Source organism: Rhinoderma darwinii, chromosome 3 (genome assembly GCF_050947455.1).
Source record: "Rhinoderma darwinii isolate aRhiDar2 chromosome 3, aRhiDar2.hap1, whole genome shotgun sequence".
Lineage (NCBI taxonomy): Eukaryota > Metazoa > Chordata > Amphibia > Anura > Rhinodermatidae > Rhinoderma > Rhinoderma darwinii.
Genome location: NC_134689.1, coordinates 244,550,735 through 244,694,913, shown reverse-complemented (window position 1 = coordinate 244,694,913; position 144,179 = coordinate 244,550,735). Strand labels below are relative to the sequence as shown.

The following is a 144,179-nucleotide window of genomic DNA, read 5'->3' as shown; positions in this document are numbered from 1 at the left end:
AACAGGATGAGGGCATCCAAGGTAGAAGGAAGGTCGCTGGCTGCCAGTTCGTCCTTGATGTGAGAGGACAGTCCCTGCCAGAAGGTCGCCACCAGTGCCTCATTGTTCCATGCCAGCTCGGATGCCAGGGTAGGGAAGGAGATAGCAAACTCCTACTGTAGAACCGTCTTGCGTGAGGGTCAACAGAGTAGTTGCGGCAGAGGATTTTCGACCCGGCTCCTCGAACACGGCACAAAAGGACTGCAGGAACAAGGCTAGGTCCGAGGATACAGGTCCTTGTTGCTCCAAGATTGGGTTCGACCAAGCGAGGGCCTTGCCAGCAAGAAGGGAGATGATAAATGCTACCTTGGTCTCATCGGAGAGGAAGAGATGAGCCCGTAGCCTAAAATGAACCGTGCATTGGTTAATAAATCCTCTACATGCTCTGGGATCACCGTCGTAGCGAGGAGGAAGAGGCAGAGGAACTGTGGATCCGGAACAAACAGGAGGAGCAACGAGCAGTGACACAGCAACAGCTTCAGAAGGAAGAACCGGAGGTGGAACAGTGAGTAGATCCAGACGGACCAGGATTGAATTCACAGCCTCAAGGAGTTGATCCGGACGCGTGCGTAGGTCATGCATCTCCGTCTGTATCTTCTGGACTGCGGTCTTGGGCTGGCCAGCGGGTTCCATGGCCTGAGCGTACTGTCACAGGGTATGTGGACCCACTAGGCCGCTCCGCCGTAGCGGAGAGGCAGCTGACCAGGTCACAGTCTATATGAAAGTCAATAGTAGATATTAATGCTTGGGTATCTGAACTAGTCCAGACGGTGGCTGTGGGTTTAGCATGGATGGAGGCCGGTGGAGCAGGTAGCGGCAGACGTGGCGGGCAGTATCCGATGTGACAGAAGACACTGGACATGGCAGAAGACACAGGACGTGGCAGAAGACACTGGACGTGGCAGAAGACACTGGACGTGGCAGAAGACACTGGACGTGGCAAACGACAGCAGGTGCAGTAGACATGAATCCAACACTGGTAGGCACAGGAACAAGAACAGTACGGGATACAGGAACAGGTAACAGGGCATGGGTAACAACTGGAACGGGAAACACTAAGGAACCATTTGCAAGACAGACTTGGATAAACTAAAAATGCTCAGGCAAGGATCAGAGGGGCTGGGGCCTTCTTATAGACCAGGAAATCATGGGCCATTGATGATGATGATTTCCTGATGTGCGCGCGCTGGCCCTTTAAGGACGGCACGAGCATGCGCGCGCACCCTACGGGACACAGCAGAACCGAGCGGAAGTGAGCGCTGGCGTTTCCTAGGAAGGAGATGGGGACCAGCGCTCACGGATGCATGACTGCGGGCGTCGGGAGGTGAGAAACCCGACGACCCGTGGCCATGGACGCTACAAAAACTATTACAGCCAAATTTGAGCTCCAAAAGACAAATGGTGCTCCTTCCTTTCTGAGTCCTGCCGTGTGTCCAAGGAGCAGTTAACGACAACATATCAGGTATTGCCGTACTCGGGAGAAATTTCTTTACAAAGGATGGGGTGCTGTTTCTCCTTTATTCCTTACTGAAATGAAAAAATCTGAGCTAAATCTACATTTTATGAGAAAAAAAACTTTAATTTTGATTTTAACAGGCTAATTTCAATATATTTAGCAAAAAAACGGTGGGGTAAAATTGCTCACTATACCTCTAGATAAATTCTTTGGGGGTGTAGTTTCCAAAATGGTCTCTTTTTGTGGATGTTTCCTATGTTTTGGCACCACAAGTTTTCTTCAAACCTGACATGGTGACTAAAATATATTCTAATAAAAAGGAGGGCCCAAAATCCACAAGGGACTCCTTTGCTTCTGAGGCCTGGGCTTCAGTCCATAAGCACAGTAGGGCCACATGTGGGATATTTCTAAAAACGGCAGAAACAGTGCAATAAAGATTGAGCTGCATTTCTCTGGTAAAAAAAAAAACAACCTTCTGTGTTGCAGAAAAAATTATAAAAAAAAAAGGAAATTTGTACATTTCACCTTCACATTGCTGTAATTCCTGTGAAAAACCTAAAGAGTTAAGGAACTTTCTAAATGCTGTTTTGAATGATTTGAGGGGTGCTGTTTTTAAAATGGGGTGACTTATTAGGGGTTTCTAATATATAAAGCCCTCAAAGCCACTTCAGAACTGAATTGGTCCCTAAAAATATAGGTTTTGGAAATTTTCTAGAAAATGTGAGAAACTGCTGCTAAAGTTTTACATTGTAGCTAAACGTTTGACAAACTTCTGACATATCATAGTGACATGTCAGAAGATTGGATTGGTCGGGGTCCGAGCACTGAGACCCCCACAAATCGCTAGAACGAAGCAGTTGAAGCGCTCGTGTGAGCGCTCAGCCGCTTCGTGTCTGTTCGGCTTTTTCCGGAAATAAATGTATCGGTGTATGGACTCAATAGAAAGTCTATGAGCCCGAACTCTGCTACATCGGCTTTCCGGAAAAAGCCGAACAGACATGAAGCGGCTGAGCCCTCAAAGCCACTTCAGAACTGAATTGGTCCCTAAAAATATAGGTTTTGGAAATTTTCTAGAAAATGTGAGAAACTGCTGCTAAAGTTTTACATTGTAGCTAAACGTTTGACAAACTTCTGACATATCATAGTGACATGTCAGAAGATTGGATTGGTCGGGGTCCGAGCACTGAGACCCCCACAAATCGCTAGAACGAAGCAGCTGAAGCGCTCGTGTGAGCGCTCAGCCGCTTCGTGTCTGTTCGGCTTTTTCCGGAAATAAATGTATCGTGTATGGACTCAATAGAAATGAGCCCGTACTCTGCTACATCGGCTTTCCGGAAAAAGCCGAACAGACATGAAGCGGCTGAGTGCTCACACGAGCGCTTCAGCTGCTTCGTTCTAGAGATTGGTGGTGGTCTCAGTGCTCGGACCCCCATCAATCCAAACTTCTGACATGCCACTGTGACATGTCAGAAGTTTGTCAAATGTTTAGCTACACTTTAAGCCTCATAACGTCCAAGAAAAATAACAGGATGTTCAAAAAACTGATGCAATAATAAAGTAAACATATGGGAAATGTTAACTAGTAACTATTTTGTGTGGTATTACCATCTTTCTTACAAGCAGATACATTCAAATTTAGAAAAATGCAAATTTTTGCAAATTTTCTCAAAATTTTGGTGTTTTTCACAAATAAATATTGAATTTATCAACCAAATTTGTTCACTATCATAAAGTACAATATGTTATGAGAAAACAATCTTAGAATCGCTTGAATAAGTAAAAACATTCCAGAGTTATTACCACATAACTTGACACATGTCAGAATTGAAAAAATAGGTTGTGTCCACAAGGCCAAAACTGGCTGTATCTCCAAGGGGTTAATGCTAATACAAGATTTACAAGATTTAGATTATTATTGTTTTTGTTTATAGAACATACAAACTACAGAGGCAATAATAATATTATTATAATATAAGTAGATACATCTAACGATAATCCAATATATTTGTTTAAAAAAAAAAAAATTGTGCATTTTGTAAGGCATGGTTATTCGACTTGTGCGATGTAACTGGTCTACACAATACCAGATGGTCAGCATAAAGCAAAGCCGCACCTTTGACTATTATTAAACATAGAACCAGCAAACATAAAACTTTGCAGCTTTGTTAATCTTCATTAACTTTAAGCTGTTTTCATGTTTTTTTCAGTTTTTACTCAGAGCACCGTATGAAACGAAAACGTAAATGTAAATAACATATAAAACACGCTTTTTATGGGGAGGGGTACTCAGCCAGTACAGTAGCATCTTCTGGTTTGTTTTTCCTAGGGCATCTAAGATGTCTTAAAGGTCATTTTAGATGGCCCAATATGGACCGTGAAAATGAACGCCAATCAATGAGGCATCTTGGTGATCGCACCCGTTTGTTCCTTTCAAAAGGAGCAATGATCAGTAATGTATGGGGACAAGAGGTTGTTAATACGATCACTCGTCCCCATACATTTCTATCATATCGGCAGCACATCTCCCTGTTTACACAGGAAGATGTGCTTCTGACAACGATAATATTTATTGCTGCATAAATGATAGGATCAGCGCTTGCTTGTACATCGGCTGATCCTTGCCCGGTTTGCACAGGGCAATGATGGGGAACAAGCGTTCATATGGACGCTCGTTTGCCCGATTATTGGCTTGTGTAAAAGGGCCCTTCGTTAAAGACGTCTGTCCTAGTATCAGATTCCTTTTAAAAGTTTCTGGTTTTCAGAACTGGAGATAAGGTGGTGGTCATGGGGACAGATACTATGTTCTGTCAGTTAGCCCTCCACCCCAGCCTGGCACAATGGCTGATTACATACTTCAATAGATTGTATGTATTTATAGAATATCTATAGAACATTTTATTTATTATTTTAGTGAATTATTTTAATGAAACATGAAGTCTTACCCATATCTATACATTAGGTAATGATGTAGAGGTAGGCTGGGCTATACACATATTTTTGTTGTCCGGCTGCTTGCTGCAGGAACAACTTTCTTTCATACAATGTATTTTCTCCATAGTGTTATTTTGTTGTATGACAGTACATGTGGCTATTGCAAGATTTTTATGTTGCTCTTTCAGGAGCAAAAACTCCAGATCAATTCCTAATATAAAGAAAGATAGAAAGATAGATATAAGAAAATAGATAATAGATGGACTAATAGATAATAAGAGAGAGACCGTTGTCTGGATACAGATAGATAGATAGATAGATAGATAGATAGATAGATAGATAGATAGATAGATAGATAGATAGATAGATAGATAGATAGATAGATAGATAGATAGATAGATAGATAGATAGATAGATAGATATGTATATGTATATAAATTCATGTAGACATCTTAGATTTAAAAAAATGTAACTTTGTATTAAATATTTGGATGCCATATTCACTGAAAGCCCTTTCTTATAAATTCTTAGATTTGTGCCTTATCAGTGTTGGTGTGTTATTTATTTCCCAGTTGCCAGCACTCATACAGCTGTTCTGCTGGGGGAGGAGAACATCATTATGAGCAGAGCTGTTTTATTGTCAGTAGGTCTCTGATATTGTAGTGCCGACCCTTCACATACACAATCTGCCAGTCTCTGACACCAGTAAAACCTTTTATATGACCAAAACCATGAAATGGCTGGGAACCGGCATTATTCTCCTGGCACTAAGTCATGGTAAGTAAACTCTATAATATTCAGTTCATCAGCTTCTAACTTCCAATGAGTAAATAGAGAGGTTTTTTTTTTTTTGCATTTCTGTATGTTGATACAGGGATAAAAGAGTGGAGATTGTACATTTGGGTAGTTTGATATTTCTATTTTCATATGTGCATGCACAAAAGTTTTAGTATAGTGTGTTTTCGGGTGTGTCTGCTAGATCATTATAGACTGATATCTGCCTATGTTCTTTATGTACTGTAAAGCAGAACCCAAGCCTTGCCGAATATTTGGAAAATTCATCCTGCAGCTGTTAACATGACAACATTTGTAGCATATTATTACTATATTTATTGAATGAAATTGTACATAGATGTTTGTATGAATATAGAATATTTAATATACATGCTTTGTAAGATACCCTATACTCTGTATTAAGTGTTATTTTATATTGTCCACCTGTAACTCATGCTATGGTATCACTAGTTGAATAACCAGTTCATGACCTGGTTAAATGCTGAATATGATGCCAAATCTGATTGTTATGCCAACATTTGGACCTTTACAAATAGCATTTTTCTAAACTAAAATGTTTACAAATTAACATAATTACTAAAGCTGCCCCTAGATTTCAGATTTTGGACACTATCTGCTACAGTGTTGAAGTTTATAGGTACTGTCAGAAACCCTTTCCTTGCTGATACTATTGTTTTCCCGAAAGATAAGTAGTACTGAAGTAGCATTCCCGCCATAGGAATTAAGACCTCATGAACACGGTCGTGCCCGTAATCACGGCCCGCGATTGCGAGCTCGGCCGGCTGCCGCCTGCTGCTGGCCGCAGACCGCATTTTCGGCCCGTGCTCCCATACAAAGTATGAGAGGACGGCCCGTAAAAATAGAAAAGTAGGACATGCTCCATAATGCACGGCACGGTTCTACGGCACGAAGCGATACGGAAAGGTGTCCGCGGCCAATAGAACCGGGCGGGTCCATAATTGCCGTATTGCGGTCCGCAATCACAGAGTTTTTTTCCGGTCGTGTGCATGGGGGCTTACACGTACGATTGGCTAATGCAAACATGCACATTAATGAGGGGAGTCACTGATTTTAGTTGATGGCCAAAGATATTTCCAGCATATCTATGTGCAAACTAAAAGCACCCATAATCTTCAGATACAAGTTTGTCGCAATGGCCAATCATTGTTTGTTTTAAAATTTTAGTCAACTTTTGATCATTTACAATGTGTAGAAAAATAAGTCGATAAGTTTAATTTTTCATACTGCTTCTTACTTATCATTGTGTCTTAATGGGTTTGGAAGCTCTCATAGAATCAACTTGGCACAAGCAATTTTAGAGAATCATAGAATGGGCAATATTTTGGAAAAGCTTGTAAATGTATGGGGCCATTGTCCCACCGTAAAAAATGAAACCTTTTGGTATTTTCTTGTGCTATTCACATAAAGTGACAGGTCGTCTTTGCACCATCTTCCTTTCATCTATCTGTGGCCATGCACATCATAGGTTGGTATTAGCATGCACAGTTGCACGGAATAGTGGTATTAGGTTATGTAGAAGGAAGCAAGAAAGACATTGGACACATAAGGGCACATTTATAAAAAACAGTAAGGCCTGGATCACACACACCTACTTTTGATGCTGTTTTTGTGGCAGTTTTTGGCTCAGTTTTTTTGAGCCAAACACAGAAATAGGCTCAAAAGTACATCAGTTTTTTCTTTATACCTTTACTTCCTTTTGGATCCACTTCTGGCCTTGGCTTAAAAAAAATTAGACAAAAACTGCATCAAAACTGTGTATGTGATCCTGGCCTAAGGGTAAGGCCACACAGAGCGACACTGACCCAGCCGCGCCGTCACCATGTTTGGCACAGCTGTCAAATTGCTTGTTAATCGCCGCACATTGTTCTGGGTAAAACGGCCCTTTACCTGCAAAATCGTGTGCCCATTAATAAATACACCCTGTGCGGCCACAGGATTTTCCAGGTAAACAGCCGTTTTACCCGTAACAACGTGCGGTAATTAGGCAATTTGACAGGCGTGACAAACATGGTGCCGGTGCGGCTGTGTCAGTGCCGCTCCGTATGGCCTTACCCTAATTTGGAGAAGAAAATGGTACATAAGTGCACCACATATGTTTTCCTTGTGTAGTTTTCAGTTTGGGGGTGTGGCTTAGTTCATTACAAGTGTGACAGTGCGCCGAAATAATAAAGAATGTGGCGCATTTCTAATACAATTGCAATTAATAATAAATATCCAAAGAAGATAATCATAACAGCTCCCCATACCAATCCCACTTATAGGCCCTTCAATATCAGAAAGCATTATCTAGTTCAATTGGACCAATAATAGCTTGCCATTGCACCAAGCTTTTCATGAGGCTCAACGTTATTATAAAAAATAATATAAAGGTATTTAGGCCGTTTGTAATGCATAATTATAAATATGTGAACCTTTTGATTCATGCATATATTTGCTATAGGAAAGGTCAAACAGAAAATGCCATAGGGGTAATAAATATTCCAAAGCATTTTACAATCATTCTGTACCCTTGACAAACTCTTCTTGGCAAAGTAGCAGCATTGCCTTTTCACTAATGAAAAAACAAATTAAAATGGTAAATTACATAACCACGTCAATTTAAATATATGACCGAAGTGTTAAGCAAATGAATAAACATACCTTATAGTAGAGATTATTGACAGTATAATATAAATATAACAAGAAATGTATATTATGCTAATAGAAAAAAATATTTCATCAACTTGTCCCCCTGCTGAGATCCCCAGAGACCAGCTGTAATATTTAGGAAAACCTGGAAGTAAGTGTTCAATTTCCCTGCAGTGACACCACAGGTGAAATTAAGCATTACACAGTTATCATACAAATCAATAGGTTGTCTGTGTAATACAGGACAAGTCCTCCAGAGCAAGAGACGCTTTTAGTAACCACTCTGTCCAAGAGATGAGGGTCCTGAACAGGGGACCCCCTCTATTAACTAAGATATCTCTAATAGGTTATATGAAAATGTTTTTTTATAAACTCGACAATCCCTTTAACTTACAATTTGAGCGAGTTACGGATCACTGGAAACTCCAGGAAAGCCTACTATGATTCCATTTATGGTGGAGTTTTTCTTTTATGCTTTTTCTGTATTGTAATGCATTTTAAATAAAGTAACAGAACCCTGGAGAGGGCTGCATTATTCAGTATATACATTAAACAACATAGTGAGCACCCATGTAATAATGATGTCCAATGTTTTTACTTCTAGGGTGTGAATGCTTCAATGAAGAACACAAACTCTATAAAACTTTATTTAACAACTACAACCCATATATCCGACCAGTAAAAAATGTGTCTGATCCCGTAACTGTACAGTTTGAAGTGTCAATGTCCCAGCTTGTTAAAGTGGTAAGACTATTATTAAACGTTACACGTTAACATTTTTATTGAAGTAAAACAGCTTTCTGTTATAGTATTTAATCTTTCTACTATTCTCTTTACCTGCATTCTTTTATCTTGAAATATTTTATAGAAAAGTCCTATGACAATACAGCTACTTAAATTACACATTTCAGATAATATTTACTGAATAGATATTTGTTAGACATCTTTAGATTTCTAATCAATTAGGTAATAAAGGGTAAGGCCCTATTCACACGACATGGATTCCCGGGCATGTGACGGACGTTTTTTGAAGCAGTAGGAACAATAGACCCCCAAATGGGGCTATACACACGGCCAATGTTTTGATGGCCCGGTAAACCCTATTTTCAGCCTTTCTCCTAGCCGCACGGCTCCCATAAAAGTCTATGGGGCCGTGTAAAGCACGGTTGTCACTCGGATGTGATCCGAGTGACGGCCGTGCTTTCTGCAGCACGTTCGCTCTCTTCTGCTTCTGTGAGTGCATGTGAGGAGGAGGGTATTTTTTTGCTCCCTGCAGGAGCGTAATCCCTGGCCACAGCGTTGCCGAAGCTGTGGCCGGGGATTTTGCTCCAGGAGAAGTCCCTAACTTCACTGTCTATATATGGACAGCCACGTCAGGGACTTCTCCTGGGACGTCCCATACTCCTGAAACGGAATCCCCGGCGCTGTGGCCGGTGTTTTAGTTCCAGGAGAAGTACTTGACTTCACTGTCCATATATGGACATTTAAGTCAGACTTCTACTGGAACGGTCCCCTACAGTGGCGCTATCTACAGGAAGGTAGGGTGGTGCCATCCATGGGGGTGCTATGTAAAAGGGGGCTGTGTAGAACTACCTACAGGGGGGCTGTGTGGCATTACCTACAGGGGGGCTGTGTGCTATACCTACAGGGGGCTGTGTGGCATTACCTACAGGGGGCTGTGTGGCATTACCTACAGGGGGTTGTGTGCCACTACCTACAAGGGGCTGTGTGGCACTACCTACAGTGGGGCTGTGTGGCATTACCTACAGGGGGCGGTGTGGCATTACCTACAGGGGGCTGTGTGGCGTTACCTACAGGGGGCTGTGTGGCATTACCTACAGGGGGCTGTGTGATATTACCTGCAGGGGGCTGTGTGGCACTACTTACAGGGGTGCTGTGTGGCACTAGCTACATGGGGCTGTGTGGCACTACCTACAATGGGGGTGTGTGGCACTACCTACAAGGGGGCTGTGTGGCACTACCTACAAGGGGGCTGTGTGGCACTACCTACAGGGGGCTGTGTGGCACTACCTACAGGGGGGCTGTGTGGCACTACCTATAGGGGGGTTGTGTGGCACTACCTACAAGGGGGGCTGTGTGGCACTACCTACTGGGGGCTGTTTGGCACTACCTACAGGGGGGTAGATTTCTGCCCATAACAAGCGACGATTGACGATATAACAAGTCAATCATCACTCGTTTCTAGGCCCTTATTACACGGGCCGTTGCAAACTGTATGGGGACGACTGATCGTTAATATGATCATTCCATTCCCATACAGTTTGCATTTTGTTGGCAGCACATCCCCTGTTTACACAGCGAGATTAAGGCTGCACTAAACATGCGATCACATGATTGCTGATATGTATACGTGGGCCAAAAATTGCGAACGAGCGTTTGGGTTTTGTAAATTGGCCTTTAGTCAGTGAAAGAAAATTTCACAGACTGCTCCAGGGACAGTCAAAGCTACTCTCCAGTGTTATGACTGCACCAAATAACCAGTTTAGAGTCAGTTTGAGCTTTAATTTGTCCTCCCATTTTCAACATTCTGCTATGTGGATTAAACGGATTGTCCAGGATTAGTAAAAGGGTAAACTTTTTTTGCCCAAAATAGCGCCACTGTTATTGCAGCTGTCTCATGGACCTAAAACGGCAATTCCAGACACAGCCCATGGACATGAGTTGCGCTGTTTCTGGAATCACAAGCAGACCCTTTTTCTAATCCTCGACAACCCCTTTAATAAAAAGTCAGGAATTGAGTGTAAACCTGTGTGTGTTGCAGCCAACCAGGTACCCCTGCACTGGCTCACATTGTGCCTAGTGATCAATAATACATTTGTTATTTACATTCCTCAATGGTAAAATGTACAAAGATTAAGGGCCTATTTACATCAGCGTCGGGCTACCGTTCATGGGTTCCGTTAGACCTTTCAGTTGGATGGACCGATGAACGGAAAGCCAAACGGAAACCATAGCTTCCGTTTGCATTACCATTGATTTCAATGGTAATGCTTCCAGTGCAATTGGTTTCTGTTTGTTTCTATTCCGTGAAGTTTCCGTTTTTTTTTTTTTCTGGAAACAATAGTGTAGTCGACTACGCTATTGTCTCCGCTAAAAAAGGTCGAACGAAACCGATGAGCGGAAGCCAACGCTGATGGGATATTTATCTGTAGACTCCCAATAACTACTAGTAACACAGAATCATTTTTAGGTAGGTTTGATAAATGTTTTGACTGAGATAACACTGTTTTCATTGCTTGGAACCTTTTCTTGTCACCATAGATGCATTGACAATAAGTTTAATAAACTAATTATATTCATGTTTATTGCCACCTTAAAAAATAAAATGAGCAATATACAAACAGCAGTCCTGGTATTACTGCTTCTACACAAATAGTAGTTTATTATATATTTTTCACTAGTATTAGGGTATGTTCACACGGCCTATTTTCGGCCGTTTTTCAGCCCATAAACGCCCGAAAAACGGCCGAAAAATCAGAAGCAGTACACCTCCAAATATCTGCCCATTGATTTAAATAAGAAAACTGTGTTCTGTTCCGATGGGCCATTTTTTTTTACGCGGCCGTTCTAAGAAACGGCCGCGTAGAAAAATGGCCAAGAAAAAGAAGTGCAGGTCACATCTTGGGACGTTTTTGGAGCCAAAAACGGCCATAAAAAACACGGCAAAAAACGCGAGTGGCTTAAAAAAGGTCTGAAAATCAGAAGCTGTTTTCCCTTGAAAACAGCTCCGTATTTTCAGACGTTTTTGACTCAGCGTGTGAACATAACCTTAGTAGTGAGGCTGAGGTTACTTAGAAATGAATGACAATTGTGGTCTAATAGCATCAAGAGACCAGAACATGGCTGTGGAGATTATTGCATTAACCTAACCAGTAATATATCAGTCATTGTCATTTATAGTTGTTTTCAACCGGATTTCTCAACTACATTTATACTAGTTTTAATAAGAAATAATATAACGTATACATAAATTGGTCTTGCGCTGTTGATAAAAGTCACTCTGTGTCCATATTCCTAGGATGAAGTTAATCAGATTATGGAAACCAACCTTTGGCTGAAACATGTAAGTATATACAGCAAAGAGAACTGTACAACGGTGTATCCCACATATACATGAGATTACAGTTTGATAGACAGCTCTCCTGTAAACCTACTATATGCGTGATTGTATGTGTATTATAATGCTGATGTTTGGGCGCTGTACACACACAGCAGCAGGGAATGAAGAGATATGCAGGATAATACCTCATGCACCCGATCATATTACAGATCTATGTTGTACGGATCTGTAATACGACACATATAGGAACCTAGGGGCTCTTACTATACCTTTGTGTGCCTCTGGTTTCATACAGAGGCACATGGAAGTTTTTTTAATGCAGTTTTGGCACAATGGTTGGCTCAGTTTTTTCAACGAAACACAGGAGTGGACGCAGAAGAAAGGAGATGCATCAGACTTTTGTTTATCCTTTGTTTCCTTCTAGATCCACTTCTGGGTTTGGCTGAAAAACAACTGAGACAAAAACAGGACCAAAAAATGCATCAAAACTGTGTGTGTGATTCTGCCCTTAGTCTTGTAACTCTTTGACTGCTGGAGAGCAGTAAGGGGAGATTCACACGAATGTTGCGTTTTTGCGCGCGCAAACAACGCAGCGTTTTGCGAGCGCAAAAACCATTTGACAGCTGCGTGTGTCATGCGTGTCTGATGCGCGGCTGCGTGATTTTCGCGCAGCCGGCATCATAGAGATGAGGCTTGTCAACGCCCGTCACTGTCCAAGGTGCTGAAAGAGCTAAATCTTTCAGCACCCTCGACAGTGAATGCCGAACACAACAGCGAAAAACCTGTACAAAAAAAAGATAAAGTTCCTACTTACCGAGAACTTCCCGGCCGTTGCCTTGGTGACGCGTCCTTGGTGACGCGTCCTTGGTGACGCGCCTCTCTTGACATCGGGCCCCACCTCCCTGGATGACGCAGCAGTCCAAGTGACCGCTGCAGCCTGTGATTGGCTGCAGCCTGTGCTTGGCCTGTGATTGGCTGGAGCTGTCACTTGAACTGAAGTGTCATCCCGGGAGGTCGGACTGCAGGAAGGAGACAGGAGTAATCGGTAAGTTAGAACTTCGGGTTTTTTTTACAGGTTAATGTATTTTGGGATCGCAAGTCACTGTCCATGGTGCTGAAACAGTTTAACTCTTTCAGCACCATGGACAGTGACTATCTCCTGACGTCGCGTACCGATAATTTTTTTGCCGGGATCGGCCAAAACGAGTTTGGCCGAACCCGGTGAAGTTCGGTACGCTTGTCCCGCTTCGCTCATCGCAAAGACACTCCGTTTGGATGTTCGGAAACAGAAAAGCACGTGGTGCTTTTCGGTTTTCATTCATCCTTTTCACTGCTGTTGCGCGAATCACGCTCGTCCCACGGAAGTGCTTCCGTGTGGTGCGCGTGATTTTCACGCACCCATTGACTTCAATGGGTGCGTGATGCGCGAAATACGCAGAGTTTTTGAACCTGTCGCGCTTTTTGCGCAGCAGACAAACGCTGCGCAAAAAGCACGGACTGTCTGTACTGCCCCATAGACTTGTATTGTCCATGCGTGCCGCGTGAAAACCACGCGGCCCGCACGGACCGAATACACGCTCGTGTGAATCCCCCCTAAGTGTGCTGGTACCTCTGCATATGAGTGTTGGCTACCTTTCTGCCCAAAATTCAGTAGGTGGTGGCAGCGAGTTGTGTATTTGGGATGTGGGCTGCATTGAGGGTAATTTATGTTATGCAATTTGAAACCGGAGTAGAAGGTAAATGCAAGGTTGAGTATGTGGAAATATGAATCCCTTAGGCTTTATTCAGACGAACGGGAATTACGTCCGTGCAACGCGTGTGATTTTCACGTGCGTCGCACGGACCTATATTAGTCTATGGGGCCGTGTGGACATGTGCGTGATTTTTACTCAGCGTGAAAAAAAGTCACGACATGACCGTTCTTTGGGCGTTTTGCGCGCATCACGCACCCATTGAAGTCAATGGGTGCGTGAAAACCACGCGCACCACACGGGAGCACTTCCGTGCGAACTGCGTGATTCGCGCAACAGCATTAAAAAGGATGAATGAAAACAGAAAAGCACCACGTGCTTTTCTGTTTACAAACATCCAAATGGAGTGTCATAATGATGGCGACTGCGCGAAAAGCGCGCAGCTGCGCATCATATGCTGCTGCCACACGGAGCTGTTAAGTGGCTTTTGAGCAGGCAAAACGCCGCGTTTTTGCGTGCGCAAAAACGCCACGCTCGTGTAAATCCAGCCTTACAGTTGCACCATGCTATGTATTGTTTACATCACACCTCAAGTAAGCTTTAATATTTTGAGAGTAGCATGCTCCTGTAGTGTATTTCATAATAGAAAGGAGGCAGATACCCTCTTTTGGTACATTATTACCAGAGTATTACTTGTCTTGTAACAAAAGGTTATTAATGCTAAGTGTTTAGAAAATTGAAAAACATATTAAATTATTTACATTTCTGAATAATGTCAAATGAATATCTATATCAGAAACTTTATTTTTTAAAGAAAATTGTTTTTCAGCATCTTCCATTTATGTCAAGTCTATTTATGACACAGCAGAAAGGTTGTGTGACCATGGGATTCTATGCAGTGCTAGGGCTCCCTCTGCAGGAGAAAGTAGAGACCAGATGAACCCTGTTCATTTATTGCATACCACAAACCTAAGGCCTCATGCACACGACCGTAGCCATGTGCACGGCCGTGATTTTCGGGTCGGCCGGGGGCGGAGTGTCACCTGCGAGCCGCCCGCAAATCGAGGGCTGTGCACATGGCCGCGGCCATTATTTTCTATGAGCCTGGACCGCACAACACGGCCGTAATAAGATATGCCCGTTCTTTCTGTGGTCCGGGCTACGGGGCCATGCACGAACCGTGGAAACCATGGTCTTGTGCATGGCCCCATAGGAATGAATGGGGCCGCAATTCTCCCGTGGATTTTCGGGGGAATTGCGGCCGCAAAAGCACGTTCATGTGCATGGGGCCTAAGACTTGATCTACATCACAATGTTTTACAAAGATCTGACGTGTTCTACCAGGGTGACTTTCCAAGTATGTGAGCGATCGCTTAATCACAGCCTGATATTGGGAGGCCATTGATTCCTATGTTGATCCTAGTCTTTATACCACTGCAAAAGATCTATTTGATATCGCTGTCCATAGGAATGTATTCAGTAGCTTGAAAATCTCTTCAAATTTGCTCTGGTCAAGAGATTTTCTAGTGATTTTATTTTTTTTATGGCTACATGCTGGGATTTCGGAGCGACACACTTGTCTGGAGCGATTTTGAAGAGCTTTTCAAGCTACTCAATACATTACTATGGACAGAGATTTATCACAGTGATTTTTTTTTGTAGTAAGTTAAATAGCTCTAGCAAAACCTAAAAATTGGAGTCTGACACACCAAAGTAAATATAAAACAATGTAATTTTATTGAAAAAATAAAATAACACACGTTTAAAAACAGAGATGATTTCCACAGTGCGGAAAGACAACCAGATTGTACAGAGAAGATAAGGTAATCCTATAGGTAATAGATGCCACAGTGTGGCCACAAGAAATCGAAATTACAACATATTACAAACATATACTATATATGTAAACAATAAATGACGCGATAAGAGGACCTGCTCAGCAACAACTAAGTGAATTCTCTATCAAATCCGACAGATGGTAGAAGGTGAATTTGTACTGATACTGTAATGACGAGCAATTAGCAAGATATGCACCAAGAAAAACATGGGGCACCCAGGATAATACCTGTGCTCATAGTAAGCAAAGTACCTGTATAAATACATGATCAAGTGAGAGAGAAATTTATATGTCCTGAATAGGATTAAATGCTGATCCTGAAAAGGAACTCTTACCCATCATAGAGGCCACCGTCTCTGGTGTCAACCCCGATGCGCGTTTCGGCCCACAAGCCTTCGTCTGTATTCAGAATCCTGACACTTCTGACTCTTTTCTTTGAGATTTCCAGCAAGGGAAACGAAATCTCGTTTACCTCCGTAATCTCGCGAGATTACGTGTGGCTTGCGGGAATCTCACAGAAAAGATTCAGAAGTGTCAGGATTCTGAATACACATGACGTCCAGGCTGGATTTCATGTGTATTCATTATCAGGACACTGGATTAACATTAATCTCTGTGTATGCGGCTGCACATCGCTGCTGTGTAAATCAATGGAGATGAGTGTATGACACTGACTGGTCATTGATTGGTCAGCGTCATACACGTAAACACGCCCAGTTAAAAACACAATACACGCCCAGTTGGACATACAAAAAAAAACGCCCAATTGTCAATTTCAAAGTCCATTTGCATATATATAAAATAACTCATAACTTGGCCAAAAATGAACGTTTTAAAAAAACAAACAAACGTTACTGTTATCTACATTGCAGCGCCGATCACATGCAATAGGAGATAGGGATTTGAGAATGTGGTGACAGAGCCTCTTTAATGGTGCTTTTACACAAAACTGCACTCCTTTTCTATAATGTTGTGGTTTTGACTTGCCCAATACACCTTGTAAAAGAACTTACATGTCAGATTAATTTCAATTACCATAATAACTATTCTCATCCTTAAAAATCAATCACTACTGGTCATTTACATGCAGTGGATAGATGCAATTGATATTTAGTGGTATAAAAGAAATATAAAAAAAAATGTTGCCATCGTATCAACAAAGCTCTGCTGTTCCCAATCACCTGTATCTCTTTTCGATAACTATTTACATGGTACTATTGCTATTCCTCCGTGTGAACATAGCCTAATTGCTAGGTGGTCATCTCTCCTGCTTACCCCTTGTCCCAGCTATGGGAAACGTTTTCTTGCATTCACATGACAGAATCCAGTCCTATTTTTGGCTCTAAAACGCAATATTGCGGAGTTGTGAATTAACCCTTGTAGTGATAGAACTGTTATCCACAGAGAATACAGTAAATTCTGATTCTTTATAACACATGTCTTCACAACTTTTCATATTTTCACAGATATGGAACGATTACAAGCTGAAATGGGATCCAAGACAGTATGGAGGAATTCAATTTATCCGAGTCCCTTCTGCAAAGATCTGGAAACCAGACATAGTTCTCTATAACAAGTAATTAGCTTTCTAGCTGACGTCAGACATTATACTAGTTGTTCTGTTGGATTAATTTTAAAAATCCTGCGCATGCTTATTAATGAGAAAAGGGGCTGAAAATGCATATAAGTATAATACAATATTCCTATAGCAATTTTCTCCACTATGTCTCCTCCATCAATTAGTGCAGTGTACGCTATAGACATCTAAATTGTGAAAAAGAAAAAAATGATCACCCCTGATGGAAGGTGCTCCTGCACTTGTAGATTAAATTCAACTGAAATCCCAGTCGGAACAATATATCAAATAGGGGTAAAAAAAAAAAAATGTAGGCAGACCCTGGTTCTGGGTCGAAACGCGTAGCTTTTATTCTAATTTTGTGACAGCATGTATGCCTTTTAAAATTAAAAAAAAATTTACCGTTATTTGATATCTTGTTCCGACTGGGATTTCAGTTGAATTGAATCTACAAGTGCAGGAGTGCCTTCCATCACGAGTGCTATTTTTTTTATTTTTCACAATTTGGATCGCTTCCACATCATTCAGCCGCCGGTGTTCACCCAGAGGGCTAGCAGACTGCCCACATACGGAGTACTGAGGCTCCATTGGTTTAATGATCGAGTTGTGCCGACTGCCGACCATCCAGCACAACTTTAAAAGGTGAGTGTAAGATCTCATTTTAAGCACATTACTGTTGACCACCCTGCAACAACAGCAATACCCCAGAGGAGCGCTCTGTGTCTTCTTTTTTCTTTCCATATCACTGCTATAGACATCTGAATGATGTCCAACTAGAGTCGCCCACAAAACCCCCTCCCCAAATTGCAGTACAGTGGCCTATCTCTGTCAATTCTTGGCAATACTGGCAATTCCTGGCTGAAGTGATTGCTGATTGGCAGTGAGTTGATATCCTCACACTGCTCCACCCACTCAACCTGCTGAAGCTCTGCGGTTTTGAGGGTTTTTAAGAGGTGCACTTAGTGTTCACTGTTTCATCTATATAAGAACATATTTTATCTGTGTGTGTGTGGATTAAAGTGCACTGTCTAATAACATATGCCTCATAAAATTTTGCGACCTTTTCATGTTTACGCCTCTGCCACTTTAAAAAAAAAAAAAAGTGGTTGGAGCTTAGAGGGAGGGGGAACGACCACTCATGGCTGACAAATTATCCTTTATGCCAGAAATTGACCTAAAGTTTAGTGCAAATCTACGCAAGCTCATAGCTGCCATAGATTTGACTTTGAAGCGCACGGATGGTAAGAAAGGCATCTAATTTACTAAGAGGCGTGCACTTTTTCATAAATAAGGGCATATTATTCCAGAGGTTTTTAGATTAAGATTGGCGTATGAAACATCAATCTTAGGCTGTGTTCACATCACCGTTCGTTTCTGCTGAGGGGTTCCGTCTGAGGTTTCCGTCGGGTTAACTTCTCAGAGGAAAGTCAAACGACTGCGCTATTGATTCCGTCCAAAACAACGGAACCCTGTCACAACGGTGACAGACGAAAGCAATTAGCTAGGTTTCCATTACCATTGAGTTCAATGGTGAGGGAAACGGAAGCTGTAGTTTCCGTTTGACTTTCCTCTGAGTGGTTAACCCGACGGAAATCTCAGACGCAACCCCTCAGCAGAAACGAATGGTGATGTGAACAGGCCCTTAATAAATTCCCCCAGTATCTGTTGTCAACAGTGGTTTGGCAATTGGAGTGTTTACAAAACTCTCAAGTAGTTCCTGAGAGCGCTGCTGCTTGCTTGTTACGGTAGCACAAACACATCCAGATTGGCTTTGAGATTAGCTGTGAATCATTCAACTAGAGAATAACAGCACTAACAGATGGTGATACATATTATCTATTCTCAGCACGTTTATTTTCTAAACTGATATATACTATACTTAAAAGGGAAGAAAAATATAAATCTGGTGTTTTATCTCACATTAAATATTATATAATGTGGTCAGTACATAGGTTCATATGACCATACCCAGAATAATAAAATTGTGGATGAATGCCAATTACGGCAGAGTGCCACAGTACAACAACCTTTGCTCTAGGATTCTAGTATATGAACTGAGATTTGTCTGGTGATACATGTCAATCTTAGTAGGGTAATAACTGCTAATAACATGACCATTAAAACAATTAAGAGGGAATACAGTTTGGAACGAGTTTGAAGAAAATAATAGGACTTTTTACAGTTAAGACTTCGCTCACATCTGCGTTGGGGTTCCGTACATGGGTTCCGTCGGACCTTTTCGTCAGGGGAACATATGAACAGAAACCAAACTGAGACAAACAGAAACCATAGCTTTCTGCTTGCATTAGCATTGATTTCAATGGTAACGCATCCGTTGCAAATGGTTTCCATTTGTCACCGTTCTGTAAGGTATTCCTTCCGTCAAAACAACGAAAACCTTACAGAACGGTGACAAACGGAAACCATTTGCAACAGATGCGTTACCATTGAAATCAATGCCAATGCAAACAGAAAGCTATGGTTTCCGTTTGTTTCAGTTTGGTTTCCGTTCATGAGTTCCCCTGACGGAAATGTCCGACGGAACCCATGAACGGAACCCCGACACAGATGTGAATGAAGCTTATGCCCTAAAATATTATTATTCCAATTACTGTAGTAAGAAAAAGCTTCTGCGGCACTTTTCCATAGCTATGATCAAAGGCTGTGTACATCTTTGGAAGGAATTAGAATTTTTATTAAATCAATGTATTTTTAAGTAACTTTCAAATTTACTTGAAACATTTTTTTCCCCCAAATGTGCACATGGGCTGTTACTAGCCAGAAACATGTAAGTGTGAGTGCACTATCTCTCTTGGATGTCTGTTGTTATTAGAAAATTGACTGCAATAAAAATGTCTAATTTTAACTGGAGAAGTGTTCGAGAAGCTTTTTCTTACTTCTTTGAAGCTCGGATGACCTCCATGTATTGGCGAGCACATCGTCCCCTTCGTTTTTGAACAGAGACTTAAAGGACATGTGGGTGAGTTGATCGGTTTTGATTTTTTTTTGCTTATTAAAATCACTCCCTTTACAAGTCCTGTAGACCTGTCCGTAGAATAGAGGCTGTCATTTTTGTTTGCAAAGCATCATGCATCTGCTGACAAATCTGCAACACAAGTGCAGTGAGTTTGAACATGCATGGTTCACTACAGGTTGGATCTCTAAAGCTTGTAAAGAGAGTCATTCTGATAACAACATTATGCCGGGGAATTGCAGTTTGTGCAAAATCCTAAAATATTGTTACAAGACTCCAAAACTATTTTTTTGTGGCAGAAATTATGGGTTGGTGTGGAAAGGGTTTCTTTTCTCCCAGACACTATATGAACCCGGACTAGTTCCAAAGTCCCCTTCATCAATGCAATAATTAGAAAGAAAGGCAGCACTCCACCTCTAAAAAATAAGGAACTTTTATTCGTCAATATGCAATGTTTTAGCTTACAGCATTTATCCTTTCTCAAACTCCTAAGGTGTAGCATTTGGGAGTCATCTTGGCTAATGGTAGCTTAGGGTAGCCTATAGGGAAACCTAAACATAATTGTATATGTATCACATATGACTAAATATATACAAGTATCTTTAACTTATTTCCATTAATTGAAATATTTTATGGTTTCAGTGCAATTGGGGTCTTTCAGGTGGATGATAAAGCAAAAGCAATATTAAAACACACAGGAGATATAACATGGATACCACCAGCTATATTCAAAAGCTCCTGTTGGATAGATGTGACATTCTTCCCATTTGACTACCAGAACTGTACCATGAAGTTTGGCTCCTGGACATATGATAAAGCAAATATTGATCTGGTTATGATCGGCACAGAGATGAACCTGAAAGAATTCTGGGAGAGCGGAGAGTGGGTCATTATCAGCGCCCCTGGATACAAGCATGAAATTAAATACAACTGCTGTACAGAAATCTACCAGGATATTACATATTATTTATACATCAGGAGGCTGCCATTGTTTTACACTATTTACATGATCATCCCTTGCCTTCTCATTTCCTGCTTAACAATCTTGGTTTTCTACTTGCCATCAGATTGTGGGGAAAAGGTGACATTGTGCATGTCTGTCCTTTTATCACTTACTGTATTCCTCTTGGTTATTACTGAAATTATTCCTTCAACCTCCTTGGTGATTCCTCTTATTGGTGAATATTTACTTTTTACAATGATATTTGTAACGCTTTCCATTGTTATAACTGTATTTGTACTGAATGTGCACTACAGAACTCCTAAAACGCACACAATGCCCGAATGGGTGAAGAAAATCTTCTTGGAGAAACTCCCAAAAATAATGTTGATGACCAGACCATCGAAAGAAGACGTAAATGCTGTCAAACCAAATTTTATTGGGGATAGCTTCAACATAAGTAGCATCAGCAGTTCAGAGATTAGAAGCTGTAATGACCAGTTCTCCTGCCAGGATAACTCCTGTCCTTGTGGACAAATAAAAAGATTATATACATCAGACATTGCATGCAACCTTACACGGGGGTCCAGCTTGGAATCGGTGGACAATCTCATCTCAAATTCAATATTATCTTCAGAGATAAAAGAGGCCATTGAAAGTGTACATTTTATAGCAGGGAACATGAGGATACAAAATGAAGCCAAAGAGGTAAGAGAGATTTTCTGTGTAACTATATATATATATATATATATATATATATATATATATATTTATTTATTTATTTATTTATTTATATTACATGTACAGTACTAATTCTACAAATCTGCTTAATTATAAGGACAGACTGCACCTTGACACATAGGTCACGAGACCTTGTTAGCTAAAATAATATAGCTCTTTCCAATATAAAGTTGTACAAATAAACTGTTATATAGTAACTAGGTTTTCATAAGCAGTACAAGCTTCCAGTTTATATCTGAGCCATGTATCTACCTTTGTAGACATCAAAGTTCAATTGGAGAGGTTACAAACTTAATGGCCCTCATTTATCAACACTGCCCAACAGTAAAAAGTTTTTTGTTGCCCTTAGAAACCAATCAGAGGTCAGTTTTCATTTTTCTTGTTTTTTCAGTATTGATAAATGAGGCCCATTGAGTTTTTTAAATTATGAAGATCCATTCACTGTACTATTATTACTACAACCAACTTGTGGATGTGAATACCAAAGTTTAACAACCCTGTGAGTGAAAATATTCCTCTGCTCAAAGTCGGTACATTTGGGTCACTAAAGTCTACAAGTAAATGAAAGCCAGGGCCTGAGCTTGCTAGCAATTATCATCAGTATTAAAGTAATTACAATGCTCGCATTTATTTACAGTTATAAGAACAGTAACATTGTTAATAAGGTTGAAAAAAGTTCATTAAGTTTAACCTAATATCTTGCAGAGTTGATCCAGAAAAAGACAAAATAAAGCCCTATGAGGTACTTGTCAATAAGGCCGGGTTCCCACGTAGCATAAACGCTGCAGAATTTCTGCAATGGAATTGTGTGCGGAAATGAAGCAGCATTTACAGTAGCAGCAAAGTGGATGAGATTTAGAAAATCTCATGCCCACCCTGCAGAAAAAAAACGCAGCGTAAACGTTAATAAATTGACCTGCAGTGCGGAATTTAATTCTGCAGCATATCAATTTATGCTGCGTTTTCGTTGATTTCCTGTTGCTGGTTTTCCCCATTGTCAATGTGGATGTAAAACCCGCAACAGAAAGCCAAGTGCTGCAACTCGCAGTGATTACGCAGCAAAAATCGCAACTCCAGAAAAAAAAATCATAATTACCCAGAACGCTCTCCTTCTTCCTGCAGTCCGGCCTCTTGGGATGACGTTTCATCCCATGTGACTGCTGCAGCCAATTACAGACTGCAGCGTCACATGGCCTGCAACGTCATCATGGGAGGCCGGATTACGCGCAGAGAAGAGGGTAAGTATAGTTATTGGGTTTTTTTTCAAGTGCTGCTTTCCGCAGCGGAAACAAAGCCTCTTCCTTGATGATGTCGAAACCTTTTTTCTTCTAGACATAGTGAATGTCCCATTGTCATGGTTGCAGGTCTAGGTATGGAAAGATCATTAGATTAAATCTCTATACTGTGTATTTAGATATTTGTACATCGTGATTCGATCACTCATAACCTGTCTTTCTCCAAACTAAAAAACCCAAGATTGACAAACGAAATTAAAATAGCTTGGAAAGAAGCCCACACAATAGTTATACAAAACCTTTAGAAAAATCTACATTCATTAATTTAAAAATATGCATTGTATAAAGTAATACCAATTCTGATGTTCTTCTCATCTTTAGATCCAAAATGACTGGAAATATGTCGCCATGGTAATTGATCGCATCTTCCTCTGGGTGTTTATACTGGTCTGCATCCTGGGCACTGCAGGACTGTTTTTGCAACCATTGGTGTTTGGCGCCTGAAGCAGAATTAAAACATGAAAAGTATTCTTTGTGTTACATGCATACAGTGAATATATATAAAGGAAGCTGCTGCATGGGCATTAGAAGAAAAAAAAAATCATAGAAACTAATTATTGTAAAAATAGAACAATAATAAACTTTCCTCATATGTGATGCCACAGCCCTGCTACATTGTAGCTGTATGCTGGTTTTCTAGTGTGTTTTTTATGGAGGGTCAAGAGATTGCTAGGTAAATTAGGGCACGCTCACACATAACATTTTGCGTGGACTCCATCTTGTATGGTAGGCGTCCATTTTGGATCATTGGAATCCATCTTTTGGCCTGAAGGAGCCATCTTGAGATTAATAAGTAAAAAGTAATATGTCAGCAGCTGTCTAGAAGCAATTCTATGTTATGTGTTCTTGAATTGAATGTTTTATTACTCTTGTAAGGAGCAGATCAATTGTCTTTAGGACAATGACATTGTTTACCATGAGGGAGGGGGTCAGCCTGGAAGACGGGCTCTATTTAAATGATTTAATCTTATCTACAGTCTCCATTCTCTAGTGAGATAAGAAGTAGAGACAAATTAACTTGTGGGAACCTTGAGGGGTGAAGAATTATTATAATGCATTGAAATATTCTCATTGGCTGAATCAGAGTCATTATCATATTGTAGATGATTGGCTGAAATCAAAGCCGACACCTTTCCTGTCATGATACTTATATACTTGTTTGGATCAATAAAGAGCAGAGAAGGTTTTTGAGCATAAAAGCATGGTCTCTTGTGTCGTCTTTTCTCTCAGATATATATATCTATTACCTATGATTTGGGAACTGGATAAATCACTGGAGGGCGGGTATCGGTTGACATTCCGATTACAAATTTCAGTCTAATATATTTTGGCCCATGATTGCGTTAACTGGTTGTCAGGACTTGCTGCTTTCTATCTTTTGTTGGTTTGTCAAGGATTTGCTGTAGTTTTGTCCCATTGAATTTAATGGACAAAACCTCTGCACAAAGCACTGCTCCTTTATACAAACCACAGTTATCAATTGCAGCAAAAGTGTAACAAGTAAACCACATGTATTTAAATTGTAACACCATTACATATAAAACAGAAAAAGGTAAACTCCAGAAAAGGTTATCCTATAAAATCCTTGCATCCCTGAAACTGTTATTACAATAAAAGAAAAAGAAGACCATAGAAAGAAATCAGGGAATGTCCATTTAATTACTTAAAGGGGCTTTCCCATCTTAGTCATTTATGACATCTCTCTGTGACCTGCATCTATCAGACATTTGTGGATATGCCATAAATGTTTAAGATGGGAAAACCCCTTTAAAGTGGCAAAAGAAAATTTTAAAAATCAAGTTCTTATTTTTAGGCAGTAAATGATGTGTTACATGCTATAGAACAATCATGTCATCTATCGGTAATAAAGTAGACAATAGATATCTCAGTTTGGTTAAAGATGACTATCTTGTGCCAACCATAAATAGCATGTATTTGTATAATAGTGCCTGTGTCATTTATGGTGATATATTTTCTTTAACCCCTTAAAGGCTTTGGAAAACTTTGGTGCCTGTTTTTTTTTATAAAAATGTATATATTTTTTGATACTATTCACTTTTGTAACATAATTTTATTAAAAATGTTGCTCCGTTTCAGTGGTGCAGCTTCGATGTATCCACTATACATAGAAGCTGCAGAACGCAAAGTGAATACCAGGCTATATGGGAAAACATGATTATGATTTGCTGTCTTTTTTTTTTTCTAGGGGTTTGGTAATGGTTATTTGTTGTGTACTCATATCTGTTAGGGAATAAAAACCGTTTTCCATCATAGTAACAACACATTTATTGCGGCACAATGTTACTTCTTGACTGGCAATCATTTATACCATATACTTCTAAAGTGAACAATTGCAGACAAAGAAGAAAATGTATGATAAAAGATAGTTCATGTGCTTGTTATTGTAAGTAGAGACTTGAACAGTTGAGCGGACTACTTCAGTGACTACTACACCTGCCTTACACCATTACAACTACATTGTCATATACTACTCCTGTAGCACAAATATTCCTTCATTGCTCAGTGCCTGTCAACCGTCTGTAAGTGGTCTGAAAACTTTTTAGATACTACTTCAGCACCAAAATGAGCACATATAGTGCTTAGAACAGTGTTTCCCAACAAGGGTTCTCTGAAACCTTAGGTTTCCTTGGAACTTAGTCAGGGGTTCCCCAGAAGACAGCAGCAAGAATGCTTGTCACTTGTACAGTAGGGATGGACTAATTCTTCCCAAGATGCTTGACAAAGCAGTCAACAAATCTGTACCATAATATAGTGCTGGGCAATCATTAAAACGGATATTTACCCCAGCCTACACCAAGCTTGTTTGAGGAAGGAATGGGAGTATATGTTCCCAGGGAATGGAAAAAAAATTCAGGGGATCCCTATATTAATGAAATTGGGAATCATTGGCTTAGAAGAACTGCTATTGTAAAATGATGAATGGAACAGCCCATCCATGTCTGAAGTGATTAAAAAAAAAAAAGAGACAAACAACTCAAAACACTGTAATGCAGAGCCCTTAAAGGGGTATTCCGGTTACCGGCTATTTTTTTAAAAACCAAAAATTATTTATTGTTCTCCTATATACTCTGTAATGTAATGTGTGGCTGTGCTGATATACTTCCTTACCTGATTTTCCTCTCAAACTGGTCCAGCAGCGATGCTCTTTCTTACTGAAGTAACATGGCGCCGCCGCTCTTACCACGTGACCTCCTCGTCTACATATTCCATCATACCCCACCACACAAATCTGTCTATTTGTGAGTTCACAAGATTCTCTGCTCCGTCATTGGTTAGAAGCTGTCTGTGGGTATGTGGACCCACTGGGCCGTACTGCCGTAGCAGTATAGCAGCTGTCCAAACAGGGTACAAAGTCAATGTCTATAGTTCGGATAAAGGTACCTGTGACAATACAGTAGCGATGGTTAAGGCTCGGGTGGAACTCTGGCAGCAGGCAGACAATAGGTGCGGAGAAACACAGCGGGTGTAGTAGGCAACACAACACGACTCCAACTCAGTATAGCACAGGAACACGGTAGCATGGGAAACAGGATACAGGTAGCAGGAACGGGAACACTGGAACTGGAAAATACTCAAGGAACCATTTGCAAGACAGACACAGGTAGATACAAACACTCTCAGGCATTGTAGGGAGGGGCAGAGCCCTTCTTATAGTCCAGGGTGATCTGGGACCAATCAGCCCAATCTCACACATGTGTGCGCTCTGGCTCCTTAAGGCTGGACTGAGCTCGCACCCTAGTGGTCACTGCGGAACAGGACGGCCGCTTGTGCAGACATCTCTGGAGAGAAGGGCGTCGACAGGATGGGAGGAGTTCGTGGTCAGCGACCACGGAGGTTACAGAAGCAGAGAGTCTCGTGACCTAGACCTCGATTGTGCTCTACAGCACCCACATTATCCTGCGTCACCTAGTAAAGATGGAGATTGTTTTTTCACTCAATGCGCATGTACAACCAAAGACTACAGGACGTAGCTATTAGGAACGGAGAATAAAATACAAGATCAGGGTACTATAAAGTTATTTTATACTGACAGAATGGTGCAAAATGGGTTATTACAACTAATTAGAGACTTTTATATTTTGTAAAGATGTATGACATAGGTCCTATTTAAAGTAACCGGAATACCCCATTAAGGTCTCATTCGGATGTCAATATTTAGGCCATTATTTTGTATCAGTATTCGAAAGCCAAATCTAGGAGTGGAACCTACACATTTTGCATCCACTCCTGGTTTTGGCTTACAAATACGGTTTCAAAATACTGACCGAAATACTGTTGTGTAAAAGTGGCGTTAAAGTGAGCTAAACAGCGTTATTTGCATTATTCTAGTTCAAATTCCTGGAATCACCACACACAGTGCCCACACAAAGTGTATGGGTATCTGTGGGGGAACATTTATATTTTATAGAGTATAGGGAAGTCAAAAAGTAAGTGATAAAATAAACAATCTGCATTTTATTTCTCCATTTTGAATGACTCACAATCATCTGGATCATAAATGATTAAAAGCAACAAGACAGTATGCATTTATTAGTAGCTTATAATGCATGTACTTTTGCACCGTGCGGTAAACAAAGTCTATGTGAATTATAAAGACATGAATGTAAGACAAATTGCCACCTGTAATACAATGAAATCCTGGGTATCAGTTAAATCGGAAAAAAGTAGAAATTAATGGATAGTGGATGTAGTTGGACATACTGCTTAATCACATAAATCACTGTATATTCTATGAATCAAAGAGCTCTTTACATTGCTACAATTACTTTTTTAATAAATAATATTTATTTATGTGGAGATTGGTCTTCTAATTACATTTATTGTATGTTGTACTTTCCAGCATTTTATAACACAAAACTGGAGAAATCTCAAGCTCAACTGCTGATCTGTTCATAACCTTTTACAGTAAATTTTCTTTCGTCTTGCACTCAATGGTGCCACAAATTAGCTGGTTTAACATGTGGCCTGAAGACTCCCAAATCACTTTTATTAGCAAAACATGGCACAGTAATCTGCTGTAGGAAAAACGAAGTGTTCCACTGTTTGTAGAAGCTGTTAGGGGTGTGTCTGACAACAAGCTTGTAGACATTTGCCAATAACAACTATAAGGCTGAATACAGGTCAGGGGCGGACATACCGCATGTGCAGCCGGTGCAGCTGCACAAGGGCCCCGCGTGGGAAGGGGGCCCGTTCCTCTGCTGGCCGACTCAGTTCTCAGCTGCGCGATGCTGAGGACTGAGACAGAGGCCCGTGGACAGTAGCTGCGAGCCCATCAGCGGGCCCCCCGTGGACAGTAGCTGGGCCTATCACTGAGTCGGAGGCCCGTGGACAGAAGCTACGGGCCCATCAGCACCCCCCCCCCCCCCCGTGGCGCAGCGTGTATTACATAGCTGTTCGGGGGGGGGGGAGTTTTGCGACAGTTCAGTCCCCCGTGGCATATTAGTTGCCAGAGCGAGCAGCGTGTATTACACATAGCTGCTCGCCGGCAGGGCGCCGATCAGCTGTTGAACTGGAGGGGGGGGGAGTTTTGCGCTCTGCCACAGTTCAGTTCTTGTGAAATGTGGCGCCGGCAAGGCGCAGTTCAGCTGGAGAGGGGGGGGAGTTTGCGCTCTGCTCTCTGCTGCTCGCTTCCACAGTTCTTCGGCTACTTGTGGACAGAGCAGAGCTGACAGCGACACACAGCCACAGAGAGCCATTAGTGGAGTGGAGAAGCCCTGCTGCAATATTTACAGCAGCTACAGACAGACAGTATGTATATGGAGAGAGAGAGGCAGTATGTATATATATATTTATGTATAGTAAATAATATCATTGCACTGACACTGCAGTAGTTGTACATTTTCCAGTGCACAAGACAGTGTCATTTATTACACTGTCTTGTGTGCACTGGATGATCACTCACTGCAGGAAGAAGCCTTAACGTCAGTCAGTAAGCAGGGCAGCAAAGCTGCAGTCATTAAATGCCCCGCAGTTCCCAGGCTTGGGATCCCTTGGCTGAAGCATGGAGATCTAAATATATCCGCCCGCCCAATGGCTGCCACGTGTGACCTTAGACTGGATTCACACTTGCGTCCAGAATTCCGTTTTCCTGTTCCGTCAGAGGAGCAAGAAAACGGAATTCAATCTCCGTTACATGACCGTGCCCGACGGAACCTATTCACTAAGCATGCTGTGCTATTGTGTCAGGTAAAATGACGGACACTCCGATGGAACCATTATAGATTTTTTATTTTTTTTGTGCTAATACTAATTTACAAGTTATCCTGTAAAAAACAAGTCCTCACACAGCTCCGTCAACAGTAAAATAAAAATGCTATGGGTCTTTGAAAATAAGGGTCTTGACATAAGTAGATGTCGTGGACAAGGGTATGATGGTGCAGCAAACATGAGTGGCATATATACAGGCGTGCAAGCAAGAATTTCTAAAAGGGAACCTTGTGCACAGTATATACATTGTGCAGCTCACAATTTAAACCTTGCTTTAAACGATTCTGTCCGATACATCCCAGAAATAAACAAATTTTATGATGTAATCGAAAAATTGTACCAGTTTTTTGGAAACAGTATCAAAAGATGGGCATTATTGTCAGAAATATCTTCTGCATCTGAAACTGCTAACATTACGCTGAAGAGACTGTGTCCAACTAGATGGTCTTCCAGGAATGATTCCATCACAGCACTGAGGTACCGTTACACGGATATACTAAAGGCACTGACAAAAATCATCCTGAAGTCAGACAAAAATTCCAGTGACATCAACGATGCCTCTAGTCTAAAAAAGAACATCAGCTCCTTTGAGTTTGTGATGATGGTTGTCCTGCAGTCAAGGATTCTGGATGTTGTAGGACCAATTTCAAAGTGTTTGCAAGCCAAAGACACAAATATAGAAAAAGCAACACAATTACTTCAGAACGCAGTTGAAGTTTTTCAAAAGTTCAGAAGTGACTATCAGGGAGCGAAAGACAGTGCCATAAAATTATCAGAAAAGTGGGGCATAGGAGTTATATTTGAAAAAAGAAGAAATAAACGTGTAAAACGACAGTTTGATGAGTTGTGTCAAGATGAACGGCTCAACGATGCTGAGAGGTACTTCCAGGTTAACATCTACAATTCCTGTCTAGACACAATCATAATGCAACTAAAACAAAGATTCCAAAGTCTTCATGCAACAGTGAAAAAATTTAAAGCAATCCTTCCCAGCTCACTTTTGTCAGCAACTGATGAGGAACTTCAGAATGACGGAGAGAATCTTGTGAAGCATTTCAAAAATGACTTTTCACCAGCTCTCCCTGTACAACTCATTTCTTTCAGAACGTGCTTAAAATCACAAATTGCACAACTGACCACTGTAGAAGAAATAGCCAAGCTATTAATTGTTGAAAACAGTGTGTTATCTACAAGTTTTCCAGAAGTGTGCACAGCATATATTTTGTTCTTGACATTGCCAGTAACAGTGGCTAGTGCTGAACGCTCGTTCTCAAAACTAAAACTAATCAAGAACTACTTGCGGTCTACCATGGGACAAGAAAGGTTAAGCGGATTGGCTATGTTGTCCATAGAAAATGAACGTGCTAGAATGATTGACTTGAATAAGATCATTGATGAATTTGCAGAAAGGAAGGCAAGAAGGAGGAGTTTTAAGTGAATCAATCAACTCTCAGACAGACCAGTAAATGACAGGATCAAATATTCCCAGTTATCTGCCTAAACAGATTGAGTTTTGCTCTTTTGCATACGTTTTTCTATGCCTACATTGTATGGTTGACTACTTTTCAGTTGCCTTGATTCGGCTTTGTTGTGTAAGTTTAAGTACACAGTATTGTTTATTAGCTTTGTATAGTAAGTATTATTTATTTAAAAATGTTTTGCTTTTTTTTCATTGATTCCTCATGGCAATACTTTTACATTCCGTATGTGACATATTGAGATTCAGTCCTGCTTGATAGGTAACAGTGCAGTAAGCTAAGCATGATAAGATCATCTAAATTATTGCATCTCAGTTGCATGAGTGCTTTGTGTTATATTCAATGATTCAATTTAACCTAAGTCTCTAAATGTGGGCAAAGAAAATAAAAAAACTATACTCACCTCCTCCCTCGCCTCCGTTCACCCGCCGCAGCCCCCATCCTCCTGTCTCGGTCTGTGTTACAAGTGTACAAGGCTGCACTGGTGACGCGCTGCCGATGGCACGTGACCGCTGCTGCCAATAACTCCTCATTGGTGTGCTGCTGAGGACAGTAGTTCCACAGCAAATCGCTGTTGAGGGCATTGATTGGCTGCAGCGGTCATGTGCCATCGACCGCGCGTCACCACAGCAGCTTTGTAAACACAGAAAGGGATAGGGGCTGCGGAGGGGGAACGGAGGCGCCGGAGGAGGTGAGTATAGGTTTTTCATTTTCTTTGCCCACATTTAGGGACTTAGTTTAGATAAGAATTTAACCCGGAAAAAAATGTGTTACTTGTGTTCTAAACTGGTAATAAAATGCACAATATAAATCTTCCTTCATAATTTTTATTAGTAAGGTTTATTTTTATATGCATATATATGTTTAGGTAACTTTGTCGGTATTGGGGGGGGGGGGCGGGGGGGCCCTGGCACATTATCTGCACAGGGGCCTTTTGCAGTCTGTGTCCGCCACTGATACAGGTGGCCTGTGGCATACATAGAAGGGAAGAGGTTCCATGGTCCAAATTAAACTGGGCCTCTCCCCTCCTTTTTGGTGATGGTGGTGGTTTTACCAACCAAATAGTAGAAGAAAAAATGGCAACAGCACTCACACAAACGATTCTATCTTGCATTTTCCTTGACTCTTGGGCCTCCTCACCACACCCTTGTTTTCTAACATACATTTCCGGTGGAGAGGGGAGTCTTGCACAGGTTATCCCTCCCAGTACCAGTGGATGGGACTAACCAGGGCTGAGCCACCTCTCTCCAAGGGATCCATGTATGCCCTTGCAGATGGTAACACAGGAACAGTGCAAGATAATCATGCTATGCTTTTAAAAAGTTATGAAATGTGAGGTCTTCAGAAAAAAAAGTTGCCTGATATTGTAATGGATTTGTTAGTGGAATTGTCATCTCCTGGGGTAGACGGGCACTCTGTAGCAGGCACACAAGAAAGTTTCAATCCACACAGCAGGATTTTGGTACCTCAGCCAGTTTAATTTTCAGGTTGTGAATACAAGTATAAAACAAAACAAGCAAAAGAAAAAATGATGCCTCTCCAGCTTTAACGATACATTAATGGTTTCTAACTGATGTAGTAAAAGCCTAATACTTGGCACCCAGGGGTGGACATATTATAGGTGCAACCGGTGCAGTTGCACACCGGCCTAGTAGGTTGGGTGCCCACTGCCACTTTAAAAACAGGCTTCTATTAGATTGCATATAAGGTATTAAGCTAATGAATTTCATGAATCACAATTACTGGGGGATTGTTAAACCTGGGGTGAAAGGGACCCATGTACTGTTCTTTTACAGGGGCTCTCTGCTATCTGTGTCCGCCCCTGCTGGCACCATATATAAAAACAAACAATGCAGTCCATACAGCCTGATATGAATGAAGGATCAATGTTCTTACTCCTGCTCCTTTTCCCAGGCTGAGACAGAGCCCAACCTGACTGATCTGCGGACTATCCAGAGGGCCATCACACGTGACCCCTGATTAATTAAATTAGACAGCCCAAGACCAGGTCTGTCTGGATATAGTGGGGGGGGGGGCACCTTTCTATCTCAACTCCATCAACTAGGCCCTATTACCAGGTTTTAATCAAAACAAAAACCCAATGAACAGAAAGTACTCTTTCTCTGCAAAACTTAATCCATGGTTGACTTAAAAAGATGAAGCCATAAATCTTGGTGAAGTGAATACTCTATCCACTATTTCTACACATGGTCTGTCACAATACGAGTAATGATATATACTGCTAATTCTAAATGTGTAAAATGATAAACCATATATAAAGATAAATGAAACATCTGGAAAATAACAGGACAAGCTCTAGCTGAGGCTTCTTTTCCCATCAGCTGCAAAACACTTAGGGAGGGGCTGGAAATTAAAGTGAACCCTACTATATAAGTTGAAATCTTTATTAGCAACTAGGAGAAAGCAGATTTTTATTCTAAAATCCAAACTTTCCCTACATTCCCTACAGCAGCACAACATACGTAGCAAATTGAAACTCTTAGGGAGGGACCTCCTGTACAGATCTCAATATTGACCTCCCAAGGTAGTCTCTTCTGTAGATCTACAACATAAGAAATGAAATACAGGAGTCTCCACTGACACAAAGTATTCAGCAATGTCTGTGAATAAGTCCAAAGTAGAATGAGTTTGATACCTAGCGAAACTTCCTGACCTGTTGAAGTATAAGTCCTTTAAATTACTTCTTTAATTCAATGGGCTGTGGATGTTTTAGAAGCTTTTGTTACAACAGTTTTTTTTAGAACCTTTTCTTAAAATAGGTTTTCATACTTTCTAAAGCTGGTAGTCCTAGAAAAGTAGATGCAGAGGCATTAAGCCAGACCAAGAAAACCCCACTGAGAATTGTCTTCAGAAGTGTTGTCAGGCTGGAGAACAGGTTTCAATAATTGTAGAAACTCCAGCATAACCTTTTCTGGATTTAATATAATACATATACATATAAATAAACTTATAGCCCCTCAAGAGGACTATCAAATGTAAACACCCCATTAAAAAACAAGGTCTTTCAGTAGAGATATGAATAGTGAGACATTCTGCCCACAAGCAAGATGGCTGTCATAGCTCTAGCAGGACCAGGGTGAGATGCCAGAGTTTCATAAAGACCTGCAGGCAAAGACAAGCCAGAGAAGCCTCAACCCAGGTGCTATGAAGCTATTTAACAAAATAATACAAAGGTAATGTAAATGTTGCTACATAGGTACCCAGCAGCCAGAACAGCACAATCGTATTTGAAAAATATTCAATAATGGAACAAATGCCATGGCACTCACAGATAATGCAACAATATTCCTTTATTCAAAGACCATGGTCTGTAGGATGAGGTAGGAATTGGCCTACGGCTGTTTTCGCGTTGGCCCACGCTTTGTGAAGGCCTTGACAAAACGGTTTTGTCGTGAAGAAGTGTGTATGAATGGATAGGGAAGTTCAAGGAAGGTCGCACAAGTGTCAGCCTTGAAGAAGGGTCCGGACACCTGTCCACGTCTATGGCAGAGACGGCATCCTGGGGGTGGGACCGGAACTGGTTAAACGCATCGGCAGATGGTATTCTCGCAGGTTCCAGTCATACGTTCGTCCTCAGTTTTTGTGATAAAATATTGTTGTATCGTTGTTTTGATGTAATGTATTTTTGGCATTATAGATCCCTGATTGGTGTGGATACTCGGGCACTCTTATGTGCACTAGGGGGTGGTGAGGGCTGAAGTCCGCCCTAACGGGCGACAGTTATGGTTCCGGCGGTGTGAGGCCTTAGTCCGCTGGCTCGGGTGCAGAGGTATGGTATGGAGCCGAGTTCTCCCCGACTTCCATCGCTTTGCCCAATTTGATAGGGCCCCTGATATCTTGGTTGTCTTGTCCGTGGCTGCGGGCCGTCATTTACACTCTCCCCCTGACAGCCGCAGCCACGAGTTGGCGAGCGCTGGCCCCAGTCTCCCCCTCAGGAGACGCCAGCGTTCACCTCCACTCACCTCATCCGGATCCCGTAGGGTGCGCGCGCACGCTCGTGCCCGCTCTTGAAGGGGCAGCGCGCATACTGGACTTTAATGAACTATCAGCCCATAAGGCCCTGGACTATAAGAGGGGTTCAGCCTCTTGCTTCTATGCCTGAGCGTTGTTGTCGTATCGTAAGTCTGTCTTGCAAATGGTCCCCTAGTGTTTCCTGCTCCCAGTGTTGCCTGTTCCTGTATCCTGTAACCTGTATCCTGATCTAGTGCGTTGCTGAGCTGTTGCCGTGCTGTGCTGTATACCACTCCTGTCCTGCTACTCCACGCCTGACGTCTACCTGCTGCCTAGTCCCAGCCAAGCCTGCCTTGCTAATGTCCGAGCTGCCACAGGTACCCTATATGAACTATAGACTCTGACCTGCGCCCTGTTAGCCAGTTGCCATACCGCCAAGGCGGTATGGCCCTGTGGGTCCACGAACCCTACGTGACATTGGTGTTGCACGTGGGGGGCAATGATCTGGGTGTTCGGCCCTTTAGGGAACTAATTAGTGATGTGAAATACGATCTTCTCCGATTGTGGTCTTGTTTTTCCTAGGGTGGTGGTCGTTTGCTCGGAAATTGTCCCCCAAAAATCCTGGCAGCACACCTGTTCTGTGGTACGATTTAACAGGGTGCAGGTTAAGGTTAACTGGGTGGTTTCGGGGTTCGTGGTCAGAAATGGAGGTGTTTTTGTTCGTCACTATGACTTCGAGGATGGTCAGGGGAATTTTTGGTTGGGTGATGGCATACACCTCAACGCGGTTGGCATCAACCTTTGGGCACTTCGGATCCAGGAGGGAGTAGAACGTTCCCTGCTGCTGGGTGGGGGCTCCCATACTTGAAGGTTTTCTAAGTATGTTCATGTGGCGGATTGGGGGTCTTTGGAGTTCGTGGTAAATTGTGTGTGGGGGGATTCATCATGGGTATTGTCCCTCCCGAATGATATAATTGATTGGTACTCTGGCACAATTTGGGCTCCTGCTGGGTGGTGTCCCGGGGAGTGGTTGCACTTAAGGACAGCCAACTGCAGTTATGACGGTGCCCCTGAGCCTGTGAGAGACGGCTGGGTGTAAAATATTATGCAGATGAGCTAATTTTTGGCACCAGATTTTTGTAGCTCCAAGGACTCCCCTTTCCACGTTAATTCTCTATGTAAATTTTGTTTATTGTTATTTATGTTTGTTAATAAAATGGCTGCTGTGGCCAAGATTTATCCAACACAATGTGTCTGTGTTTTTTGGGCTGGGTAAATTGGGGGGTCTGGCCTCTTAGGGGTGGTGGGGGAAAGGATTGCTATGGTTCTTTTCCTTAGACTGAATGAACTCTATAATCCCAGGGTCATGCCTGCCACTAGAGTTACCATTTATTTTCTCCTTGTTCAGTGCAACCAGCATTGCCTTGCTGCTTTTGACAATAACTATTTGGGGTTTTCTTTTCTTCAAAACAATGACAGAGACTCAAAAATCCCTACCCCAAAATACCTGATATATTAACATCTAGTCCGGTTTCATGCAGTCATAATATATCCGCATTTTAGGGTCAGTTTTATAGAACCCGTTGGTGATTTCTGTTCGGTTCAGCAAAACGTGGAGTGTTGCGGCCTTGGCACAGACCTTCTTATGTGGCAATATTATGCAATGAGATTTCAAGCAAAAAATTACTTTTTCTTATACTTTGGGGTAACTAAAATCCAAAACATCAACAATAGCCCACTAAATAATGAACTTCTACATTTCCACTCCCAGGGGGTATATTCAAACATATATGCCCTCATTGAATTGGTTATTGCCACTATCCCTTTCTAATCCTTCCTGATATATGCTCTGTCATATCTCTTCTCTTCTACCATGATTCTCCCTCCTGTGGCCCTGAATCTTCTACCATGATTCTCCCTCTACGTACAGATATCTTGTAGTCCGACAACCACAATTTCAACTGTTGTGACAGTTACAGACTATAGGAATACATTGTGCAGAATATACTTGCTTCATGAGATTTCATACGACTGTATAAAAAAAGAAAGACATAAGCTACAAAATTAGTTGTAAAACTAGAAAAAAAGTTAAGATGTAGCAGAATATAGCTTGACCACTGCTTCATCGAATGAATTGCAGCACTCTTTTCACAAAGAAGCAGTTCCAGGAAATATTGCAAGACAATTTAACCTGCCATGATTTTTACCAATGGGGAAAACGGAAAAATATCAGGGTATAACCATAAGGGTATGTTCACACGGGAGCCTCCGTTACGGCTGAAATTACGGTGCTGTTTTCAGGAGAAAACAGCTCCGTAATTTCAGACGTAATGGCATGTGCAGGCGTTTTTCGCTGCGTCCATTACGGACGTAATTGGAGCTGTTTTGCCATGGAGTCAATGGAAAATGGCTCAATTTACGTCTGAAGAAGTGACATGCACTTTTTTGACGCGGGCGTCTTTTTTACGCGCCGCCTTTTGACAGCGGCGCGTAAAAAAAATTACCACAGTACATCGTAAAACCCATTCAAATTAATGGGCAGATGTGTGCCGACGCTTTGGAGCCGATTTTCGGACGTAATTCGAGGCTAAAACGCCCGAATTACGTCCGTAAATAGGGTGTGTGAACCCAGCCTGAGGCTTGCTGAGGTTTACAAAGAGAATCCTGAAAAAGTATATTCATGCAACCCATGTAGCTTTTAGGCTCTGTACACATCTGCTTTGGAGTCTCCGACCGGATCATCCATTGCAGATTCCCAAAAATTTGATGGGAAAAATAATGCTGCATGTAAGTCAGATGGGTGCATTAGGCGCTGGTGGTATCCGTCGTGTGACTGAACCGGTTATGCGTCGTGGTTTCCGTTATAAACAGTAACCACGATGCAAGTGTGATCAGAGCCAACACTGTTATATGAAATATCAGTTTATTCTGCTGATATAACAAAGTAGTAAAGTTCAACTATGGGGTAGTTAATACTGTATGCAAAGGACTTATCATGAATTTGTTCTTGACATTCAATAAAAACAGCTGCAATTCTGTAATAAATAATCTTCATTACTCGTCATTCCACAAATAAAACACAGAAAAGTACCTGTGACTGGTCACTAGTCACAAAATCTGTAGGAGTGAGATATTTTAGAATATGAACACATCTTTTCCCTTCTAATTTTTTTTATTATATTTAAGTGGAATTCTTTTTAGTATGCCCCTATTCATATTGATCGGTGTCACATCATTTATATGCTTGTTAGTAATATGAGATCATGGAATGTCTGACAGAGATAAGAGGGTACTATCTAATGTTATTTACATAGAGAGGAGGTCCTTCCCTGGAACTTCCTGGCATGTCTCTACCCTGTACTCGGTGGCAGTATGGCAGGAGAGGAGTCCTGTCTGTGCACACAGGGCTTCACCCTGTTTGGCATACTTGTAGCAGCTTATATAGTAATTACACATGCATGGAAGGCAGTATGCGGGATAAGAAACCATGTTGTATCCTGGTGGTGGAGAATGAACCTCACACAGTATGGACGCTGGGCAGGTAGTGAGAAGTTCTATTATGTACTTTCTATGTATTGTTTTCATGACAGGAATTTATTTTGTATGTCATGCAGTGTTGGTGACAGCTTCCAATGCCATGTAGTACTGTGGTACACGACAGGGCTTGCATGAAGTATATGGTGTACTAAGCTTTGCTGCTTCTGTTACTACGCATGTATACTTGTCTTTTTTCTCTGGAGCTTTAGAAAAATCTTGATAAAACAAGTTGCTCTTTAGCCATTTACCTGTTTGAACCTTGGCAGCCACATAGTCATCATGTCGTACGATTATTAATATGCCTAAAGAGTTATTTCCATCCTATAAAATCGCTAAGATATGCCATCACTTTATGATCGGTAGGGGCCCTCTTCTCTGGGACACCCACCAATTCTGAGACTGTAGGAGGTGATTTCCCTGTACAGTGCCGCTTCTAGCTACCCGATTGTTCAGGGAACTGCAGTCGACCCCATTCACATGAATAGCCCGGGCACCGCTGTGCAGGGAAAAACAGTAAAGGGGTCGCAGTGCTAAATCAGTGCTGTACCCCCTTCATTCTCAGGATTGGTGGGGGTCCAAGAGATATGCCATCACTTTATAAGAGGAGAATACCCCTTTAATGCCTCTTGAGGATAACCGTATGAAAAATGAACTGCAGTAGTGGAGTTCTGTATAATACTGTATTTTGTTCTGTGCGGATGCCGTAACAGTTCCACGTACTTCTGTATCAGTTACATATGGTGTTCCATACGGGTATCAGTGCTCCTTGCTACCAGTTTAGTGTAGAAAATTGTTATTCGTATGGTACATGGACAGTACACAGGTTTTTAAACAGCTTTTTATACACAGACACAATTTTAGTTACTATTGACTTCTGTCTTTCATATGGCAACACATTGAGGTATTGTGACCTCCATAGTATAACATTTCTGATCACGGAAGAAACTTATCAGGATTCCCTTCTGCTGCATCTGGCCAATGTACACATTCAGGTGCATACTAGATACGACCTAAGCTCCTATTTTCCTTGTTATTACAAAGGACACCTGATGGTTTATTCTATAGTTTAGATTTCACAGTAGTGGGAAGCCCAATTAAAGTAGCTGGTAATTTGACCAATTAAATAAAAAATTATGATGTAGAGGAAAAGCAATTATTGTTTTTAATATTATCAGACCTGCTGAAAAAATATTCATGGTGGCAAATTGCTATCGCTACTGTATCTTTGTGGCATTTAAAAATTATCAGCATTTTTCATTTAGGGTCATCATTATTATGTTTGCTATGATCAGGGTGATTTTCCTATTAGAAAAATCATTATAACTGAAGTAAAATCTATTTGCACATATGTGTTTTTTAATTCTTCAGTTTTTAATGGAAGACCAATGTTCCAATTATTATCATGAGTTCATTAGCATTATTTCATCATAGCCTGTCATTTAACAGTTTGCCCACAACAATATGGGAAGACAGATTTCCAGGGACACTTTGTGAACAGCACATTTTCAAAGGACCCGTGTAACAAGTAGGGATTCTCCAAAGTGGACAACCGCTTTAAGGAATTAGTATGTACTGCCATTTCACTCTTCTAGAGGTCAATGCACCCTGTGTGAAGAACTTTTTAAAATGGTTACACTGGGTGATGGACCTTCATTAACATATTTCATACTGCGTGCTTGTTGTTTGTTTTTTTTTCGTTATTTTTTTAACCCGTTAAAGTACCAGGACGTATCCGTACCTGCTGGTGCAGGGGTTGAAGTATGGAGTGGGCTCACGCGCTAAGCCTGCTCCCTAAGCTGCGGGTATCAGTTGTGTATTACAGATGACTCCTCGCACTAACGGCCGGGAACAGAGATCACCGTTTAACCTCTTAAATGCCGCGGCCTGTTCCTGACCAGTTAACCACTTAGATGCCACGGTCAATATCAACTGTGGCATCTAAGCCATTAGACAGAGGGGCGGCCCCCTCTAACAGCACATTGGCCCCCCTTTGACGCAATCGCGGGGTGCCAATGGCTGTCATGGCAGCCGGGGGGACTAATGAAGGCCCCCAGGTCTGCCTTTTTTCTACCTCTGTTAAGTCCTGCTTCTGGCTAAGGGGCTTATACTTCAATAATTTAAAAGGGTAGTCACTCTTCACTTCAAGTGCTGGTCATCCACCATCACAGTAGCCAATTGCCCATGGTAATCAGTTTATAGCTGTATGTGAATTTGCTTTGTAGTCCCACGTGGGCGGTCTCAATCCCAGCAAGTGCTACTGGTCTCAGCATTTTAGCCTGATCAGCTCCTTCCTCTTCCTCATGATTGATAGGGCCGGACTTTGGCAAGGTCACCTTTACCTTTGCAAACATCTTGCATCGTACTTTTCTCTCCGGTGTATGCACAGTACACTCCCTGCTGTGAACAACGTTCTCATCGGCCTACAGCACATGCACCGCGCTGTCAGCAGCACGCCCGGAAGTGCCGCCACAGAGGACTCAAGCAAGGAAAACTAGAACTCATTTACATACATAGGTATAAAGTGATTTTATCAAAAAATAAGATGCTAGGAAGGCAGACAAAGGTATTTGTGCACATGGTTTTAAGTGACCTACCAAATGCTGGGCTCATTTGGTAGACAAAATTGTGATGAAAGGTTCCCTTTAGGAATGCACATTGGAAAACTAAACCTGGTTGAAAGCTTGCTGATTGAATTGTGTCATTATTTTGATTATCTTTTGTCATTTCACAATTGTTTAAAAAACAAGAATTTGCAGGAAAATACAGAATGGTGATAAACTAGTAGAGAAATAGCCATGTGTGCATCATAAACTAAATGGATTCTGATAGCAACACGCCACGCTGAAGCTATGGTTAGTGTATTGTATTATATAAGGATTTGTTCAGTTTCTCATTTTCTCTTTTTGTTTTGCAGTGGTGACCGGTGCTGCTGATGGAATAGGGAAAGCATATGCTCTGGAGGTAAGTGTTCGGTGCGGGGATATACCAGTTACATTGGTGATGGAGGTGGTAATAGTACAAGAGACATAATAACATGGGTAAGTTTTAATTAGTGAAAGAACACATAATGAAGAAGACTGATGATATATAAAAACATTTACAGTTCACCTGCTCGCCTCTTTTTATTGAGCCTTGTGTGTTTAATAACAGACAGGATTTTACCCTACATGGATAAAGATACGTACATTTAAAAGCTATAGACACAATGGAAGAGCAAAAGTGGTGGTGTAACATAGAGTATAGTATTTTGTTGCTAACAGAATACCAATTAATCCCTTAACGACCGGCGTATAGTATTTCTACATCAGCCGTTAGCGGTAGTTCTTCTGAAGCGTCGCCTTTTCACGTTATTAATGACAAATTGTTGTTGTTAATGACAAAGTGTAAAAATGTTACTAAATCTGGCAACCTTGGATAACCTCATTTAATCTGTATTTATTCTTATGGTGACCTCCTCCCCTATTGTACCTGTACCTGTCTTAGTCCTGTCTGTCGTCCATAACTTTGGTGTTATTTTCCTGTTTTGACCCCTTTTACTCTCGTGTCGCTTTTTGTCTCTCCTTTTAAAGGCTCTTAATACAGAGTTCCCTTAATACTCTTTGCAGGAAAAAATAAATTACAAAAAAAGGTTAAGGCCTCATGCACACTTCAGTCTTTTTCTTCAGGGTGCTAGCCGTTTTTCTGACGGCTAGCACCCTGACTCATTCATTTCAATGGGGCAATGCACACTTCAGTTTTTTTGACGGTCCCGTTGCTCCGTTCCGATCAAAAGTAGAGCATGTCCTACTTTGGTCCGAGATTCCGTGACCGTGAGGCCCATGCAAGTCAATGGGGCCATCAAAAAAACTGAAGGCACACGGAAGGCACTTTCTGAGCGACTGCACAGTGCAGGAGGTTTGAAGATTCAAACCCCTCCTTCTCCTGGCACTAGCCAGAATAAGGGAGGGGGATTGTGTGAGGACACTAGAGAGTGTGTCTACCCCAAATTTGCAGCATAAAGCAATGAGGTTGCTTTAGCACATTGACCATGCTGCAATTTTGGGAACTGCTCCCTCTAGTGCTCAGCACATGGAAATGTTATAAATTAGAATCTAATTTATAATATTTCCTGACTTGTGTAAAAATGTAAAAAATTAAAACAACACAAAATTAAAGCGACACATTCCCTTTAAATATATATTTCAGCTGGGTCATAAAAAAAAAATAATATCTTCCATCCAATTGGAGCAGGTTATCCAAACGTTGCTCCCTGTAAAAAAAAAATTTCATTATGTGTTTTCCTATATCAAGTATGGTCCTATATGAAATATCTACTGGGTATTAATTAGGTATTAGGTATTAAAACATCTCTAATAATATCACCCCTGTAGGGTTACAGATCTCTGCTCCCGATGAGTGACCTAGATTTAGGAAATGTCCGTCCCTTTAAGATTACCATTACAACTAGTCTAGCTTCTGGGCGGTTCTGGTTTTAGTTGTTGAGCCTATTCCACTTCTCTGTCTTTCTTCCTATCCGCTTGAAGGGTGGAGTATTTAAATCTGGTGAACAAAAACAAATAGCAGCAATGGAAGCTTCAGGTGTGCTCACCCAATAGGTTGTCCTGGGATCTGTAGTTCCTCAGTTGGAGTGCAGTCGGAAGAAGTGGGCTTGCAGGCAGGCAAGGATCCAGTAATTTGAAGAATTTTAGAAGAAAAATCCTCAGCACATTCACATTTAGAAAAATCTAAAAAGAGCTTTATTTCAACATAATATCAAAGTCCATAAGACACAGGTAGGACGTGTTACCGCTAACGCATTTCGAACAAAGTTTTCTTACTCGTGCTATGAGTAAGAACTCTTTGTTCTAAATGCGTTAGCGGTAACACGTCCTACCTGTCTCTTATGGACTTTTACATTATGTCTAAATAAAGCTCTTTTTAAATTTTTCTAAATGTGGATGTGCTGAGGATTTTTCTTCTAAAATTCTTCATATTTAAATCTGGGTTGGTTCTGTTTTCTTTGCTTGTGATTTTCCTTGTCTCCATGTGTTGGATCAAGCTGCTGACTATACCCTGTACCTTTGAATATTTGCTCTTTTTGGAACTGGACCTCGGCTTGTCTCTGGATTACCCTTTGCTTGCTGATTTGGACATTCTGCTCCCGGCTGGTTTTGACCTTTGAAATCCCTGATATTCACTAGCTTTGTGATTTGGACTCTCTGTTTACCCTTGGGCTGTCTTGTTATCTGCTCTGGTATTGCTGCATTGCACCTCTTATCCAACACTGAACTCTGTTAAAACAACCTGTGTTCTATGCTGCAAAGTCCAACCAGTCTTCCGGTAGGCTCTGGCGAAAACCATAGAGTAGCCTTAGATTCTGTTGATCAGAGTTGTGATGGATTTGGGGTTGCTTATTTACTTGCACGCTTTTTCCTGACAGTCTCCAGTAGCAGCCTTTGGGGAATCCCTCACCTAGCAATTCAATAAACTTCCACCCTGGTAATTGCTCTACTGGTGATTCCATAACATCAAGAAGCAGGAATCAACAGAACCTAGATAATAGATTTAGCAATAAAGCTGTCCAGCATCACCAGTAGCTCAATGAGAAGGCATGATGAATCTTGGCTTTCATTTTCTGAGTAGAGAAATTGAATCTGTTTAGTTGGTGATCACAGTGTGACAAGGCACACATCAGTACACACATCCGTCCATGGCATACCCTCCTCAATTGTATTCTATTTACTTGTTTTGGATCATTTTAATAATATATCCCCATATGTGGGGCGTGGGTAACTCGCCATGAGCAGCCGCATGCTGTAAGAGCTCCGTCCCGGCTCCAGTGTTTTCTTAGGTAATCCTGCCGTAAACTTCCCGCAAACATTCCTTGGACTAGAAGGCATAGTAGAGGAGGTACTAGAATGAGCAAGACACGCCATTCGGCGGCTACTGACCGCCTCAAGGAGTTTGCGAGATCGAGTAGCCAACATGGCGCCGCTCCTCCTGTGCAGCAGCATGATGAAGCGGATTCTCCAGGTGATGAGGAGTCGGAACCCTCGTTGAAGCAAGTCACAGCTCAGCTTCTGACTGCTATTCGTGAGTCTACTACTTCTCTTACCTCTAAAATTGATGAGGTCAAGGTGGACGTTGGCTTGATGCGTCAGGACCTTCATAAATTAAGAGACCGTGTGCGTGATACCGAAACTCGGATCTCTGAAATAGAGGATGACTCTGCCCCAGTGGCACGGCAAATCGGGGCCCTGGAAAGGGCAGCAGATTCATGGGCACAAAGATCAGATGAGCTTGAGAACAGGATGCGCCGGAATAATGTTCGTATCCTGGGCTTGCCAAAACGTACTGAGGGCAAGGATCCTGGGACATTTATGGAGCAATGGCTCAAAGATACGTTACCTGATGCTACGCTGTCTACCGCTTATGCGGTTGAATGGGTGCATCGTGTTCCTGCCAGAACACCCCCGCCAGGTGCGATGCCAAGACCCATGTTGGTTCGATTACTCAGTAGTAAAGATAGAGATGCCATTTTGAAAGCTGCGCGCCAAAAGGGCCAGATCACTCATAACACCGCCACGGTCATGATTTTCCCAGATTTCTCTGCTGCACTTCAGAAAGCTTGTGCTACTTTTGTTGGAATTAAGAGGCGGCTGAGAGATCTTCAGATCCAGTATTCCATGGTCTTTCCGGCATGGCTCCGAGTTGTTCATCATGACAGATCCATTTTCTTCAACACCCCGGGAGAGGCTGAGGACTGGCTGAATAGGCGAAATGTTCAAGAAACAAGACCGTGATTATTGTTTTGCTACCTGGTCTTCTGGGACGTTGTCATGGTGACATGGTGACTTTTGAGGAGCTAAGTTTTGCCCTTATGACTACATCAATGTGATATTTTCGTTTGTGATCCGGCTTGCTGATTTTTGGTAACTGTATGCGTATCTGACATGCTTCTATTATATGTATACTATTTATGCCGTTTTTCTTTCTGTTTATATCGTTGCTTGTGGTGGGGGACTCTGGGTTGTCCCTGGGCGGGTTTGTGTGCCTGTCCTGGGGCGACTTGTTGTTCCTCGTCCCGTGAGACGACCATTGGGGGACGAGTCTCTCATGACCGATGCGGTCACATTTCTATTATTGCGGGTTCTTTTATAATGTGTTTATATACCTGTTTTGTACGGGTTGGAGATGCTGGGTGTTGGTGTACGGAGAAATAGTCTGCGTAGGGTTTCCAGTTTCACACATACTACCCCCGTGTTTCAGTGTAGATATACAATTTCTCTTAGTTAGACATATCCTCTAGCTTTGAAAGGGAAATCCCCTTTTTTTATTTTCGTTTTGTTGTTTATTTTTTATTTTTATTTAGGGTTCATTTCATTTAGCGGTGCATGATGTCCTTAAGTGTTCTGTCTTGGAATGTGCGAAGTTTGGGAGAGACACGTAAACGCAATCAAGTTTTTTCTCAGATCCGGGCACGTGGCCCACAAGTTATATGTTTGCAGGAAACGCATTTAATGCCAGATACAATTAAGTTAAGGGGGAAGCCGTCGTTACAATGGTCAGCGCATGCCACGTATTCCTCGTATTCCAGGGGGATTTCTTTACTTGTTCATAAATCCCTGAGATGGGAACCTGGGGTTATGAAGAAAGACACCGAGGGTAGATATATTTTTGTACATGCCTGGATTTAGTGTCAGCGTTTTGTTCTCCTGGGCATATATATTCCTCCTGCACAGTCCCTTGCGATCTTATATGAGGCAGCTAATTTTGCATCAGCTTATCCTCAAGCCAAGGTTATCTGCATGGGGGATTATAATACTATAGCCAACCCTACAATGGATAGATTTAGATTGGGTGCAGTGATTGATCCTCAATCTTTATCTAGGCCTCTTCCCTTATTATCATTCTTAGAAGAGGTTGGCTGGTATGATCTTTATAGGTATCTTTGGACTGATGTCCTCTAGTATACCTGTAATACCCCGGGGAGGAATTTGCTATCCCGTATTGACTACATTTGCGGTAATGTAACGACGTGTTCAGTGCTTCACTCTATAGAACATTTACCTCGTGCATTTTCTGATCATTCTCCTATAATGGCTAGATTGGACACTGACCAGAGTAGGGGTTGCATATGCAGGAAAATACACCCATTTTGGTTGACCCAATTTACTCAGCAGGATCGCATCCCTGATCAACTCCAAATATATATACAGGGCAACATGAATGGTTCAACTCACTCAGCTTACTGGGATCCACTGAAGGCATATCTGAGGGGCTGTCTTCAGTCCTCTATCTCCTATATAAAAAGGGAGTCTGTTAAAAGGGAGAAGGACTTGGCTAACTCTTGCAAAGTATTGGAAGATACTTAAATCTCTGATCCATCAGATAGTATTAGGGTTAGTTGGTTACAGGCGGGTAGGCAATATTTGCTATATTTGACTGAAAAAAGTAAGCGTATGTTTTTCACTAACCAGAAATACTTTGAACAGGGTAACCAATCTAGTAGTTTGTTAGCACACTTAGTCCATCAGAATACTTCCTCTCCAGCTATTTTAAAGATCAAAAGCCCTACCGGTATTATTCTCACCTCTACGTCTGATATAGTTTCTGCATTTTCTGATTTTTACAAAGACTTATATGTTTCTAGGTTTACTAAGACAGCAGAAGAGTTAAGTGTATACTGTAAGTCTATCACCTGTCCTTCCATAACTAGTGAACAGAGACTTCTACTTGATAGCATGATCACTATAAAAGAGATTGCTGAGGCAGTGAAAGATATGTCTAGGGGGAAAGCATCGGGGCTGGATGGCATACCTTTGGAGGTTTACCTGCGATACCAAGAACAGTTGTTCTCAGAACTCCTTCATACTTACCATGCGTCTTTGTTAGCGGGTTCCCTGCCTGATTCATTTTATGAGGCCACAGTAGTGGTGATACTTAAAGGGAATGTGTTGCCAGAAAAACATGTTTGTTTTTTTTTAATTAAACATTTAGTGTGTAGGTGATTAAACATTGTTCAAATTTTTTTTATTTTTTTCACGAGTCAGGAAATATTATAAATTAGATTCTAATTTATAATATTTCCCATTGCTGGTCACTAAATGGAGCTATTCCCAAAATTGCAGCATTGCAAAATTGGGTAAAAAGCCCTCGCTCTCAGCATCCCCCCCCCTCCTTTATCCTGGCTAGTGCCGGGATAAACGAGGGGTTTGAACGGTCTAACCTCCTACACTGTGTGTCGCCATTTTTTGAGGTAACACACAGTGTAGTAGGTTTACATACAGTAGTAAACGTACACAAACACGAACATACATTGAAATCTCTTACCTGCTCCTGCCGCCGCGGCTCCCTCCGGCCCGTCCGCTCCGTCTGCTGCCGCTGGTCCAAGTGCACAAGTCCGGAAGCCGCGACCGGAAGTAGTAATCTTACTGTCCGGCCGCGACTTCCGGTCCACAGGAAAATGGCACCGGACGGCGCCAATTTCAAATTGGACTGTGTGGGAGCGGCGCATGCGCAGTTCCCACACAGACGGCGTACACAGAAGTGGATGGGACGGGACCCGTTCGCAGTCCCTATGGGACTGTGGCTGCCGTATTCCATGTCTGTATGTGTCGTTAATCGACACATACAGAAATGGAACAAAAAATGGCAGCCCCCATAGGGAAGAAAAAGTGTAAAAATAAGAAAAAGTAAAACACAAACACACAAATAAATATAAACGTTTTTAATAAAGCACTAACATCTTTAACATATTAAAAAAAAAATTGTGATGACACTTTTCCTTTAAGCCAGATAAGGATCCATTGGATTGCTCTTCCTATAGGCCCATAGCGTTACTTAACGTTGATTATAAAATTTTGACGAAGGTCTTGGCAAATAGGCTTAATGGCATTATGCCTTCTATCATTCACCCTGATCAGGCTGGGTTTATACAAGGGAGAAGTACATCAGACAACTTACACAGAGTCCAAATTGTCTCGCAGATTGCATCACGACAGGGTGAGGACTGGGCTTTGGCCTCTTTGGATGCGGCCAAGGCTTTTGACTCCATTGAGTGGCCATATTTACTTCATATTCTGCGTGGGTTTGGCTTTGGTCCTGTGTTTTGTCAATGGATTGCATTATTGTATCTACATCCCAGAGCGGCTGTGTTTTTAAATGGAGAGCTCTCTCCATACTTTAATCTGGCACGGGGTATCAGAAAGGGTTGTCCAATATCCCCTTTATTATTTGCTATTGCTGTGGAACCTCTGGCTATTTTACTTAGATCTGATGTGGTCTTTAGAGGTATACCCCTAAGTTCTGTAGAGCACCGTGTGGCATTATATGCTGATGACCTGTTGCTGTTCATGTCTTCTCCTGATACGTCCTTGGATACGGCAATGACAATAATTAAACTGTTTGGACAATTTTCTGGCCTATCTATTAATTGGGACAAGTTGTGTCTGATGTACTTCTCCCCGCTCAGGAATGTTATGGTTGGTTCTTTGGTGTCTGGCTTGAGAGTGGTTTCTAGCTTTAAATATTTGGGCATTCATATCACTAGATTAGACGCTCACATGGTGCAGGCAAATGTTGATCCTTTGATCCATTTGTTTCTAGATAAATTTAGGATTTGGTCGGGACTACCTCTTTCTGTGGCAGGTCGTATCAACCTTATCAAGATAGTGGTTCAACCCAAGTGTCTCTATGTTTTGCAGCATATATTTGTGTATATTCCTAGGTCATTGTTCAAAGATATAGAGTCGCAAATTATTACGTTTATATGGGGATCTTCTAAATCTAAATTACAATTGGCAAAATTGCAACGGCTTAGGGATTTAGCGGGTTTGGCTCTTTCTGATTTGTATTTATATTATCTGGCTGGTCAGCTCAAATATATGGCCTCCTGGCTGTCCTCTGATGAAACCAAGGGGTTTGAAGCACTGTTTGGCAAGTTACTTGAGTTTACCTAAATTATGGCCTGTGCTGGATCCTTTAATTTCACTTGGTAGGTGATCCTTACTAGTTCATAAAGTAGCTCGTAATGTTTGGATGGCGGCACTTAAGATCTCCTGGCAAGACCAGATTATAGCTGAAATGCCTCTATGGCAGAATATAGGGCTTGATCAGTTAAGTCACTCACAGGATGATGCATTTTGGTCGACCCTGGGGGTGGTTACTGTGGGTGACCTATTTGAAAATAATGTTATGCTCTCCTACGCCCAGGTTGAGGAGACTTACCAGGTTCCAAGACGGGCCTTCTATAAATATCTGCAATTACGCCATTCACTGCAGACTCAGTTTAGTGGCAGGGATATTCTTATTTCCACCTATCCCTTGATTGGAATTATTAGGTCACAGGGCCCTGGGGGATTGATTTCATCCATTTACTCTTTCCTTCTCCACGCAAAGGCGAATAAAGCAGCTTTCCCGGCAATGGATAGGTGGCAGACATTGATTCCATCCCTAGATGAGGACTCTAGATCGAGTCTTTTAGAATCGCATAGATTCGTATCTCCTGCTATTAACAACAAACTTATACAGCTGTATATCATACACCAGAGTTATCTTACCCCGGTCTGTCTTTATAAAATGGGTAGAAGATCGAATCGCAATTGTCACAGGTGACTCTATGAGCCTGCAGATTTTCATCATATGATATGGGACTGTCCTGTGTTTCAGGATTTTTGGACCGAAGTTACTGATTTGTTTTCCCGGGTATTGGATGTCCCAGTTCGACTGGATCTGGGGACTTGCTTATTTGGGTTAGTAGAGGAGGAGATCTGTTCTATTTCTATTCGCACGTGCCTTAGGGAAACATTCTTTATGGCTCGAAAGGTAATAGCCATTAGATGGATGAATTCTAGATCCCCTACTAAATCTATGTGGATAGGACTAATAAATTCTATGATACCTTATGAGCGGATTGTTTACATTAACAGAGGGTGCCCTGATAAATTCCACTGCGTGTGCGATCGCTGGTGTAACTCTGATATTACGTCTTATTCTAGCACTGCATTATCGTCAGCTCTTAGAGCAATTTCTATCTAGGAGCTCTGCAATAATATTATTTGTCTCTCCCTCTGGGTACCTTATGGCCTATGGTTGTAGTTGGGCCTTATTATTTCCTTTATATCTGCCTGCTATGTTTTGGATCTTGATGGATTTTTTGTCTCTTCGATATAGTAGTGTGTAGCTTCTTCCGAGCGGAAACAGAATGTCATGCACTGTATGTGATATGTTTTCTTATTTCTGTTCATGTTTCTGATTTACTGTAATGCCATGTATTGCTGGAATTATATTGTAACACGCAATTTTGCATTCCTACTGGGCTTGTCCGCTGTGCGGGGGCCCAGAAGCTCCTTTTGATTTCTGTGTTTATGTATCTCCTTCAATAAAATGAGTTTAAAAAAGTATATATATATCACCATATGTATGATAAAATGAACTATCATATGTATAGTGTGTCCAGAAATTTTTCTCTTTTTTAATTCGCAGCTTGCAAAGCGAGGCCTGGATGTTGTCTTGATAAGCCTAACGATGGAGAAACTGAAAAGAGTGGCTGCGGAGATAGGTAAATTCACAGTTTAACATGGACGAGAAGTAAATTCTTCAAACAAAAATTAAATAAACAATGAAACACTATAATATTTTTATTACTAATGTATATAATATATATATGATGGTATCTAAGGCTATGTTCACACGGAGTATTTTGGGGGAGGAATATCTGCCTCAAAATTCCGTTTGGAACTTTGAGGCAGATATTCCTCTCCCTGCACGCCGATTTTCGCGGCAATTATCGCGCCGTTTTTCGCCCGCGGCCATTGAGCGCCGCGGGCATAAAACAGCGAGATATACGCTTTCTCCTGCCTCCCATTGAAGTCAATGGGAGGTCCGAGGCGGAAGCGCCCGAAGATAGGGCATGTCGCTTCTTTTTCCCGCGAGGCAGTTTTACTGCTCGCGGGAAAAAGACGCCGACGCCTCCCATTGAAATCAATGGGAGGCGTTCTCGGGCCGTTTCTGCCGAGTTTTGCGACGCGGTTTCCGCGTCAAAAAACTCGGCAAAATACCCCGTGTGAACATAGCCTAAATGTCTAACCACAAACAAAAATGTGAAAAGCGCTAAGGAATTACAGTTCTTAAAGTAGAATCCCTGTGATAAGCGACGCCAGTTAAGAACATGGCTGCATTTATAAACGGTATAAACTATCCCTCCCTGGTATAAGTAATGAATGGTTAACCTCATAAATTAATTATTACAAGTTAACCAGGGAAGTTGATAAAATACCTGTGTGTGGTTAGACTTTTGTTAATGAATAAACCAACATCTTGAAAAAATACAGGTTATTAAAGTATATAAATAATAGTAAAAATCGATATATATGTACAGTGACGTCATAAATACACAGTTGACCCTATGAAACCAAATGCATATGCCGGAATGTAAGGCTTCGTTCACATCTGCGTCAGGGCTCCGTTCAGGTGTTTCCGTCTGAGTTTTCCCGTCAGAACGGGACAATGACTGAAACAAACCGAAACCATATGTTTCAGTATGCATCACCATTGACTTCAATGGTGATGGGTCCGGTACAAATGGTTTCCTTTTGTCTCTGTTGTGCAAGGGTTCCGTCGTTTCGATGGAAGCAATACCATACTACGGTATTGCTTCCGTCAAAACGACGGAAACCTTGCAGAACGGAGACAAACAGAAACCATTTGCATCAGATCTGTCACCATTGAAATCAATGGTGATGCAAGCCTATGGTTTCAGTTTGTTCCAGTCAGGGTTCCGTTCTGACGCAGATGTGAACGAAGCCTAAATTATTTACAACATAACAATGGGTTAAAGTGTAGTGAGATAAAACAGCAGCAAGACTATTAGACTATTATTTAGTTTAAAGGGTTCACATTGGGGATTTTAATAATAGTGTTGTAAGATGTATACATTTAGTGGTTAGCAACAATGGCATACATTTTGTTGCAGCTCACAAGGCATGATATCTAACAAAAAGAAAAGGAGGACCCAGTTCCCTGGCAGGCACAATACTTTATTTTGGGGCCGTTATATTGATGACATTCTTATTTTCTGGGATGGGGACATGTCACTTTTCTTAGATTTCATGGAGATTCTCAACATCAATGACATTGGGATGAAATTTACCCACAAAATACATGAGAAAGAAATCAATTTCCTGGATCTCAAAATCTCGCTGGACCCTGGTGGCAGTGTTCACACTGATATCTATTGGAAGACTACTGCTACTAACAGTTTCCTACATTGAGAAAGTTTCCACCCTTCGGTCCTGAAAAAGGGTATTCCCATAGGGCAGTATCTCAGAGCGAAGCGAAACTGCTCCGATGAGAAGTCCTTCCAATATGAATGTGACAAATTGTATGACAAACTTTGCGCACACGGGTACCCTAAAAAGCCTCTACATAGAGCTTATGCCAGAGCTAGAGCCAACACTAGAGGGGAGCTACTCTATGGAAGAGGGAAGGAAAATGTTTCATCAGTACCTCTAATTAGATGTATAGGTAATTATGATGTATGTTCTCCTCAGATTTTTAAAATACTGCAAAAACATTGGCCTATTCTTCAAGCCGACCCTGACCTTAAAGGGGTTGTCCCAAGTTGATAAATCGAGCTATAAAGCTCCCCCATGTAAAAATAAGAAGAATTCTAATTACCTGTCCGTCGTCCAGCGATGTCGTTTTCTTGATATCGTTGATTGAAGTTGCGGTCGGTCCCTCTTTGTATCCTGCTCGTTGCCTAGGTTCCCGGCCACCGCTATTTACCTTTAGCGGTGGCCGCGCATGCGTAATGACATCCTCTGCGTCCGGAGCAGAGGATGTCATTTACTCATGAACGCGCATCTCGGCGCATCTCGGCGCATGCGCAGGAGATGCAAGGAGATGAAGTGGAAGGCACCCGTCGCGAGAAGTCTGCGCTCCGCTAAAGGTAAGTGTGTGTGTGTGTGTGTGTGTGTGTTTGTGTATATATGGGTGTGTTTGTGTATATGTGTGTGTGTTTATGTGTGAGTGTATATATGGGTGTATTTGTGTGTATATGTTTGTGTATATTTTTGTGTTTGTGTATATTTGTGTGTGTGTGTATATATGGGTGTGTTTGTGTATATGTTTGTGTGTGTGTGTGTTTTTGTATATGTGTGGGTTTGTGTATGTGTTTGTGTATATATGGGTGTGTTTGTGTACATATGTTTGTGTGTATATGTGTATATGTTTGTGTGTATATGTGTGTGTGCTTTTTTGGTGTGTTTATGTGTGTGTGTTTGTGTATATATGGGTGTGTTTGTGTATATGTGTGTGTGTGTGTATATATGGGTGTGTTTGTGTATATATGTATATGTTTGTGTATATGTGGGTTTGTTTGTGTACATGTGTTTGTGTATATGTTTGTGTGTATATGTGTGTTTGTTTATATGTTTGTGTGTGTGTTTATGTGTGTGTGTGTATGTGGGTGTGTTTGTGCATATGTTTGTGTGTATATGTTTGTGTGTTTTTGTATATGTATATGTGTGTGTGTGTATATGTGTGTGTTTGTGTATATATGGGTGTATTTGTGTATATGTATGAATATGTGTGTGTGTATATGTGTGTGTGTGTGTTTGTGTATATATGGGTGTGTTTGTGCATATGTGTATAGGTTTGTGTGTATATGTTTGTGTGTGTTTTTGTATACATGTGTGTTTGTGTATATGTGTGTGTGTTTGTGTATATATGTGTGTGTGTGTGTATATATGTTTGTGTATATGTTTGTGTATATATGGGTGTGTTTGTGTACATGTGTTTGTGTATATGTGTGTGTGTATATGTGTGTGTATATGTGTGTGTATATGTGTGTGTATATGTGTGTGTATATGTGTGTGTGTATATGTGTTTATGTGTGTGTTTGTGTAATATATGGGTGTGTGTTTATATGTGTTTGTGTATATGTTTGTGTGTGGTTGTTTGTGTGTGTGTAGGTGAGTATAAGTATCGGTATTGTTCACATTGCTAACTTTTTTTTAATGTTGTTGCAGATTTTGATGTACCGATTGGACTACGTCTTTCGATTCGTTGGACTACTGCGTAGATCTACGTTTTTTGAAAATTTTAATAAAATGGTTAACGAGGGTTTTGTTGGGGATTTCTTATTTCAATAAAAAAAAATTGTCTTCGTGTTTTTTTTTCAAACTTTATTAGTGCCTAGATAATGGTAGTTGGCTGATTGACAGCGTCCATTATTAAGGCGGTACTTAGTGTTAGCTGGTGCAGAGGCTAGCACTAACCACCCATTATTACCCCGGTACCCACCACCACCAGGGGTGCCGGGAAGAGCTTGGTACGATCCAGTACCCGACCATCTGTTGTGATGGTCGGGTACTGGGGCGGCCGTAGGCTGGTATTATGAGGCTGGGAAGGGCCAAAAACAGTGGACCTTCCCACCCTTGTAATGCTAGGCTGCTGCTGCTGCTGTGTTGTATCGGGCTGGTTATAAAAATGGGGGGGACCCCCACGTCGTTTTTTTGTAAAATTTAACAATAGACGTTGGGTCCCCCACATTTTTAATAACCAGCCATATACAAGGCCGTAGCAGTCTGGCATTACACGGGTGGGAGGGGCCACTGGTTTAGTACATTCCCAGGCTAATAACACTGTGTTGTATGTGGCTGGTTATGATAAATTGGGTGGAACCCCATGTCTTTTTAATAAAAATAATAAATAAATAATAAAAAAAAATGACGTGGGGTCCCCCCCATTTTTATAACCAGCCAGATACAACACAGCAGCAGCCTAGCATTACAAGGGTGGGAAGGTCCACTGTTTTTGGCCCTTCCCAGCCTCATAATACCAGCCTGCGGCCGCCCCAGAGCCCTACCATCACAACAGATGGTCGGGTACTGGATCGTACCCAGCTCTTCCCGGCACCCCTGGTGGTGGTGGGTACCGGGGTAATAATGGTGTTTAGTGTTAGCCTCTGCACCGGCTAACACTAAGCCTCCCCTTAGTAATGGATGTTGTCACTCAGACAGCGGCCATTACTAAAGTGATAGTAATAAAACTTGAAAAGAAAAGACAAAGATATAGATAAAATATTTTATTGAAATAAAGCACCCCCAACACAACCCTCATTAACCATTTTATTGATGAAAAAAAAAGCGTCATCTAAGTAGTCCTCGAAACCGACGTAGTCCAAACACCAAACCTGTAAAAAATCAAAAATATAAAAAAAAAAATGAAATAAAACATGTGGTAGGCTTACTTTCACTTTCATGTGTGATACTGACTGTTATACCATGTATAGAAGCCTGCGGCAAAGTTGGCTTAGATACAGGGCGCCAGCAGACAGTATCATACATGGCCATACAGACATATATACAAACAAACATACATACATACATGCAAACATACATGCACGTATACACATACAAACATGACAACATACATACATGAAAACATACATACAAACATACATACATGCAAACATACCTACATGAAAACACATACATGAAAACATACACACATACAAACATGACAACATACATACATGCAAACATACATACATGAAAACATACATACATGCAAACATACATGCACATATACACATACAAACATGACAACATACATACATGAAAACACATACATGAAAACATACAAACATGACAACATACATACAAGAAAACATACAAGAAAACATACATACATGCAAACATACATACATGAAAACATACATACATGCAAACATACATACATGCAAACATACATACATGCAAACATACATGCACATATACACATACATGCACATACAAACATACATACATACAAGGAAACATACATACAAGCAAACATACATACAAGCAAACATACAAGCAAACATACATACATACAAGCAAGCAAGCATACATACATACATACATACATACATACAAGCAAACATACATACAAGCAAACATACATGCACATATACACATACATGCACATATACACATACAAACATGCAAACATACATACATACAAGCAAACATACATACAAGCAAACATACGTATATGCAAACATACATACATGCAAACATACATACAAGCAAACATACATACAAGCAAACATACAAGCAAACATACATACAAGCAAACATACATATATGCAAACATACATACATGCAAACATACATGCATGAAAACATATACATACATACATACAAGCAAACATACGTATATGCAAACATACATACATGCAAACATACATACAAGCAAACATACATACAAGCAAACATACAAGCAAACATACATACAAGCAAACATACATATATGCAAACATACATACATGCAAACATACATGCATGAAAACATATACATACATACATACATACATACAAGCAAACATACATACCTACAAGCAAACATACATACAAGCAAACATACATACAAGCAAACATACATACAAGCAAACATACATACAAGCAAACATAGATACATGCAAACATACATACATGCAAACATACATACATACATACAAGCAAGCATACATACATACAAGCAAACATACATACAAGCAAAAATACATGCACATATACACATACATGCACATATACACATACAAATATGCAAACATACATACAAGCAAACATACAAGCAAACATACATACAAGCAAACATACATACAAGCAAACATACATATATGCAAACATACATACATGCAAACATACATACATGCAAACATACATACTTGCAAACATACATACATGAAAACATACATACATGCAAACATACATGCACATATACACATACAAACATGACAACATACATACAAGAAAACATATACATACATACATACATACATACATACATACCAACATACATAACAACATACATACAAAAATAAACTCACCTAAGACGTTCCCACGAAGAGCTGAACGGTCCCGTCACTTTTCTTCTCCCATTCACAATAACATAGCGGTGGGCGCAGATGAAGTAATCACGTGGGCCTGATATGATTACGTCATCTGCGCCACAACGCATTGTTACTATGAATGCGAGCGGCGCCAAGAAGAAGGAAGATGGCAAGTGACGGGACCGTTCAGAGCGCCGTTAGAACGTCTTAGGTGATTATTATTTTATTTTATATATTTTTAGTTGTTCGCCGGGTGCTGATGCAGCACCGATGCGGCGGGTACAAAAATGTAGTGACAGGGTGGGGGAGGGAAAAGTGGCTTGCCGAAACGGGGTGAATGTAGTGTAGTGTAGTGTAGTGTAGTGTACAGTACATTCACGGTAAGTTCGTCTCAATCGGGCTTACCATGCCCGCTTGAGACGAACATTCTCCCGATGTTGCTAGAACTACAGTATCTAGCAACATCGGGAGCGCGCACACTGCAGAGCGGAGCAGCTTGATTGACATCGAGCCGCTCACGCCCCTTTTTAGAAAAGATAACCAGCACTTGCTGAGTTATCAAGTGTAAAAAAAAGGTACTTAGGAAATGAATTTTAATTTTTTTTTAACACCAAATGTTTTAAAATTCATTTCCTGCTTAGAATGTATAAAAAAAAAAATTTGAGTCAACTTGGGACAACCCCTTTAAGAACATCATATCTTGTACACCTAGCGTCACTTACCGCAGGGGTAAAAATCTCAGAGATTTTATTCAGCCTCATTCACTTCTCATTGTTCCTTCCCAGCTTCTTTCACTGCACAATCACACTGTGCTGTGGATCATGCTGGGCTGGAACAATGAGAAGTGTATGACACTGATTGGTCACTGATTGGTCAGCCTCATACACTTCTTTACAACACCCACTTGGTCAAAAGTAAAAACACGCCCAGTTGGTCTTTAAGAAACTAAATCGAAAATAGCTCATAACTTGCTCAAAAATGATCGTTTTTCAAAATAAAAACCACTGCTGTGATCTACATTCCAGCGCCAATCAGATTATGTAGGAGATAGGGCACTTATAATCTGGTGACAGAGCCACTTTAAATTCAGTCCCCCAGGGATTCCACACTAGCACTCTTTCTACAGACAGTACATTCACTTATCTTTCATCCTCTTCACTTCATCTTCCCCACACATGCTTTAGTATTGCTACGTGCACTGCTAATTTGCCTTGTATCTATTACTACGTATCTTAAGTCCCCCAATTATATGATGATTTTATTTGATCATACATCTTGTTTCACTAAATTTTTATCACTCTTCATTTTTCTCTTTATATATTTATACACATACAGAGTTAGCCATTGTCACACTTCACATACGTTTCTTATTTTTATTATTTTCTTTAATTTTTATTATGATTCCACATTTATTTTATCATTTTTTTTTTAAATGTCAGCACGGATGTAGTGTGGTTTTTCCACACGCATTGCTTCTGGGATCTACAATAACTATCAGCCAACTGAATACATAGATGCTGATTATCTTGACTCTATGTTGGTCCATTTTACCTACCTGTCTGTGTTTTCTTCCGACACTCTAAGTGCAGTGACATGCGCACTTCTTGTTTTCTGGCACTTCTTGTCTCTCGCTGTACTCTAACACCTTGCGTGCATGCGCGCTTTCCCTGATTTTTGATTGGTGCAGTCTATCGGCCACTCTGATTGGCCTTACGACCTGTTCGTCTTATTGATGACGGCTGGTCTGTTTATCCTCCTTCTATTGGGTCCCTGTGGACCGACGCCCACTGTCATGGTGGCCCGATGCTTTAAGAAGGGTGAACTGATAACACGCCGCCAGTAGCCCCAATTGAACCCCTGAGGACGCTACGTTCGTAGCGAAACATGTCGGGGGGGCTTCTTCCTATGTTTTAACCGCAATGTCTCACTGACTGTCAGCCACTGTTACTATCCGATTTAGGAATTATAGCGTACTGCAGACAATGTTCAAACACAGACATACTATACTGTACTGACCGGATGCATCTGAAGTATGCAAATCTTCTACTGCCAGTGAGCATTGGCTAATTTTTAACAAGTGTGTCGTTCTGTTTTGGTTTATTTACCTATTTATTTAACTATATCCAATAAAAGTTATATTTTATCTTATCTCATACTTTTGAGCTGGCTGGAAATAAGGGCATTCCCCCTCTTTTTGCCTTACCGCAAATTAGTTGAACCTTGTCACAAGGCATGATCAACATTTTTTTTTATTGCTTACACCATCTCATGGCGGGCGCACATATATATAATTTGCAAGAAAAATTGTGCATTTTACAATTCACACCTCAACTGTCCTGGTAGGTGTAAAAACCAAATAATTTGGCGCATGCCATGTACTAAAGTTTTGGCAAATTTGTGACACAATTCTGGCATGGTAGATGTAGGTAGCATACTGACTGCTTTTCCCTTTACATCACTTATATATCATGGTAGTAATATTTTTTAATACAATTATATAATATTTATTATTATTGCAGAGAAAGAGTCTGGACGCAAGATTAAGTATATCCAGGCAGACTTTACAGGTGGTTCAAATATCTACCACAGGATTCAAGAGGAATTGAAAGGCTTAGAAATTGGAGTTTTGGGTAATTAACATATTTACTACTCTATAATATGAATAATAATACCCTGGCATTGACTGCAGATATCAAAATATTAATCTCTGGAAGGATAAAGCATGATTGTAGTTGTCAAAAGTCATGTGGCTGTGTAGAGACAAATGCTGGAACCCCCAGAACTCTCTGTCGGTACACGGAGTGGTTGTAGTACCGGAACATTAGCCCAAATTGTGTTATCGGTACTTTCACAATTTAGCATTAGATATGACTGGAAAAAAAACCATAATGTAATTTCAAATCAATGAAAGATAAGTAGAGAAAAGTATTACACAGTTACTCCACAGCCTGTAAAGATTTTAACTTTGAAATGATGTAACCTGAAGCAGAATGCCATCTGATTTTCTGTGTCAATGAATAAGACTTATCTTTACAATAAATTCTATTTGCTTCTAAGATGGTAATTTTGCCAAATTAGGCCTGCAAATACGGATCTGATGGCTACAGATATACACCCGTAGCCATCCGCAATTGCGGAAGCGCCCATAGACTTCTAAGGGTGTCTGTTCTGCAATTGCGGACAAGAATAGGACATGTTATATATTTTGCGGATCATTTGTACGGCCCGGACAATAGAAATGAATGTGTCTGCAATTTCATCCGTAATTACGGATTACGTAATTACGGATGAACATTACGGTCGTGTGCATATTGGACATACTTACTGGAATATTTTTTTTTTATTATTCTATAGTAAACAATGTAGGCATGAAAATATCTGAATTGCCTTGTACATTTTTGGATACACCTAATCTTGAAAAGGTATGTTCTATCTTATGCTAATTCTGAAATTAAAGACTTTTATGTGCCCGCTACAATAGCAGTTGAAAAAAAATATATTGCTCTATTTATTTTCCATACAAGGTAAACTCCTTTGTGTGTATGGAAAAGATTGCTGGAACCCACTACAATATTCTTGTCTACGCCTCCTGTTTTAATCGCCGGTTGAAACCCAATACTTCTGCTATAGCACATAGTATATAGGTTTTTGTGGGATCACTTTGCATTAAAAAAAGCGTAGTTGACTACAGTTAATAAAAAGATATTGCAACGTATACCAGCTAAACATATACCAAAAGGACACTCTTTTGCCATGCAGTTGGCTAATGAAGCCTATGGGAATGTTGGAAAGTTCTCTACGTATATGTGCACATCACTAAGCCTTAGATCTAGGCCTCATTCACACGAGCGTATCCGATTCACGCGCGTGAAAAACGCGTGTCAATCGGGTCCGTGTGTGTGTTGCGTTATGCATCAGTGTGCTTTGCGAGGGGCATGCATTATTCAGGCACTTTCAAAGCACATCTTTTTTTTGTTATTATTATTTTCAACTGAATTGATGCGCTAATCACGCACCGCAAACGCATTTGCATCCGTGTGCGGTGCGTGGCTTTCACGCACTCATTGACTTCAATGGGCGCGTAGGTGCGTGATAACGCACCAATATAGGACATGCAGTGAGTTTCACGCAGCAGACTCTCGCTGTGTGAAAAATCCCGCATGTGTGAATGGCCCCTTTGAAATCAATGGGTCCACGTGCTATGCGTTGTTTCAACGCACAGCACACGGACGTGATTCACGCTCTTGTGAATGGGGCCTTAAAGTGAATGTCCACCTGTGAATACCATTTAGTATTTTAATTGGTCCACAATTCTTTGCTAATTATGTTTTTAATATACCTTTTTGTGCAGGTTTAGTGCAGCTTTTTTTAGCCATACAAATAGGATAGACCAGAAAAACAAGGAAAGCTCTGTATTTCTTCATCAAAATTGCAACAAAACCATTAAATTAAATGAGTACACAAATAAAAGCAAAACTGCTTGAAAATACAGTATATTAGAACCAAAAAATTAAGAATGAACAAAAAACGAAACCACAATTTTTTACTACTGTTATATTTACACAGGGTTGGATTGAGAAACGAGTTATATTTATTTGTAGCAAACAGGAATGCGGCAAAATTTGCACTCCAGAAACATTCACATGACAAATGAAAAGAATTAAAACCAACTTAAGGGCACGTTCAGACGTGGCAGAGTTTTTCCGCTGTAAATGTTGGTGCAGATTTGGGGCAATTACGCAACGAATCTGCACCAACATTTGCATATTTGACAGATAATTCAGACGTTGCAGAAAAGACAGCGAACTTGCCACAGATTTCAGTTTTTGCATTGCAAAGGCTGAAATCCGCAGTGAAATTCCGCTTCTTCTCCGCAACAGACAGTGCATGCTGCGGAGGGAAAATTCTGCACCGCAGCCTATGGTCCGCAGCGGAGTTTTCCCGCAACGTCTGAACTAACTTGCCTAAAAATGTATAGAAACAAATGTAAAAAACGGCCGCTGGAGAATTCCACTGCGGACTGTCCGCAGCGGAATTCCACCACGTCTGAACCTGCCCTAATACTGTGCATATGGTGGCATTTTATATATAAGGGTTAATAAAATTAATATATTTCAAGCATTGATGCTAATGCAGTACTTTATAATCAGGGGAAGCAGTAAACATAAAATGACAACATATAAAACGACATTTTAAACACATGAACATGCATTAAAAATTAACAAACGGAGAAAGTATCAGGGACCTTGTTTGTCTGGGTGTATTTTAGTGTTGAGGTCGTAAAGCGATTTTTGATGTAAAAAAAATAAATACAACATTTCGACTGCTGGAATGCCGTAAGGCAAACAATTCTTCTGGCCAAAACTTGTTGGAGTTGGGACCCCCACTTATCACACATTAATGGCATATCCACAGGATACGCCATAAATGTCTAAGGTAGGAAAGCCCTTAAATGTGCACTTAAAGCCCCCAAGTTACAGTATGTACCAGATATATTTTAATTAGATAAATTCATAATTTATCACTCCAGGTTCTTCACCAAATATCATTGTTTTGCAGTTTTTGTATTACACATTTTAAGACAATGTTTAACAAAGGGGCAGTATTATACTACTTAGTCCTTAGTGCATCCGAATGTACATTTTACTTCCTCTAGTACTATCTATAATATCTATAACTGAATGTATACAAAAAGGTGCATCTTTGTACATCTTTAAAGTGCAGCTATAGAAAATATCTTGTCATTTATATGATTTCTGTCTTTGTCAGATGCTGGACAGTATAACAAACTGCAACATACTGTCAGCTGTACAGGTAAATATCCGAATAGCATTGTATTAATAATGACATAAGAATGTAAGCTTATCTATGTACATCTATTATGGCACAATTATTCATTTTTTTATGCTTTGCCTATAGGTGAAGAGGGTATAATTTGTAGACTTGCAGCTTATGCACAAAAATTACACACAGACATATATGAAATTGCCGCAAGTACTGGCATATACCAGCATAAAGAAATCAAGACATATGAGCTATGAGATCAAATCTGGAGATAAATCAAACTCTATATAACGGTACAGTCACACGCGGCAGATTTTGTTGCAAACATTTCTTTGACTGAAAATCAGTTCCATGCATCTGAATTGGGTTGTTTCTGCAGCAGGTGTATGAATTCCTGAAGTTACATTGGGATGAATGGAACTGATTTTAAGTTGCACAAAATTTCTGCAACTAAATCTGCTGATGTGATTGCACCCCAAGGGCGGATTTACACGAGCGTGTGCGTTTTGCGCACGCAAAAAACGCAGCGTTTTGAGTGCGCAAAAGGCACTTAACAGCTCCGTGTGTCATGTTCATATGGTGCGCGGCTGCGTGCTTTTCACGCAGCCGCCATCATTAATGACACTCCGTTTGGATGTTTGTAAACAAAAAAGCACGTGGTGCTTTTCTGTTTACATTCATATTTTTACTGCTGTTGCGCGAATAATGTGCGTCCCACGGAAGTGCTTCCGTGTGGTGCGCGTGATTTTCATGCACCCATTGACTTCAATGGGTGCGTGATGCGTGAAAAACGCCGAAATATAGAACCTGACGTGAGTTTTACGCAGCAGACTCACGCTGCGCAAAAATCACGGATAATCTGCCCCATGGACTTGCATAGGTCCGTGCGACCCGCGTGAAAATCACGCGGGTTGCACGGACGTAAATCACGTTCGTGTAAATCCGCCCTAAGGGTCAGTTCACACGTTGTGTAAATACTGCATATTTTCTGCTACGGAATTCGTTGCGGATAATCTGCAGCAAATACAGTAGCAGCAAAGTGGATGAGATAAAACAAATCTCATCCACACGCTGCATAAATACAGAGCGGAAAAAACGCTCAGAAATTGACATGCGGTTCAGAACTTTATTCCGCAGCATGTCAATTGTATTTGCGTAAACGCTGCTTATTTGAATTCAATGGGTAGGTAAAACCTGCAATAAAAAGCAGTTGTTGCGTTTTTTTGCGGCAGGTTCGCAGTGACTCCGCCGCAAAAAACACAACTCAGAAAAAAAATAAATCTCATACCAAGAAATCTATGTTCCTCTCCCCAACGCGGCCTCCTGGGATGACGTTTCATCCCCTGTGACCTCTGCAGCCAATCACAGACTGTGGTCAAGAGGCTGGATGACGTCAGAGAGGCCGGCCTCCTGGGATAACGCTTCATTCCATGTGAACGCCGCTGCAGCCAATCACAAGCTGCAGCGGTCTCCTGGGATGGTTTTTCTCCCAGAATTCCCTGCGGCGCACAGGGCGGATACTCTGTGAGCTTTTATGCAGCATATCCGCCCTGTGTGAACTCAGTCTTATAACGATATTCACCTAAAATACTTATGTGAAATATAACATAAATGTTGCAAAAATGTTGGAGCTTAGAAAAAGGATTCTATAGTGTATGCTGGCTTGAACTAGCATTGAGTGGTTACAGGCTAACAATTTTTTTGAATAAAAATGATGACACGCTTTATATGCAGCATGGTGAAAGCTGCATGATGACGTCTGTAGTCTAATAACATAGGCAGTGTTCAATGGTATCATAGCAGTGGGACAGTCTGCTTCTGTTCCCCCAGGTACCGCACCGTCTATGATACAATGAGACATTGAAGCAGGGCTACAGTGTTCCATAGTGTCACAGTCAGATTGTATTTCAGTTAGCAGATGGATGTGATGCAATGGCTTGGCTGTAACTGGAAGTGATGTTGCTATGCGACAACATCACATCCCATGTTGTTTTTTGTATCTGTAGCCTTGATCATTTCCAGAAGAGGCTTAAAGGAATTGTGTATATATATATATATATATATATATATATATATATATATATATAGAATCCAAAAATCAGGCAGCACTCCAAGGTATAAGCAAGGTAGAAAAGGGTGCTTTATTGGTCCATATACACACGACGTTTCAGCTCAACACAGGAGCCTTTCTCTAGGCTCCTGTGTTGAGCTGAAACGTCGTGTGTTTATGGACCAATAAAGCACCTTTTTCTACCTTGCTTATACCTTGGAGTGCTGCCTGATTTTTGGATTCTACTACAGCAGGTCTGTTAGCCCTGACTTGGGCAGGTCGGCACCCACCTACGATTTACAAGGCTGTGCGGCTGACATTGTATTTGGACTTATATATATATATATATATATATATATATATAATATATATATATATATATATATATATATATTTTTTATATAAATATAGCTAATTTAACTGAAAATGAAATGTGCTCTATGTTTGTAATATGCATTATATTAATTTCATTCAAATTAATAATATATTAATCTCCTTACAGTAGTTGTTTTTAACAATGGAGTCCATGCACCAAAAACATTATACATTCCTAATATACAGCATCCTGCCCTGGAAAAATGAAAGCTGAACTCTGATTGGTTGCTGGGGGCAACACTGACTTTTTCTTAGAACAGTTTTTATGTATGAGGCCCAATGTTGATTTCAAAATGCTACATGTCTCTCTGACGACAATGAGGCTTATAAAAAATGTTCTTGTTTATTTCAGATGACACGGACTGTTCTTCCTCAAATGGTACAAAGGTAATTTTAAATATTCGTGGTTTAGGTAGGAAAAACCTATAGGGATGGAAAACAATAAAGAAACATTAACCCCTATCCGCAAGAGTAAGTAACTGTACGTCGTCGCGGGAGGTTACTTCCCGCACGAGGACGTACAGTTACTGAGTTTTTTCCGGTGCACACTGTTGGCGACAGTGTGCAACGGGAACCGGGAGGTCAGCTGTCACCGACAGCTGATACTCCGCTCTTGCCGGCCAGCGGTCCTTTGCCGCTGATTTCGGCGAATTAACCCCTTAAATTCGGCGATCGGTTGCAATCGCCGAATTTTGGGGGTTTCTAACATATTGGCAGACCCCGGTCCGAAATCGTGGGGTTTGCCGATAGTTAGTATGGCAAACGGAAGCCAAACAATGGCTTCCGTGTCTGCCATGGACGGAAGCCCATGAGGACCAACCTTCGGCTGGTCCTGATAGGCTTCCTGTCAGAGTGACAGGAGACACTGTCGTTCCCGATGCACACTGTCGGCGACAAGATGTGCATCGGGAACTTGGAGATCAGCTGTCCCCGACAGCTGACACTCCAGTGTTGCCGATCAGCGGCTCATCGCCGCTGATTTCGGCAATTAACCCGTTACATGCGGGGCTCGATTGCGATCTCCGCATGTAGGGGGTTTGTAGCACATCAGCAGCCCCCATGCAATTGTGGGGACTGCTGATGCTTGTGATGGCATCCCGAGGCCAAGCAACGGCCTCCAAGAATGCCATGTATGGAAGCCTATCTCGTAGACTAACTGTCAGAGTGACTGTGACGTCACACTGACAGTTGGAATACGTTACACTACTTAGGTAGTGTAATGTATTCTAGCCAGCGATCAAAGCTGCAGGTCAAAAAAATAAAGTGTAAAAAGTAAAAGAAAAGTTAATAAACAAAAAAATAAAGTGTAAAAGTAAAAAAAAAGTTAAGAAAAATGTTTTATAAAAATGTAAAAATAAAAGTTTTTGTTTTCCTATAAGTCATTTATTATAGGGAAAAATGAAAACGTTAAAAAAAGTACACATATTTGGTATCACCGTGTTCGTAACGACCTAAACTATGAAATTATAATGTTAATTTTTCCGCACGGTGAGCGCCGCAAACAAAATAAACGGAAAACTATGTCAGCATCGCTATTTTTTGGTCACCACCCCTCCCAAGATATAGAATAAAAAGTGATCAAAAAGTCGCATTTACCCCAAAATAGTACCAATAAAAACTGCAACCCGTCCCGCAAAAATCAAGACCTCTCACAGCTTTTTTGACGAAAAAATAAAACAGTTACGGCTCAGAATATCGTGTCTCAGAAAATAAATAATTTTATAGAAACGTAATTTTATTGTGCAAACGCTGCAAAACGTAAAAAAAACTATACACATATGGTATCGCCGTAATCGTACCGTCCCGCAGAATAAAGTAAAACGTAATTTATGGCGCACGGTGAACGCTGTAAGAAATAAAGCATTTAAAGCACCAAAATCGCTGTTTTTTGGTCACCTTAGCTCTAAAAAAGATCCTGTGGGGCCAAAATGCTCACTATACCCCTAGAAAATTCCTTGAGGGGTGTAGTTTCCATAATAGGGTCACTTTTGGGGGGTTTCCACTGTTTTGGTCCCTCCGGGGCGTTGCAAACCCGACATGGCACTGAAAACCAATCCAGCAAAATCTGCACTCCAAAATCCAAAAGGCGCTCCTTCCCTCCTGAACCCTGCTGTGGGTCTAAACATCAGTTTACGACCACATATGGGGTATTGCCGTAATCTGGAGAAATTGCTTTACAAATGTTGGGGTGCTTTTTCTCCTTTAGTCCTTGTAAAAATGAAAAAATTCTATGTTTCCACAGAAAAATAGGTGATTTTCATCTTCACAGACTAATTCCACTAAATTCTGCAAAAAAACTGTGGGGTCAAAATGCTAACTATACCCCTAGAAAAATGCCTTGAGGGGTGTAGTTTCCAAAATGGGGTCACTTTTGGGGGGTTTCAACTGTTTAGGTACCACAAGACCTCTTCAAACCTGACATGGTGCCTAAAATATATTCCTAAAAAAAGGAGGCCCCAAAATCCACTAGGTGCTCCTTTGCTTCTGAGGCCGGCGCTTCAGTCCATTAGGACACTAGGGCCACATGTTGGATATTTCTAAAATCTGCAGAATCTGGGCAATAAATATTGAGTTGTGTTTCTCTGGTAAAACCTTCTGTGTTACAGATTGTTTTTTTATTACAAATGAATTTCGGCAAAAAAAATTAAATTTGTAAATTTCACCTCTACTTTGCCTTAATTCCAGTGAAATGCCTAAAGGGTTCAAATACTATCTGAATGTGTTTTTGAATACCTTGAGAGGTGCAGTTTTCAAAATGGCGTGATTTATGGGGACTTTCTAATATAGAAGGCCTTCAAAGCCACTTCAGAACTGAACTGGTCCCTGAAAAAATGGCCTATTGACATTTTCTTGAAAATATGAGAAATTGCTTCTAAAGTTCTAAGCCTTGTAACGTCCTAGAAAAATAAAAGTACGTGAAAAAAAACGATGCAAACATAAAGTACACATATGGCAAATGTAAACTAGTAACTATTTTGTGTGGTATTACTATCTGTTTTACAAGCAAATACATTTAAATTTAGAAAAATTTTAATTTTTGCAAATTTTTGCTATAATTTTAAGTTTTTCACAAATAAGTATTGAATTTATCGACCCAATTTTTTCACCAACATAAAGTACAATATGTTACGAGAAAACATTCTCAGAATCGCTTGGATAGGTAAAAGCATTCAGGAGTTATTACCACATAAAGGGACACGTCAGATTTGAAAAAATCATCTGTGTCCACAAGGCCAAAACAGGCTGTGTCCATAAGGGGTTAAGAAACGCTGCAACATTTTAATTCAAGATTTCACTATTATTCCTCAGGAAGAAAGGACTGATTATTAATATTTCCTCAGAAGCTGGAAATCGTCCTTATCCAATGTCACTCATGTATAGTTCTTCCAAGGTATGGATGAAGCCTCTTGAATTACATCTGTTAATGTATAAACTACAGACCAGTTTTATTCAGGATAATGGAATTGGTGGGTTGACATTTGTAATTAGATAATGAAATGGGAAGACATCACCTGAGGAACAAGAATCTGAACCTCAAATCGCCAGCCATATTTACTGTATAATCTTTAGGTTTCTACACCATGAATTCACTGGATGCTCAAAGACTCATTCCATTAAGAGTACCAAGATATGTTTACTCACTACTCTTACCTTCAGTTCTATGGCAAAGCATAGAAAACTTGGTGATATTCTCAATCAGTTGTGCCAATTGAGCTGTAAGGGCTATGGAGATGTTTTAAAACTGCTGCAAAATATAAGTGTAGTTGCCCATGGCAACCGATCAGGATGCTGGTTTTATTTTTCAAAGGGGATCTGAAATATTAGATGTCGAATCTGATTGGCTAGAACTTCACGTTTTCTTTGTACCCATATTGATGCATCTCCCTCAATGACTTTAAAGTAACTATGTTTCTTCAGCTACTTCTCCATTTATGCCAGGACAGAATTGAAAAAGTGCTCGGGATAAGTGTGTTTAGCCAGCAGTATTCAGACTGATCAAACGTTTATATAATGCCTGGTTAACATGTCATAAGAGTCACTTTAGGTACAAACACGTACACAGAAGAGAGAGGGCCCCCTAGCAAATATGAAACCAGGCCCCCTATTATGGTACTGGGTTTGGACACAAATGAAAGAATGGTTTCTTGCTGTTCTCCCCCTCCACCACTTTTTAATGACCCTAGGGACAATTCCCTTATCCCTTGTTTGTTAGCAACATAGTTCCCCTGAAGAGGAGGACCTGCACATGTTCCCGCAACCTAATGGCAAAGGGGATAGGACCAACCAGGATTAAAGAGGCTCTGTCACCAGATTTTGCAACCCCTATTGCAGCAGATCGGCGCTGCAATGGAGATAAGAGTAACGTTTTTTTTTTTTTTTTTAAACGAGCATTTTTGGCCAAGTTATGACCATTTTTATATTTATGTAAATGAGGCTTTCTAAAGTACAACTGGGCGTGTTTAAAGTAAAAGTCCAACTGGGCGTGTATTGTGTGTGTTACATCTGGTCGTTTTTACTTCTTTTACTAGCTGGGCGTTGTGTATAGAAGTATCATCCACTTCTCTAAACAACGCCCAGCTTCTGGCAGTGCAGACACAGCGTGTTCTCGAGAGATCACGCTGTGACGTCACTCACTTCCTGCCCCAGGTCCTGCATCGTGTCGGACCAGCGAGGACACATCGGCACCAGAGGCTACAGCTCATTCTGCAGCAGCATCGGCGTTTGCAGGTAAGTCGATGTAGCTACTTACCTGCAAACGCTGATGCTGCTGCAGAACCAACTGTAGCCTCTGGTGCCGATGTGTCCTCGCTGGTCCGACACGATGCAGGACCTGGGGCAGGAAGTGAGTGACGTCACAGCGTGATCTCTCGAGAACACGCTGCGTGTCTGCACTGCCAGAAGCTGGGCGTTGTGAAGAGAAGTGGATGATACTTCTATACACAACGCCCAGCTAGTAAAAGAAGTAAAAACGCCCCGATGTACGCACATAATACACGCCCAGTTGGACTTTTACTTTAAACACGCCCAGTTGTACTTTAGAAAGCCTCATTTACATAAATATAAAAATGGTCATAACTTGGCCAAAAATGCTCGTTTTTAAAAAAAACAAAACGTTACTCTTATCTCCATTGCAGCACCGATCTGCTGCAATTGGAGATAGGGGTTGCAAAATCTGGTGACAGAGCCTCTTTAAGCTTCCTCTCTCCAAGGAGCCCATAGCAGCCCCCTGAGCTGCCTCTATTGTAGGTACACCCTTGGGTTTTCCGAGCAATAACATCCGTAATTCCGAAAATACTTCTTGCACTATAAACGAACACCCCACTTCTTTGCATACAGCCTGAACTACAATTATTATTATTATTATTATTATTATTATTATTATAACTATTATTTAGTTTTCCCATTGTTTCATTATCACTTGAATTAAATAATCATGCGATTTTCATCCACCCTCTGTCAGGTCTTTGTGGATTTCTTTTCTCGTGGTCTGCATACAGAATACAAGTCTCAAGGAATAACAGTGCAGGTTAGAATCCTAATTTTTAGTCTTATACCAAAATACAGTTCTTTAAAATAATTAAAATGTCCTTACAAAATGCTACTGTGATCGAGATGCACATTTTGGTTTTCTGCATCTCACCTCGTAAGAAAACTCGCCTTTATTTCAGTATTTCTTCCAACTAGATTGTGTCTTCTCTATTGTCATGTTCATGCTGTTTTGTTTAGTAACTTTTGTGAATGCTGTGAGAACTATGATATTTCGGTGTCCTTATTCTATAATCTAAGTATATTATTTAAAAATATATAAAATATAAATTTTGTCCTTGGGCTGAGCTCAGGGCCGCCATCAGATTGTACTGTTGTCAGGGACCCAGGCAAATAAGGGGCCCAAACATACCAGTGGACTCTACCCGTTACCGACCAGTCACTACATGGGAGTTATGAAATGTCACGTATAAATGCCCTATAGGTAACGTTGGGCAAACCAGGTTTTCAAAATAGTGCCCTTTATTTCAGATAAGTGTAAATGTATAGGCCTAAATTAGTATTCTGTTCATCCTCCCCTAAAGACCCATTAAATGTAAATTATAAACATGAGAGGCTGCATAAAGATATTATTATATTATTTCCCTTCATTTCAAAATTAGTGGGTCGTGGGTCTTTGTGCTTGAGGAGTATAACAGTCTTCTACACAATAGGGTACACGATGGAGGTTGCTGGACATAATAGAGAGTTCAGGGGTCATTGACCTAATCATTAGCCTGTGTGGGGCCTAGACAATTCTTATACTAGTCTTGGCTGATCTCAAACCCAAAGACTATTTACTAAAATGGCCAGGGTTGCTAACGTCCGTAAATTCCTGGACAGTCCATAAAAAAAAAAAAGTTAAGTGAAAGAAACATTTTTTAACAGGGGAGGGAGGGGGGTGCAGGTGGTTGTGATTGTTCATTTACAGATGTGTTTATATCAGTCAAAAAATTTTGCTTTAAGTGATCTGGTCCATTAAAAATCAGGTTGGCAACTCTGCCTGTGTATATGACAAATTAGCAGGACCCAATACATTAATTAAATGCATGCCTAGTGGGCTGCTTCAAGAGTGAAAGTGTGTGAACTCCAATAGCAGACAAAGCCCATGGATCTCATAGAACACCTGCTTTAATTTGTTACCTTTATTTAAAGTGGGTTTGGTATCTGTACATAACTTGAAATAAAAAATAATTTCAAAGAAGAACTCCAGCAATTTTTTTTGCCTATATAGTGGAGCGTAGTCTGCTATTAAAGAATAATGTAGAGGCTCTTGTGTATGCCTCGTGTATACCTGTTTTAGTTGATGTGCCATTTATAGGTTGTCTGCCATCTTTGTTCCTTCTTCCCATTTGATATGGTTCCCCTAATGCAGATTACATTTTCCATGATGCTTCTGGCTCTGCAGAGCCCGAGGGGGGTGAAGCCTCATCACACTGCACTTACTCTGAACCCTAAGTGCAACCAAGGCCACCATCAGGAATTTCTGGGCCCCATACAGCCAAAGAGATTGGACCCCCCCCCTCCCCCCCTCCATTACCGGGGATGGGCAACGGAAAGTGTGGCGCTCATGTTTGTACGCTATATGCAGTAACTGATTTTGTTACTGACGTCAAGTTACAGTGAATGAAACCATGGAGCAGGCAGTGACCGTTTGATACCCTGGATTGTATTGAATTGAGCCAAAATGTTTCCCAATGTATTGCATACAATGGGATACGTCATCTGGGGAATGGCCCTGGGGAAACTCCTGAAGTCACTGTTCATAAATGGACAGAGTCGTCAAGAGCTTTCCCTGGGCCAAAGTCCACGAGAAGAGTGCTTGTGATGCTCTGCCTGGGGACTCCAGCATAAGGAAGCTCCTGACATCACTGTTGATACAGTGTTGTCAGGAGCGGTATATGTTGTTTTGTGGGACCTCTCAGGATGGAATAGCAGAGTCTACTACGCTATTCCATATACCAACCTGACGGAGACCAAAAGGACATAATGGAGCACTATGAACTTAGGGCGAAAACACAATATGGTGGGCACCTTAAGAGAATGTTAAGCACTAGCGAGGATGTAAGGAGCACTTAGGGCTCATTCAGACGAGCGTGTATCTCGTCTGTGTGACACAAGGATTCATGTATTTCAATGTGTTTCAACGGAGCGTGTGAAGGGTCCGTGAAAAAATAGGCCATGTCCTATTTTCCTGTGTGTCACGCATCCTTCCATATACTGTAGTCTATGAGGGATCCGTGACAATGCGTCCCACACAGGTGCACCTCGGTCGTGAAAAAAAACTGCAGTTTTTCACGTCCGAGGTTAGCTACGCTTGTCTGAATGTAGCCAGCAGGTAAAAAAAATGCCTATATTTACCATGCCACGCGTCTCTCTGACGTCCTGCAGCCCGGCCTCCAGGGATGATGTTTTATTCCATGTGACTGTGCCTGAGATCGGCTGCAGCAGTCACATGGGATAAAACATCATCCCTGGAGGCCGGGCTGGACACAAAAGCAAAGCATTCTGGGTAAGTATAAGCTTTTTTTTCTGAGTTGCAATTTTTTGGCGGGCAGAATCGCAGCTTTTCCACGCGAAAAAAGGCAACATCTGCTATTCGTTGCGGGTTTTACCTCCCCATTGAATTCAATGGAGAAAACCCATAACAGAAAGCAGCGATTCTGCAACATAAATTGACATGCTGTGGATTAAAAAGCCGCACCGCAGATCAATTTATAAACGTTTTTTTCAGCACAGTTTTTACGCAGAGCGTAGATGAGATTTGGTCAAATCTCATCCACTCTACTGCTACTGTATTATGCTGCGGATTTTCCACAATGAAATCAGTTCCTGAAAAATCCGTAGTGTTTATGCTACATGTGAACTTACCCTTAGGGCCCAATTCACAAGAACGTGAATCTCGTCCGTGTGCTGTGCGTGGAAATCACGCACATCACGCTGACCCATTGATTTCAGTTACTGCATATAACGTACAAACACTGTTGAAAATAGGAGACAAATCCCACGTCTGAAGTGGCCTTATGGTCTATTCACACAGTGCAGTCAAATCCCATTTTTGCAAAATCACAGCGAAATATATGGGAATATAGCCTAAAAACAGTTTTTTTTCATGTTTTGTGCCAATTTTTATGCAATTTTTGTAATCGCTGCACAAATGAGGCAGCTATGCCGCGATTTTTTAAATCACGACAAAACTGTGAAATTTTTACAACGATTACGAAAATCTCGGCAAAAAAAACGCAGGGTGAATGAACAAAAACCCACTTTATTACAAGTGGGGTCAGGAGGAATGGGAAGCAGGATGGAGAGGGGGGGGGGGCACTCACCAGTCTTCCAGGGTCCAGTCGGCTGTGTAGAGAAGGAGCTGTCTAGTGGGTTGGCTCTCTCTACACGGAGCTTCTGCTTTCATGCAGCATCTTCCCCAAAGTCCTCTCAGGGTCCCAGCATTAGTTACTTCGGGGGAAGAAATGGGCACTAGTTGAAGGGTCTGTTCCTTTCTCGAAGTAACTCACACTGGGGCCCTGATGGAACTGGTTATAGTTACTAAGAAGTCGGCGGGCCCCTTTCTTGCAGCATTGTGGCCAGGCTGCACCAGCTGTACTGCCCTGATAGCGACCCTGAGTGCAGCAAGTGATAGATCAGTGGCATAGAACTTCTGTCCTTGCATTGCAGCCTCAGTGTATCCTATGTGTTGCAGTTTCAGCCTGTGTCCTCTGCATTCTGCTTGTGATAGGTTTTTCCAAGTCAGTCCTTACAAGCAAGAGACAGAGAGGAGCAGCCTCTCATAGAAATACACTGGACTCTCTGCACACAGCACCCACAGATAGTATAGACAGTCATTGTGAATCAGAGGAGTTTTATAACTCTGCAGCTAACCATTGTATGGACTCACCTATTATATCACTGCACTGCTGCCCCCTTAGGGTATATTCACACGACCTATTTTAGGCCATTTTTCGGGCCGCAAACGCCCAAAAAGATCGAAAGCAGAACACCTCCAAACATCTGCCCATTGATTACAATGGGAAAATTCTGTTCCGAAGGCCGTTTTCTTACGCGCCCGTTTTGAAAAACGTCCGCGTAAAAAAACGGCCGCAAAAAAGAAGTGCAGGACACTTCTTGGGAAGTTTTTGGAGCGGTTTTTCATAGACTCTATTGAAAAAAAGCTCCAAAAATGGCTGTAAAAAATGTAGCGAAAATCGCGAGTGGCTTAAAAAACGTCTGAAAATCAGGAGCTGTTTTCCCTTGAAAACAGCTCCGTATTGTCAGACGTTTTTGACTCAGTGTGTGAACATACCCTCAGAGCAGAAATGATACATTTAGCAGGACTAAATGCCTGTTGGACGACATACAGAGGAATTCCATAGGTGATGATGTAATCCTGTAGTTCACAGAAAGTCCGCCACACAGGAGAAATGACCCCGTCTACACATGAGAACATGGTCTATTCTGGTGGTCAGACTGAGATCACATGACACAGCTGCCCATAATGAAAGTGTTCACAATACATGGCTGCAACTGAGCTAGGAGGAAACAAATGACACTGCTACAATATGAATGGTCAGTTAGCATTATATGTGCAAAAAAAGAAATAATTGCTGGAGTGCTTCTTTAATTCTTTGTTTTTGCCTTCCTCTGGATCAACACTACGGGTATGTGCACACGAGGGCATTACGTCCGTAATTGACGGACGTATTTCGGCCGCAAGTACCGGACCGAACACAGTGCAGGGAGCCGGGCTCCTAGCATCATACTTATGTACGACGGTAGGAGTCCCTGCCGGACAACTGTCCCGTACTGAAAACATGATTACAGTACGGGACAGTTGTCCCGCAGCGAGGCAGGGACTCCTAGAATCGTACATAACTATGATGCTAGGAGCCCGGCTCCCTGCACTGTGTTCGGTCCGGTACTTGCGGCCGAAATACGTCCGTCAATTACGGACGTAATGCCCTCGTGTGCACATACCCTACATGTTAATAGATTGAATAAGGTATGTCTTTTTTCAACCTGATGATGTACTGTAAATACATAATGGTAAATGGATCTGTCAACAATCATGGCAGATACAATGACATTTGTAGGACATTAATAAAGGCTTTGTCCGCAATGCCATCAGATTTGACGGCACGAATAGTGCTGCATGCAAAATTACGTAAACGACGACGGAGACCTGATAGACCCCTTTGTAAATCCATAGGGTCTATTGGGTGCTGTTGGGATCTGTCATATGATGGATTGGGGACTGCATTGTGGCATTCAGAGGCCATAACACCTATCTGTGCCTATTCTAGATAAGAGAGAAGGCCGGTATTTTCTAACCCCCTGACAAAAACATTGAGAGAGAAAATGACTGTTGCTTATTTTTCCATTCAGTGTGTGATGCCATTGTTGGTCTCAACTAACATGACCTATAAAATAAAACCAAACATTTTTGTAAAATCTGCTGATGCATTTGCTGGTGAAGCTTTGAACACTGTTGGATACACACAAAGAACTAATGGATGTCTCTCGCACTCTCTACAGGTAAAACCGATCATACTTCATGGAACATAAACTTCTAAGTTAAAATGCTGACTTGTCCACTGGGCTTTTTATGCTGTAGTATCACTATTATAAGCGAAGGGCATGAATAACAATCCCTCAATTTATCTGATCACCAAAATTGCTCCCTTTATAGAGAGGGACATTCCAATAATACAAAAGGGGACAGAGGGTTCAAATTCCACAGTACCAACCCTTCCTTTGATCATTTACCAAACATCATTAATAAATTTATGTTTCTTTTTTTTCTACAGAGTTCTGCTCTTGGCCTCCTGTCCGATGACATTTTCCACTTTTTATTGGCAGAAAAATCTGCTGAAAAATATATTAAGAATTTGAACAGCATCTACAAAAATAAAGATAACTGAGTATTATTTCCACTGCATTGTATGAATGTTAACTTCATGTCTATAAAAATGTAATAAACACTGTGGTGTAAATATATTTAGCTTATTATTAAGGTCCCTTTTAATAAGTGTGGATGGTCCAAAGAAGAGGACCCCTTTAAGAGGAAATTTATTGGAATTAGTATGTAAAAAGAAAAATCTACTTTTTTTTCTGAAAAAACATAGAAATATTTACAAGGAATTCATAAAATGCACCCCAATATTTGTAAAGCAATGTCTCCCGATTATGACAATACCCCATATATGGTAATAAACTGCTGATTGGACCCACAATAGGGCACATTTGGATTTTGTAGCACAGATTTTGCTGGAATTTGTTTTCAGTGCCAAGTCGCGTTTGCAACGCCCTGGAGGAACCAAAACAGTGGAAACGCCCCAAAAGTGACCCCATTTTGAAAACAACACCCCTCAAGGAATTTTTCTAGGGGTATAGTGAGCATTTAGACCCCACGGGTCTTTTGCAGAATTTATGAGAATTAGGCTACGAAAATGAATATCAAACATTTTCATTTTCACAAGGGATAAAGGAGAAAAAAACACCCCAACATTTGTAATGCAATCTCTGCCGAGTACGGAAATACCCCACATGCGGTCATGCATTTTTTTTTCATTAGAACTGAATTAACCCTTTCAGGACTGATACATTTTTTACTTTCTTATTTTCATTTTTCACTCCCCGCCTTCCAAGAGCCATAACTTTTTTAATTTTCAATCAGTAGAGCGGTGTGAGGGCTTATTTCTTGCGGGAGGAGTTGTAGTTTCTATTAACGCCATTTAAAGTACCATAAAAAGTACTGGGAAACTGAAAATAAATTCTTTGCGGGCAGAAATTGGAAAAAACTCTGATCCCTCCATTTTTGGAGGGGGGGGGGGGGTTTCGTTTTTACGGCTTTCGCCCTGCAGTAAAAACGAAAACTTTATTCTGCGGCTCAATACAATTGCGGTGATACCAAATTTATAGTTTTTTATATTTTACTACTTTTACAAAGAAAAATCTATTTGTTAAAATAAAAAATACAAATTGTTTCACCACATTTTGAGAGCCGTAACTTTTTTTTTTCGGTTGATTGGGCGGCGTGAGGGCTTGTTTTTTTGCGGGTCGAGCTGTACTTTTTATAGGTACCATAAAAAGTGATCAAAAAGCTGTATTACATTTTTATTTTCAGAGCGAAGGTGGAAAAAAAAACAAACATTAATTTTTGCGGTTTAAATGATTTATTTAATTTTTTACGGTGTTCACCGTGCGAGTTAAATAATGGTATATTGTAATAGTAAGGACTCTTATGGACGAAGTGATACTAAATATGTTTATTTTTTTACATTACGTTAGAAGAAAAATGGGAAAAGGTTTTTTTTTTTAAACTTTTACTTTTTTTTTTCTCACTACTAATAACTTCAATTCTTCGACACATTTTATTAGTCCCCTTAGGGGACTTGAACCAGCGATCATTGGATCGCTTGTACAATATACTGCAATACTACTGTATTGCAGTATATTGTTAATTTTACAGGCTTCTGTAACAGCACATTCTTTGTTCCTGTCTGTAAGGGTATGTTCACACGAGGGCGTCCGTTACGGCTGAAATTACGGGGATGTTTCAGCCTGAAAACATCCCCGTAATTTCAGCCGTACCGGCATGTGCAGGCGCTTGAACGCCGCGTCCATTACGGCCGTAATTAGCGCTGCTATTCATTGGAGTCAATGAATAACGGCTCCAATTACGGCCAAAGAAGTGACAGGTCACTTCTTTGACGCGGGCGTCTATTTACGCGCCGTCATTTGACAGCGGCGCGTAAATATACGCCTCGTGTGAACAGACAAACGTCTGCCCATTGCTTTCAATGGGCAGATGTTTGTCAGCGCTATTTTCAGACGTAATTCGGGGCAAAAACGCCCGAATTACGTCCGTAAATAGACCGTGTGAACATACCCTTAGTCTCGGGTGTCAGCTGTAATACACAGCTGACACCTGCAGCGTATGGAGCAGGCTCAGCACGTGAGCCCGCTCCATACATCAACCCCCGCACCATGGTGTGCAATTAAGTCATAGTGCGCAAAGGGGTTAATGCTCAGCGGATGGTTCAAAGTGAAAATTGCAATTTTCCACTTATGCCATTTTAGTGCACAATATGTTATGCCCAGTTTGAGCCACTGAAGACAAATACCTCATAAAACGTTAAGCGGGTTCTCCCGGGTATCGCGATGCCATATCTGTGGGCGCAAACTGGTTTGGGTACGCTGCAGGGCTCAGAAGGGAGGGAGCGCCATTTTGCTTTTGGAGTGCAGATTTTGCTTGGTAGTTGTTGTTTGGGGTTTTACTGGTATTTCAGTTTGTAATGTGGGGGTATGTGTAATCTGTGCGGGGGGAAAATAAGAGGGTATAATAATGCAGTAAATAAAAAATATTTCACAGATGTGTGGCCGGTGTCGCACTGATAAATGGCGCCCGATCTTATCCGCTTTTGGAACACTGCACATTTTGCATATTCTGAGAGCCAAACTTTTTCATTTTTTATCATTTTGTATCATTTTGGGGTACATGCGATTTTTCGATCACTTTTTATTCAATTTGTTTGCAAGCCAGGTGACCAAAAACCAGCAATCCTGAAAATGTTTTTAGTTACTTTATTTTTACAGCGTTTATCCTGGGCTATATATGTAAATTTTACTTTATTCTACGGGTCAGTACGATTACGGCGATACCATATGTATATCGTTTTTTTAATGTTTTGCAGCGTTTGCACAATAAAATCACTTTATTGTCACCATATTCTGAGAGCCATAACTTTTTTTATAAGGGCTTGTGTTTTGCGGGATGGGTTGTAATTTTTATTCGTATTTTTATGGGGTACTTGCGACTTTTTGATCACTTTTTATTCTCTATTTTGGGAGAGGTGGTGACTAAAAAAATAGGGATTCTGGCATAGTTTATTATTGATTTTTTTTTGCAATGTTCTTCGTGCGGGAAAAATAACATAGTTTTATAGTTTGGGTTTTTACAAACGCGGTGATACCAAATATGTGTACTTTTTTTAACGGTTTCATTTTTACCTATAATAAAAGACTTATTATAGGAAAAAAAGCAGTTCTTGTTTTTTTTAACATAACTTTTATTTTTGCACTTTTATTAACTTTTTTTTTGTCCCACTAGGGGGCTTGAGGACTTGCAGCTTTGAACGCTGCTAGAATACATTACACTACCTACGTAGTATAATGTATTATAACTGTCATCGTGACGTGACAGTCACACTGACAGGAAGCCTAGGAGGACCAGGCAGAGGCTGCTCCTCCTAGGCTTCCGTACATGGCAACCCGGAGGCCATTGTCTGGCCTCAGTTTGCCACAACAAGCATCGGCAGCCCCCACGAAGTGAATCACTTAGTGGGGGCTGCCGATATGCTTCAAACCCCTTAAATGCGGTGATCGCAATCGGTCGCCGTATTTAAGGGGTTAATTGACAAAATCAGCGGCGATGGTCCGCTGACCGGCAGGACTGGAGTGTCAGCTGTCGGAGACAGCTGACCTCCCGGTTCCCGGACACTGTCAGTGACAGTGTGCGCCAGGAACCAGTCCGCAACTGTACGTCCTGGTGCGGGAAGCAAGCCCTCTCCAGGACGCACAGCTGCGACGTAGAGGAAGAGGTTAACATTTAATTCCCAAAAATTCATTGTTGGCCATAGCAACCAATAAGATTTCATTCTCAGACCTGCCCTGGAAAAATAAAACTGGATTCTGGTTGGTTGCCATGAACAACACTGGAACTATATGTCTGAAGTAGTTTTTATGCACGAGGCCTACTGTGCTTAAAAGTGAGTAAATGCTCCAACATCATGCTAATATACAATATGGGTAATAAAAACACTGAAAAGAAGAAACTACAAATATATATATATATATATATACACACACACACACTAAATATATATATATATATATATATATATATATATATATAAGAAAACCCGGCAATCCAAAAATTCTATGTTTTTGAAAAATAATTGTGACGTGACGTTTCAAATTTCACTGTCTAGTTTGATAGAAATCTAATTGTGCTCCCACAATATGAGTAAATTATATAGTTCACTGAAGTAACAATAAAGTAAAAAATACCTTTTAATTAGTAACTAGTTAAAAACAGGGGTAACACACCACTGTGACATAAGCCCCACCGTGATTGTTAAAAAACGTATTAAACAAAAAACACTGAGTCATTGTGATACATCTAACTCGGTGTTTATAACAATATTATGTCTGGAAACAGCATATATCCAGGGCACATCAGTAGTACAATCCCAAAATAAAGCACAGGCGTCCGAATAGATCGGGTCTCCTAGTGCTGGGTGTAACACGATATGACTATCCCCAATGCAAACATTCCATAAACAGTACAACGACCCTACGCGTTTCAGGTACTCATCCTCAGGGGTCCGTATAATGGTAACTCTGGCCTTCACACCAGCGATAGAATCCTTTAACAGCAGATATTCTGCTGTGCGTCACGGCAAAGATGCACGTATTGATGTCAACGGCATACTTCATTGCAGGCGCTACGTTACTATAAACGCTAAACTCCACCCCTCGTATTCTAGCGGCAAACATGAACTGACCAATCCCCACACCCTCACGATTAGTGACACCTGCCCATGTGACCCCCCGCCGTCAGCTGACAACCAGGGGTCATCATCGGCCGCATCAAGCCGCACGCGCAGGCGCAGTAGAAGTCAGGGACAATTCGCCCAGACTGCCAAAATAGGAGAAGGTAAGCGCTACACGATAATGGATTGTAAGTAAATCTCGCGGGACAGTTAAACACCGCAAGTAGGCTACCTCACAAAGCAACTAAAAATGTAATTAATCACATGTAGGGTGGAAGGAAAAACGATCCCTCATGACATGGGGGACCGAGAGACGATCGCCGTTAAAAAACGGCAGACCAATAGGGCCATCTCAAACCTACATGTGTTTAGGCAAAAATGAACTCACCCACCCCCTGGGCAACCCAAGGGAGATAGGTCGTCCATACGGAGTGTTAAATAAAACATGTATAATTAGTCTGCTCATTTAAACCTGCTGGATGTATGCATTCCAGTCTGTGGATCCATTGTGCTTCTTTGCGTAAAATCAGGTTATCCCAATCACCTCCTCTTTTGGGGGGTCTAACAAGTTCAATAGCTTGAAACTTTAAACATGCTGCCTGGCCTTGGTGTTTGGCATGCACATGCTTAGATATTGGGGTGTCCCTATCATGGACAATATCTCCAACATGCTCCCTAATACGGCGACGAAATTGTCGTGCTGTTTTTCCCACATAGTTAAGGGGGCATGGACATGTGATTAGGTAGACCACTCCCGCAGTCTTGCAATTGACATAATCCCGAATAGTGTATTGTTTCTGTGTGGTGACGCTAGTGAAGCTATTACCTTTAAAAATGAAATCACAGGCTTTACAACTACCACACCTAAAGGTGCCTGGTATTTGTCTGTCCAGCCACGTGCCCCTAGGTGAAATGGGGTCAAAACAGCTGTGCATGACTCTGTCCCTTATATTTTTCCCTCTCCGATAGGTGACAGACGGCCTCTGTGTGATTTGATCTACCAGATCTGTATCAGAACTGAGAATACGCCAATACCTATTCAGTATCTGCATAATATCATTTTGTTTGGAATCATAGGTACCTATGAGTCTTGTGACCTGTTCTTCTTTCCGTTTTTTAGGGACCAGAAGACATTGCCTATCAGCATCCCTTGCTCCCTCATAGGCCTTCCTGATAACCCTCTCGGGGAAACCTCTGTCCTTCAATCTTGTTTTGAGCTCCTTGGCCTGGAACTCAAAATCACCCATAGAACTACAATTCCTACGTACTCTCATAAATTGGCCTTTTGGTATGCCACTTTTGAGGGAATGGGGATGACAGCTATTCCATTGCAGGAAACTATTTGTTGCTGTTTCTTTCCTATGTACCTTAGTGTGGATTGTGCCATCTGATGTTTTTGTGATTTTCAAATCTAAAAAAGACAATTCTTTCTCACTGATCTCACATGTGAATTTAAGTCCTACATCATTCTTGTTGAGGGCTGCTACAAAATTATGGAACTCATCCGCTGTAGAGTTCCAGAGGATCAACACGTCATCAATATATCTAATCCATAATCCAACAGATGAAGTCCAATTGACAAATTTGTCCCCAAAGACAATTGTCTCCTCCCACCAGCCAAGAAATAAATTTGCATAGGTGGGAGCAGCAGGACTCCCCATTGCAGTACCACATTTCTGATGGAAAATTTTGTCTTCAAAAATAAATATATTTCTTTCAAGAACAAACTGTAATAACTGCATGACAAACTGGTTATGAGCTACAAACTGGGTACCTCTAGATCCCAAATAGTACTCGACCGCTTTATAGCCACATTTGTGCGGTATGGATGAATACAACGCCTCGACATCCAGACTCGCCAAAATTGTATCTTTCTCCAGGGAAATGCCATCAATCTGTTTCAGGACATCCATTGTGTCACGCACATATGATGTGAGACTCAAAACAAAGGGACGCAACACTTGGTCAACATACGTGCTCACATTTTGAGTTAGATTATTTATGCCTGAAACAATAGGTCTGCCACGTAAAGGAGGATAACCTTTGTGGATTTTGGGCAGGCTATAGAAACACGCCATAACAGGAAATTGTGGGTATAAAAACCCAAATTCCCCTGCACTAATCAAAGATCTGCTCTTTGCATCACTCAAAATGCTCAGCAACTCTTTCTTGAATAATGCCGTGGGGTTATCCTTTAAAATGGTATAGCAGTCATGGTTAAATAAAATGTCCTCACACATCTTCTTATAGCCATCCCTGCTCATGACCACAATGTTCCCACCTTTATCGGATGATTTGAGAACAATATTCTCTTTTTTCTCTAAAGTGGTCAGAGCTAATCGTTCAGACCAAGACAAATTATTATCCATTCCCCTGCTATCCTGACTGAGACTTTTGATCTCATCTCCCACCATATCCACAAATAAATCCACATTGGTAAAGTCTCCTATAGGTGGCAATTTCCTACTCTTCATTTTAAGGTTGGTGAAGGGACCTATACCTGGAGTGCGTCCAGATTCCTCTAATAGCCCCTCAAGGGCCGAAAGACCTTCCATATCAGACTCCTCTAGGCCTAATTCCATGCATTTTTTTCTATTATGGTGTTTAAAAAATTTTATCCATTTAAGTTTGCGAGCAAATAAATTGAGATCTTTAATCCACGAAAATGAGTCAAATTTAACTGTAGGGACAAAGGAAAGTCCCTTTTCTAATAGTGTAATCTCTGATGCACTCAAATTATATTCAGAAAGGTTAATGATTTGAAGCCTATCCATGTTATTCCCCTTCACTAATCCTTTTGACCCCTCAGCATATAGCGGGAAATGGGAGGATTGTTGGCTAAAAAATTATTGCCACTATTAGAAGAGGCTCTCCCACGGCCTCTATTTCTACTTCTTGCTCCTCCCCTAAATTTATGTTTCCCACCACTACCGCCAAAGAATGGGCCCACTCTTTCAGAGTCTGTAGTTTCACTCTCTGATGTGGAAGGGTCAGATTCCCTCGGCCCCCTATTGGTCTGTTGATATTGCTGTTGTTGTGTAGTGACAAAATCATACGCTTTTTTCTCCCTAAATTCCTGTAGGTCTCTCTGGAATTGGAAGTGTTTTCGTTCCTTAAGATGATTAGTAAACCTTTCCAAAGTTTGTTGGAGGATTTTGTCCTTTTTTTCAAAACCTGGGGTATCTACCAAGGACTTGGCTGCCTCAATCTCTTTTTTAAGCTCAACACTAATAAAGTCAAACTGGACTTTTTCTTCCTCTACCAAGATCTGCATCAGCCTAAGTGAGCTCCCTGTAATCTCCTGTTCCCACCTTTCTTTAATATTAGCGGTTTTTAATCTTAATGCTGGGACAATGGGGACCCTGAGACCTCTGGGAACTATCTTATTCTTTAAATAGTTTTCCAGACTCTGGATCTCCCACCAACTTCTAGTATAATCTTTGTGCAGTCTATTAAGATTTTTAAAGGTGGATTTGAGAGATGCACCCTGAACTGTATACGTCAGTTCACACTCTGAAAAGACGCTTTTGGCCTCACTCATCCACCCATCTGTGTTTAATTCAGAAAGTGCAAAGGCTGCCATACCTAGATAAACTGAAATTATTAACTGTATGGATTAAATGTAATTTCACTGTCTAGTTTGATAGAAATCTAATTGTGCTCCCACAATATGAGTAAATTATATAGTTCACTGAAGTAACAATAAAGTAAAAAATACCTTTTAATTAGTAACTAGTTAAAAACAGGGGTAACACACCACTGTGACATAAGCCCCACCGTGATTGTTAAAAAACGTATTAAACAAAAAACACTGAGTCATTGTGATACATCTAACTCGGTGTTTATAACAATATTATGTCTGGAAACAGCATATATCCAGGGCACATCAGTAGTACAATCCCAAAATAAAGCACAGGCGTCCGAATAGATCGGGTCTCCTAGTGCTGGGTGTAACACGATATGACTATCCCCAATGCAAACATTCCATAAACAGTACAACGACCCTACGCGTTTCAGGTACTCATCCTCAGGGGTCCGTATAATGGTAACTCTGGCCTTCACACCAGCGATAGAATCCTTTAACAGCAGATATTCTGCTGTGCGTCACGGCAAAGATGCACGTATTGATGTCAACGGCATACTTCATTGCAGGCGCTACGTTACTATAAACGCTAAACTCCACCCCTCGTATTCTAGCGGCAAACATGAACTGACCAATCCCCACACCCTCACGATTAGTGACACCTGCCCATGTGACCCCCCGCCGTCAGCTGACAACCAGGGGTCATCATCGGCCGCATCAAGCCGCACGCGCAGGCGCAGTAGAAGTCAGGGACAATTCGCCCAGACTGCCAAAATAGGAGAAGGTAAGCGCTACACGATAATGGATTGTAAGTAAATCTCGCGGGACAGTTAAACACCGCAAGTAGGCTACCTCACAAAGCAACTAAAAATGTAATTAATCACATGTAGGGTGGAAGGAAAAACGATCCCTCATGACATGGGGGACCGAGAGACGATCGCCGTTAAAAAACGGCAGACCAATAGGGCCATCTCAAACCTACATGTGTTTAGGCAAAAATGAACTCACCCACCCCCTGGGCAACCCAAGGGAGATAGGTCGTCCATACGGAGTGTTAAATAAAACATGTATAATTAGTCTGCTCATTTAAACCTGCTGGATGTATGCATTCCAGTCTGTGGATCCATTGTGCTTCTTTGCGTAAAATCAGGTTATCCCAATCACCTCCTCTTTTGGGGGGTCTAACAAGTTCAATAGCTTGAAACTTTAAACATGCTGCCTGGCCTTGGTGTTTGGCATGCACATGCTTAGATATTGGGGTGTCCCTATCATGGACAATATCTCCAACATGCTCCCTAATACGGCGACGAAATTGTCGTGCTGTTTTTCCCACATAGTTAAGGGGGCATGGACATGTGATTAGGTAGACCACTCCCGCAGTCTTGCAATTGACATAATCCCGAATAGTGTATTGTTTCTGTGTGGTGACGCTAGTGAAGCTATTACCTTTAAAAATGAAATCACAGGCTTTACAACTACCACACCTAAAGGTGCCTGGTATTTGTCTGTCCAGCCACGTGCCCCTAGGTGAAATGGGGTCAAAACAGCTGTGCATGACTCTGTCCCTTATATTTTTCCCTCTCCGATAGGTGACAGACGGCCTCTGTGTGATTTGATCTACCAGATCTGTATCAGAACTGAGAATACGCCAATACCTATTCAGTATCTGCATAATATCATTTTGTTTGGAATCATAGGTACCTATGAGTCTTGTGACCTGTTCTTCTTTCCGTTTTTTAGGGACCAGAAGACATTGCCTATCAGCATCCCTTGCTCCCTCATAGGCCTTCCTGATAACCCTCTCGGGGAAACCTCTGTCCTTCAATCTTGTTTTGAGCTCCTTGGCCTGGAACTCAAAATCACCCATAGAACTACAATTCCTACGTACTCTCATAAATTGGCCTTTTGGTATGCCACTTTTGAGGGAATGGGGATGACAGCTATTCCATTGCAGGAAACTATTTGTTGCTGTTTCTTTCCTATGTACCTTAGTGTGGATTGTGCCATCTGATGTTTTTGTGATTTTCAAATCTAAAAAAGACAATTCTTTCTCACTGATCTCACATGTGAATTTAAGTCCTACATCATTCTTGTTGAGGGCTGCTACAAAATTATGGAACTCATCCGCTGTAGAGTTCCAGAGGATCAACACGTCATCAATATATCTAATCCATAATCCAACAGATGAAGTCCAATTGACAAATTTGTCCCCAAAGACAATTGTCTCCTCCCACGAGCCAAGAAATAAATTTGCATAGGTGGGAGCAGCAGGACTCCCCATTGCAGTACCACATTTCTGATGGAAAATTTTGTCTTCAAAAATAAATATATTTCTTTCAAGAACAAACTGTAATAACTGCATGACAAACTGGTTATGAGCTACAAACTGGGTACCTCTAGATCCCAAATAGTACTCGACCGCTTTATAGCCACATTTGTGCGGTATGGATGAATACAACGCCTCGACATCCAGACTCGCCAAAATTGTATCTTTCTCCAGGGAAATGCCATCAATCTGTTTCAGGACATCCATTGTGTCACGCACATATGATGTGAGACTCAAAACAAAGGGACGCAACACTTGGTCAACATACGTGCTCACATTTTGAGTTAGATTATTTATGCCTGAAACAATAGGTCTGCCACGTAAAGGAGGATAACCTTTGTGGATTTTGGGCAGGCTATAGAAACACGCCATAACAGGAAATTGTGGGTATAAAAACCCAAATTCCCCTGCACTAATCAAAGATCTGCTCTTTGCATCACTCAAAATGCTCAGCAACTCTTTCTTGAATAATGCCGTGGGGTTATCCTTTAAAATGGTATAGCAGTCATGGTTAAATAAAATGTCCTCACACATCTTCTTATAGCCATCCCTGCTCATGACCACAATGTTCCCACCTTTATCGGATGATTTGAGAACAATATTCTCTTTTTTCTCTAAAGTGGTCAGAGCTAATCGTTCAGACCAAGACAAATTATTATCCATTCCCCTGCTATCCTGACTGAGACTTTTGATCTCATCTCCCACCATATCCACAAATAAATCCACATTGGTAAAGTCTCCTATAGGTGGCAATTTCCTACTCTTCATTTTAAGGTTGGTGAAGGGACCTATACCTGGAGTGCGTCCAGATTCCTCTAATAGCACTGAAAAGAAGAAACTACAAATATATATATATATATATATACACACACACACACTAAATATATATATATATATATATATATATATATATATAAGAAAACCCGGCAATCCAAAAATTCTATGTTTTTGAAAAATAATTGTGACGTGACGTTTCAGTAAAAATAACAAGACCTTTTTAAAACAGTCTGTAAAATTAATAAAGAAGTACGAAACGTCACATTGTCAGTCTGTGGATTGCAAATAAAATAATTTTTCAAATACAAAGAATTTTTGAAGTACCGGGTTTTCTTCCAAAATACTACAGAGTTGAACCCTACCTGAGCACCCTTCTATACTGAGTGCCGTGGTTTCTTCGATAAAATATATATATATATATATATATATATATATATATATGCATGTATTTTTCACTAAATGGTTAGATGTAACATATGTACAAACAAAAACTTTCTCTTATCTCTGCAGTATTTTCACACTGGACATTTTCCTTTTGAAGCTGACAAGTGAGAAAATCAGTTTAATGCTCAGCAGGAGAATATGGAAATGCATTTGCATTGTTTTAACTAGATGACTTTCATTTTCAGCATTAGACAAAATACTGTGTGTAAAGAGTCACAGGCAGAACGGTCTTGGAGAGGATAAACGTGTCTTCATTTAAAGGGTTATTTTCATCTCAGACATTTATGGCATATCCAAAACATATGCCATAAACGTCTGATGGATGCGGGTCCAGGCTCTGGCTTGTTTGGCTGTTTCTGTAACTCCCATAGATCATAATAAAGAGAGCCGCACGTGAGGCAATCTCTCCACTAGTCCCTGCCTGGAACCTGTGGCCACCTCAATGGACAGGACAATAGCTGTGGGTCCCAGAGCTGGAAAGCTATTATTTGATCCATAGGAAGCAGATCTCGTGGAATCCAGAAAGGCCCAGATATTTAGCGGTTTCAATGTGAACGCTCCATGGGTTTAACCTCACAGTTTGCACATTGCTGTTGCCACTTTAGAGCTGTTTTTCCTTCCGAGAGCTCTGCAGATAAAGGTGCCAGCTTCAATAAGCTTCTGTAAGTCAACTCCCTAGAAAAGCAAAAATTCATACAATTACACAAAGCCTAAATTATAGCACACCAATAATTTCATATAATCTGAAATGTTGAAAAGAAGACAAACAGAGAGGTTTATACATACTGTGTGAATGCCAAGGCCTTGTAGCATATACACTACATCTTCTGTGGCTACATTCCCAGAAGCTCCTTGTGCGTAAGGACAACCACCAAGACCTGCGATAGAGGAATCCACCACCTGGACTCCCATCTGTCACAACGGAAAAGACACAATGTTATAAAAAAAATAAATTATTATGTGTTATTATGGCAAAATAATGACTATAATGTTAGTTTCTTTCTACAACTTAGAAGAGCTGAATCTGGCATTTATTTATTTTGTGTACATTTATAATTCACGTAGTTAATAGGGCTTATATGACATATCTTATTGTTAGGGGTCCAACGACTGGAACCCCCATTATAGGGGGATGTACATCCTTTGTTCCCGTCTGAGTATTTGCTGCATTGAACACTTCGGGAGATATGGAAACAGCCAAGTGCGCTGACTGTTTCCAGATCTCTTTTTTAAAACAATTGGAGGGAAATAAAAAGCCTACTCAGCTGTTTCTGTATCTTCCCTTAATTTGTACCAGCGGTTAGACCCGTACCAATGACATTTTTGACATACCAAAATAATATAACAAAAATGTTATTTTGTGGAAAAACTCATTTAATACGATTCAGTATTTTCAACTACATGCATATGAAAACCACATACAACATACTGAAATGAGTTACTTAGCTAAGGGTGGTGCAGCAGCTGTGGTCACATGGGCCATAAGGTTCCTCTGGCTAGTATTAGGAGACTAATATTACAAATGTTGGGTGACGGTTTTTTTTTTGGGGGGGGGGGGGGGGGTGTTACAGATTTTACATTAGCGCTTCATGTTACGTCTCATGCTACATCTTTCCATTACCATTTTCTGTAGCTAGAATTCGCAGTAGAATTTGTATGCTTCTGTGATTAAATGGAATTTGTGACACGTAGATAAAGAGCGGATGAAGACACTGGACTGAATAATTTATGCCGTGCCCCGATCGATAGAATATCACTAAATATAATCTTAGTGGGACTTATTATAAATATAAGGAAGAGAAACGCAGAACACCTGAGAATAATATGGAAATAAGTCTCCACAGATAAGAATATAATAGCCAAAAACTGTTTCTCCTCATTTACCGTTTTTCTGCCTAAAAAGGAAGAGCAAATATCTATTAAGCGGTTAAATGCACACGTTACCTGCAATGCCACAAGTATGTTTGCCAGAGCCTGCCCATATGTATCATGACAGTGTACAGCTAGGGCCCTGGCAGGAATCACATCCAGAACTGCGGTCAACATTTCTCGCATGCTGCCAGGGGTCCCCACTCCAATAGTGTCCCCCAAGGAGATCTCATAGCAACCCATGGAAAACATCTCGTGTGCCACCTGACAATAAACAAGTAGAATTGTGGTATAGAATAAAAACGTGGGTATAGGATCATGTACCTGTTTTATGTTTTGTGTGTTTATTAATAAATTGTTATGGTTACCTTCATATATAAGTTATCTGATTCATATAAGCGAAGCTTTTACCTGGATCTAGTTTAGACTATATTAACTGATTGGAGAAAAATATTATATAGGGGCCGGAAATAGTAATGTAAGTCAGCAGAATCCAGTTTATGTAAATGAAGAGAACAGAGGGGATGTTAGGCCGGGCTCCCACAAAGCGTGAAGGCTGTGGAATTTCAGGAAAAAAATTGTGTGCGGAAATTCCGCAGCATTTACAGTAGCAGCAAAGTGGATGAGATTTTGAAAATATCATGCCCACACTGCGGGGAAAAACCGCAGAGAAAACGTTAATAAATTGACCTGCGGTGCGGAATTACATTTCGCAGTATGTCAAATTAGGCTGGGTTCACACGAGCACATTAACGTCCGTAATGGACGGACGTATTTCGGCCGGAAGTCCCGGACCGAACTCAGTGCAGGGAGCCGGGCTCCTAGCATCATAGTTATGTACGACGCTAAGAGTCCCTGCCTCTCCGTGGAACTACTGTCCCTTACTGAAAACATGATTACAGTACAGGACAGTTGTCCTGCAGAGAGGCAGGGACTCCTAGCATCGTACATAACTATGATGTTAGGAGCCCGGCTCCCTGCACTGAGTTCGGTCCGGGACTTCCGGCCGAAATACGTTCCGTCCATTACGGACGTAATATGCTCGTGTGAACCCAGCCTTATGCTGCGTTTTAGTTGATTTTCTGTTGCGGGTTTTCCCCATTAAATTCAATGGGCATGCAAAACTCGCAACAAAATGGAAAGTGATGAAATTTTTGCGGTGTAATCGCATCGATTACGCTACAAAAATCGCAAATCTCGGAATAAAAATCATACTTACCCAGAACCCTCTCCTTCTTCCTGCAGTCTGGCCTCCTGGGATGACGTTTCACAGGCTGCAGCGTAACATGGCCTGCAACAACGTCATAGGAGGCCAGACTACGCGCAGAGAAGACCTAGGGGTAAGTATGAGCGCTTTTTTCCCCAGCGGAAATTCCACTTGAAAAAACGCACCACAATGTGGTTTGATTATTCGGATGGAATGTACTGTGGGTTTAAGGTTGGATACGCTGCGTGATTTTTACGCAGCCTATCCGACCCGTGGGAACTCGCCTTATAGTTCCCCACCAGGAGATTGTGACATCCCCTCTGCTCTCGCCAATCACAGAATAAAGGCTTAGTAAACCTGTATTTTTCTGACCATGCCAGGAGGGGCAGCCCTGTACTACTACTTAAAGAGTTCCTATTCTGAAATGAAGTGATTTGTGTCATAACACAATTATTCATCATGCAGTTCCCTAATATAAACGCTTAGGTGGAGTTTCACTTTAATAGCCACCAAAATATAACAGGGGATTTTTGTTGGATTCAAACCTACATAAGATAATTACGGTATGTTCACACGTTTCACATTTTCCACGTCAGACTTAACACTAAAAAAACGCCCCAAATCTGCCTCCCATTCATTTCAATGGGTATCAGGGGAGTTTTTTTGTTAGGAAGTTTTTTTCCTGCTCGCTGAAAAAAAAGCATCCTGCTCTATCTTGAGCGTATTTTACTCTTAAAGAGGCTCTGTCGCCACATTATAAGTGGCCTATATTGTACATGATGTGATCGGCGCTGTAACGTAGATTACAGCAGTGCTTTATATTTAGAAAAACTATCATTTTTGACGGAGTTATTACCTACATTAGCTTTATGTGTCGGGATTGTGTTAGCAAAGTGTTCGGATTCTGAATACACATCACGTCCTGGCTGGAGGTAATGTATATTCATTATCAGGACACTGCAGTAACGTTACAGTGTGTTTAGGTGGCTGCACATAGCGATATAGCTATATGGCTATCTGCAGTGTAAATGAATGGAGAGAAGTGTATGACGCTGATTAGTCACTGGTTGGTCAGCGTCATACACTCCTCTGTATAACGCCCACTTGGTCATATAGTAAAACACGCCCAGTTGTTCATTAGGAAACTCATTAGCATAAAGCTAATATAGGTCATAACTCCGTCAAAAATGATCGTGTTTCTAAATAAAAAACTGCTGTAATTTACATTACAGCGCCGATCACATCATGTACAACATAGGGCACTTATAATGTGGTGACAGAGCCTCTTTAAACCTACCATTGAAATCTATTGGGGCCCAAAAATAAAAAGTCGTCGGCTCAACGAGTATTTTTACTTTTTTTTGTAAAAAAAACAAAACACTAGCGTTTTTACAGATGAATAATGTTACCAACTAAATGAAAAAAAAATAAAAAAACACCTCAAAAAATGCCTCCAAAGTCCTGAAGGAAGTTTGGAGGCAGAACTCTGTGTGAACATACCCTTAATTTGTAGCTGAAGGTCAGACAATACTTAATACCCACTCCTTTTTGTGGAAAAACATTCAATACTGTCACAATGGGACTATTAAATACAATATGTTAATGATAAGTATAGTGAGTCTCCGGGGTATGGCATTCAGCAGTCAAGTCCAGAGTATGCAAACATTTCCCTGACGTCTGCTCCTTGCTCTCGCCTGGCTAGGTCGTCACTGTTCAGTTGAACATGCATATGAATTCTAAAGATACTGAAAATGTTTTTCATGCTGTGGGGATTATATGGCTCGCGTCTACCATTTAATAATAATAGCATGTGGCCTTAGATCTAGCGGACAGGTCTGCTTTAAATATGTATGTTAATAATATGTGTGTGAATCTCAAGCTAGAAAACGCGAATAGAAATCTTCAATACAACTCACCTCAGCCACTTTACTAGGAGACACTTTCCCTTCATATGGGCAACCAAGAACACAAGAGACATACCTGAAATATGGACAGAAGTCAGGTCAACAGTTTCCGAATGATATCAAACACTGAAAATCATGTTGTCGTCTCTAATGTGCGGCTAAAATACTTGGTTAGGGAATCAAATGTGAAAAGACGCGGCAATTACCATGGTCATTGATGACTGATCAGACGCCATCTTTACCACCTATCTCTCTCCAACAACCTATGGAACTGCTCTCTCTGAAACCAGCTCTCTATGGCACGTCAAGTAGCAACAATGAGAGAACGATGAAGAGGAATAAACCATGAGAAGCTTTCTGATTATTGCAGTGGAAAGCATATATGAATACAGAATTCTTTATTCTTAAAAACTTTATTTAGCTTTCGAATGGCATGTGAGGTAATATGCAACGTCAGCTCACAAATATTTTTCCTGCCATGATATGACAAATGGAGTATGTACCTGACCATTAAGATAATGGAGATCACCTTGGATTAACCCTTTCCCGTCGCTCCACTAGTGATTTACGTCGGGAAAGGGTTTTTCAATACGGCGCCCAGTCAGAAGCAGTGAGGGCGCCATAGCCGCTGGGTCTCTGCTGCGTTGCACAGCACAGACCAAGCGGCAATACTTGCGATCAGAAAATGTCTGATCGCAAGCATTTAAACCCTCAGATGCCGGTGTCAGATGTGACCACCAGCATGTGAGGGGTTTTTACCGCCCTTTCCGCTTCGGAGCCGGTCACTGTGTAGTGAGATCGCAGGAACCGGTGTACTCTTCTAGCAGCTGGGAGCCTTGTGAACGCTCCCAGCCCTGCTAGAGGAGGATTGCTATTGAGATCTGCCTGCGGCAGGTCTCAATAGCAATGCACTGATTTTGCCATAGACTGCAACACTGCAGTCTATGGCATAAGTGATCTAATGATCGCAGGTTCAAGCCCCCTAGGGGTGGGCTAAATAAATGTAAAACAAACATTTTTTTTAAAAGTCTTTAAAAAATATATAAAAATTCAAATCACCACTTTCCCTAGATCACATATATAATTAAATAAACAACAAATAAACACATTAGGTATCCCCACGTCCGAAAATGGCCAAACTGTAAAAATATATATCCATTACGGTGAACGTCGTAGCGGGAAAAAACGTCAAAATGGCCTACTCGCAGTTTTTTTGCCACTTCAACCCCTCCCAAAATTTTTTTATAAAAAGTGATCGAAATGCCCAACATTCCCCAAAATGGAATAAAAACTACATTTTCCACGTACAAAAAGATGCCTTACACAGCTCTGTACACAGAAATATAAAAAAGTTACGGAGGTATGGCGATGCAAACATTTACATTTTTTTTAAAGGTACTAAGGCCTCATGAACACGAACGTATTATTTTCCACCCGTAAATACTGGCGTAAATACGGATCCTTGGTCACACGTATTCGACCCGTATTGCACCAGTATTTACAGACCCGTGCCCGTAAATACGGGTCCGGTGTCACCAGTATTCCACCCGTACTTACGGGCACGTTTTCGCTGCAAAATTGCACTGCACTAATCGGCAGCCCCTTCTCTCTATCAGTGCAGGATAGAGAGAAGGGGCAGCCCTTTCCGTAGTAAAAGAAATTCATACTTACACGGCCGTTGTCTTGGTGACGCTTCCCTCTTTCGACATCCAGCCCGACCTCCCTGGATGACGCGGAGGTCCATGAGACCGCTGCAGCCTGTGATTGGCTGCAGCGGTCACATGGGCTGAAACGTCATCCCAGGAGGCCAGACTGGAGGAAGAAGCAGGGAGATCTGGGTAAGTATGAATGTCTTTTTTTATTTTTTTACAGCTTGATCTATATTGTGATCTGTAGTTTCTGTCCAGGGTGCTGAAAGAGTTACTGCCGATCGTTTAACTCTTTCAGCACCCTGGACAGTGACTATACACTGACGTCGCCTAGCAACGCTCCCGTAATTACGGGTGCACACACGTAGTCCCCCTTAATTACGGGAGCCCCATAGACTTCTATGGGCCTGCCAGTGCCGTAATTACGGCCTGAAATAGGACATGTTCTATATTTTTCAACGGCACGTGCACCTTCCCGTAATCATACGGGGAGGTACCCGTGGCTAATATAAGTCCGTGGGCCCGTAATAAAAGTGTCATTTTCACCTCAGAGTGAACACTGTAAAAACGAAACCCATAAGAAAATGGAGGAACAGATGTTTTTTTCTAATTCCACCCCATTCTGAATTTTTTTCCAGCTTCACAGTACATCACACATAATATTAAATGGTACCATTAGAAAGTACAACTTGTCCTGTAAAAATTAAGCCCTCCTATGGCTGAGTCAACGAAAAAGTAAAAGAGTTATGACCTTTTGAAGGCTGGGTGGAAAAAACAAAAGCATAAAAACGAAAGTTAGGCTGGTCCTGATGGGGTTAAAGTGAAGCACTCCCTTTGGAGATTTCAGGTCATGGTCAACTACAATCATGTAGATTGCATCCTCGTTGAAAATAAAATAATGGGGGAGATTTATCAAAACTGGTGCAAAGGAAAAATGGAGTAGCTTCTAATAGCAACCAATCAGATTGCTTCTTTCATTTTAAAAAGGGCCACTGAAAATAAGAGCTTGAACCTGATTGGTTGCTATTAGCAGCTGCTCCCCTTTTCCCTTGCACCGGTTTTGATAAATCACCCCTGATGTGTTGAGTCTTACCCTCGTACAGGTATATTTGCTTCTTTAGCTGCCTCTGTAACTTCCTTGAACCTCTGTAAACTTTCTTCTATGGTGCAGTTAATATTCTTCTTACTGAAGAGCTCGGAAGCTGCACCAAATATGGCTACTTCTTTTGCACCACATTCAACCTGAAGAAGACAAGCATGATGATACAATGGAAAGCACAAATGCTGTCAACCTAATTTCAGGGCCCACCATAGCAATCACTTGGGGGACACATGGTAACAAAGCCCCACATCATTTTGTATTTAAAGGTATTTGCTTTTCTGGTGTTTGGTTTCTTCCTCCCCACCCCTTTTTTATTATTACAGTTGGTACTTACCTGCTAGGTCAATTTGAGGTCAGCTGTACAGAATGTACGAGCAGGTTCTGGTACTTTCCACCTTGCGCTCGTGAAGCCCGCCCTTTTTGCTGATTGGATGTTCAGCAGCAATGGCGGTTAGATGTCTTCTTTGGGCCAGTTCACACAGAGTTTTTTGACACGTTTAATTGACGCGGAAACCGCGTCAAAAAACGGCCAAATATGCCTCCCATTGATTTCAATGGGAGGTGGAGGACTTTTTTTCCCGTGAGCGGAAAAACCATCTCGCGGGAAAAAGAAGCGACATGCCCTATCTTCGGGGCGTTTACGTCTCTGACCTCCCATTGACATTAACGGGAGGCAGAAGAAGCGTATTTCATGGCGTTTTTTGCCTGCGGCGCTCAATGGCCACGGGCGAAAAACGATGTTTACTAGTGGGGTTTAGCCTCCCAGCTAATGCTGGGGGTACTTGGTACAATAATTTTATGATGATTGATCAATGAATTTTCAATAATTTTATGGTTATGTTGTATTTAATTATTTATTCTTTGGTAACCCTTAATAAACATTGCGGCCTATATTTCCCAATTTTAAAGTTGTCTTGTGTTATTTATTCTGTGCTATTCCATATGTTGGGATTTGTGTTACCATGATATTTCTAAATCTGTAATGTAAAGCCCTTACCCAGCCAGGAACATATAGAGGATGCAGATTACTGGATTGTCTGCTAATCCCAAACTAATCTGAATCTAAATTATTCCTCCATGTGGGAACAGACTTCACAGATTACTTCATGGTGTGGTTGGCCAGAATAAACACTAGAATATATAATTAGTGAATATTGCGGATGTGATAAGTAACAAAACTGTACCAACGCTTTCAGATCGGTTGTCAAAGGGTCATTCCAGGCCAAACAAAAAAGGTTCCAATTTACTTGAAATGTCTGCACCCAGGGCTGGGACAAGGTATTTTGGTGCCCTAGGCAGATTAGCAAAATTGCATCCACCCCCACATAGAATCAAGTCAAAACAAACCTTACTCTGAGTTTATGTTCACACGCAGAGTTTTCAGGCGTATTTAGGGGCGTAAATGCCTCAAAATACGAATGAAAAACGGTAGCTGAACACCTACAAACATCTGCCCATTAAATTCAATTGGAAAAATGGCCAGACGGGGGAGGGGGGGGGGGTTTACGGTGTCGTTTTAAAAAACAGCGAGTAAAAAAAACGCCCTGTAAAAAGAAGGAGCATGTCACTTCTTGAGCCGTTTTTTGGTGCGTTTTTCATTGTGGAAATGGAAAAACAGCTCCGAAAAAGTCTAGTAAGAAACACCTCAAAATAGTTTTCAGCTTCAAAAACGGTAACAAAAAAATATACAAAAAAAATACAAAACAAATTGATAGAATACCCATTTAAATATCAAATTAATGTTATCAGAGGGGTTGTCTGAGATTATAATTGTTTATCTAGCCCTCTTACTCATGAAGAATAACAGGGCTATGCAATTAATAATAAAAAAAAATTCCTCCCTCCCGCGCCAGCTGACCCGGGCGCCACTGCATGTAAACGTTGCAGAAGGCTCAGGTCCATACATCCCCCTCTCTCACTCTACTGTCAGTTTGTGACACGGCCGCAGGTGGGCACACTTTCTGTGCTATGTACGGGTGTCCTATACATTTTGACGGAGAGAGAGAGAGAGAGGGGGGTCCATGTATGGACCTGAGCGCAGCTGCACTGTTAACATCAGCGTTTAGGTCACTGGCTACTGGAGGAAGGTTTTTCTTTTTTACTTCTTATTTTTCGCAAGCACCAAAAAAACGTTTGGGGAAAAAAACACCAATCAATAGGGGGGGGGCGATTTGGGGTGTTTCTTGGAGCGGATTCCGAGGCAGTTTCTGCGTCAAAAATAGCTGTGCACACTGACCCTAATACTTCATGAATAGGAAAGCTATTTAAATTTTAAAATCCAAAAGGAAAAACTAGAAAATAATGGGACCCAATAGCAAACTTTTAAACGGAGTCCCCCCCATAGCATTTTCAATCTCCACGTGAAAGTTAGGATGAGAGCACACGTGGCTAGACCTAAAGAGCGTAGACCTAATGTTAGTTTATTCAATACAAATAGTCAATGAAACTTACCGCCTTCTGGAATCCGGTGAGATTTGGTGTCAGCACCGGGTAGCTGACATTGGGGAACCTCTTTATTCCATGCATTATATTGATATGATCTGCCATCTAAGAAAGAGAATATTACTATCGAATGGAACTGTATTTCACTACTTAAAGGGCTTCTCTCACTATTTCAGATACCACCTGTCCAAATGTGGGGGCCCAACCACTAAGTATGTTTGCGAATCCCCCCTTTTCTGTTTGTATATAGATTAATTTTTACACATCATTACCATTTAATGCAATATTGTGTGTAAATATTGTGTGAGGTGTCTACTTTCAAATATATGGGGGAGTTATAATACGATTTTTTTTGTACAATTCAGGTTTTATTTGTGTATGTCAAAAGTGTGAAAACTAACGTGGCTGCGAAAGAGTTAGCAATAAAGAAGTATATATAAATAGTATAGCCCTTATCTGACACTATGGAAGGATTACATAGACACCCAGTGATTTCATCATATGCCGTGTGATGACTTCCTTCCCCTGCATCCTTCAACCATCAGCTAGTTACTGGAGGGACTGCTCCAGAGTGGACAATCCCTTTAAGATGCTTTCTTGATGACCTTCTTTACATACCTGTGGAACCCATTTTGGGGACACAAAGCTTGTAGCTTCTATCGCTTGCAATCCAGACTCGGATAACATGTTAATAAGTTGGATTTTGACTTCAGTTTGAACAATATTCTGAAAAAAAAATATCTAAACAAATATCTGCTGAAGTTTCTAAGACATCTTCCCAAATACAGGCCGCAAAAAAAATGCCCACCCGCGGATGAAAGTAGACGTCCTTATATATTCCTCATTAACCTCATGAAATAATTACACATGAAGATGGCACCCACCTTTTCATTCTGCAATCCATCCCTTGGTCCCACTTCCACAATTTTTACCTCTTTAGGGAAAGAGTAATTTGGTAAAGAACTGACCTGTCAAATATATCATTTTCATCAGTAAACAAATTCTGCACTGTACTGTTACATCATCATTTCTAGAAATATACAAACATGCCGTGCCGCCTAACAATGCATTACTGCCAATCGGTCTCAAAAAACATTGATTTTATTTTACTACCTCAAATGCAGGTATGTACATCAATGCAAAATAGCTATAATATTTCATCACTGACGTCTAAGCTCAAAATATGGGTGTAGATTACATTTGGCTTTTAATTGGAATGCTACCCCTTCCTTTATAGGCCAAACATATATATATATATATATTTATTTATTTTTTTCTGTACTGTATAGAATAATATAGGCAGCTGGTGTGTGAAAGGGGGCTTAAAGCGGTTGTCCAGATTGGGGGCCATTTTTTATACTGATGACCTATCCACAGTATACCCAGACCAATAACCAGACCAATACCCAGACCCTAACCAGAGGTTATGCAGGGTCGGTGCCAGAAACAGAAGGTTCCGCTGACTGTATAGCGGCTGTGCTGGGTTACTGCAGCTCTGCTCCTAGTCACTTGAATAGGAGTAGAGCGGAGGTACTGCAGCACAGCCGCTATACAGTCAGCGGAACCTTCTGTTGGATCCCCACCTATCAGACATTAGTAGCATATCGTGTGGATTAATCGCGTGACGTGGCATTAATTGTACTGTGTGTGTTAGTATTAATTTTCTTATTGATGGCGGAATTGACCACTTTATAGCGATATTAATCCCCTCAAGGACCAAGTCCATTTTTGCATTAAGGACCGCAAGAATTTTCAGTTTTCACCTTACAGCATTACGCCAGCCATAACGTTTTAATATTATGACTACTTCGCTATCTGAGGCCTTGTTTTTTTGTAGGAAGAGTTGCAAATTTTTTAGAAAATGTGCACACGTAGCGGATTTGCTGTTGGAAACAAAAATTATCTGACAGCCGCAGGAAAAACCAGAGGCAAATCTGCACACATTTGGTGAGAATTTCCCTGCACACAATAGCCTTGTGTCAAAATAAACCAAAAATACTCACCTCCCCTAGTCTCCGCCGGTCTCTGTACACCCAGTCTCCAAAGATGACGTATCGTCACATGTGACCGCTGCAGCCTGTAATTGGCCGCAGCGGTCACACGTCAATACGAAATGTCATCAGCAAAAGCTGGATGTACAGAGACCGGCGGGGGACCAGGGAATCCATGCCACGGGAGGGAAATAGTTTTCTTTTTTTAATTTTAAAGTTTTGACTATTTTTTTCTTGCAGATTATGCTCTAGCAGGCAGCAGCCCATGGTAGACATGGGGGCCTTAGTCAGTTGATCATTGTTCAAAGGGAGACCAGTATGGGAGTATTAATTGAGCACTGTATTGGGGTACTAAGTAAGTATTGTATAGTGGCAAGTAAGCATTGTATAGTGGCAAGTAAGCATTGTATAGTGGCAAGTAAGCATTGTATAGTGGCAAGTAAGCATTGTATAGTGGCAAGTAAGCATTGTATAGTGGCAAGTAAGCATTGTATAGTGGCAAGTAAGCATTGTATAGTGGCAAGTAAGCATTGTATAGTGGCAAGTAAGCATTGTATAGTGGCAAGTAAGCATTGTATAGTGGTATTAACTGGGAAAAATCTGTGAAAGTCCAGATTGGCTGATAAGTGACCTCAACTCGTGTTGCTTTTTTAGGTTGGGGCTACACATAGACTTTTTGTTTTATAGAGAGATTTAATCGCTGTCCATAGGAATGCATTAGGCTACAGCTACTTATCTCACTACAGAAAATCAATGTGATAAATCCCTGTCCATATTAATGTATTGAGCACCTTGAAAATCTCCCCAAAATTGCTCCAGACAAGTGTGTCGCTCTGAAACCGCAGCATGTAGCCATGAAAATCACTAGCAAATCTCTTGTATGGAGCGATTTTGAAGAGATTTTCAAGGTACTCAATACATTCCTATGGACAGCGATTTATCACGCATTACAAAAGTTTCTCTAGCCCCAGCCTTATGCCTATTGTATTTCAATACACATTTTTTATTTATGATAGATTTATACTGTCACCCGAGTACATTTGCTTAGAGGGGTTGTCCAGTTTAGAATTCCCATTTTCATATTCCCTATTAAGGAACTAGGAGTTAATAGAGGGAGTCCTCATCTATTGGCCTGAGAGAAGATCGGTTACTAAGAGCGTCTCTCTCCCTGGGGGACATGTCCTGTATTACAACCCATTGGTATGAAGGGGCACTGTGTAATGCTTAATTTCCCCTGTGGTGGCGCTGCAGGGAAGATGAACACTTACTACGAGGCTTCCCCACAGATTACTGCTAATAACTGGGTGTCCCAGCAGGGAGACACTTTGAGATCAGTTTATTGTCAAGGGATCCTTCTAAAGGCCCTTTTACACTGGCCAATTGTGCAAACGAGTGTTCACAGAACGCTTGTTCCTGATCATTTCCCCATGTACACAGGGCAGCGATCAGCAGATGAACGAGCACATGCTCATTCATCTTCTGATCGTATCGGTTTAAATACTGAAAATATTATCGTTGTCGACAGCACATTTCCCTGTGTAAACAAGGAGATGAGCTACCGACATGATGATAATGTATAGTGACGAGCGATCGGACTAACGACCGCTTGTCCCCATACTATCTCCTTGTGAAAGAAGTAAACGGGTGCCGATCAACAAGCGGTCTCGTTGATCGGCGCTAGCTTACACGGCCCATGTCGGTCCATACAAAAATACCTTTAGAAGCAGGGATTTCCAAAGTGAAGAACCCCTTTAAGGTTACGAAGAAACGTAGCCTTGGGGGTATTTAAAAAGGTTGCGGAAAAACATTGTTTTAGAAGACCTGACTCTGTAGCATTTTAATCCTACTTTCCTGGATTGACCAGGAGTCTCACGAAAAAAGGGAAGACCGCCAGAACTATAAGAACAGACAAGTCTCGGGTAAAGACAAGACCTGTCCAACAGGCGCGGTCACTCACTGCAGATGTAAATGCTGGGAGAAGCTGTGACAAGTGAAGAGCCCACATGTCAACAAAGCACAAACACTGGAGAATGTGTGCTTTCTTTTTTCATAGGGTCCATTCATGGGGGGAGGGGCGGCTGTGACCATCACTGCTATGGGGGCACTCTGGCTCTTGTTATGGTGCATGGTCTGTATCTGGGGGTGGAGCTTATTTGTAATATCCCTGACTTATTAGAAGTTAACCATGACCAAAAGACAACAAAAACCTAAATACTGCTCCAGTAGGTACTGCTAGCTATGTGGCTCACACCAGGAAATCGCACTAGTGACGGGCACGACCACTACAGATCATAGGCACGTTGTATGTCTGACCTGTCGCAGTATCACCCCAGAGGCCCAGCCTGCCCCGACGCCCCACGGCACCGCTCTCCTGGCAGTCACCGCTAACATATTGTCTGACAACCTGTCACGATCGCGTCTAGAATGAAGTTGATCTTGGAAGACATGACGTCAGAGTCACGTGCTATCGAGCGGTCACATGACAATTTTATGCAAATTAATTCCAAGTGCACGGCCTGAGGAAACACGCGAAGGGGCGCTAGTGCTGGGGGAGCCCAGGTGGAGTTATATGGGGCTAGTCCTGTAGGCGTGTTATGCAGTAGTTACAGTCTAGATGTTGATTGGTGGATGGAAGGATCCATCCCGGAAGCTTCTCAGTGTCTCTTTCATGGCCTTTCGTTGCCTTAGTATCTGTAGCGCCACTCTTCACTGCCCCCTATAGGCACTATAACTCAATTTAGTAACAGTAATGTGACTAATAAGGCCGCCTGCACAGTCATTCTAGACTCACTGCTACCTGTAGTTCATGTGTTGCGCTTATCTAGTGCTGAACTACAACTCCCAGCAGCCCTTGCTGTAACAACCGGAAGAGAAAAATCCGGCAATTGGGGGTCACGGGTGCTGCAATTGAAGAGATTGAGGTTTGTAGCAATTTCGGCCGCATGACAAGCTTTATAGCGGGTCGGTCATCCTTGTACCCAGTGCAAATGCTCACAAATACCAGAAGGGCAGGACATATGAGCAGCTTTCAATACTACACGGCATATACTACCTGTAACCCATGCAGAGCTTCTCTTATCTATAGGTGTAATGCAGTATTCATATGTCATTAAATAATAATGCAGTGTAGCGAGGGAGAAACTGCAGCAAGTATATAGGTATCTGCCTTACAGTGCCGGATGTGATTGTGTGTGTGTGTATATATATATATATATATATATATATATATATATGCACCTCACCAATGCATACAGTCAAAAAAATCTGCAATCATTTCAATGTTATAGACGTTCTATATGAATTGTAAATGTTTTGTTGAGATCTCTGCTTGCAGTCATTCAATAAGAACATTTATCATTTACTTTCAGTGTATTAGACTCTGTCCATGGTCGTGATGAACACACAGGTGTACTGCTCATTGTAATCTGTCCTGCACCTGCGTGTCCATCACATGACCATTTCTTATTCACTGGAAGTAAACAATGAATGTACCTATTGAATGACTGCAAGCACAGATCTTGAAAATCTTGAAGAATTGATACAGAAAGTATATTGGAATATTGTAGAAGTTTTTATAACACACAACATGAAGTTTATTTACTGAAACTGGAATAGCCTTGGGACTATAAATGAGATAATGGAAAATCATTCCTACCATTACAGATATCTTTCAGTATGTGTCGCTTTAACAGTCATCATCCTGATATAAGACTCCTAGGAGTGGCTTGAGACACTGCGATAATGTGTAAGATTCTGCAACGCGATTCTTTTCTCCGCGATACTGTCCATTCATGAAGGAGGCGTACGCGGGGATTTATTTAGCGATTCAGTTCAGGTTTGCAATTTAAACGTCATTGCGGTTACATAGATCTGAAAGTGTGGGACAATCTAAATCTAGGTATTTATGTGTAGCAACCGTGGATGCTTGTCAAGATCATCAAGTGATTGTATTTAGACACCCCAATTTTACAATGTACCCGAACCAGAAATCTTTCTGTCTATGGTAATTTTAGTGGTGTTCGGTCATGACTGAAACACATACGTATAATATTTGTGCTTTTTATTACAACCTGTAAATCAATAATGGGGAAAAAAAAGCGAAAGCTGGAATCTGGTTGTTATGGGCATCATACCTGCAGTTCCTTGAGCCACAGAAGTTATAGAAGAGAGGAGAAGTATCTTTCCTTTATGCTCTTCCTTTTAGATCTACTCCTGCCTTTGGCTAAAAGAGAAAAACTGCATCAAAAAGTGAACCAGAAACTGCATAAAAAAACTGCACGTGGGATTGTAGCCTAAGGCCAGGTTCACACATGCAGATTTGGTGCAGTTTTTTTTTTTTTTTTTTAGCCAGATACAGGAGTGGACATAAACAAAAGAAGACGCATCAGTCTTTACTTTATACCTTTCCTTCCTTTTGGATCCCCTTCCGGTTTTGGCTCAAAAATCTGATCCAAAAATTGCATCAAAACTGTGTGTGTTATCCTGGCCTAAAACCGTTTTTATGCAGGAAAACAAAAGTATATTAAAGACTATTTTTAATAACTTGTCATTATACAACTTTAATCATTTGTGTTTGTTGTACGCCCATCTTGCCAGTCTTTATAAGGCTTCGTTCACATCTGCATCAGGGCTCCGTTCCATCAGAGCTTTCCGCCGGAACGGAGCCCTGACTGACACAAACCGAAACCATAGGTTTCCGTTTCCATCAGCATTGATTTCAATGGTGACGGATCCGATGCCAATGGTTTCAGTTTGTCTCCGTTGTGCAAGGATTCCGTCGTTTTGATGGGACGGTATTCATCCCGTCAAAGTGACAGATCCCTTGCACAATGGAGACAAACTGAAACCATTGGCATCGGATCCGTCACCATTGAAATCAATGGTGATGGAAACGGAAACCTATGGCCTGACGCAGATGTGAAGCCTTAACCTCAAACACAAGCCAGAGTTGTTTGACCAAACGTTTGATACACATTCACTGTTTCTTGCGCCTATGTTGGATTCTCCACACATGACACAAGTGTGCTTCCTCTGTATGTTTCTTATCTGTAGTCTCAGCACACACGGCATTTGATGATTATGTTTTGGTTTTTTAAGTCATAAAAAAAATTGGAACCTAAACTTAGGAAAAGTTAAAAAATAAAAATTTCTACACCAAATCTACACTTTGTGAAGAGGCCTTAGAAGTCAGTCAGTAATTTCTGATTCTACCGCAGCGTTCTCCCGGTGATGAACCATGATTTGCCGGGACACACTGACTGGCTGCGTGCATGTGACTCGCTAGCAGGCAGCGAATATTATAATATTCAGATATATTAAAGTCAAAAATATCTATTGGAACCAAACTGACAGTAGCAAATAAAAAATAGTTTTGTAAACATCTGATCTATTATCAATGTATGGCATTGTACTACCAGTTTTATAGCGTAGGTGTTCTCTTTTGTACACAGGCCAATTTTCGGGCAAACGCTCGTTCATCGGCTGATCGTATCGTTTATATGCAGCAATAAATATTATCGTTGTCGGCAGCAAATCTCCCTGTGTAAACGGAGATGTGCTGCCGACATGATGGAAATGTTTGGGGACAAACTATGGTAATGAGCGCTCGTCCCCATACATATCCAATCATTGCTCCTTGTGAAAGGAGCAAATGAGCGCAGATCAATGAGCGGTCTCGTTGATCGGCGCTTGTTTTCACGGCCCATGTTGGCCCATCTTCTCGGCCAATTTTTACTCTAATAATTAAAACTTGATCATGATATACACGAAATATAACAATCATTATTCTATACTCTTTCAACAGAAGAATATTTTGCATACAAAGCTAAGAAGAATGAACAGTGGAAGAGCAAAGTATTGCTGGAAATGCAAAGAGATGTTTTTAATTCTGTAGGTAGAACTCCGATTCTGTCTGGAAATGGATAAAAATAAAGTTGATATTATACAAGAGAGAAAAGAAAAAACAAAGAAATGTGACGATGCAGTCCGCAACAGGAATCAAACTTTCGAGGATGGTAAGAAATCATACAGTGGACAGAAACGATGTCAATGTATGGACTGTGGGAAAAGCTTCACAAGAAATTCTTCCCTTCTCGTACATCAGAGAATACACACAGGGGAGAAGCTCTTCATGTGTTCGGAATGTGGTAAGAGGTTTGGCCTCAAGTCTTCTATGGTCAGACACATGGGGACACACACTCCAAAGGCGCTAAAAATCTGCCCCGACTGTGGTAAGTGTTTCAGCCGCTATTCTAGCCTTTTCCAGCACCAGAAAGTTCATAGAAAGGAGAGACTCTATAGATGTCCGTACTGTGAGAATAACTTTACGCGATCATCACATTTAGTAGTTCATCAAAGAATTCACAAACAAAGACCACTGCCTGAAAGATCAGACTGTGGGGAAAACCGCAATAACCTGGACAAACCAGGCACCCAGCAGAACCTTGTATGCCTGGAGTGTGGGAAATATTTTAAAGATCATAGATCTCTGATGAGACATCAAAGAATACACAAAGGTAAGGAAGAATAATACATAACGGCCAATTAGGAACTCCGCATTTTAGATGGCGCTGTAAAGCATCCTGGGAGGCACCAGTAGGAGCGCATTACGCATCTCTTGAGTCATTCGCTTACACAGATAAAATTATTGCACTCTTTTGCAGAAATATAAAGGTTAGATCTTTGTATTTGGTTTTACAAAAATAGTCCGAGTCCAAACGTAGCAGAATTGCTAATTGTTTTACCTGCGGATTTGAGTACCGGGCAAGTTAAAGAGGCTCTGTCATCACATTAAAAGGCCCTATCACCTACATAAGGAGATCGGCGCTATAATGTAGGTGACAGTAATGCTTTTTATTTAATAAAACGATCTGTTTTCACCACTTTATTAGCGTTTTTAGATTTATGCTAATGAGTTGCTTAATGCCCAAGTGGGCGTATTTTTACTTTAGACCAAGTGGGCGTTGTACAGAGGAGTGTATGACGCTGACCAATCAGTGACCAATCAGCATCATGCACTCCTCTCCATTAATTTACTCAGTGCATAGGGATCCTTTTAGATCCTTATGTGCTGTCTTATACTAACACATTAACAATACTGAAGTGTTTAGACAGTGAATAGACATTCCACGGGATGTCTATTCACAATCTCTGCACTTCGTTACTGTTTCTGTGGTAGTTACAGCAGAGCAAAGCGTAATCCCGCAAGATTACGCAGTAAATGACAGGTTACAGCGAGATTACGCTTTGCTCTGCTGTAACTACCATAGAAACAGTAACGAAGTGCAGAGATTGTGAATAGACATCCTGTGGAATGTCTATTCACTGTCTAAACACTTCAGTATTGTTAATGTGTTAGTATAAGACAGCACATAAGGATCTAGCAGGATCCCTGTGCGCTGAGTAAATGAATGGAGAGGAGTGCATGAGGCTGATTGGTCAGCGTCATACACTCCTCTGTACAACGCCCACTTGGTCTAAAGTAAAAATACGCCCACTTGGGCATTAAGCAACTCATTAGCATAAATCTAAAATCGCTAATAAAGTGGTGAAAACAGATCGTTTTTTTTAAATAAAAAGCATTACTGTCACCTACATTCTAGCGCCCATCTCCTTATGTAGGAGAGTAAGTTCCCTTTTAAAAATGCTACACTGAAAAATACACTTTAAAACCCTGTTTTAGATTATATGGTTTGTAATACTCTGCTGAAATTGCACTTCTAGCGTAGCTACTTCTACTGCAGCCTGTAAAAAAAAAACAAAGACCATGTTCTCGGGAATCACTCTGGATCTATACATATATATTGCTTGTCTGCATTGTAATGCCACTAAAAGCATCTACAACAAAGTTTTAAAATGTTACATAATCATTCTGTTGCATAGATTGAGTACAACTTTTTGTTGCCTTGTGTTTTATGTTTTCTTTTTACTTAATTGCTTTTTTTTTTTTGCACTAGAATCTACTACTGTCCCCACTAACAGAAATGATGGCTTTGCACATGGCTTTCCCTTTAATGTAAGTGAAGACTGTAATGTACCACAATCCTTGCAAACCATAAACCGTTTAGACCAAATAAAAGATGAGTCATTTTATACCGAGAAGAAAGCTCATCAGAGGGAAAAACGTGTTCTGTGTATTGACTGTGGAAAAAGCTTCACACGTAAATCATCTCTTATTGTACATCAGAGAACACACACAGGAGAGAAGCTCTTCATGTGCTCGGAATGTGGCAGGAGGTTTGGACTGAAGTCGTCATTGGTCAGACACATGAGAACGCACTCTCCTAAAATCCGCAATATCTGTACAGATTGTGGCAAGTGTTTTAGTCGCTACTCCAGCCTTTTCCAGCACCAGAAAGTCCACAAGAGAGATAAACCCTATAAATGTCCTCAGTGTGAGAAGAGCTTCTCTCGAGCATCACAACTGGCAGTTCATGAGAAAAAACACAAAGCAGAAATATTTTATAAAAAATCCGAATCTGATGAACACTCCGACTTCCTGGACAAGGAGAATGACCATCTTATCGATAAAAATGCAGGAAAATCCCATATATGTCTCGAATGTGGAAAGCGCTTCAGATGCCAAAATACACTTATAAAACACAAGAGGATACATAAAGGTTAGGTATTTTATGGTGTATATTTTGGTAAATTGTGATCTATAATCATTTGTAGTGAATTTAAAGTGACACAATTTTTTCCCATCCCCTAAGATTTAACGTTCATGGTCTACCATACAGCAGAGAAATCTGGCACTCTATCTTCCCCATCAATGTGATTGGCTGTATGGATATATACACAAGAAATGCTCTCTCTACTTCATAACACTGGATCAAGCAGAGGAACTAATGTATTTTATTGTACCTGGATATGCTACAGGAGAAAAGACAACCCTAAAGAGAGTAAAGACTTACTCCTACATAATACACAACTACTCCATTTACTCAAAATTTTGGCTACAAGCCAGGAAAAGTTGTCTTCAATTTGCTAAGCATTGTCCGGCTGCCATTTTGGGAGTGATTGTACAATGCAGTTGGCAGAAGCTATAGGACACACCAAAAGGCTAAGGGTATGTTCACACGCATACAAATATATTTTTTTAAATACGGAGCTGTTTTCAAGGGAAAACAGCTCCTTATTTTCAGGCGTTTTTTAACCCCTTAACGACCACCCCGCGTAGATTAACGGGCTGCAGAGCTGGTACTTGTGCCTGCAGCCCATTAATCTACGTGTGCTACTAACAGAGCACACAGGCGGTCCCCACAGCCCGATATCTCCCAGTACAGGCTCCTACTAGCAGCCTTTGTACTGGGGAAAACATCGGGTCGGATCACAGCGGTGATCCGAGCCGATTAACCCCCTAAATGCGACAGTCAATAGCGACCGCCGCATTTAAGTTGTTATAGCAACATCGCCACCCTGCTAAGCGATTGCGGGGGCTGATTGTTGCGGGGGGCAATTGCTATGGCAACCGGAAGTCTAACAAAGGCTTCCGGTCTGCCATCTATGGAAGGTGATTAGTTCCTGACAGAGGCAGGATCTAAAATGCCTCCTGTCAGTGTGAAACTGACAGGTATAATACCCTGCAATACATAAGTATTGCAGGGTATTACAACAACGATCCAACAACTAGATCCTCAAGTCCCTAGTGGGACTAAAAAAAAAAAGTTACAAAAAAATGTACAAAAGTAAAATGTCAAAATAATACAATTTAAAAATCTCCCTTTTTCCCTTATAAAGTCCTTTTTATTATTAGAAAAAATAAACTATGCATAATTGGTATCGCCGTGTCTAACGACCTAAACTATACAAATATAATGTCATTTATCCCGCACGGTGACCGCCATAAAAGAAATAATTAAAAAACTATACCGGAATCGCTATTTTTAGTCACTTCAGCTCCCAAATAATTGCAGAAATAGGGATCAAAAAGTCACATGTACCCAAAAATTGGACCAATAAAAACAACAGTTTGTTCCGCAAAAAAGAAGCCCTCACACAGCTTTCCTGATAGAAAAATAAAAAAGTTGTGGCTCTTAGAATACGGCGACACAAAAATGAAATTTTTTTAAAACCGTGATTTTATTGTGCAAACACCGTAAAACATAAAAAATATGGTATCGCCGTAATCGCATGGACCCACAGAATAAATTAAATATGTCATTTATAATGCACGGTGAACGCCATAAAAAAAAAAGAATAAAAAACAATAGAAGTTTTGACGGCCTAATTACACTAAATTCAGCAAAAAACCTGTAGGATCAAAACGCTCACTATACCCCTAGACAAATTATTTTTGTCAGTGGGGGTGTTTTGGTTCCTCTGGGGCTTTGCAAATGCGACATGACACCTGAAAACCAATTGAGTAAACTTGAGCTCCAAAAGCCAAATACCGCTCCTTCCCTTCTGAGCCCTGTCGTGTGTCCAGACAGCCGTTTATTACAACATATGGGGTGTAACGGCTGCATCGCCGTTCCCCGCCTCTTCCACGGCCTCTGCTCTGGTTCCTGCACCCTCCATTTCCACGTGCTCGTCCTGAGCTCCACTTACCTGATCCGGAGGCTCTGGGCGTCGTCGGGTAACTGCATCTCTCACCTCCCTCCACGGCCGTCATCCATGATGTGTGTCTGCAACCACAAGAGGGCACGCGCTGGCTCTTTCCTTCTTAAAGGGCCAGAGCGTGCCAAATTTCCAAGAATTCCTATTTAAGGATCCTCCTCCCTCTGAATCCTTTCTTGTTCAACCAAGTTCCCCCGTGAGTTTCCCTGTACCCTGGTTCCCTGTTTTCTTGTTTTCTGCCTCTGTCTCGATTTCCCACTTTTGACCTCTGCCTGAATTTTGACTATCCTTGCCTGCCGCCTGCCTTGACCTATTGCTATCGATACCCGTAAAGACGTCTGTTGCTTGTCCTGACTTCTGGCCTATACATCCGACTGCCTCTAAACCTGCTGTGCCAAGCGTTGCCATGGGTTACTAGCACCACCTCCCGGGTGACACAGAGGATCCACAAATGAACCAGGAGAGAACCGTGATAGTTTGAACAAGCCATGGATCCCCTTGACACAGCCCTGCCTGATGCGGCTGATATGACTCAGGAACTTTCTAGACAAAGAGTCCGCCAAGATCAGCTTTTTCAGCTTTTGCAAAATGTGTCCACTCGTTTGAACGAACTTGCGCCACCGCCACCACTACCGCAAGCTCCTGTCTACAGTCCTGGACTACATTTACCTACGCCTGCCTGCTATGAGGGTAACCCCCAAGACCTGCAGGGGATTCGTTAATCCATGTACCATCCATTTTGAGGTCATGGCGCATCATTTTTCCTCAGACCGGGCTAAAGTGGCCTACATCCTGTCCCTGCTTTCTGGCGAAGCGCTGGCATGGGCATCGCCCTTGTGGGAGAGAAATGACCCCATAATGTATAATATTCAGAACTTTCTCTCCACATTTAAAAGGGTGTTTGAAGAGCCAGGTCGGGAATCTTCAGCAGCTTCCTCTCTTCTCAAGCTCCAGCAAGGAACCTCCACTGTAGGTCAATACGCCATTCAATTCCGCACCTTGGCTACAGAACTCCAGTGGAATAACGAGGCTATTAGTATCTACCTTCTGGGAGGGTCTACCGGGCCGAATCAAGGATGAACTTGCTGGCCGAGACCTTCCACCATCCTTGGATGACTTGATCACTCTTGCCAATCGGATTGACATTAGTTTCAGTGAGAGACAACAAGAATCTGCTCGGGGCAATCGGACATCACGGTTGGCACCAACCTTCCAAAGGCCTCTTCTTGCCTCATCTTCCTCTCGGTCGGAAGAACCCATGCAGGTGGAGAGAACAAGACTCACACCTGAGGAGCGCCACAATAGACGCAAGTTGAACTTATGTTTATACTGTGGTGGAAAAATGCACTTACTCAAGAACTGTACAGTAAGGCCGGAAAAGTCCAACGCCTAGGGCAAGTAGGAGAGGCTACCCTAGGTGGTGTATCACCCTCTCAAAAGATGACCATACCAGCAAAACTGTCCTTTGCAGTAACCACTTTCTGCTTCCAAGCCTTTCTAGATTCCAGATCCGCTGGGAATTTCCTGTGCCCAGTCCCTGGTTAATCGCTACCAAATCCCAGTTCAAGAACTAACCCAACCTTTGTCCATTGCTTCTGTTGATGGGAGGCTTCTACAGGACACTATCCATCTTGTTACCGAGCCCATTTTCATGTTAACAGGGACGCTGCACTGGGAACGTATCTCCTATGTTTTAAAAAACTCTCTGAACCCTTTGTTACTGGGTCTAGCATAGTTGCAGAAGCACTCTCCTGTTATTGACTGGACTGGAGGTCAAATTACCCGCTGGAGTGACTTCTGTCACCAACATTGTCTACAATCAATTCTCCCACCCATGCCTACAGAACCTAACTCAGCAGGACTTCCTACTCCATATAAAAGCTTCTCTGATGTTTTCTGCAAACAAGCTGAATCACTGCCACCTCACAGGCCATACAACTGTGCCATAGACCTGGTCCCCAACGCCACGCCTCCCTGAGGTAGAGTCTACCCTTTGTCTTTGCCCGAGACGGAGGCCATGTCTCGGTATATCCAAGAGAATCTGGAGAGAGGATTCATCCGTAAGTCCTCCTCTCCTGCTGGCGCAGGGTTTTTCTTTGTGGGGAAAAAAGATGCCTCCCTGCGTCCTTGTATTGATTACCGTGGGTTGAATAATATTACGTTAAAGAACAAGTACCTGTTACCGTTGATCTCTGAACTCTTTGACCGCCTATAGGGGGTGAGAATTTTCACCAAACTAGACCTTCGTGGAGCTTATAATCTCATCCGTATCCGCGAGGGAGACGAATGAAAAACCGCATTCAACACTCATGATGGGCATTTTGAATACCTCGTCATTCCCTTTGGACTTTGTAATGCTCCTGCGGTTTTTCAGGCCTTTGTTAATGACATTTTTCGAGATCTATTGTACAGCTGTGTGGTCGTATACCTAGGTGACATTTTAATATTTTCTCCTAATATTCAGACTCATCGTGTGCATGTGTGTCAAGTGTTACAATGTCTGCGACAGAACTCTCTGTTTGCTAAACTGAAGAAATGCCTCTTCGAGAAAACCAGCCTGCCTTTCCTGGGGTATGTCATTTTCGACCAGGGACTTCAAATGGTATCAGCCAAGTTATCCTCATTTTTCAACTGGCCTCGTCCGCAAGGACTCAAAGCTGTCCAACGCCTGCTGGGATTCGCAAATTATTACCGCCAGTTTATTCCTCACTTCTCCTCTGACTGCTCCTATTTCTGCACTGACCAAAAAGGGGGTTAATGCAAAAGACTGGACCACGGAGGCCGAAGCCGCATTCCAAGCTCTTAAAATTGCCTTCTCTTCTGCTTCAGTCCTACGTAGACCGGATTCCACCAAACCCTTTGTTCTGGAGGTCGATGCTTCATCTGTGGGAGTCGGAGCTATTATTTCACAAAAGACTTGTAGAGGGAGACTTGTGGCCTGTGGCATGTTCTCCAAATCTTTTACACCTGCTGAAATAAATTATGGTATTGGAGATAAATAACTTTTGGCTATTAAATTGGCCCTGGAGGAGTGGAGACATTTGCTAGAGGGTGCGCGGCATCCTATTATCTACACAGATCATAAAAACCTCCTTTATCTGCAATCTGCTCAACGCCTGAATCCTCTCCTAGCTCGATGGGCATTATTCTTCTCCAGATTTGATTTCCATCTTCACAACAGACCCGCTGGAAAGAATACCAAAGCTGACGCCTTATCTCGCTCTTTTGACCCCACAGATAAAGAGCCCAGTCCTCCGTTTATTATAGATCCAAAACGTTTTATGATCGCTGCCCCAACTGAAGTGGTACACAGTCCCCGAGGAAAGACCTAAGTACCCCATAAACAAAGGGATTGTGTTCTTCGCTGGGGTCATGCCTCTGCACCCTGGCATCAAAACGACTCTCAATTTGATTGGCCGTCAGTACTGGTGGCCTTACATGTCCCAAGATACTAAAGACTTTGTTTCAGCCTGCTCTCAGAATAAAGTCTCCCATTTAAGGTCTGCCGGTCTTTTACATCCTCTACCCGTGCCTGACTCTCCCAGGTCGCACATTGCCATGGACTTCATTACCGATCTGCCAAGTTCTGCGGGGTGTACCGTGATCTGGGTAATCGTGGATTGCTTTTCCAAAATGGCGCATTTTGTACCCTTTCCAGGCCTTCCATCATCTTCCTGACTGGCTACACTGTTTATCAAGCACATCTTTTGCCTTCATGGTCTTCCTAAACATAGTGTTTCTGACAGAGGAGTACAGTTCACATCCAAGTTCCGGAGAGCCTTCTGCAAACTGCTGGAGGTCAAACTTGACTTCTCTTCCGCTTACCATAATCAATCCAATGGTCAAGTAGAGCGGATTAATCAAATACTTGAAAGTTTCCTCAGAAATTTTGTGTCTCCTACTTCCATGGGCCGAATTTGTCTACAACAACCATACGGGGGAATCTACCCTCTCTTCTCCTTTCTTCTTGGTGTATGGCCAGCACCCAGGAATTCCTCTACCAGTTTCTGTACCTTCTGAGGTTCCAGCTGCTAACATGGTCCACCGTGACTTTGTACGTATATGGCAGGAGGCCAAGGTCTCCATCCACAAAGCCGTAGCCAGGTTCAAAAGTAACGCGGATAAAAAAAAAGCAGGATCCTGCCGCAGCTCTTTCCTGGGGATGAAGTCTGGCTGTCCACTCGGTACATACGACTGAAGACCCCTTGTTACAAGCTGGCTCCTCGTTTTCTGGGTCCTTATGAGATAACAGAACAAGTCAATCCAGTAACTTTCAGACTTTGCCTTCCCCAGTCTCTGAAAATCTCTAATTCCTTCCACATTTCTCTACTAAAGCCTACTACAGTGAAGGAAATAAGTATTTGATCCCTTGCTGATTTTGTAAGTTTGCCCACTGTCAAAGACATGAACAGTCTAGAATTTTTAGGCTAGGTTAATTTTACCAGTGAGAGATAGATTATATTTTTAAAAAAAAACAGAAAATCACATTGTCAAAATTATATATATTTATTTGCATTTTGCACAGAGAAATAAGTATTTGATCCCCTACCAACCATTAAGAGTTCAGCCTCCTCCAGACCAGTTACACGCTCCAAATCAACTTGGTGCCTGCATTAAAGACAGCTGTCTTAAATGGTCACCTATATAAAAGACTCCTGTCCACAGACTCAATTAATCAGTCTGACTCTAACCTCTACAACATGGGCAAGACCAAAGAGCTTTCTAAGGATGTCCGGGACAAGATCATAGACCTGCACTAGGCTGGAATGGGCTACAAAACCATAAGTAAGACGCTGGGTGAGAAGCAGACAACTGTTGGTGCAATAGTAAGAAAATGGAAGACATACAAAATGACGGTCAATGGACATCGATCTGGGGCTCGATGCAAAATCTCACCTCATGAGGTATCTTTGATCCTGAGGAAGGTGAGAGCTCAGCCGAAAACTACACGGGGGGAACTTGTTAATGATCTCAAGGCAGCTGGGACCACACATCACCAAGAAAACCATTGGTAACACATTACGCCGTAATGGATTAAAATCCTGCAGTGCCCGCAAGGTCCCCCTGCTAAAAAAGGCACATGTACAGGCCCGTCTGAAGTTTGCAAATTAACATCTGGATGCATCTGAGAGTGATTGGGAGAAGGTGCTGTGGTCAGATGAGACTAAAATTGAGCTCTTTGGCATTAACTCAACTCGCCGTGTTTGGAGGAAGAGAAATGCTGCCTATGACCCAAAGAACACCGTCCCCACTGTCAAGCATGGAGGTGGAAACATTATGTTTTGGGGGTGTTTCTCTGCTAAAGGCACAGGACTACTTCACCGCATCAATGGGAGAATGGATGGAGTCATGTACCGTCAAATCCTGAGTGACAACCTCCTTCCCTCCACCAGGACATTTAAAAATGGCTCGTGGCTGGGCCTTCCAGCACGACAATGACCCGAAAAATACAGCCAAGGCAACAAAGGAGTGGCTCAAAAAGAAGCACATTAAGGTCATGGAGTGGCCTAGCCAGTCTCCAGACCTTAATCCCATCGAAAACTTATGGAGGGAGCTGAAGATCCGAGTTGCCAAGCGACAGCCTCGAAATCTTAATGATTTACAGATGATCTGCAAAGAGGAGTGGGCCAAAATTCCATCTAACATGTGTGCAAACCTCATCATCAACTACAAAAAAACGTCTGACTGCTGTGCTTGCCAACAAGGGTTTTGCCACCAAGTATTAAGTCTTGTTTGCCAAAGGGATCAAATACTTATTTCTCTGTGCACAATGCAAATAAATATATATGATTTTGACAATGTGATTTTCTGTTTTTTTTTTTTTTAAATATAATCTATCTCTCACTGGTAAAATTAACCTATCCTAAAAATTCTAGACTGTTCATGTCTTTGACAGTGGGCAAACTTTCAAAATCAGCAAGGGATCAAATACTTATTTCCTTCACTGTATAATCAACAGATTTTCCATAAAAATTCCTGCCCATCCTGCTCCTGCGGCTGATGCCGAGTTTGAGATCAAAGAGATCCTAGATGTCAAAAGAACACGAGGGAGATTATGGTACCTGGTGGACTGGAAAGATTATGGTCCTGAGGAGAGATCATGGGAGCCCGTGGAGAATGTCAATGCCCCAGATCTCATCAAGGACTTTGAATGCAGGTTACCTAGCAAGCCAAAAAAGAGGGGGCGTAAAGGGGGGGTACTGTAACGACTGCCGTGCTGTTCCCCGCCTCTTCCACGGCCTCTGCTCTGGTTCCTGCACCCTCCATTTCCTCATGCTCGTTCCGAGCTCCACTTACCCGATCTGGACGCTCTGCAGGCTCTGGGCGTCGTCAGGTAACTGCATCTCTCACCTCCCTCCACGGCCATCATCCACGATGTGCGGCTGCAGCCACTAGAGGGCGTGCGCGCTGACTCTTTTCATAAAGGGCCAGCGCGTGCCAAAATTCCAAGACTTCCTGTTTAAGGATCCTCCTCCCTCTGAATCCTTGCTTGTTCAACCAAGTTCCCCGTGAGTTTCCCTATTCCCTGTTTTCGTGCCTTCTGCCTTTGTCTGGATTTACAGTTTTTGACCTCTGCCTGAACTTTGACTATCCTTGCCTGCCGCCTGCCTTGACCTATTGCTATCGATACCCATAACAACGTCTGCTGCCTGTCCTGACTTCTGGCCTATACACCCGACTGCCTCTAAACCTGCTGTGCCAAGCGTTGCCCTGGGTTACTACCACCATCTCCTGGACGACATAGAGGATCCACAAACGAACCAGGTGAGAACCGTGATATGGGGTATTGCCATAATCAGGAGAAATTGCTTTTTGGGGTGCTTTTTCTTCTTTATTCCTTGTAAAAATGGATCATTTCTAAGTTTTATTGGAAAAAAATTAGCTTTTAATTTTTACGGACTAATTCCACTAAATTCAGCAAAAAACCTGTGGGGTTAAGATGCTTACTATACCCCTTGATGAATTCCTTGAGGGGTGTAGTTTGCCAAATGGTGTCTTTTTGGGGGTGTTTCCACTGTTTTGGCACTACATGGCCTCTTCAAACCTGGCATGGTGCCTAAAATATATTCTAATAAAAAGGAGGCCCCAAAATCCTCTAGGTGCACCTTTGCTTCTGAGGTCTGTGCTTCAGTCCATTACCACACTAGGGCCACATATGGGATATTTCTAAAAACTGCAGAATCTGGACAATAAATATTGAGTTGCTTTCTCTAGTAAAACCTTTTGTGTTACAGAAAAAAATGGATTAAAATGGATTTTCCGACAAAAAAAAGAAATTTGTAAATTTCCCCTCTACTTTGCTTTAATTCCTGTGAAACACCTAAAGGGTTAAGAACCTTTCTAAATGCTGTATTGAATACTTTGAGGGGTGCAGTTTTTAAAATTGGGTGACTTATGGGGGTTTCTTATATATAAGGCTCTCAGAGCCACTTCAGAACTGAACTACTACCTATAAAAATAGGTTTTGGAAATTTTCTTGAAAATGTGTGAAATTTCTGCTAAAGTTCTAAGCCTTGTAACGTCCTAGAAAAAAATAAGGGATGTTCAAAAAACGATGCCAACATAAAGTAGACATATGGGAAATGTTAATTAGTAACTATTTTGTGTGGTATTGCTATCTGTTTTACAAGCAGATACATTTAAATTTAGAAATTTGCAAATTTTTTCAATTTTTCTCTAAAGTTTGGTGTTTTTCCACAAACAAATACTGAACCTATTGATCAAATTTTTCCACTAACATAAAGTACAGTATGTCACGAGAAAACAATCTCAGAATCGCTGGGATAGGTAAAAGCATTCCCAAGTTATTACCACATAAAGTGACACGTCAGGTTTGAAAAAATTGGCTGCGTCCACAAGGCCAAAACAGGCTCAGTCCTGAACGAGTTAATCAAACTTGCGTGATGTGCACTTCTTTTTCGCTGGTGACTTTTTACTTGCCGTTTTTTGAAAATGAGGTGTAAAAATACGCCCCGTCGGAACAGAACGCTGTATTTCCCATTGAAATCAATGGGCAGATGTTTGTAGGAGTTCTGCTTCCGATTTTTCAGCAGTTTTTTGGGACGTTTACAGCCCGAAAAATGGCTGAAAATACTACGTGTGCACATATCCTAACAGTATGTTCACACAGCTTATTTTCGGTCGTTTTTTCAGGCCGTAAAATTCGGAAGCAGAAGGCCCCCAAACATCTGCCCATTGATTTCAATCCGCAATACGGCGTTCTGTTCCGACGTGGAGTTGCTAAAAAAAAATCTGAAAATCAGGAGCAGTTTTGCCTTGAAAACAGCTCTGTATTTTCAGACCTTTTTGATTTTGTGTGTGCACATACCCTAAGAATGATGAAAGTGAAGTGAATGACTTTTCAGTTGACAGGTTCACACAGCGTTTTTTTTTAAACATTTTAGGTGCCAAAAACGGCATAAAAAAAGGTTGATTACGCTATTAATTTACATAATTGGTAAAGTGCGCTGTTAGTACATACAACGCGCTTTTTTACAGACACGCGTTTTTATAAAACACTCTGTGTACATAAAGACGTGTCGAGTCAGTTCCTTTGCACGTAAAACGCGCCAAATATTCCCATAGTCAATGGGAGTCCTAATTATGCGCCAAAAAGTGCACTCAAAAATCCGTCAAAAAACACGTGAAAAAAGCTTCAAACGTTTGATTTTGCTTCCTATTTACATCAATGGGAGAGCCGTTAGTTTTTTACGCAAGCATTTTTAAAAAACGTGTTGCATAAAAAAAGAACAGTGGGGTGGGGTTGTGTATGGCGCAGTTGCATGTTTGGGGGGATTTGTGTGGGGGGTGTGCTCACCGCTGATTCTTCAAAAGAGCTGATAAGTGTCTATGAAGGATCGGCGGCGCCCGTGCATACTCCGATGCACAAAAATAGGACACAGCTCTACTGCGCATACTACACACCCCGACAGCTGTGCAAGCGCGCCCCCACAGCTCCTTGCACAGTACAGAGGCAGATGCAATGAACGGGAGACGTTCATTGTGTCCTATGCACTGTGCTGCCGTATTCCATCTGTGTATGTGTCGTTAAGAGACACATTCACAGATGAAATAAAACATGGCAGCCCCAGTACAGTAAGAAAGAGTTAATAAAATAAAAAAACATTGTGTGTGAAAAAATAAATAAAGTCAATATCATATTTTATTAAATAAAAACACATAAATAAATCATGACACTCTCCCTTTAAGCCTCATGAACACAACAGTGTGCGCTGGCTGGTCTTGTCAGTAATCTGTGCAAAGATAGGACATTTCCTATCTTTCCACACCTATCTTTCCACAGATCGGAAAGGCTAAGGCTTCGTTCACAACTGCGCCAGGGTCCCGTTCCGTCAGAGTTTTCCGTCTGAATGGGACCCTGACTGACAAACGGAAACCTAAGGTTGATTTCAACGGTTCCGGTAAATGGATCCGGTCCCAATGGTTTCCATTTGTCTCCGTTGTGCAAGGTTTCCGTCGTTTTGACTGAATCAATAGCGTAGTCGACTACGCTATTGATTCAGTCAAAACGACGGAACCCTTGCACAATGGTGACAATGACAGAAACCATTGGCACCGTATCCGTAACCATTGAAATCAAACATTTGGTATCCATTTGTGTCAGTCGGGGTCCCGCTCCGACGGAACATCCGAACTGGACCCGATCACAGATGTAAACGAAGCCTTAGCGAGTGAATCGGGTCTGTGAAAACTGTCGGGTGCCACTCGGATACTGTGAAAAACGGCCCGAGTGGCACTCGGTCGTGTGCAACTGCACTTGGCTATATAATTTAACTGTATTCTGATCCTATTGCTTAGCACTCTTTCAGCAGGAGCATTGGGCTGCATGACCACAATATACTATAGTAATAGTTTGCCCTATGTAGCTTAAAAATTCATTGGATGGTAAATGAGGGATTGAAAAATCAACATAGTAATGTAAAGGATTTAGATGTGATTAATAACAGGTGGATCCTGCGTGTATATGTATGTGTGTGTATATATATATATTTATATATAGGAAATGCAAAGAAGAACCGCACCACAATTTGAAAAATCACCTCTATCAAAGGTTTTGTGTGTGCAAGCCTCTAGACCGCGACCAATAGTCCAAATTTAGGAATTCAAAAAATAGGCAGCACTCCACAACATGGTAGTCAAAAAAGTGAAAAACGTTTATTCACCCATATGCAAGATTGCTACGTTTCAGTCCTAGTCTGGACCTTTCTCAAGCAGAAAGAGAAAGGTCCAGACAAGCACTGAAACGTAGCAATCTTGCATATGGGTGAATAAACGTTTTTCACTTTTTTGACTACCATGTTGTGGAGTGCTGCCTATTTTTTGAATTTATATATATATATATATATATATATATATATATATTATATATAGCGTTCAAAGGGTTACATAGCCTTTAAAATCGAATGCAGTATTGGCACCCCTTGTCAATTTACATTTTCTGTTGGTGTTCGAAGTCTGACGATGTTTATACAAATTCTTCAGTGAACAAACTTAAATATTTTCTACAATTGTAATGTTTCTTTGCTGAAATGTTAATAGTGGAAACAATTAGGCATAGCATTAAGCATTAAAAAAAATCTTTGGAAAGCTTTTTTAAGATCTTAAAATAAAGATAATTGACTCACAAAAAAGGGGAAGGCGGTAAAAGATGTATAAACACTTCCTGCTCGCAATTCCCACTGTCTCAAATGTCATTAAGAAATTATTCTACACACACACACATACACACACTCTCACACTCACTCTCTCACTCGGTTTGACTCTCGGGGCCCCCGCCGATCAGCTGTTTTGAAGGGGCCGCAGCTCTCACTGTGAATGCTTGACACGCATTTAGTTGGGATGACAGGTATTGCAGCCTTTTCTCCTATTCACTTCCTATGGACAAAATGCCATACCATGAGCAAGATGGGTTTTGGGGAAGAAAAAAAAATGCTACAAAAATACCAAAAAACAAAATGCTGTGCTATTTTACTGTAACCTTTAAAGCATCACATGGCCACAGCGTTTGTGGACAAAAAAAATGCACAAAAATATTCTGTGAAAACGCCACCAAAAATTCGAGTACACGCTGTTTTGATTCCAGCTTATGGGTTCGATTGGAGTTAAGAATGTCTGGAAGAAAAATCTCTGATAGAACCAATGGTAGATTGGATCAGGTATGCAAAGCAAAACCCTATATCACTGCCAAGAACCTGCTGGAACATTTGGCTGCCATGGGAGTAGTGCTGCATTAGACCATTGTCCTTTGTTACTTGCATCAGCGTAAGCCTTTTTGTTAATTCGTTCACAAAAGTCAACGGAGGAATATATTAAGACAAGCGTTTCAAACTCCAGTCCTAAACTAATTTCTGACAGCGGAAAATGCACCACATATATCAAGAGGTTCACACCTATTAATATATTTGGCGCATCTTTGACTGTCCGTGCAGAAGAAATGCAAATCTACGCCTGCTATGAGCATTTTCTGGCGTAAATTATGCTAAATGTTCGGATCCCGTGGAGGCCCTTCCCCCTTTGGCTAATCCCCTTTTATAAGTAAAAGTTTTGACATCCCCCCCAATGTCCTGTGGTCTGATCTAGTCAAGATATAATTTTTGGGCTATAATCACTGAAGCAATTCAAGAAAACCCCATCTTGCCAATTAACTGAGGGTGTTTTGTTTTGCTTTGTGGTTGTGTAGCAGCGAGGAGCACATGTGTGCATATGGATTCTACTAAATGCTAAATAGAGGCTGTTAAGTTCAGTTCACACAGAGTTTTTTGACACATTTTTCGACGCGGAAACCGTGAAAATGCCTCCCTCTGATTTCAATGGGAGGCGGGGGCGAGCGGGAAAAAGAAGCGACATGCCCTATCTTCGGGCGTTTACTTCTCTGACCCCCCATTGACATCAATGGGAGGCAGAGAAAGCGTATTTCGCGGCATTTTCAGAGGTAGCTGGGGGCATCCCTGCTCTAACGGGTGAGATCGATACCAGTATTGCTCTCACCCGTTTAACCCCTCAGATGCGGCACTCAATAGCGAGCGCCGCATCTCAGTCATTTTGGAGAGAGGGAGGGAGCGCTCTCTCTCATCACACCGGCACCCAGCGATAAGATCGCCGAGTGTCTGTGTCTCCTATGGCAGCCAGGGGGCCTAATAAAGATCCCCAGGTCTGCCTGTAGTGTATGCCTTCTAGGTCATGCCAGAGGCATGGCCTAGCGGATGCCCTTCCATTTTACAGAAGTATTGCAGTGTATTATAAATGGGATCGGATGATCGCATAGTGAAATCCTCTAGTGGGGCTAGTTAAAAAAGTTTAATAAAAAGTGAAAAAAAAAATGAAAAACCCACTTTTTCTCCTTACAAATTACTTTATTATTAAAAGATAAAGTAAAAAAGTTACACATATTTGGTATTGCCGCGTCCGTAACGACCGAAACGATAAAGTTATTACATCATTTAACCCACACGGTGAACGTCATCAAATATAAAAAAAAAACAATGCAAAAATTGCTGTTTTCTTTGAATCCTGCCTTAAAAAAAGTGACAAAAAGTCACATCTACTCCAAAATGGTACCAATAAAAACTACAAGTCGTCCCGCAAAAAAAAGCCCTCATGAAACTGCATCGACCAAAAAATAAAGAAGTTACGGCTCTTCAGATATGGAGACACAAAAACAAATCATTTTGAAAAAAAAATTGTTTTTACTGTGTAAAAGTAGTAAAACATACAAAATCTATATAAATTTGGTATAGTTGCAATCGCAACAACCCGCTGAATAAAGTTATTGTGTTATTTATACCACACGGTAATCTGCGTAAATTTAGGACGCAAAAAAGTGTGGCGACATTGCAGTTTTTTTTTCTACCCCCCCCCCCCCATAAAAGTTAATAAAAGTTAATCAATAAATTCTATGTACCTCAAAATGGACCTATTAAACATTACAACTTGTCCCGCAAAAAAAAAGACCTTATACAGCTATGGCGATGCAAACATAAAAAAATTATAGCTCTTTGAATGAGACGATGGAAAAACGTAAAAAATCTGGTCATTAAGGGGTTAAATATTTGTATTCCCTATGAAATAACAATGATGAAGCATCTTCCTTTTTTTTTTTTCTGTAGAACTTTTTTTGAATTGTTGTAATTGTTCCTAGAAATGATAAAAAATAGACGTGTCAGGAGAGCTGGCAGGTCCTATTTAAAGCGTACCTATCTTTTCAGTTGACTTTTCAAAATAAGTTGTCATGTGTGTACATGAGGAATAACACTATTTCTAGCCTTCTTTTTTTTTATATAGCAGTTTCTCCTCTGTAGGCTCTATCTCTAAATCTCAGTTTTCTCTGCGCAAGTAGGCGAAGCCTTATGGCTATGATGTCTTCTATACACTGCACACATGAAGAGAAAAATCCTGCTCTCCTATCTCTATCTATCACACACATATAGAAGCTGCAGCAGCATGGAGGACATTATACAGTAGTCATGAGCAGTGTAGCTGTGAATCCAACATTGGTTTGACATATAACACCAACAGCTGCAGCAGCATTCAATGGGCAGCATGTCTATGTCTCTCCCTGCTCCCTCCTCTTACTCCCACTCCCCTCTCTATAGACTTCTACTGGCAGCATTGGTGTCATTCTCAGCTTCTGCTCGCCCTACTCTCCATAAACTTCTATAGGCAGTGTCTGCGTGTGTTTCTCCCTGTTTCCTCCTCCTGCCCCCCATATCAATAGACTTCTAGTGGCAGGATGTCAAGAGACACACCCCAATTTCCTGCAGTCCGCCGACCTCTGCTCTGTAACTAGAGACTGCTTTTGCTTGATAACAATAGGTGGACAGTAAATTCAGAGGAAGGGAGACACCTAGTGGCAGTAACTTCATACAGAATTTGCGTGTATAAAACAACAACATATTAACAGTAAGTTTATTACAAAGTTGGTATACTATTAGATCAGCATAAGTTGTTTTGAAAAGTTAGTGTCCATTTAACAAAACCTAAAAGCCAATGTCCCACAATTGGTGTGAACTGATGCTGAAAAGAGGTAGGACACTGCAACAAGACAATAAACCAAAACCTACTTCACAATCAACTTTGAGCTACTTCAGGAAATAAAATATATATGTTATGGAATAATTCCCAGGCTTGAATATCATTGAAAATCTATGGGTAGATCCCAACTGTCTACAATAAACTTATGTTAGCTGGCTACAAATGACTTTTGAAGGCTGTGATTTTTGAGAAGGAGTGTTACTAAGTGTTTATGGCTTTTGCTCATGCCAAACCTTCATTTTTCCAACTATGATATATTCAGTAAATCAACACTAATGATGCATTAAAATGTGTAGAAATGTCATGTCACACAGGTGTTATCTACATAAATATATACATTGGACATCATTTACTGAAAGCCGTGTGTTTTGTTTTTATGCCATTAGGTAATTGTTGTCTATTTAATACCCAGAATAGTATTTTTCACTCTGATGCTAAATCTGCAATAAATTGTAATACTTCAAAACCAGTCAAAAAGGATGACACAGAAGCACCCAAACAAGAACAGCCTGATATCATAGAGAACTCAAATCTAGGCATCGATAAAGAAAGTTATATTGCTATTACGTTTGGAGATAATACAGACTGGAAAGCCGGCAGTGAGGCAAAAAGCTTCTTGTGTATGGACTGTGGGAAAAGCTTTACTCGGAAGTCGTCCCTTATTGTACATCAGAGAACACACACAGGGGAGAAGCTCTTCATGTGTACAGATTGTGGCAAGAGGTTTGGACTGAAGTCTTCATTGGTCAGACACATGAGAACGCACTCTCCAAAAATGCTCAATATCTGTTCTGATTGTGGCAAGTGCTTTAGTCGCTACTCCAGCCTTTTCCAGCACCAGAAAGTCCACAGGAGAGAGAAACCCTATAAATGTCCTCAGTGTGAGAAGAGCTTCTCTCGAGCGTCACAACTTTTGTTTCATCGGAGGACACATAAAGTAGAGAAGTCCAATCCCAAATCGGAGCCTGGAGAAGATATTGATGTACAAGATAAACTGAAACATTATGTAAAAGACACCTGCACAGGAGAGTCTCATGTATGTCTGGAATGTGGGAAACCCTTCACAGAACAACATTTATTAAATAGACACCAGAGAACTCATATAGGTGAGTGGTAGACATTGTTTAATGTTACGTAAACTTAAATATTCTGTGATAATGTGTTACTTAATGTTAAAATGAGTTCTTCCGGTTTTATACATGCCTCAATATTTCTCTGTATATAGATCATGCTTGTGATTTAAAGGAGTTTTCCGGAATCAATTAACTCATTTTTTATTTCACTGCGCATATAAAAATAATGTCATTTGTAATATACTTACGTTTTGATTTAATCTTCTAACACCCGATTCCAGCGCTGGCCACGTGATGCGTCTCCAGTAGCAAAATTCTTACTACCGGCGCTAGCCCGTCCATGATCTGAGTTCCGTTTTCCAGCTGGCTCAATGTACGGGTACGTCATTCCTGATGTCACTGTACACTGAGGGAAGTGGTGGACCGGATACTCCCTTTCTTCTGATAGTTTCCGATCTGCTTCTAGGGGAGAGAAACTCTGCTAGTCTCTGAGCATGCGTGGTTTCTACACTAGCGTGTTTATCATGCATGCCCAATCCTGCGCTATCACAGCGCTTGCACATAATTTTCAGCCTCCTAGCAGCAGACCAGAAACTATCAGAAGAAACTATGTGATGTCAGGAGCCAGTTGCTACTAGTGCTCTGACAAGGACTCATTCGCTGGGGTTAGGGGATTCCAGAGAGTCCCAGAGCAGAGCCTATACTAGCGCTCTGCCCGGGACTCCGGCTCTGGGGAAGCCCCTGACAACACTGTCCATATATGGGCAGTGGTGTCAGGGGATTCCACAGAGTCCCGTAGCAGAGCCTATACTATCGCTCTGCCTGAGACTCTGGCTCTGGGGAAGACCCTGACAACACTGTCCATATATGGACAGTGATGTCAGGGTATTCCACGGAGTCCCGGATCAGAGCCTATACTAGCGCTCTGCTCTGCTCTGGGACTCCGGCTCTGGGGTCAATTTTAAATTTTTACCATTAAGTAAGCGAGTGTTTGGTACAGCACTGATATGTTGCAGGTTTATCGTTGGCTCTCACTGATCTAATGAGAGCAGTAAAATGGCAACGGAGATTGTTTATAGCTGGGTGTAGTAGGCGTGATGAGTCCCTGCTGCCGGCGAATTGCATGCTGGGACACAAGCGGAGGAGCAAGACAACGAAAACACACAGAGGTAAACAAACTCCTCAATGTAAACAAAATAAAAAAGTTAATAAAAAAATAAAAATATAGATCACGGTATTCAATTTGTCTAAAGCAATGATCCCCAACCAGTGGCCTGGCAGCCACATGTGGCTCGCGATTGGAACCCTGAGTTATAACCATATGTTCTTGCTACAATATGACATCCACATTAGCAATATTACAGACATATCCCATCGCCAGAAAAGTACCAATTTGGATACTGCCATAACAGTGTGTTACATTTCAAACTTTAATATTTACCTGCAAATTGAAATTTCATGATATTGTCTTTCTCTACGTTCAATATGTTAACGTTTTTTTACTTCAATGTGGCACCCAGCCATCACTCAAAATTAAATGTAGCTCGCAAGGTATAAAAGTTTGGGGACTGCTGGTCTAAAGTTTAAGGTGTTAAAAGGACTTGTTATAAATAAATTGGATTATCTCTCTGTAGTGTCATTTGGGTCTAACCTTGAAGCTGTTTAAAGAGGCTCTGTCACCAGATTCTCAAATCCCGATCTCCTATTGCATGTGATCGGCGCTGCAATGTAGATAACAGTAACGTTTGTTTGTTTTTTAAAAACGTTCATTTTTGGCCAAGTTAGGAGCTATTTTATATATATGCAAATGAGGTTTGAAATGGACAACTGGGCATTTTTTTTTTCGTATGTCCAACTGGGCGTGTATTGTGTTTTTAACTGGGCGTGTTTACTTGTTTTACTAACTGGGCGTTGTGAATAGAAGTGTATGATGCTGACGAATCAGTGACCAATCAGCATCATGCACTCCTCTCCATTCATTCACTTAGCAGCATCACGTTCTTACTAGAACGCGATGTGCAGCCACATACACAGACATTAACATTAATCAAGTGTCCTGATAATGAATACACATGACCTCCAGCCTGGACGTCATGTGTATTCAGAATCCTGACACTTCTGAATCTTTTCTGTGAGATTTCCAGCAAGGGAAACGAAATCTCGTTTACCTCGTAATCTCGCAAGATTACGCGTGGCTTGCTGGAATCTCACATAAAAGATTCAGAAGTGTCAGGATTCTGAATACACATGACGTCCAGGCTGGAGGCAGTGGCGTAACTACCGCCGTAGCAGCCGTAGCGGCTGCTACGGGTCCCGCGGCATGAGGGGGCCCGTGTCGCCCGCCGGCACGGCCCCCCCCCCACAATGGCCTTTTGCTCCGCTAGCAGCCGCTATGGCTGCTACAGCGGGACGCCACTGAACACTACGGCAGAGCAGGGAGGTATCTCCCCACTCTGCCATTAAACAAAAGACATGTATCCCCTATCCACAGGATATCCACAGGATAGGGGATACATGTGTGATCGCTGGCATTGATAGGGAGAACGGGGGACTGAAAGTCCCCTGAAGTTCTCCATCACAAACCTCGGACTTCCGGGGTCTGTCGGCAGCTCCGTAGAAATGAATGGAGCGCCGGTCGCGCTTGTGCGCATGCGTGACCAGCGCTCCTTTCATTTTTATTGAGCTGCGCAAACTCCGGAAGTCAGAGGTTAGTCATGGAGAACTTCGTGGGACTTTCGGTCCCCTGTTCTCCCTATCAATGCCAGCGATCACACATGTATCCCCTGTCCTGTGGAGAGGGGACGCATGTTATTTGTAGGACACACTGTAGGTCGCATTTTTTTGGGGGGTTGGGGACGCTGTGTGGCGTTCCCTACAGGGGGGGGCTGTATGGCGTTCCCTACAGGGGGGGGCTGTATGGCGTTCCCTACAGGGGGGGCTGGATGGCGTTCCCTACAGGGGGAGGGGCTGTATGGCCTTCCCTGCAGGGGGGGGCTGTATGGCGTTCCCTTCCCTACAGGGGGGGGGCTGTATGGCGTTCCCTGCAGGGGGGGCGCTGTATGGCGTTCCCTGCAGGGGGGGCGCTGTATGGCGTTACCTACAGGGGGGACTGTATGGCGTTCCCTACAGGGGGGACTGTATGGCGTTCCCTGCAGGGGGGGCACTGTATGGCGTTCCCTACAGGGGGGACTGTATGGCGTTCCCTACAGGGGGGACTGTATGGCGTTCCCTACAGGGGGGACTGTATGGCGTTCCCTACAGGGGGGGCTGTATGGCGTTCCCTACAGGGGGCTGTATGGCGTTCCCTACAGGGGGGGCTGTATGGCGTTCCCTACAGGGGGGCTGTATGGCGTTCCCTACAGGGGGGATGTATGGCGTTAGCGCCATACAGCCCCCTCTGTAGAGAACGCCATACAGCCCCCCCTGTAGATAACACCATACAGCCCCCTGTAGATAACGCCATACAGCCCCCTGTAGATAACGCCATACAGCCCCCTGTAGATAGCGCCATACAGCCCCCTCTGTAGATAACGCCATACAGACCCCCCTGTAGATAACGCCATACAGCCCCCCCTGTAGATAACGCCATACAGTCCCCCCTGTAGATAACGCCATACAGTCCCCCCTGTAGATAACACCACACAGTCCCCCATGTAGATAACGCCACACAGCCCCCCTGTAGATATCTACAAAGGGGGCTGTATGGCATTATCTACAGGGGGGGCTGTATGGCGTTATCTACAAGGGGGGCTGTAAAAAAAGGCACTATCTACAAGGGGGGGGGGTTGTGAGACACCCAGGGGAGGGGGGGCCTTAGTCAAAAGTTTGCTATGGGGCCCAGTCTGTCCTAGTTATGCCCCTGGCTGGAGGTCATGTGTATTCATTATCAGGACACTTGTGTATATGGCTGCACAGCGTTCTAGTAAGAATGTGATGCTGCTGTGTAAATGAATGGAGAGGAGTGCATGATGCTGATTGGTCACTGATTCGTCAGCATCATACACTTCTATTCACAATGCCCAGTTAGTAAAACAAGTAAACACACCCAGTTAAAAACACAATACACGCCCAGTTGGACATACGAAAAAAAACATGCCCAGTTGTCCATTTCAAAGCTCATTTGCATGTATATAAAATAGCTCATAACTTGGCCAAAAATGAAAGTTTTTTTAAAAAAAAAACACGTTGCTGTTATCTACATTGCAGCGCCAATCACATGCAATAGGAGATAGGGATTTGAGAATCTGGTGACAGAGCCTCTTTTAAGGAACCAAGGTGTGTGACAAAAGTATTAGAGCGTTTTTGCATGTGAGATGGAAGTAGATCCATAAAGTTCCTACATGTCAGTGTGTAGTTGTGTCCATTTGATGTATGCATGGTTATCATTATTTTTCATCACTAAAAACTTTAGCTGAGCTTTCTATTTGCTTTTCAGGTAACTGTGAACCTTCCACTTATAAGGATCTGGAGCACAATGCAGATTCCATTATTCCAGCAGTAGAAAATTGCAACCCTAACACACTAGAAATTATATGTATGGCAGTGTCAACAGACACCGAGTCTGAAGAAGTGGTGAAAAGTGAATGTGCAATAGATAATAACTCCAATTGCAAGCCACGATTGTCCAGCAACAGAAGGCCCTACCACTGTATCCAGTGTGGGAAAAATTTTACTCGCAAGTCATCTCTTATTGTCCATCAGAGAATACACACTGGAGAGAAACTTTTTATATGCACAGAATGTGGGAAGAGATTTGGCTTTAAGTCCTCTCTGGTCAGACATCTGAGAACCCACACTGGGCAGATGCTGAATATCTGCTCGGAATGTGGCATATATTTCAGTAGATACTGCGATCTCGTATTACACTTAGAGAATCATATGGGTAAGTGACCTTAAGGTATGTTAGAAAAATAACATTAGTTTTCTGCCTCTCGGATGGTCTACGTAGTAGGAAATCAAATGAGGAAAGAGAGGAGAGATGGGGGAATCGGCCTATGATAGTGTATAGCTCCCGGTACAATTTCGATTTCTCAGAAGCCCACCAGATGTGTGTGAGGTTACCCTCTCCTGCTGATGTCCGAACACTTTTGATAGAATGAGTGAAGGATGGAGGTGAGAATAGAGATTTTTATTCTTTTACAAGAGATTGAATGCTTGCGGGTCATTTTGAAGGCCTTATCTCAATCATTCTGTACTTATAAATGTTACAATTGAAGTGTGCCTGTCACCTCTGAGCAGCAGTCCATATCCGTAAATGGGACTTCGATATGCGGAAATTAATGAGTTGGGTAGAAAGTTGGAAATAAAATTCGGTTTCTCAACATATAATCTTAAAACTCATTTCTTGTGGAAAGGATGATAGAGCTTTTGTTACGCATGGAAATGATGTGGACTCTCCAACGTAATTGGTTTATGCTAGCTAAGCCAAGTCCTGAAGTCTAAGGGATATCCCCCATATCACCATTAACCCCTCGCATTGATGTTGTATGACCCTTTCTGTCAGATGTCCAGTCCTTCGAGTAGTCACCAATTGTGGGCCCCTGTTCAGATGGAAAACAACCTGTTACCAGCCATGAGTAGAATGATTCACCAAAATGGTACAGCAGGTGGTAGCAAGCAGCGGACAAACGCAAGCTGACGCCAGGGATGGAACAGGAGCAAGACTAATCCAGGAACACAGACTGAATGTAGGCAATGTGAGCCAGGACTCCCACCATGGTTGCTGAACAGGTCAGGAGTTGTAACCAGAAATGCAGAGTATTCAGACAAATAAGTAGCCAAAGTCAGAGACCCAGTGTAGACATGGTCAAAACAAGCAATGGATTGTCACAAGTAAAACGGGAAACTAACAGGTACCCAAAATACTAAAACAACAAGATTATTTGCCAAATCCAAAAGATTAACAGGTAGTTTAAGTCTTTGTCCTGATGGTGTCATGGACACACGCACAAAGCTCCAAAGATTATAAGAGAAGCTGCGCTAGAGTTGTCTGCGTATATATGGGACTAGAACATGTGCAAGCGAGTAAAATTTTTAAGGGATGCACCCTTAGGGCTTATTTAGACGAACGTGTAATACGTCGGTGCAACGCGCGTGATTTTCACACGCCTCGCACGGACCTATGTTAGTCTATGGGGCCGTGCAGACTGTCCGTGAGTTTCACGCAGCGTGTGTCCGCTGCGTAAAACTCACGACATGTCCTATATTTGTGCGTTGATCGTGCATCACGCACACATTGAAGTCAATCGGTGCGTGAAAATCACGCGCAGCACACAGAAGTACTTCCGTGTGACGCGCGTGATTCGTGCAACAGCAGTTAACCCCTTGAGTACCCAGCTCATTTTGGCCTTGAGTACCAGACCCATTTTTTCAAATCTGACATGTATCACTTTATGTGGTAATAACTCCGGAACGCTTTTACCTATCCAATTGATTCTGAGATTGTTTTCTCGTGACATATTGTACTTTAGTTTAGTGCAAAAATTTGGTCGATAAATTCATTGCTTATTTGTGAAAAACACCAACATTTAGCGAAAATATGAAGAAATTATGATTTTTCCAATTTTAAATGTATCTGCTTGTAAAACAGATGGTAATACCACACAAAATAGTTACCAATTAACATCTCCCATATGTCTACTTTATGTTTGCATCGTTTTTTGAACATCCTTTTATTTTTCTATGACCTCACAAGGCTTAGAACTTTAGCAGCAATTTCTCATATTTTTAAGAAAATTTCAAAAAGCGATTTTTTTTCATGGACCAGTTCAGTTCTGAAGTGGTTTTGAGGGACCTATATATTAGAAACCCCCATAAAACACCCCATTTTGAAAACTGCACCCCTCAAAGTATCCAAAACAGCATTCAGAAAGTGTTTCAACCCTTTAGGCGTTTTACAGGAATTGAAGGAAAGTAGAGCTGAAATTTTCAAATTTCATTTTTTTTTACAAAATTCATATGTAATACATTTTCTTCTGTACCACAGAAGGTTTTACCTGAGAAACGCAACACAATATTTATTGCCCAGATTCTGCAGTTTTTAGAAATATCCCACACGTGGCCCTAGTGCGCTAATGGACTGAAACACAGGCCTCAGAAGCAAAGAAGCACCTCTTGGATTTTGGGGCCTCCTTTTTTCAGAATATATTTTAGGCACCATGTCAGGTTTGAAGAGGTCTTGTGGTGCCAAAACAGTGGAAACTCCCAAAAGTGACCCCCATTTTTTAAACTACACCCCTCAGGGAATTTATCTAGGGGTATAGTTAGCATTTTGACCCCACAGGTATTTTGCTATATTTTCTAGAGCTAGTCTGTGAAAATGAAAATCTACTTTTTTTCTGGAAAAACGTAAAAATTTCTAATTTTGGCAAGAAATAAAGGAGAGAAAGCACCCCAACATTTGTAAAGCAATATCTCGCGATTACGGAAATACCCCATATGTGGTAATAAACTGCTGTTTGGACCCATGGCAGGGCTCAGAAGGGAAGGACCCCCATTTGGATTTTGGAGCTCTGATTTTACTGGAATGGTTTTCAGTGCCGTGTCACGTTTGCAACGCCCTGGAGGGACCTAAACAGTGGAATCCCCCCAAAAGTGACCCCATTTTGGAAACTATACCCCTCAAGGAATTTTTCTAGTGGTATAGTTATCATTTTGACCCCACAGGTTTTTTGCTGAATTTATTGGAATTAGTCTGTGAAGATGAAAAGAGACTTTTTTTTTTGAAAAAACACAGAATTTTCTAATTTTTATAAGGAATAAAGGAGAAAAAGCACCTCAAAATTTGTAAAGCAATTTCTCCTGATTACGGAAATACCCCATATGTGGTAATAAACTGCTGTTTGGACCCATGGCAGGGCTCAGAAGGGACGGAACACCATTTGGATTTTGCAGCTCAGATTTTGCTGAATTGGTTTCTGGGGGCCATGTCGCATTTGCAGAGTCCCTGAAGTACCAGTATAGTAGAAATTCCCCAGATGTGATCCCAATTTGGAGACTATACCCCTGAAAGAATTAAATTAGAGGTGTAGTGAGCATTTTGAGCCCTCAGGTGTTTTATAGATTTTATTAGAATTGGTCCGTGAAAATGAAAACATTTTTTTTTTTCCAATAACCTGTAGCTTTAGCTCAGAATTTTTCATTTCCACAAGGAATACAGGAGAAAAGACACCCCAAAATGTGTTACACAATTTCTCCTGATTACGGAAATACCCCATATGTGGTTGTAAACGGCTATTTGGACATACGGCAAGGGTCTAAACGGAAAAAGTGCAATTTCGTTTTTGGAGTGGAGATTTTACAAAATTTGTTTTTGACGCCATGTTGCATTGCGCTGAGGTACGAGTACAGTGAAAACTCCCGAGAAGTGACCCCATTTAGGAAACTACACCCCTCAAGGAATTCATCTAGAAGTGTAGTGAGCATTTTGACCTCCAAAGGTTTTGCAGAAATGAGTGCACAGTGGATGTTGCAGATTGAAAATTGACATTTTCCACATATATGCTATTTCAGTGCCCAATGCGTTGGGCCCAGCTTGTACCACTGGAGACATACGCCCCATAAATTGTTAAGCGGTTCTCCAGAGTACGGTAATACCCCATATGTGGTCATAAACCGCTGTTTGGGCACATTGCCAGGTCCAGAAGAACCACCATTTGGCTTTTGGAGCGCAGATTTTGCTTGGTGATAGTTTTGTTTAGTGTTTTACTGGTGTTTCAGTTTATAATGTGGGGGCATATGTAATCTGTGCGGAGTACATACATTTTTTGCGTGACACACTGTCGTTTTTATTGGTACCATGTTTGGCTACGCGCGACTTTTTGATCACTTTTTATTCCATTTTTTTGGAAACAACGTGACCAAAAAAGGAAATTCTGCCATTGTTTTTTATGGTATTTTTTTTACGGTGTTCACCGTGCGGGATAAATAATAAGATATTTTTTTAGGTCAGGCCGATACGAACGCGGCGATACCTATTATGTCTAGTTTTTGTCTTTTTTTTCATTTTTTTTCTAATTATAAAGGGCTTGGTCAGGGAAACAAGGCGATTATTGTTTTTATTACGTAAAACTTGTATTTATTTATTTATCTAAAACTTTTTTTTTACTTTTTTTTCACTTTTTATTTTACACATACTAGGGGACTGGAAGATCTGATCTTCTGATCCCCTGCACAATACACTGCACTACTTCTGTATGTACTGATGTAGTGCAGTGTATTGTAACTGTCACTTTACAACTGACAGTTGAGCCTATTATGTCCTGCCTTGGGCAGGACCTAATAGGCTCCCGTACCTGACAACCAGGAAGCCGTTGCTAGGCTTCCTGGTTGCCATTGCAACCATCAGAACCCCGCGATTTTTTGCGGGGGGGGCAATGGGGTGCAGAGGGAGCCCCCTCCCTCTGTATCAATCACTTAAATGCCGCTGTCGCTATTGACAGCGGCATTTAAGGGGTTAAACTACAGCGATCGGAGAGGACAGTGATCGCTGTAGTTGCAGTGGGATGTCGGCTGTATATTACAGCCGACATCCGATGAAGATGGAGCGAGCACAGCTCCTGTGCCCGCTTCATCCTCAGGGCGTTACTATACGCCCATTTTCGGAAAGGGGTTAATAAAAATAGTGTTTGGTTTTTTTACACCGCTTTCAATGACAGCTGCCGCCGCTGTTCTGTCACTATGTGATTTCACATAGTGACAGTTTATTCCTGCGCCGTAATAGTACGTCGAAGGTACGCTGGAATAAGCGGCCAGCGACGTACTATTACGTCGAAGATACGCAAGGGGTTAATAGTATGAATGAAAACAAAAGCACCACGTGCTTTTCTGTTTACAAACATACAAACAGAGTGTCATAAAGATGGCGCATGCAAAACGCACACGCTCGTGTAAATCCGGCCTTAAAGTGAACCAGTTATACTGAAACTGCAGTCTAATCTGGGGGAAGCATGATGTTGAGCAGATTGATATTTATTTTTGTAGCAAAAGATTTAGTATAACTTGTAATCCATTCATTAAACCTCTGCTCATTCTAATAGGTTGAATTAGATGGACTTGAGTCTTTTTTATCCTTACAATGTTAACTATTAAATAATGACCACAGGGAAAGGGTAGGTGGCATTAAACAGGGAATAGGCTATCCTACTGGATTTGAATTCGGCTAGTTAAAACAAAAAGTCAGATGGAGGGGTCAGGTCTACATTTAATGCTTAGCGGCCTCTCCTACAGACTCGCCTATAGTTTAGGAAAGTGGTGGTGAAACTAGTCAAAGATGCTGGTTAGCATGGATGCTTTGTGGTGTGCAAAACCTTGTGTAATTATTGAGGTATCATTTTAGAGAATAGTTTTAAGTCGATGTTTATTAGGGAAGGTGGGTTTTCCCCCCAGTTGTTTTTTTTTATACAGCTTGTATTATGTAGCCTAATTTTTAGTCATACGTTACCATGTGTTCCTGATCGGCTTAGTTTCTTCCCTCTGGTGACACATGCCCATTGCCTGTGTTTAGAGATCACTTCAGGCAGCATTGTAAATTGTATCACATACATCTTTATTTGTATGTGTCTGTAAAAGTGAGGTCTTAGGCCTCATGCACACGGCCGGCTGCCCTAATTTTCGGGCCGTGCTCCTATACATAGTGTAGGAGCACGGCCCGTAAAACACAAAAAAACGGACATGCTCCATATTTCCCGTCACGGTTCTATGGCACGGACACCCATCCGTAGCACTACGGAGAGGTGTCCGCAACCAATAGAACAGGATGGGTCCGTAAAACCGCGGATCGTGGCACGGCCTGCGGTTTTACGGTCGTGTGCATGGGGCCTTACAGTATGAAGAGCATTCTGCAACAGCAGGAGACGTATACACACACACACACACACACACACACACAGCTCAGCACCTTCCAAAATATATAACCGGTATCTTCTTAAACAACGAGCTAACTCATTTTTAATACTGTTTAGGTCAACTGCAGTTTACTCGCAATGCTTTGTCAACGATGGAGACAAGAGATGAGCAACGGGAACCTAATCCACAGCAGTCTCTGAAGGCACATCAAGCTGGAGTGACAGCGCCTGTAATGAAAGAACAGTCAGGTCAGCAACAAAAGGACCAGCCACCTTGTGGTTCTGGATATCTACTACCTGTTGCATCATCCCTAAAGAATTATCTTCATCCACATTTTGAAGAGAAAATACAGGAAGGGTCTGTGAACATAAAACAGGAGACTCCTGAAAACCTCTATGAAGGTGAGTAGCTGCTAATACCAGTACTATCACTTACAAGACCAAGTCCAGTCTCACCTGAAATTTACGTGTGCTGTAGTTACTTTAAAAAATAAATTAAAAAAATGACCTTGTATAAAAGGGAAGCGAAGAGCAATTATTTTTTTGGGCACTATAGAAATAAAGCATTTGATATAATTTATTTCAAAATCATACATATACATAGGTGCTAAGTGCATCCATTGTATACTAATTGTGAGGGTAGAATTTGACCATTTTATGAATTTCGCTTCAGACCAGCATTAAATGGGAATTCGAAAGAAAATTAACCATCAGATTGGTTAAACGTTTACAACACACTTGGCAGGCACACAACGTAATCTCCCTGATCAATTTAACTTTTGGGGACCTGCTTTGTGGTAATTTAACCATAAGCCCAGGATCACACAGGCTGTTTAGATTTAGCTTTTGGTGCTGTTATTTGTTTAGCCAAACACCGGAGTGGACACAGAAGAGAGGAGATGCATCAGTCTTCTATAGATTACTTTTCTTCCTCTTGGATCTACTTCTGGCTTTGGCTCAAGAAACTGAGCCAAAACTGCATCAGAAGTGTGTGTGTGTGTGTGTGTGTGTGTGTGTGTGTTCCTCCACCTTACTGACCTAGTCACACATTAGTAGGTCCTATAATTCTTCTACTCGTCAGAAAAGGTCATTTGGATATGCAAATTACTGCATATTATGCAAATTAATAAGTGCAATATAGTTTGCTTTTACAGTTAATGTTAATATATAGTGTAAGTTGTATAGCCCTAATTATAAAATACTATTCGAACATGAATAAACAATTTTATGAATTTTTGGATTTGTAGATGGTGATCCCACTAAGGGCCAGAAGAATGAAGACGTGTGCGCACTTTCCTCTCCTCTTGACTGGGGCAGTGAGCTTAACATTTCAAAATCTGCAATTGAAGAATGTTTTGGGAAAACAGATGAAACCAGAAACCGTTTAGAGCAATCCATATCAAACATGCTAAATAATAACAATTTAGGAAATTTCGATGGACCTGATCAAATACCAGGAATAAATCAGTCCAGAGAAAAGCAATTCTTGTGTTCAGAGTGTGGGAAAAACTTTACACGGAAGTCGTCCCTTATTGTACACCAGAGGACACACACAGGGGAGAAGCTCTTCATGTGTACAGAATGTGGCAAGAGGTTTGGACTGAAGTCTTCGATGGTCAGACACATGAGAACACACAATGCAGAGTATTTTAAATGCTTAGCATGTGGGAAAAACTTCAGGGACTATTCTAAGTTCTTAGAACATCAGACAAGTCACTCAGGAGAATTGCCCTATACAGAACCCTAGGTATCTGTGCATTAGATCTCACGTATACAATCAGCTATTGATGGAATGCTTACATATTGTTCAGCTTTTATTCCGCATATTGTTGATTTGAGGAGAATAATTTGTATGACATGGACTTATTGCTTTAGCACAGCCTGTGTGTTTTCTGCACAAATATCACTGCTAAAAACTATGAAGACGCAAAGTTATATTTCTTAAAGTAGACAACTTGCACTTTGCGACAATGTCAGTCATTTTAATCCTTTCAGGACTGGGGGTGTTTTGGGCCTTGAAGTCCAGAGCAGAATTTCACTTTTTGGAATGCTATAATCTAAAGGTGAGGTTTTTTTTTTTCTTTTTATTCCCTAGTTTACCCCAAAAATTGGACACATTGGGCTTTCCGATTTAAAATTTAGGGAAAAATTGCCACAAAAGGGGAAAAATATGTATTTCTTAATTTTGTCATGTTCTGTTTTAACCCCTTAACGCTCAGCGGCGTAATAATCAGTCGCGCTAAGTGTATCGTTCTCGCTCAGCGACGGACTATTACGTCGCGGGAGTAACGGCCATTTCGGCCGTCCTCCCGACACATGCAGGAACTGTGACAGCTGCTGTCTCGTACAGCAGCTGCCGCAGCTCCTACAGCGGGGACCGATCGCTGTGTCCCCGCTGATTAACCCCTTACAAGCCGTGTTCAATAGTGATCACGGCTTTTTAGGGGTTAAGCTACAATCGGCAGCCTGCTACACGATAGCGGCTGGCGATGGTAACTATGGCAACCGGACACCAAACAATGGCGTCCGGCTATGCCATCGACGGAAGCCTAGTGGGTCCTGACGAAGTCAGGACCCACTATGCTTGCTGTCAGTGAGTAGCTGACAGCTCTAATACACTGCACTACGCATGTAGTGCAGTGTATTAGACTAGCGATCAGGGCCTCCTGCCCTCAAGTCCCCTAGAGGGACAAAGTAATAAAGTAAAAAAAAAGTTAAAAAAAGATGTGTCAAAATAAGAAAATAAAAGTAAAAATCCCCCCGTTTCCCTTATCAGTCCTTTATTATTAATAAAAATATATAAACAAACAAATAAACGACACATAATTGGTATCGCCGCGTCCGTAACGGCCTGAACTACAAAATTATTTAGTTATTTATCCCGCGCGGTGAACGCCGTAAAAGAAAATAATAATAAACCGTACCAGAATCACAATTGTTTGGTCACTTCACCTCCCAAAAAATGGAATAAAAAGAGATCAAATAGTCGCATGTACCTAAAAATGGTGCTGATCGAAACTGCAGTTCGTTACGCAAAAAATAAGTCCTCGCACGGCTTTATTGATGGAAAAATAAATAGTTATGGCACTTAGAATAAGGTAACACAAAAAGTAAATGATTTTTTACGAAAAGTATTTTATTGTGCAAACGCCATAAGACATAAAAAAAACTATAAACCTATGGTATTGCCGTAATCGTATCGCCCCGCAGAATAAAGTGAATGTAATTTATAGCGCACGGTGAACGCTGTAAAAAAAATAGAGTAAAAAAACAATAGTAGAATTGCTGTTTTTTAGTCACCGCGCCAGTTAAAAATAGAATAAAAACTGATCAAAAAGTCGCATGCACCCCATGAAAACTGCAATGAATTCCTCAAGGGGTCTAGTTTCCAAAATGGGGTCACTTTTGGGGGTTTTCCAATGTTTTGGCACCACAAGACCTCTTCAAACCGGACATGGTGCCTAATAAAAAGGAGGGCTCAAAATCCACTAGGTGCTCCTTTGCTTCGGAGGCCGGTGCTTCAGTCCATTACCGCACTAGGGCCACAAGTGGGATATTTCTCAAAACTACAGAATCTGGGCAATACGTATTAAGTTGTGTTTCTCTGATAAAACATTTTGTGTTATAAAAATAATGGTATAAAGAGGATTTTCTGACAAAAAAAAACATGTAAAGTTCACCTCTACTTTGCTCTAAATTCCTGTGAAACACCTAAAGGGTTCATAAACTTTCTAAATGCTGTTGTGAATACTTTGAGGGGTCTAGTTTCTAAAATGGGGTGTTTCATAGGGTTTCTAATATATGGGCCCCTCAAAGCAACTTCAGAACTGAACTGGAACCTAAAAAAAAAAAAAAAAATGAGGCAATACTTCGCTTCTTACATTATACTGATAATGAGCCGTGCCCACCCCGAGATGACCCCAGTTTTGACCGTTTGTATAAACAGAGACCCCTATTAGACCGTTTCAGTTCCCGGTTTTCCCAATCATACACCCCGAGAAGTGTATTTCTATTGATGAGTCCTTGGTAGATTTTAAAGGGAGGGTTCAATTCCACGAGTACCTGCCGGGTAAGAGGGCAAGGTATGGCGTGAAGATATATAAGCTGTGCGAGAGTGCATCAGTGTATACCTACAAATTTAGGATATATAAAGGGAAGGACACCAGTATTCAACCCCCAGAATGCCCCCCCCCCCTTACTGGGAGTTAATGCAAAAATTGTGTGGGATTTGGTGTACCCACTGCTGGACCAGGGTTACCACCTCTACCTGGATCATTTTTATACCAGCGTCCCGCTCTTCAACTGCCTCTACCTGGATAATTTTTATACCAGCGTCCCACTCTTCAACTGCCTCGCTTCCAGAAGTCATGCGGCACTTTTAGAAGAAATCTGAGAGGCCTCCCTAAGACTCTGCTTGGGCAAACAAGAAGGGGTGAGAGCAGGGCACATTCTAGCAGCAACATATTGTGTGTCAAGTACAAGGACAAGAGAGATGTCACACCAGTACGAGGTACCAGTACAGAGACCCCCAAACCAGACTGCATCCTGGACTACAATAGGTACATGGGAAGGGTGGACTTGTTAGATCAAGTCCTGAAGCCCTACAGCGCCATACGGTGTGGTATAAGAAGTTGGCTGGGCACCTCATACAGATGGCATTGTACAATGCGTACGTGCTACTTCGATGTACAGGCTAGACGGGAACTTTCCTGGAATTTCAAGAGGTGATTATCAAGAACCTAATCTTTAGGGACCAAGAAGGGGGACACCCAGTACTTCTGGAAGCGGTGCCACACACATCGTACAAGGGCAACACTTTCCAGGAGAAGTTCCCCAAACTGGCAAGAAGGGAAAAAGTCAAAAGAGGTGCAAAGTCTGCTATAAGAGGGGGATAAGGGAGGACACAATATACCAATCTGACGCGTGTCCCGAAAAACCAGAGCTCTGTATGAAAGTGTTTTAAAATTTATCATACATCCATTGGTTTATAATTGACCCCAATTTTACTTACCCTGATGTACTCCGCACAGCTTATCCCCTTCATCTTTCCCTGCTGAGCCCTGCTGTGTGCCTAGGCAGCTGATAACAGCCACATGTAGGGTATTGTCGTACCCGTGAGAACCAACATTACAGTTTATGGGGTGTATGTCTCTGGTCAAAATGCTCACTACACCTCTAGATGAATGCCTTAAGGGTGTAGTTTTTAAAACGGGGTCACTTCTTTCGAGTTTCAACTGTACTGGTGCCTCAGGGGCTTCTGCATACATGACTTCGCTCCAGAAAATCCCCAGTAGGCAAAATGGTGGTCCTTTCCTTCTGAGCCCTCCCATGGGCCCAAACGGCAGTTTATCACCACAAATGGGGTATTGCTGCACTCAGGACAAATTGCGCAACAGAATCGGGTATTTTATTTCTAGTGAAAATAAGAAATTTTCAGCCAAAACTACATATTATTGGAAAAAATTAATTTTGTTTTCATTCCCAGCCCAATTCAAATAAGTTCTGTGAAAAAACTATGGGGTCAAAATGGTCACAACACCCATAAATGAATTCCTTGAGGGGTGTAGTTTCCAAAATGGGGTAAATTCTGGTGGGTTTTCATTGCTTTGATACCTCTGGGGCTCTGCAAATGCGACATGGCACCCGAAAACCAATCCTCAAAATCTGGATTCCAAAGAACAAATAGCGCTCCTTTCCTTCTGAGCCCTCCCATGGGCCCAAACGGCAGTTTATCAACACAAATGGGGTATTGCCGCACTCGGGACAAATTGGGCAACAAAATGTAGTATTTTATTTCTTGTGAAAATAAGAATTTTTGAGCTAAAACGACATATTATTGGAAAAAATATATATTTTTTTAATTCCCAGCCCAATTCAAATAAGTTCTGTGAAGAAACTATGGCGTCTAAATGGTCACAACACCCATAAATGAATTCCTTGAGGGGAGTAGTTTCCAAAATGGGGTCACTTCTGGTAGGTTTCCATTGCTTTGAAACCTCTGGGGCTCTGCAAATTCGACATGGCACCTGAAAACCAATCCAGCAAAATCTGGACTCCAACAAACACACAGCGCTCCTTTCCTTCTGAGCCCTCCCATGGGCCCAAACGGCAGTTTATCACCACAAATGGGGTATTGCCGCACTAAGGACAAATTGGGCAACAAAATGGGGTATTTTGTCCCCTGTGAAAATAAGAAATTTTGATCACAAATGACATCTTATTGGAAAAAATGAATTTTTTTTAATTTCACAGCCCAATTCAAATAGGTGCTGTGAAAAAACTGTGCGGTCAAAATGGTAACAACAACCATAAATGAATTCCTTGAGGGGTGCAGTTTCCAAAATGGGGTCACTGTTGGGGGATTCCTACTGTTTTGGCACCTCAACACCTCTTCAAACCTGGCATGCTGCCTAAAATATATTCTAATAAAAAAAGAGGCCTCAAAATGCACTATTCCACAAGCGCAGTAGAGCCACATGTGGGACATTTCTAAAAACTGCAGAATGTGGACAATATATATTTAGTAGTATTTCTCTGGTAAAACCTTCTGTGCTACAGAAAAAAAATTGAATGAAATTGAAATTCAGCAAGAAAAATGAAATTTGCGAATTTCACCTTCACTTTGCTTTAATTCTTGTGAAATGCCTGAAGGGTTAAAAAAAACTTTCTAAATGCTGTTTTGAATACTTTGACGGGTCTAGTTTTTAAAATGGGGTGTTTTATCAGGGTTTCTAATACATAGGCCCCTCAAAGCCACTTCAGAACTGAACAGGTACCTTAAAAAAAAGGCTTTTGACATTTTCTTAAAAATATGAGAAATTGCTGTTTATGTTCTAAGCCTTGTAACATCCAACAAAAATAAAAGAACGTTCAAAAAACGATGCCAATCTAAAGTAGACATATGGGAAATGTGAACTAGTAACTATTTTGGGTGGTATAATCGTCTGTTTTACAAGCAGATTCGTTTAAATTCTGAAAAATGCTATTTTTTCAAA

The 144,179-nt window shown here is 41.5% G+C and overlaps 4 protein-coding genes across 4 annotated transcripts; 3 read left to right on the top strand and 1 right to left on the bottom strand.

Moving 5' to 3' along the window:
* Positions 1-8,497: 8,497 nt before the first annotated feature.
* Positions 8,498-24,116, top strand: LOC142748013 (neuronal acetylcholine receptor subunit alpha-3-like). The gene is made up of 5 exons (XM_075855132.1): positions 8,498-8,614; positions 11,910-11,954; positions 16,946-17,055; positions 20,672-21,677; positions 23,327-24,116. Exons 1-5 carry the CDS (start codon positions 8,594-8,596, stop codon positions 23,447-23,449), a joined length of 1,305 nt encoding a protein of 434 aa, XP_075711247.1. The 5' UTR covers positions 8,498-8,593; the 3' UTR covers positions 23,450-24,116.
* Positions 24,117-38,016: 13,900 nt separating this feature from the next.
* On the top strand, positions 38,017-77,056 carry LOC142749515 (very-long-chain 3-oxoacyl-CoA reductase-like). Its single transcript, XM_075857630.1, has 11 exons — positions 38,017-38,224; positions 41,135-41,181; positions 50,686-50,761; positions 59,599-59,709; positions 60,434-60,501; positions 62,849-62,893; positions 65,641-65,675; positions 68,598-68,679; positions 70,750-70,815; positions 76,194-76,343; positions 76,616-77,056. The coding sequence occupies exons 1-11, from the start codon at positions 38,056-38,058 to the stop codon at positions 76,727-76,729; spliced, it is 963 nt and encodes a 320-aa protein (XP_075713745.1). The 5' UTR covers positions 38,017-38,055; the 3' UTR covers positions 76,730-77,056.
* Positions 77,057-88,542: 11,486 nt separating this feature from the next.
* Positions 88,543-103,223, bottom strand: HMGCL (3-hydroxy-3-methylglutaryl-CoA lyase). Its single transcript, XM_075857628.1, has 9 exons — positions 102,972-103,223; positions 99,552-99,635; positions 99,286-99,393; positions 98,677-98,772; positions 96,217-96,365; positions 93,487-93,550; positions 90,439-90,627; positions 89,281-89,406; positions 88,543-89,169 (listed from the first exon to the last, which is right to left on the bottom strand). Exons 1-9 carry the CDS (start codon positions 103,047-103,049, stop codon positions 89,068-89,070), a joined length of 996 nt encoding a protein of 331 aa, XP_075713743.1. The 5' UTR covers positions 103,050-103,223; the 3' UTR covers positions 88,543-89,067.
* LOC142749513 (uncharacterized) lies at positions 103,221-141,232 on the top strand. The gene is made up of 7 exons (XM_075857627.1): positions 103,221-103,579; positions 106,462-107,173; positions 108,614-109,276; positions 125,654-126,373; positions 130,776-131,222; positions 137,302-137,586; positions 138,432-141,232. Exons 2-7 carry the CDS (start codon positions 106,576-106,578, stop codon positions 138,929-138,931), a joined length of 3,213 nt encoding a protein of 1,070 aa, XP_075713742.1. The 5' UTR covers positions 103,221-103,579; positions 106,462-106,575; the 3' UTR covers positions 138,932-141,232.
* Positions 141,233-144,179: the final 2,947 nt, after the last annotated feature.

What these genes read in the sequence shown, in the direction of transcription:
- LOC142749515 (XM_075857630.1), top strand. Translation starts at nt 38,056, where the DNA reads ATGGCAGGAGAGGAGTCCTGTCTGTGCACACAGGGCTTCACCCTGTTT. An exon ending in ACAGTATGGACGCTGGGCAG is followed by an intron (nt 38,225 to 41,134) that starts GTAGTGAGAAGT and finishes TTTGTTTTGCAG; the next exon opens with TGGTGACCGGTGCTGCTGAT. An exon ending in CTCAAGGAATAACAGTGCAG is followed by an intron (nt 70,816 to 76,193) that starts GTTAGAATCCTA and finishes TTTTCCATTCAG; the next exon opens with TGTGTGATGCCATTGTTGGT.
- LOC142749513 (XM_075857627.1), top strand. Translation starts at nt 106,576, where the DNA reads ATGGATAAAAATAAAGTTGATATTATACAAGAGAGAAAAGAAAAAACA. An exon ending in ACATCAAAGAATACACAAAG is followed by an intron (nt 107,174 to 108,613) that starts GTAAGGAAGAAT and finishes TTTTTGCACTAG; the next exon opens with AATCTACTACTGTCCCCACT. An exon ending in TCCTGAAAACCTCTATGAAG is followed by an intron (nt 137,587 to 138,431) that starts GTGAGTAGCTGC and finishes TTGGATTTGTAG; the next exon opens with ATGGTGATCCCACTAAGGGC.
- LOC142748013 (XM_075855132.1), top strand. Translation starts at nt 8,594, where the DNA reads ATGTCCCAGCTTGTTAAAGTG. An exon ending in TGTCCCAGCTTGTTAAAGTG is followed by an intron (nt 8,615 to 11,909) that starts GTAAGACTATTA and finishes CCATATTCCTAG; the next exon opens with GATGAAGTTAATCAGATTAT. An exon ending in CCAACCTTTGGCTGAAACAT is followed by an intron (nt 11,955 to 16,945) that starts GTAAGTATATAC and finishes ATATTTTCACAG; the next exon opens with ATATGGAACGATTACAAGCT.
- HMGCL (XM_075857628.1), bottom strand. Translation starts at nt 103,049, where the DNA reads ATGTTAGCGGTGACTGCCAGGAGAGCGGTGCCGTGGGGCGTCGGGGCA. An exon ending in CTGGGGTGATACTGCGACAG is followed by an intron (nt 99,636 to 102,971) that starts GTCAGACATACA and finishes TATATTTGACAG; the next exon opens with GTCAGTTCTTTACCAAATTA. An exon ending in CTCCTAGTAAAGTGGCTGAG is followed by an intron (nt 90,628 to 93,486) that starts GTGAGTTGTATT and finishes GTTTATTGTCAG; the next exon opens with GTGGCACACGAGATGTTTTC.